The sequence below is a fragment of the Primulina tabacum genome, chromosome 4 (genome assembly GCF_025594145.1).
Source record: "Primulina tabacum isolate GXHZ01 chromosome 4, ASM2559414v2, whole genome shotgun sequence".
NCBI lineage: Eukaryota > Viridiplantae > Streptophyta > Magnoliopsida > Lamiales > Gesneriaceae > Primulina > Primulina tabacum.
In genome coordinates this window covers 5,615,230-5,746,413 of record NC_134553.1, presented here as the reverse complement: position 1 = coordinate 5,746,413, position 131,184 = coordinate 5,615,230, and the positions used below count along the sequence as shown (strand labels likewise).

At 35.9% G+C, this 131,184-nt stretch overlaps 6 protein-coding genes and 1 long non-coding RNA gene across 12 annotated transcripts; 4 read left to right on the top strand and 3 right to left on the bottom strand.

Annotated features, from left to right (window-relative positions):
- Positions 1-1,390: 1,390 nt before the first annotated feature.
- Positions 1,391-2,258, top strand: LOC142542779 (early nodulin-like protein 8). Its single transcript, XM_075649605.1, is given in 3 exon segments — positions 1,391-1,665; positions 1,752-1,870; positions 1,872-2,258. Coding segments are annotated over 3 exon segments (576 nt in total). The 5' UTR covers positions 1,391-1,463; the 3' UTR covers positions 2,127-2,258.
- Positions 2,259-2,920: 662 nt separating this feature from the next.
- On the bottom strand, positions 2,921-6,814 carry LOC142542778 (putative trehalase). Of its 2 annotated transcripts, none has more exons than XM_075649602.1 (11): positions 6,016-6,814; positions 5,296-5,415; positions 5,080-5,195; positions 4,861-4,961; positions 4,526-4,635; positions 4,303-4,375; positions 4,064-4,222; positions 3,866-3,968; positions 3,447-3,546; positions 3,133-3,346; positions 2,921-3,038 (listed from the first exon to the last, which is right to left on the bottom strand). In XM_075649602.1, exons 1-11 carry the CDS (start codon positions 6,618-6,620, stop codon positions 2,952-2,954), a joined length of 1,788 nt encoding a protein of 595 aa, XP_075505717.1. In that variant the 5' UTR covers positions 6,621-6,814; the 3' UTR covers positions 2,921-2,951. The 2 variants fall into 2 exon arrangements, with proteins under 2 accessions (XP_075505717.1, XP_075505718.1); XM_075649603.1 differs by having other exon boundaries at positions 3,881-3,968; positions 6,016-6,812.
- An 11,264-nt stretch (positions 6,815-18,078) lies between these two features.
- On the top strand, positions 18,079-22,714 carry LOC142542777 (beta-amylase 1, chloroplastic-like). Its single transcript, XM_075649601.1, has 4 exons — positions 18,079-18,720; positions 21,155-21,365; positions 21,474-21,590; positions 21,685-22,714. Exons 1-4 carry the CDS (start codon positions 18,239-18,241, stop codon positions 22,471-22,473), a joined length of 1,599 nt encoding a protein of 532 aa, XP_075505716.1. The 5' UTR covers positions 18,079-18,238; the 3' UTR covers positions 22,474-22,714.
- A 1,079-nt stretch (positions 22,715-23,793) lies between these two features.
- Positions 23,794-33,982, bottom strand: LOC142542776 (uncharacterized). Its single transcript, XR_012819583.1, has 2 exons — positions 33,864-33,982; positions 23,794-24,050 (listed from the first exon to the last, which is right to left on the bottom strand). It is a non-coding gene; the product is annotated as an uncharacterized LOC142542776 (long non-coding RNA).
- Positions 23,920-36,321, top strand: LOC142542775 (uncharacterized). 3 transcript variants are annotated; one of them, XR_012819582.1, is made up of 15 exons: positions 23,920-24,053; positions 24,170-24,379; positions 28,109-28,427; positions 29,595-29,688; positions 30,443-30,551; positions 30,659-30,927; positions 31,030-31,154; positions 31,585-31,819; positions 32,991-33,179; positions 33,292-33,575; positions 33,874-34,081; positions 34,162-34,401; positions 35,212-35,294; positions 35,438-35,519; positions 35,896-36,035. XR_012819582.1 is itself a non-coding variant. In XM_075649599.1 (14 exons), the coding sequence occupies exons 2-14, from the start codon at positions 24,268-24,270 to the stop codon at positions 36,053-36,055; spliced, it is 2,427 nt and encodes an 808-aa protein (XP_075505714.1). In that variant the 5' UTR covers positions 23,920-24,053; positions 24,170-24,267; the 3' UTR covers positions 36,056-36,321. The 3 variants fall into 3 exon arrangements, 2 of the variants coding, with proteins under 2 accessions (XP_075505714.1, XP_075505715.1); XM_075649599.1 differs by lacking the exon at positions 35,438-35,519 and having other exon boundaries at positions 35,896-36,321; XM_075649600.1 differs by lacking the exons at positions 23,920-24,053; positions 24,170-24,379; positions 35,438-35,519 and having other exon boundaries at positions 28,312-28,427; positions 29,595-29,674; positions 35,896-36,321.
- A 1,254-nt stretch (positions 36,322-37,575) lies between these two features.
- Positions 37,576-39,147, top strand: LOC142542774 (protein CANDIDATE G-PROTEIN COUPLED RECEPTOR 7-like). Its single transcript, XM_075649598.1, has one exon. The coding sequence runs from the start codon at positions 37,617-37,619 to the stop codon at positions 38,931-38,933; it is 1,317 nt and encodes a 438-aa protein (XP_075505713.1). The 5' UTR covers positions 37,576-37,616; the 3' UTR covers positions 38,934-39,147.
- A 2,768-nt stretch (positions 39,148-41,915) lies between these two features.
- On the bottom strand, positions 41,916-116,884 carry LOC142542773 (uncharacterized). Of its 3 annotated transcripts, none has more exons than XM_075649594.1 (64): positions 116,532-116,884; positions 115,393-115,496; positions 113,621-113,755; positions 113,484-113,534; positions 110,770-110,864; positions 110,525-110,642; positions 109,690-109,791; positions 109,431-109,619; positions 109,163-109,323; positions 108,811-108,981; positions 108,411-108,503; positions 107,996-108,314; positions 107,776-107,880; positions 107,606-107,701; positions 105,510-105,577; positions 102,044-102,164; positions 101,755-101,961; positions 101,451-101,654; positions 101,244-101,353; positions 97,965-98,061; positions 97,779-97,877; positions 90,124-90,279; positions 89,955-90,029; positions 89,402-89,887; positions 88,294-88,692; positions 88,074-88,205; positions 82,478-82,591; positions 82,210-82,394; positions 81,983-82,091; positions 81,572-81,715; positions 81,025-81,318; positions 72,016-72,666; positions 71,720-71,911; positions 71,370-71,470; positions 69,156-69,445; positions 68,968-69,052; positions 68,545-68,886; positions 67,221-67,577; positions 66,636-67,125; positions 65,520-65,683; positions 64,198-64,354; positions 63,729-64,004; positions 63,013-63,210; positions 61,909-61,951; positions 57,221-57,342; positions 56,605-57,069; positions 55,390-56,157; positions 55,224-55,297; positions 54,786-55,131; positions 54,608-54,706; positions 54,383-54,538; positions 53,518-53,699; positions 49,403-49,912; positions 48,768-48,945; positions 48,530-48,666; positions 47,741-47,867; positions 46,346-46,567; positions 45,916-46,275; positions 45,430-45,588; positions 45,033-45,314; positions 44,739-44,951; positions 44,589-44,641; positions 43,979-44,087; positions 41,916-42,911 (listed from the first exon to the last, which is right to left on the bottom strand). In XM_075649594.1, the coding sequence occupies exons 1-64, from the start codon at positions 116,626-116,628 to the stop codon at positions 42,561-42,563; spliced, it is 13,095 nt and encodes a 4,364-aa protein (XP_075505709.1). In that variant the 5' UTR covers positions 116,629-116,884; the 3' UTR covers positions 41,916-42,560. The 3 variants fall into 3 exon arrangements, with proteins under 3 accessions (XP_075505709.1, XP_075505710.1, XP_075505711.1); XM_075649595.1 differs by having other exon boundaries at positions 45,039-45,314; positions 116,532-116,883; XM_075649596.1 differs by lacking the exons at positions 107,606-107,701; positions 107,776-107,880; positions 107,996-108,314; ... (9 more) ...; positions 115,393-115,496; positions 116,532-116,884 and having other exon boundaries at positions 102,044-102,163; positions 105,508-105,550.
- Between the last annotated feature and the right edge of the window lie 14,300 nt (positions 116,885-131,184).

Genomic DNA, 131,184 nt, shown 5'->3' with positions numbered 1-131,184 from the left:
TAGAAGAATGTATCTCTTATTCTAACAATGTGTGTTGAATTTATACTCGACTAAAAATCTTAACAAATTTTATAATTCCACTAAAATTCATAACAAATTTTATAATAATAGAACTAAAAAAATTCATAATAAATTTCATTACATATTCACTTTAATGAATGTATATCGAAGCATATGAAATTAATGTTTATTGTATATAAACATTAACAAATTTTATAATTCTACTAAAATTCGTAACAAATTTTATAATAATATAACTAAAAAAATTTATAACAAATTTCATTACATATTCACTTTAATGTAATGAATGTATATCAAAGCATATGAAATTAATGTTTATTGTATGTAAACATTAACAAATTTTATAAATTTTATAATTATACTAAAATTTTTAACAAATTTTATAATAATATGCTTCTCGACCCATCTATTACAATATATTAAAATCTATACATATATATATGCTTCTCGACCCATCTCGACCCCACGCGACCCAATTTTATTGGGTCGTGGGTCGAGTATAATCTCGACCCAATTTTGTGACGAGTTCGTAACCCTCGACTCAGTTTTGATTGAAATTGTTATAATCCTTAGCACATAAAATTAAATTACCAAATTGAGTGTACTCCACCAAATATTCTATCTCTTTCTCATTTAAAAATGATACAATCTTCTTACAGATCTCAACGTATTTTGATTTTAAAGTTAACTTGCATTCAAAAAATTGATTTCTTCCAAGTTTAGCGGAAAAATAAATATATAAAAAAAACAAACATTAGATTATTAGTTATATAAATTTAAAACAAAACAAAGATTATTAATTATAAAAATTTAAAATTAATGGGTCGTGTCACGACCCATGGATCGTGAAATCTTCAAGCCACGACCTCGGGGTCGCTTGGTCTTGTGCTTCACGACCGCTTCACGACCCAGGGTCATGAAAGCCGTGGGTCGTGACACGACCCTTGGCTTCACGACTCAGGGTGAATTTTTTCACTCTGGTTCATGAACACTGACGAAACCCAATAAATTTCATATCTCAAAATAAATTTCTTTTCAATATATGGTTTTTTTTTTTGTATTTGTTGTTCGTGGTTAATTGTTAGCCAAAAAATGAGATGATGAAAAGTTGAGAATAAAAGTATTTTTTGTGAAGATAAAAATGAAATGAAATCTAAGATTGAATCGGGAAAGATAGAAAAATTGGTTCGAGTAAGTTTTTTTATTTAATTAAATTATAAATTTTATTATATATAAAATTAAAATACATTAATAAAAAAATTAGTTTTTAAATAAATTTTAAACAAAGGATAAAAATATAAATTACATTCACTCCCTTTTTCTTAATAAAGTATTCCATGACTCCCTTTTTCCTCATTTTCCCAGATCGATGTGAGGTCTAATTTATTTATTCATATGAACTGACAGATCAGTGCCTCCTCTCTTTAGCTTCAGATTTACCAATGGCTAATCTCACAAAACCTCCAAGATTCATTAGTTTCTTGTATTGTTCCCTTATTTTTCTCGCATCAATCCAAATAAAAGTGTTGTGTGAAACCTACAAAGTTGGAGATTTAGATTCATGGGGGATACCCACTTCTTCAAATCCAGAAATCTACAACAGATGGTCAAAATATCACAATCTCACGATGGGAGACTCCCTCTGTAAGTACATTCTATTTTGAATCACACACATATATTGGGGATGATTGATTCCTCTTTCTTTTTTTCTTTTTCTTCTTTTTGGGCAGTTTTCTTGTACCCTCCGAGTCGAGATTCGGTCATCCAAGTCAGAGATATTGAATCCTACTCTAGCTGCAATCTGAAATATCCAATCTTGCACATGAACGATGGCAACTCTTTGTTCAACAGTCACCAAGCCTGGAAATTTTTACTTCATCAGTGGAGTTGAAGGGCACTGTCAAAAATCACAGAAGCTTCACATTTTTGTATACGGGAATGGATCTTATCCAGTTTCATCAGCGCCGGGACCTGATTCTGCTGCTGCCGCTCCCTCCTATCCTACTGTTTCTGGCTCCATTCCAGTCCAGGCTTCTGCTTTGTCCTGCTTCAAGATTCCTGTGTTCATGATTTCTGCTACAATTATTTCTTGTTATATGCTCTAATCTTGTTTTTTTTTTTAAAAAAATTATGAAATGATTCTTGAAAGGAGAATTTAATTTGTCGGCACAATGAGACTCGTTGAGTCTGTACTTTTTTTCCATTTAAATATAAACTTTCATACCCCTATTGCTTCTTTTCGTGCCTTCTTATTCTTTGTTTGTGTACATTTTAAATAAATGTCCCTTTCTTCTTTGCGAAAAGTATTATGAAATTCCCTTTTATTCATGAACACAGACGGCCCACTGGTCAATTCTTTCTTCACAAAAAATTGTGAAAATCTCGAACGACAGTATTATGATTTACCCCGCAAAGTTGCAACTCCATCCATCGTGCCGTCTCGAACATTTATGCACGTGTTCGATCTAATTACTAGAATTTTAATTTTGTATAAAATATATATTTCGCAAAAGATGTTCAATGAGTTGCATGCACAAAGGTAAATTTTTTAAAAAATCAAGAGGTGTGATATATGATCTCAATTCAGTATCAGAACCTTAGCATAATCAATGGAGCCATTAAATCGATAATATAAATGAATCGGTGAAAATTGAAACCGGGCGCGGCGCATCAACTTTTATAAACATGGCTTTGGCCTACCGCATATACGAACACGGATGAGCAATAGCTGGTAATAACATTTTACCCGTTCTTTGGAATCAAGCCTCTCTGGGTACAAAATAAACCTTAAAATTTGAATAGTGGATCATAGTGTCCTCAATTTGAAACATGAGATTGAATCATTGTTGCATAGCCAGATTGGGTTTACCCGAATCAGCATTTTGCCCCTTCAATCCAACACATGAGTTGTCTTTGCTTTCCATGTTAATTTATGGACAGTCAGGCTTTAGGTCTTTAGGCCATCCAAATTCTTCCAAGAACGCTAACACGACTCCATTTGACCAACCAAACCCTGTCTGTGTATGAAAACAGATCAAATTAAGCACCAAGAAGAACACAAAGTGTTGAGTGTTTTCGATCTCTTTGACTCCAAGGCAAAATATGACTTACCTGGGGTGCGTATTCCCCACCGCCTCCAATGTCTCCACATTTCCGTATGTCATATTTCTCATGCATCGTTCCCGTTTTCTTAAATGCTACGTAGTTTGTTCTGATCCACTTCACCGCAGTTTCTTGTGCAAGAGCTAGTGCTTTCTCGGATCCGCACCTGACAAGGCCTTCAACAATCATGTGTTGAAGTGGTGCCCAACCATTTGGGAAATCCCTGATTATCATCAATACACACAAATTTCAGTGGTTGCATAAACCAAGAAACAATTGTTATCACTTTCGGAAAAAAAAGTAGAACCCATTGTGAGAGTCACCATTGTTGTCCTGAATTTGCCAAAGAAGTTGCTATCCCAGCTGAATGAACCAGCCCTGAATTCTGGAGACTTCTAATAACTTTATCCACTATCTTAGCATCTAAACATATGCATAAAATAAAAGAAAAAATTATGGCCGTTGATACACAAAACTCAATTACTGTTACGAAATCATGAAGTAACAAAGTTTAGTAACTTAGACACATAACGAGATATCTTGTTTTGCATCGGCAGAACAGAAAGTTAATTATGAAAGGCAGTAGACCAGAGTATAGCTTATTTTTAGTTAAAGGTGATTCAACTACCACTGTTTGACCTCCTGATAGATCCAGCCCTCGATATTTTGAGCAAGAAATAAGATGGGAATGGATGATCTTTGAACACATAAAAATTATAAAGTTATCATCATATGTCAAAACCTGAAGATTCCGAACCTGAAGCAAACGGCTGGATCCACAAGGGGACAAAATTTGAGGCAAATATTTTCTTTTTCTGGCTCGAACCCTTCAATGTAATAACATCCTGAAAGCCCAAAAACCAAGATCAAGAACAGAAAGATAACCGACAGCAAGATAGGATATAACTCTAGTCAGTCTCCATGGCACCAGCTTCTATACATTTGAATTGCCCAACCAGTAGTCAACCCACTGTCCCATTTCTGCATTCCAGAGAATTGAAGTTATGGCCTTCTTCCTAGCCTCCGAAGCATTTCTAAAGCGTTCTGATGTATCAGAATCTCCAATACTGTGTGCCAGATAGGATATGTCGAGTTCCATCTATGTTGGAAACAAATGGAACAAATAAAGCATTCATTGGAAGAAACAAGTTATTGAATGCATAATTATCAAAATCTTACCTTCAGTATGAATGCGTTCAAATCCACAGGTATAATTGACGTCGTAGCTAATGTTGTTAGATCAAACGCATTCCTAAAAAAATCATATGATGAATCAAACCATCAATCATAACATGCAACAAGCTAAATATAGAATAGATCATGTTTGATTGATTCTAGGTATATATCTCGAACTGGAATCTTATGCCAGATTATATCCAATAATAACGAGGAATTAAGCTACCTCATCCATCTAGTACTGAAATCCCATCCAGATTCGGCAGTTGATCCTAGCTCCCGGTAAAGCTGCTTTTTTTCACAAGTATTAGAGAGCTTCGAAGCCGTCTCCCGGTCCTGCAGATGTGAAAGACACTTTTGAGAACTAAAGAACCAAAATTTTCTCTCCCATCATCCTATAATTATTGTTTCAGTGGCGCAACGATCAAAATGAGATATCTGCATTATTCTACAGTTCGAAGATATGAGTTATACCAAACTATAACATTTATATATTTGTAAGAGCTCGGTCCTATAGTTGTTCACAAATTTAGCAAGATTTTTAGTTGGAAAACTTCATACCGTAGTTGATGACTCTGGCCTTGGTTTGTTCCACATTGCATAATACCGACTTAAAGCATGACTTGAACCTTCACCATCTTTAATGATCACTTTATGAATCCCTTAATGACAATATGAAGAAGGCTCATGAAGAACAGACACTACGGAAATTGATATTGAGAAGCAAATTCGGATGACCAATTAGATACTATCAATTACGAAAGAATGATATTTTGGTACCTGAATTCCAAAACTCATGCTCCTTCAATAATGCAGGAAGCGATTTTGCAACCAACTCCTTATCACCTGTCCGATTGTATATATCTGTGACCATTGAACTCAAGAGAGGAGGTTGACTGCAAAATGCACATTATAGAGGAATTTTACATTGTGGAAAATGGAGTGGCTTTCACTTGTAATAACAGCATGAAACAAATTTAGGCAAATAGCCCTTACCTCCTATTAGTGTAATATGCCCTTGCACCATTCAGAACGTAACCAAATTCATCTATAAGGGAAATAAGATTATAGACAATCCCTTTTGCAGTGTCATACATTTTACTAGCTAACAATCCCCTGCATCAAACCATATCAATCATCAATGTGATGTCAACAGAAGGAATCACGTGAGGAACAATAAAAGGAAACACCAAAATGGATATCAAGAGAAGTAGTTTGAAGTTGAATCAAACCATATTGCATTCTTTACCAATTTTATCAGATTATAAAAATATTGGAGCATTTCGATGTAGAATAAAAAAAGTTAACAGAACGCGTGATCACTAAATGTTACATAAAGAACGATATTGCGAGTTATGTATTTCAGAATATGCCCATACCCCAAGAATCATTCCCAACTCTAAAAGTTCCCTGCATTTCGACTCGAAGCAATCTTTGGCAGAGGAAGGACGGGAATAGCAGAGTTGAGTCTTTCCCCCTTCCTCGTACTAGTATTATAATACATCATAAGGATACTCCATCCCTCCCAATTTATCAAAATCTTCTATTTTCTAAAGTCATGCCCGCTTATGTATTTTCTGGTTTTGCCATTGATTGCAAGACTTGCAGCTGCGTCATGTTCGAGATGAGTCCTCAAGTATGTGAACGCAGATAAATAGGAATCCAGAAGGCCAAAGGAAAGGAAAAAAAGAAGCCAAACAAGAACAAAAAACAAACCTTATCACCCAATAAGAGTCCCAGTAATAAACCTCCCGAAACCTTGATCCAGGAATTATAACCGGTCTCTTCAACGGCAGCAACGTATGATAATCGGGCTTGTGAAAAACCCCTTTGGAAACTTTCCTGCTCAAATTATTCCAAAGAGAATGGACTTCTAAAGCCCAAGCTCTCATCTCCGGGCTCTTCACCTTCGGCAAGAAGTCTTTTGGCTCTGGAACAAAGTCGACTGGATTCACATGCACCAAATCCTCCTCCGCATCACCGAAATGTTCCTCAATAAAGCTATTCAATTCTTTTACAGGGACAGAACCATTCTCCGTCCTTGGAAGCTCGTGAAACTCTTGAACTGTGATTGAGAGATTATTCTTCAGCGACAGGTCTACGTAGAGCTTCGGATCAAATCCCTTGTGCCCATAAGTTTTATACGCCGTTTTTTGAACAAGTTCAAGAAAGGTGACTAATGGGGTGGTGGGGATTACAGGGCCCCGATCCGTTGGCTTACATGCATTCCCCGCGACAAAAGAACTGGCCACGAGGACCGGCACCGCTGTAAATAAGAAAATCAGAGCGATAACAGGATTCAGTAAAGCGTTTTGAGCCATTTCCGGATTCGAAATTTAAGGGGTCATTGGAAAAACAACGGCTTCATGTACATGGATTCCTATTGTCATCAATTTTGAAAAAAAATAAATAAATCTTTTATATTGTTATGTATATTTTACACATCTTTGTGTGTACATTTGTTTCTCTGTGTATTACTTGGGAGGGGGAAACCACACAGATACAAGCAAAACAGGCCGGCGCTCGGATGCCACGAGGGGAAAGATAGTTGGCTGTCTTCTAACTTATTATTATAAGCAAAATCTTGTACGACGGATCGTATTTTTTAAGACGAATATCTTATTTGGGTCTTCCATGAAAAAATATTAGTTTTTATGCCAAGTGTATGATTTTTTATTTGAATATCGATAGGGTTGATCCGTCTCACAAATAAAGATTCGTGATATCGTGTTACAAAATATGTATTCTTATTATACTTTACTTTAAATTGTAATTTTGGCAATACGTGGATGATTTGATATTTTTATCATTTGTTATTTATTATATTAACAAGTTCAATTTTAGTTATTAATATTTTAAGTTCTAATAGTTTTAATCATGTTTTTGCACGTGAACTAAAATTGTAAAAATTAAATAGCTTATTAAATTGGATAACATAAATTATCAAAATTATATATAGATATCACGCACAATATTTGTGATCATTATTTGCACATAATTGTAATTAATAATTAATTTGATGGTTCAATTTTGAAAATAGAACTTGGGATTAGGCAGAAATTGATTCTGATAAGTTCAAGTTTGGCTTTCCATATTCCGTGTGTTGACCGAGTAGTTTTGAATTATGAGTTGTGTATAATGAAAAAGAAACATTTGTCATAACCTATTCATATAAAAATTCAACTCTAGAAATTGGACACGTATCTCATTTTTTAGTAGGTTTCTAGTGAGACGGTGTCACAAATTTTTATCTGTGAGATGGGTCAATCCTACCGATATTCACAATAAAAAGCAATATTATTAACAAAATACGACTCGTAAGACCGTCTCACACAAGTTTTTGTCATAATTCTTTGTCACCAGCTCTCGTTTGTCTACTCAAACTCGTACATATTACTTTATATAGATTTATCTATATAATAAATTTTGTTGGTTCCAAGGATTGAGAGATAAATATCATACTTGAATATACGAAAAATTAGACATTAATTAATTATTCGATTTTTTCGTTTGACTCAAATTTTACAAATTATTAGAGTTATATATCATTATGCTATCCATATATATTTATATTAATTTATCATTTTTATATCGTACATTATTTACCATCCAATTCAAAAAGATAAAAGGTGCCTAATGAAAAATTATAATCTTCTTTGCTGAAGGAAAGGCAAAGTAGATGAGCACATCAGTAAGGTTATGATGCACATCATGAATGAAACCTCTCCAGAGACTGCGCTTTCAGCAATCACCCCTTCAACTTCAAAGGTCATCGTCAGGCTAGTCCCAAGCGGCATGCCTAATCACTTTTCTGCTTTGATTCTAGATCGAGCTGCTTACTTAAGTATGTAAAAATTGATGTAGTCGATTAATTTTAAACATGACAAAGTAATTTTTCTAGATAAATTTTTCATTCAGAGATTTTTATGCTCGTACAGTTAGGCATGCTTATTGGGTTCTGTTCGACCCGGAATCGATCTGAAAAAAAAGAAGCGAATCCGGTTTGTCCGAAACGATTCTAAAACCGGTCCAAAACCGCATATAAATGGAGTGGACCGGTTCCATTAAAAAATCCGACCAAATAATGTTCCGGATCCGGATCCAGTTTTGGTTCAAATTTTTTTTAAAAAAAATAATAAAAAACGAAAAAAATACAAAATGTTATATCTTTTGGCTAAAAAAAATGAAAAAAAAAATATTGACATATCTGTTGGGCAACCGTTGCCCAACGGATTTTTTTAAAATAATTGCAATTTGGCCCCTAATTTAGAGGCCAAATAGCAATTATTTTTGGGGTAAAATTGTAATTATTTTTCCATATCTATAAATATGTGCTTGTTTTTCATCCGTAATTTACTCAACAATCTCATTATATTTCTTTGCACTCAGTCTCGAATTGTTAATATTTTCAACACAATTGTTATTTGATATTATTCATTATACATATTTACGAAATATATTTTGAATGACGTCGTCTTCAAACCGCAATTTAGATTTTGGTGAAGATTTTGCCTACATTCCCGATTTTGAACAAATTCACGAGGAAGAACATGTTGCGGAACTTCCCAACGAAGGTGGTGGGAATTTTTGATCATCATCGTCCGTCGGAGGAAGCAACATTCTGACGACCACGACGACGGGTCGAGCAAAGCGACGCAAAATTTGAGATCACTTCGACATTGAAAAAAGTGAAGCAAAGTGTTGATTCTTAATTTTTTATTTTTCAGTATATGGAAGAATCATCAGTGAACAAAGAACTAATTTAAAGCTAGAAACACTTAGCATTCTAACATGTCTACAAGATTGGTTTGCAGCATAAAAAAATTAATAGGACCGCTGGAGCGATCGATGAATTTCAAAGCTCAAGCTTCGACGAAGATCCAGAGTATTCAAAATATATTTTAATAAAACGTAATGAATTTTTAGATATTGAATTGTAAAAATAAATGTGTAAGTTATTTTGTTATAATTTTTTATGTAATCACAATTATTTGCAATCAAAATAATAAATAAAAAATTGTCCATTGATATTACTAATTTTATATTAAAATATAATAAATTAGAGTTTGAAACCGGTTCTACCTGAACCGGAATCGGTTTATTAACAATCGAACCAGTCTTGGGTTTGGCTTGGTTCCAAGTATTTCAACTTGGAACCTGAACCGGTTCCTTACTCATCGAACCCTGAATCGGTATGAACCGGTCCGAAACCGGTTCGATGGAACCGATAAGCATGCCTACGCACAATACTAAGCTAGATATGATTTGACTCAAATTCATTCGAAATCCATTTATTTACTTGTATTTTTTGGGATGTCTTAGCTTATTCAAGTCTCGTTATTGTCTTTATTTTTTTTAAGTTATTGGCATAGGATTTATGTTAGAGAGAATCGTGAAAACAATTCAAGTTAAAATTCATAATAATATTGATTATATTTCTTTTTGAGTTTTCTGTAGTTGGATGTAGTATGTGTAACGACCCATTACAGGCCTAGTGAACCGCCCATACGGCCCACTGCCCCGATCGACCCAAGGCTATCCCGATCTTGGGCTCCCTCAAAGGGACCTTTTCCCTCACGGGCTTTCCATAGGCGTCGTACGGGTTACTCATAGGATCTCCCCCTCCCTACCAAGGGGTTTCTTTCGCCTCCCCAGGATTCTTGATATCAATGTACTTATCCTATAGGTCATGGGCGAGTGGTTTATGCTGATTTGATTGTTATCCCTATGGTTGCGTTTGATATTATACTTGGCATGGATTGGCTATCAACCTATCGTGCAGTGATTGATTGCGTTGCTAAGACGGTGAAATTTGCAGATGATGGCAATAGGGAAGGTACGCTCGCCAGTGCAGGTACTTCGCTGGACCTTCCTTTTATTTCATGTCTTGAGGCTAAGAAGTTGTTGTTTAGAGGTTGTGATGGATTTTTGGCTTCGATTGTGGATGTGGATAGAATTGTGAAATTGAATATTGATGATCTTGATGTGGTGAGAGAGTTTCCTGATGTTTTTGAGGATGATGTGCCGGGTTTGCCGCCGGACAGAGATGTGGAGTTTGTGATTGATCTAGTTCCAGGTACAGTTCCTATTTCTAAGGCTCCGTATAGAATGGCCCCAACAGAGATGAAAGAGTTGAAGACGCAGTTGCAGGATCTTTTGGATAAAGGTTTCATTCGGCCGAGTTCTTCGCCATGGGGAGCTCCGGTTCTTTTCGTCAAAAAGAAAGATCGGTCTTTGCGGCTTTGTATTGATTACAGAGAGATCAACAAAGTGACTATCAAGAATAAATATCCGTTGCCACGGATAGATGGGCCGGGACGTTGATTGTGGGCCGGAGTCATATGCATACCCATTATGGAAGGAAGAAGATATTTTGATGGCATTTTGGACATGATCACAAGAATGATATTTTGCTTTTTGTTGTATCATTTTATTGATCATGTGTATACTTTTGATTACATATGAAATGTATTTTCAATCCTTCTCCATTTTTTAAGAAAATTTTAAATTCCGCTGCTATTTTATTAAAACCGGTCAGAGGTGTCACATTTTATAATAAAGAGATTAATGACGTTGTGATATTGAAAAATGCTCCTAAAAATTGCAAGTTAACGTCTACTGATATTAAGATGGATATAGTCAGTTCTTGTGCTACTGAAAAAATAATGTTATTATCATAGATGTTGGTGATTCATCGTTCTCTATTTTTGTAGATGAATCTCGTGATGTGTCAACAAATGATCAAATGTTAGTTGTTATGCGTTATGTGGATACTAATGGGCACGTAAACAACGCTTTATCGAGATTGAACATGTTATCATTACAACAACACTCTCACTTAAAGCTGTCATTGATAAGATGTGCTCAAGATATAATTTAAGTATGTCTATGTTGAGAGGACAAGGTTTTGATGGAGCAAGTCATATGCAAGGTAAATTTAATGATCTAAAATCACTCATTTTAAAGGAAACCCCATATGAATTTTACCTACATTGTTCTGTTCATCAGCTTCAACTAGTTATTATAGTTGTGGTCAAGTCTTCCGATTTCTAATTTTTTGTTATTTATGATACGGTAAATATTGTTGGAGCATCTTTCAAATGTTTGGATCTTTTTCGGGAGTAACATTCAGATTTTATTCTCGAGGCATTGGAGAAGGGTGAGATTCAAGTGGTCAGTAACTTAATCAATAAACTACCCTTAAACGTGATGGATATACACATTGGGAGTCACATTAAAATTATTTGATCATCTTGATTTTCATGTTCTCTGATGTCATTGACATGCTTGAAATAATTTCAGAAGAGGATTCCTGTTAAGTCTTGAAAAACTTCAATGCATATGATTCTTCTATAGTGAATGCGCTTGTGGACACGAGAGTCCATTTGGATTAGAATCGCGGGGAACCAGTATCCTAGCGGGAATACTCTAGAATTATTAGAAGCTTTATGTATATAAAAAATTGTTCTCGATTGGACATCGCGTTTGCAATAAATAAGTTGAGTCATTTCATAAGAAATTCGAGAAAAGTTCTTTGGAAAGCTTTGACTAGGGTTCTTAAATATTTAAGACACATATTAGAATATTTGTTGCATTATACTAAATATCTGCAGTGTTAGAAGGATATAATGATGCAAATTGAATTTTTGACACCAACAACTCCAAATCCACTAGTGGATATGTTTTTAGCATCGGTGGTGGCACAGTCTCTTAGAGTCATCAAAACAAATTTGCATCAATAGATCCACAATGAAATCTGAATTTATAGCAGTAGATACAGCTGTAAAAAAAGAAAAATGTCTTCACAAATTCCTAGAGGATATTCCTCGTTGGACAAGATCAGTGTCTGCAGTAATGATACATTGTGACAGTCAGCCGCCAATTGCAAGGGCACAAAACAGTATGTACAATGATAAGTCTCGTCACATTCATCGAAGCACAATAATGTGCGATAATTGATCTCAATTGGAGTTATCACTACTGATTATGTCAAATCAAAGGATAACTAAGCAGATCTTTTTACGAAATCCTAGAACAAATATCAAATATATAGTTTGTCAAGAGAAATGTGTTTTAAGACTATAAAATAAATTTTTCATAGTAGAATCTCAATGTTGATTGGAGACCAAAAGATCTTCGTTTAATGAAAAAACTAAATTATGAAAACTTGTATTAATACTTAGGAATTACTCCCTTCTCATTCTTAAGAAAAAAAGCGTTGTTTTCCACAAATGGAGTGAGGATAAATTTGTAGTTTTAATGGTGCATTTGTTTGTAAGATGTGGAATATGATAGGTTACCCTTCAAAAAGAGGCCACCTATGTAATTGTATGATGAGGCGTCTCAACGAAACACTTGAAGCCAATATTGTTGGTACATCGTATTCTCGCACCCAAGACGCAGCGAAAGTCTAAATTTTTAGTTATTGGGCATCGTGTGTTTAAAACCATACATAGAGCGTTTTAGAATTATATATTTGCATTATTAATGTTTGGACTCCAAACTATTCCGATTTTACGCGGAAATAGCCTTTCTTATCCCTACGAACGGCTTGTTCCATTTGATCGCCTAATTGAATCCACGATCAAAAATTGTTTTCTTCGCTTGGTTTGCATTAGAAAATCCAAACGATTTATGCGTTGAGACTGTAGCCTTCGAATTTCCAAAATCGGAGACGGTGCGGTGATGACGGCGCAATGGCGGAAGAAAGCTTGATGGCCGAAATCTTTCTTCTCCAAAATTGAAGTGGCTGTGACATCATGATTCTTAATCATGATTTTTTTTTCAATTATGATTCATAATAAAAAATTAAGTAAATAATTATTGATTCTTAATTAATAACTAAGAAAAATAATTTGCTTTGTGGCCAAGAATTTCATCACCAATTTCATGTGGAGGCCGTGACTTTCAATTGAGGGAATGGAGAGAATTTCTTTTTTTTTTTTGTGTGGAAAAATTAGGTTAATAATTATGAGTCCTAGTGATGTATATATAGAGTGAGACTCCTAATCTAATTACAGTCCATCTCCCACAAGAACTCTAATAATTTCATTATATTTAAACTCACATATAATTAATATATAATATATTTATTAACTTTTAATAATACATTCTATAATGATATCATATACATATGTTTTATATCACCATATAAAATACATGCATGTATAAGTATATTAAATTAAATAACTATTATTTAATTTAGAAACTAACTCCTTGGTTAATTTAATCATAGACTCCTCTAGAATATTTATGGAAATTTGTGCATGTTATTAGTCACCACTACTAGCACAATCATTTAATTAGTAAATTTCAAATTCACGAAAAAATAACTCCAAACTCATTATAACCCCGATCGACGATCCGAGAGCGCCGATGTACCTATGATACAAATCTTGTTCATATAATGAAAATTGAATATTTCGAAGATCAAAATTTTCATTTGCCAAATTTAGAACTTACCATATATGCCATTTACTATATTTGGCAGTTGCAAATTTTAGTGAACTCCTTCACAAAACAAGCAGTTCCACTCTCCTTCCTTGTTTAGCAATCATACCAACTTCAATTTCTTCAATCCTATGGAATCAGCTCATAAACTCTTTTATAAACTTCATGTTTGATCTCCATCAAACTATAGTCGTCAAATTTCAACTCCTTGAAATTTGACTATCTCAACGAGAACACAGAATCTGATACTCGTGTGACCCTTCCTCAATGGTTCATAGATACAGCTAGCCGTGAGTTCACATCTCCGTGTGATTCAGAATAACATTTATTCTTATTCGGGTTTACCCTAGTTAACCTCATTCTTTTCATCAACTTCTTAATCAAGAATGTCAGAACTCATTTCTGATTGCACCCATCAGATCAATGTAAGAACGTCTAGTAGCATCGTCCCATGATCCCCTAGGTATCACTGACAGTACCTGCAAGAACCTTTAGTCATGTTTAGCGTACAGTAAGGTCCCTTCATCACATATATCCCGATCGAATCTGCAACTATTGGTATATCGAGAGTTGAATGTAAATTCAACAACGTTGCGATTTATTTTTGAGTACTAATAGTGTCACATATGATATCTTGATCTGGCCGGAGACTCTTTGCACTATTAACTTATCAGATTACATATGATATCTTCACCCGTAGGCGAACTGTGAATCCCCGACTATAATGCATTTGCTCCTATGTATTTCAAAACTACACTCAACCTCGCCACCCGATGTCCCTCAATGGAGTTGGTAAACGGATCAAAGTACATGCTAGTCTGTATAGCCCTTACATTGTCCCGGGTCAAAGGACTAATGGTGTACAACCATAACTTCGGATTATTCCACTCGATAAGTGAGAACCACTTGGATAGTTCGAGGGAGGGTTGTTCATTGCATCATCATAAGATAACCCATATGTGTTAATGGATATCTCCATGCCCTTGCCAATGAAACACGACGTTTACATAACAAATGCTAGTCTCGAGCTCGACCGACCTTTATCCTTGTTTTAGGCAGCTGATTCGACTAAGAACATGTTTAGAATATACGGTAAACTTCCTAATGAGTTTCATGATCTTATGTTGCAACGCATACCTCATGGTACCTATTATATATTCAAAGACTTTATCTATGCAGCTTGTATGTATATACAGATAAAGTATAATGTCATAACCGAATAAAAGCGTAAAATATTATTAAAATAAAGATTGTTTTATATTGGAATTAATAAAATCCCTAGCCACAAGTTGGCTTGCCGGGCACCTACTCTAACAAAGACATGCTCTATAGCCAAAACAGACACAACCGAAAAACCAAAACGAATTATAGTAAATTTATTATGTAGGTACTATTGTTTGGTTTTACGCAAACCGCCAAAAATTTCAAGATATCATGTTTACTTCATGGCCTAGTAAATATGATAATTCTATGCTAAGGAAGATGTTAGGATCTAACACTTACCACTATGCCAAAAGTTATAACTGCTAGTCAAGGCAATACTTTATTTCTTTGCACTCGTGACAATGTTGAGTCCATCAACTTAGGTGTTAATGAGTCGTACTGTGACAAGATCGATCCTAGCACCAGCGAGGTTGTTTCAAGCACAAATATTCTCTATGAGCTGCAATAGCTCGTGTTATAAGAATGTAAACACTGATGAATTAAATCAGGTTTTGTTTTAAAGCAAAAAATACTCGAAATAATCTTTCATTAAGAAAACTGAATAGTTTAAATCTTTTAATTTGTGTGAACTGAATAACTGAAATAAAGGGGATCGATTCAAGCTTGTATCAGTTCAGTTATGGTGAGAACTGAACTGATATCAGCTAAACTAATCAAACCAGTTTCAAAACAATAGTTAAACAGTTAAAGACACAAGATATGTTTATGGATGTTCGGAAACTTCAACTGCTCCTATGTGATCGTTTCTACCACCTCGGGTAGGACCCACTAGAAGACTTTGATTTATACAACACCTTGTACAAACCCAGTCAGCTTAAGACTTACGCTACTGCCTAACTGAACTCCTAGCCTACACTGAAGACAGCACCTTTCTGCCAAAACTTGTTTAACGTCTATGTGTTAAAGACTACATATACAAGTTTAACGTTTTTGTGCGAATACTCACTCAGCTGTTCAATAAGCTCAATTCTTTGTGTATATGTGAGTGATGATGTGTGTGTGAGAACTGATATATGAATATAACATGAAAGTGTTGTCATTCACTGAGGGAATTGTGCTTCTAATCTAAGCTGATATCACGTTGAAGTGTTCCATCAAATCTGGCTTCGTTGCTTCTTGTAAGCTGATATGAATTGAGTGTGCCCTATCTTCCTCTCTCAGTTTTTCACACACTTCTTTGTTGATGGTCTTGATCTTGTATTTATAGAGACAATGTGACCATACATCAAGATCTATCAAATATGTCCATTGCAATTTGAATCCGTCCCTCGAAATTTGTGTCTTGTACTTCCTGACAGCCATTCTGGAACATATTACCTTTAAGCTCTGCTGCAACGTTTATTATTGTCCTTTGATCGGACATTTGCTTTTCTTAATGCGCACAGCTGGATTCCACTTAGATAAGCTTGTCTTGTTTTGCAAACTGGTCGGCTCCTAACGGATGCTCTGAACTGGTCATGAATTGGTGTGGTGAAATCAGTTGGCTCGTCAGCTGAACTGATTTCATTAATACAGTTGAACTGGTCAGTTGAACTCTTCATCAGCTGACCGGGCTTCTGAATTTCTTCTTCTGAACCACCTATCTGCTGAACTGGTTTTTGATATTTCAGTTGGACTGGTTCAGTTTGGGCAATCAGTTGGTACTTTCAGTTTGCGTTTTGATAACATGAAATGTTCAAACATACTATTAGGCCCGTGAGTCCGATGAGGTGTGTGTACATATGATGGTGCTGTCTCATAACCCTCAGATATAACTTATCAGTTTATTATTTTCTTACCGTCGACCATGTCCCTAGCAAAGACAATATTAGCCGTTATGGTATGATGTCTCTCTTTTACATCCCACCAAGCTAATTAGATAAAGTGGCGCAACGTCAGCAGCTTGATGCACGATAACTTACCAGGAGGTTACCCATATCGGTACCACTCTCGCTCATGCATATTTAACCTAATATTCCTCCCAAGAAGTGTATAAATATGCTTTTTGAAAAATTTGAAGCATGACCTCGTTCTGATACCAATTTTTAGGATCAAATGCTTACCAGCTATGCCAAAAGCTATAGCTGTTAGCTAAGACACAACTTTATTTTTTTATAATCGTGGCAGCGCAAGTGCACATACTTGAATGCTAATGAACCAGGTTATTAGGCTCATGAGTGCAATGAGATGCGTGTCTATATGCTGATGCTCTCGCATATATCTTAGAGACCATTTTTACTCAGTTTTCACGAGAACTTCCAGGAGGTCACCATCTAAGTAGTACTTTCAGTCATGCACGATTAATCCAATAGAAGGTTCAAAGCCAAAATTCAGCGTTTCCTGATGCAATGATTTTATTTGTAAACTATCTTTCGACATCACATGCATTCATGTATTAATTCCATTAATGCATATATTTTTAGAATGTTGTAGGCTTAATGGATAAAAATTAAGCAAAAAAAAAGATGAAGAATACTTGATCGAATAAAACATATTCAAACCTTCATATAAAAAAGCTACTCGAGAATTTTCCAGACAACAGAGAAGGCACTGAGTTGCCTAAAAGAGGCGTCCCAGCGCCTCGTGTGAGGCTTGGAAAATTCTAGGTCGCAACCTAGGCTCCCCAGAGACACATATACACCTCCTCGTAAGCAGGAGAGGCCTTCAAGCTCCCTTAGAGGTGCATCAACGTTTCTTCGTGTGAAAAGAAGGCAAATAGGCACCTCAGGGGTGCCTCTGTGCAGCAGGATTGACATGAGCAACAGCTTAGGCGTGGCGCCTAGGAACCTACGTACTGATTGGCAGTATACACGAGTTTTTGTGAACCAATGCATCCAAATGGTGTCCTTTGAAGTCTTTATCTGACTTTTGATTGAAAAAACACACCAATTATAAAACATGTCCATGCATATTGATAACTTTAAATAAAACATCATCATTTCAATCAATCTTGAAAACACCCATTTGCATTCATCTTATTTGCACGTTATTCCTTTCACAGACAAACACCCATTTGCATTCATCTTGTCCGTATATTATTCATTTCACAAACAAAAAGAGTTTATACATTTAAATTATCGTGGGTATTGTGTGTGTAATTTATTGGACGGTTGTTACTTTGTTACAAGCGAAGTTATTATTGAGTGAAGATTGTCAATCACCTTCACAAATTCTTCTTAAAGAATCTGCCAACTATGATATTCGCCACAAACAGTACCAATTAGCCATCGACTGAATTCTGATCCTAATTTCACCTGCGACCACACATTTGCAGTATACGTACACGATGGCGACATCGCCATCGGCTCCAAGTTTCTCTGCCTCCTCGAATCACCTGCTCTTCTTACAACCCCTTTCGATTCGGGTCGGGCAGAAATTCCCGTCTCGAGTCCTGGACAGGCCTGCGATCACCTGCCGCGTCAACGCTTCGTCCGATGGCGAGCTGGTGTACGAGCTTCATTACAGCCATCGCCGCCGTGTGGGTTCGTTCCCAGTCTACGTCACGCTGCCGGTGGACGCGGTGGGCCCCACAGCGCAAATCATGAGGAGGAAGAGGGCGATGGCGCAGTCGTTTCGGGCGCTAGCGGCGGCGGGTGTGGAGGGAGTGGTGATGGAGGTTTGGTGGGGGCTGGTGGAGAGAGAATTTCCGAGAATTTATGACTGGCGAGGGTATTTGGAAATTGTTTTACTGGCTAAGCGTTTCGGGCTGAAAGTACGGGCGGTGATGGCGTTTCATCAGTGCGGGTCGGATCCGGCGGATCCCATCTGGTTGGTAACTATCTCTAAATTCCATCTACCCTTTTTCTTTTCAAGTTGTTGTAGCTATTAAGTTGAAGATGTATAAATGGAGTTTGCGGATGGTCTTGGACATCCTTGAAAAAACTTATACTGACTAAGCGACGATCGCTTTTCAACTTTTCATGATATATATGTTAATCTATGTATTCCGATTCCATTTTAAATTTAGTGTGACTTGATTGTATTGTCTATTGATGTGGACTTGAATGCCTTGAGTTTACGGAATTTATGGCTTATTTATCGAATAAGGATGGTGCAATGGCTGAATCCCGAATCGAGCTTAATGTATTATGCAATTGGATGGTTGACAGATTTGTTAAGGTTTTTCTGGTGTAGCAACTGTATATCTAGTGACAGATCTGAAAGCATGTCGTCTTATGATTCTTAGTCAGAACCCACCCGAAAACTGGCTCCATTGCCGTTGGTGGTTAGCTTGGGCCATGAGAATTCACAAAAGCCCAATGTCGAGAGCTTCTGGAAAGTTCTGGCATTGCCTACAGATATCGATATTGGACTTGTTTGTGGAGTTTTTCAGGCTCTATCTTTGTTTGACTGGTCATTAATTTTGATTATAGTGTATGTGGGTTTGGTATGATGAATTTTATTGGAGTTTGGTAATTACAGTTGCTTAGTTATTGAAGAAGAACCGAGAAAGACCTGCAAGTCCTCTCACAAAACTAAATTTTGTTGAAATAGAGCTGGGATAGAATTGTCATTTGATCCGATTCTTTTCTTAGGGTTAACTTGATGGATGATCCTTTATCATGTAGTGAATTTTATTGAAAATTTTAGCAGTTGTCATTAGTGATTCAGTTGCTGAATTCTCTTGTTCAATGTCGATCTGTGATGAATTGGAATTTTTAGTCAATCTTTCTGAAGCCGAGTGTTGAATATCTTGGAAAAAGCAATTCAAGGTTTCTTAGAGACAAATGACTATATTTAGACGATCAACTTGATATTTTTCCATACTAGTACTAGGGACTAATTCTGTATAGGGAACTCTTTAGCCTTGAAGATTTCGCCTTTACCTGTCTCTTGTCCTTAATAGTTTTAAGTATATCTGAATGCAGAATGATCAATTTATTGAGTTATTTGGAAACATAAAGAAGTTGGTCTATTGCCTGTAAAATTACTTGGAGTACTTCAGACATTTTACAAATAGTGTAGATTCAAGCTGTAATTTTATCTTAGATTAACAATTTGATGAATAAAATTCTAGCATTTTTTATGTGGGTTTTATTCCTCGGAAATGTCTAGACTATGACTTATATTTTATGTAATATGGAATCTCTTGTTTATATAGAGAAGAATTTCACGTTATAATTGCATGTAGAATGTACCTGTGACAATATAGTAACAGGAAAACTGAAAGAACTATATTAACTTTGATAGGTTAATCATTTGGCTGCATAGACAAAATTATGTACCAGGTTTTGGGGAAGAGATTGCATCATGAAATGCCCAGGATGAGGTTCAGCAACTAATAGAGTGGCAAAAACATCAAGAGATAAGAGATGTGCTAGATGATAAGAATAAAGGACGCATAGGTGTTATTATACCTCTCGACTTTGTTCCCTGGTGTCTTTCTTATATTCCCATGGGAATTTTGTGCCCTTTTTCTTGCCTTTCTTCTCAGCATCTTTTTAGAATGAAAGAATCACCCAGTTCTCTAATTGCTCATGTATATTATATTTCATTTGCATCTTAATTGAGTAACATGGTATGATCTTGTCACGTTCTCTTTCATTTAGGTTCGGCACTAAGTCTTGTTGTGTTAAATCAGAGCCTTCATCCTTGGTTATTGCACACTGATGGAAGTCTTTCTAGATGACCAGGTAGCTTATAAGGATGTTCATTTAACAGTGATTTTACTTCAACAAGCCCCGCCGAAGGAAAGGAGCCTGTAACTTGGCTGATTGAAGGGGAACAAAATCTGTTTGGTTTAGTACAAGATGAGTAATGAATATGATTCTCCTTATACAATTTGTAAGTGATTGATAACCTGGACCTGGAGAACAATTTACACTTCTTAGAAAGGAAAGGGTCTAAATGAAACTGATTTGGGGGGGCAAATTGAGAAGTGAGAAACAGGAACTCAGCTGTTCTTCATATTCAGTGATCCGAATCAAGAGAAAATGGGTTTGTAGAAGTTTTATCTATCCTGTTCACGAAAATGAAATCAAAGATAAGATCAGGACATTCAGTTTCACTCCTAAGTTGCATTTGCGTTTGGTTTTTTTTGTTAACTTAAGTATAATAAAATAGTAATTCTCTCACAGTCTAGATTTGAGTTTCTTTGATGTTCAGTGGATGAGATTTGGCATAGATTTTAATTTCCTTCTTGCTTTCTTTTCTACTGTCCTTTCAATACTGGATCTCAATTTCATTCTTTTCTGTGGGCAAGGATTCCTCTCCCTCAATGGGTGCTTGAGGAAATGGATAAAGATCCAGATGTAGCATATGTTGATAGATTTGGGAGGAGGAATATGGAATATATTTCTTTAGGATGTGACATTTTACCCATTCTACATGGACGATCACCTATTCAAGCATATGCTGATCTCATGAGGAACTTCAGAGAAACATTCAGATCATTTTTTGGTGGTGTTATAACGGTAAGAATGACCTTCATAATGGGCTTTCATCAGCTGTTTATATTTGTTAGTTCTTTCAAAAGTGACGCCTTAGTTGCAAGATGCGGTTTTCATAGTGCCTATTTTCAGGGGATTCAAGTTGGGCTAGGTCCTGGAGGTGAATTAAGATATCCGTCTTGCCCTTCTCAGAAGCTCACACGGGCTTGGCGCCCTCGTGAACTTGGTGAATTTCAATGCTATGATAAGGTATATGAGATTTAAATATCCTGAACATGGCACGGCCTTTTTTCGATAATTTTCACGGAGTTTCAAATTATAATTTCTTTTCTCAATTTGCCAGTATATGCTTGCATCTCTGAATGCCTGCGCCCGTGAAATAGGGATGCATGAATGGGAAGGTAGAGGGCCCATTGGTGCCACTGATTCAATGCAAAATCCTGAAAATACAGAATTTTTCAGAGACCATGGTACTTGGAAGACACCATACGGAGAGTTTTTCCTTCAATGGTATTCAGAGATGCTGCTTCAACATGGGGAAAGGATTTGCAGAGAAGCGGAAACTATTTTCAGGGGTAATGAAGTTAACATGTCCGGAAAAGTGGCTGGGATTTATTGGCATTACGGCACACAATCTCATCCATCTGAGTTAACATCTGGATACTACAACACCTCAATCAGAGATGGATTTCTACCAATTGCTCGCATGTTTGGTAGGTATGGTTTTACACTGTGTTGTTCGTGTTTTGACATGCGGGATGCCGAAGAACAGCAGACTAATCCAGTTAGTAAGCCGGAAAGTTTTCTCAAACAACTTCTGCTGGCTGCACGAGTTTGTGACATTCCATTGGGGGGAGAAAATTCCCCTGGAAATTTGGATGACGAATTATTCCAACAGGTGTTGAAAATGTTCAAGTTATACTCAGATGGACTTGAAACGCCTTCGTTTTCTTTCAACTTCGTTAGAATGGACAAAAGTTTGTTCGAATATCGTAACTGGGTAAGTTTTACAAGCTTTGTAAGACAAATGTCGAATGTCAAAATGTTTCAAGCCGGCTTAGATTTTGGTGGTGGTGACACGACCCTTTCTCCTCCTTCTGCTTTTTTTGCTGGAGCCATTCTTGCATCCTAGGAAGATACTGCATTCCAGATTTTATGGATTGATCTTTCCATGCCACGGACTGCAGAGTCATCGAGTTTAGTACATACAGTATCAGTATTTCTGATGTGATACTGCTATCATCATCTTCATCAGCCATCGGTTGTAGATTTGTCATTTTTCTAATTTGATTATTTTCTGATCTTTAAATCAATCATTGGTTTCAATTTCTGACTCCATGTTTTGCACGATAAAATAGTGAATTTCTGAAATTTGAGAACGAGTGATGTAAAACTTTAGCCTGTACTTTCTACTGGATTGGAAGTTTGACTTCTTTTGCAAAACTAGTATAAATCACCATTTTATAAGTGATGCAAACAACTTAGTTCAGAGCTTTAGAACCATACTTAGAGTTTCTAGTTTTTATAAATAATCCAGCATCCCCTTCTGTCAACATTTGTTTCTAACTTCTCCACAATTTGTGAAGGGTTCATCTGAGTTTTGGAGGGTAAGTCTATGAAATTAAGACAGATAATTATTTAATCTGAGTCGGATGGATTATATTTAATAAAATTCCATTCACATACTTGAGAAAGTGATTTGATTGACTCCATCAATTCATGCACTGATAAAAGTTGTTTGCATCAGTAATCCATTCAGACATAGGAACAGTTTAGGAATCTGATATTGTATTAAATATCACAGAAACAATTTCAAGCGAATTATTATGCTGCAAACATATGGAGTACGAGAAAACTAGTAATTGTAGGAGGAATGGTTTTTAATAAAACAATATTGATAGAATAACATTTGAATTTAGAATTACGGTAAAATTGTAATTAAGTCTGGTATATTTTTCTTTGCGTTTTGGGTTCGTCAAATTTCAATCTTTGTCTTTTATCTATCAAAATTTGATAATTTTAGTAATCTTTTGACTGGAGTGAAGTTATACCTTGAAGATCAAATGTAATTTTCTCTAAATTATTATGTATTTTTTTTAAAATTTTCTAAAAGAAAGGAAGTTAAGGGCAAATTCTTATATATACATGTTGTTTGTGACATTTTTAATTATGTAATTTTTTTAAAAAGCATTTATAGTTATATTTGTAGCATGTAAATTTTTTAAATTAATTATAATCATATAATTATGTTCATGAAAATTATGTAATTAAATGATCAATTTTTATAATTTAAAAAATTTCAGATGATCTAAAATGATAGTGGCAAATGCGGATATTATAGCAAAGAAGAAGGGCAGAAAGGCAAAAGCAAACAATCGAAACAAAATATAGAATATCCCGGAATCTAGACCTTCAAATTCACCTTTGGCCTTTTGGACTCACCCATTGACCCTTCTACTCTACTCTCTCTGTCACCTTTCTTCTCCACCCACGCCAATACCAGACACAGACAGCGCACAAACGAGTAATGTACTCCGGAAATTCAAGGGGTTAACTGCACAAGGGAGGAGTGTAAAGCACGAAATCCGTGTTTTACCACCACATTCTACTCGATTTCAATCTAATTTGTCACTGCTACTTTTTCTGTATGATGATGTTGAAATCTGAATCTATGCTGTTTTGATGCACTGTGCGCGGTGAGGATCCAATCTGGTAATCCTAGCCCTTTTGTTTCAATTAAGGTCTCTTACATTCTAGCATTGAGATTTGTGAGGCCTTATGTATGAATAATATCTTCATAGTTTCTCATAATATGACATGCTTCACAGGTTGCAAAACTGGTGTTGGGAGGGGGAACTACTCAAATGGAGCTGGTGCCGGTGCTGGACATGGTGGGAGAGGTGGATCAGGATTTTTCAATGGTATTATGAGTGAAGGTGGTTGCAAATATGGAAACGCTGATCTTCCTTGTGAGTTGGGTAGTGGAACCGAGAGTGTTAATAAATCTGATGGATATGTGGCTGGTGGGGGGATGATAGGTCAGCATTTTAATTCCTTCTCAGTCTCTCTCTTACGTTTATTGGCCTAAAGGAAAGCTACTTTTAGGTTTTATTGATTTCCTTATTTTCGTACTTTGAACCAAAGAAGAAGTTTCATACCCAGTTGCAATGCTGAGTTGTATTTCGAAAATTCTTTTTACGTGCCAGTAATTTCATTATATTTATCATTCAACAAGTTATATAAATTTTCCGTAGTGGTTTTGAAGTCATTTTTTTTTCTAAATATCAGATATTTATGAAGAATCGTGGCTTTAATATGTTTCCTCGCACCAACTTATCCCATCAATAGCTGTGCCATGTCTCAAAATGAAAGGTTGTGTGCCAATAGATTTCTTAAGAGCATGTCTTATCCTCAAAATGTATTTTGATCAACAAGTATCATCCCCGAGTAAAAAATCAAGATTTCTAGTGTTATGATTGACTAAAATCAGAGCCCATATCATTCTCAATATGACGGCTATATGCATTTTAATGTTATCTTTGATAAGTTTGATATTTATTTTTTCGAAAATCATATGGATGTAATTCCCTCGTAAGAAGTATAAACTGAAACCTGAATTAATGGTTTGATGTTAGGCATTGGTTTCTTCTGAATATGATACGCCTTCATAAAAGGTTGGGAGGGGTACAAGTTTATGAAAAAGCTAAAAAAATTGAAAGCCGATATCTCAAAATGGAACAAAGAAGTTTTTGGCAATGTGGGTGTTAGATTGGAGGAGTTGAAGCATAGGGTTAAGCTTTTGGATGAGTTAGAAGCCGAGGGAGGTTGGAATGAAAATTTAAAATCAGAAAGAAGAGACGTGAAATGTGAGATGGAAACTTTGACTTTTAAAAAGTATCAATTGGAAAGTCAGAAAGCGAAAGTGAAGTGGTTGAGGGAAGGTGATCAAAACTCAAAGTTCTTTCACACAATGTTGACTAACAGAAGAAATAAGTCGATTATAGATAAGATGGAGTTGGAGGATGGGACTTTGGTCACTGAGGAGAAAGAGATCGAGGAAAACATTGTAAGATTTTATAAGCATTTGTATAGGAATTCGGAGGGGGAAGGAGGAGGGTTTGATGGATTGGAGTGGTGCCCTTTGGATATCGGTGCAAGAGACCAGCTGGAAGTTTCCTTTTCCGAGGAGGAAATTAAAAAAGCGGTGTTTGAGAGTGAAGGATCGAAGCCGCCGGGACCGGATGGATTTATATTAGCATTTTTCCAAAAAAATTGGGACACAGTTAAGGAAGACTTATTGAAGGTGTTTGCTGAATTTCACGGAGGGGGAGTGGTGAACGGCATCACTAATGAAACTTACATTTGCCTCATTCCCAAGAAACAAGATGCTGTTAAGATCAGTGACTTTAGACCAATCAGCCTTACAACGAGTTTGTACAAGATAATTGCCAAAGTGCTGACTTCCAGACTTAAAAAGGTGTTGAGCTTCACAATCGCAAACAATCAATGTGCTTTTATCAAAGGAAGACAGATAATGAATTGTTGCCTTGTTGCTAATGAAGTGGTCAAAGAATACTGTAAGAAGAAAAAAAAGAGGTGGGTGCTTAAAGTTGATTTGGAAAAGGCGTACGACAATGTTGATTGGAGATTTCTTGATTTCGTGCTCGAGAAAAAAGGATTCGGAGTAAGATGGAGAAGGTGGATTAGAGGGTATGTGTCAAACATTTCGTTCTCTATTTTTATTAACGGAAAACCAAGGGGGAAATTTAGAGGGGAACGAGGACTTCGTCAAGGAGATCCTTTGTCCCCTTTTCTTTTTAACTTGGTCATTGATGCTTTGGGAAGGATGGTTGATAAGGCTAAGATTTTGAATGAGGTATGAGGATTGGTGGTTGGCAGGGGTAATGTGGAAGTCTCGCATATCCAATTTGCTGATGATACATTGTTTTTAGTACAAACGGAAGAACATGTGAGGAAGCTAGTGGAAATAATCAATTTATTTGGGCTGAAATCGGGATTGAAGATCAACTTTCACAAGAGTGTGGTGTTGGGGATTAGTTGTGAGGAAGATGAAGTGCTTTGTTTGGCCGAGAGGATTGGGTGCAAAAAAGATGACTGGCCGATTAAGTATCTTGGGTTACCTTTGGGAGGGAAACCGATGTCTCTTGATTTTTGGGAACCGGTCCTTACTAAGATGTCAAAAAAACTATCAAGCTGGAAGAAATCGTATTTATCAAGAGGTGGGCGGCTGACCATGATAAAAGCTGTGCTACGCGCAATGCCTTCTTATTACATGTCCCTGTTTTGAGTGCCAACAAAAGTAGATAAAATAATGGAAAAAATTATGAGAGATTTTTTGTGGGATGGAGCGGACGGGGACAAGAGTTGTCACGTTGTGGGTTGGGAAATGGTTTGCAGACCGAAGGATAGGGGTGGGCTTGGATTGGGGAATATTGGTTTGAGAAACAAAGCGTTGCTAGGGAAATGGTGGTGGCGAGGATTTGAAGAAAAGGGGCAGTTGTGGAAGAACGTTATTAAAAGCATTTATGGTCTTCAAGAGAATGGATGGGATTTGGGATTGGCCAGGAGCACGACTTCTCGTAGCCCTTGGAAATTTATTTCTCGTTCTTTCCCGGCAATTCAATTGTTGAGTGGGTTGGTTTTGAGAGGGGGTAATTTCATTAGGTTTTGGGAGAATGTTTGGGTGGGAGAGGGACCTTGTTTCAAAAATCGTTTTCCTTCTTTGTTTTCGATTTGCACCGCCATCAATAAACCAATCTGTAATTTTTTTGAGGTTTTCGAGTCGGGTGACAGTCGCAATTATCGCTGGGACGTGCGCTTTAGGAGACAACTTAATGACAGAGAGTTGGGGGAGTTTGGAAATTTAATGGGTGTCCTTCATTCGGTTACTATCGAGTTGGGTTCGGAGGATAGGAGGGTGTGGTTGGGTGATTCTTCGGGTCTGTTCTCAGTCAGTTCTTTTTACGAGTCATTCTTTCCTTTCCATATTTTTCCTGTTTTTCACCCATATCATCACATTTGGAAAGTTCCTATCCCACAAAAGATTCAAATTTTCTCGTGGATTGTCGCTCTGGGCAAGTTACAGACCTCTGATTCAGTGCAAAGAAGATGGCCATCATGTGCTTTACGGCCACAGTGGTGCTGCTTATGTCACAACCACGAAGAGGATCAAGATCATTTACTGGTGCATTGTTCTTTCTCAAGAAGCATTTGGATTAGGGTCCTGCAAGAGCTGAGATTATTTTGGATTTTTCCGATGAGGGCCAAAGACATGTTTATCATAGATCTGGGATTTCGAAGGGGGGTTATCGTCAATACTTTCTGGTAGACGGTCGTCCATACAAAATTTTCAATGACTCGTCAAACTCGGAGGACAAAGTGTGGGAATTGCTGAAATTCAGGGTGGCACAGTCAATTAGAAATTTCAAAGAACTGGGTCATTTAACTATTTCAGATGTGGTTAGGGATTGGAATTTTGTAACGTCTTAATTCGTTAGCCGTACTATCTTTATTTTGGCGGAAAACTCTTTCGCTTGCTTTGTAATGGACTATTCTAATTCAATATAATCTAAGTTTCCTATCAAAAAAAAAAAAAATATTAGATATCTTTCATCAGTGCATATGTTTTGTGAATAAATGGCACAGATAGACGACTCTTCTCCTTTGTTCAGTATTATTGATCATCTATGTCCTTGCATTTGATAACGTAACTGATAGTAGCCAGTTTTCCTTTTTTTGCCTCATAGTGATAGGATCTAGACAATGGCCGCTCCTAAGGCTTGAAAACTATGGGTTTATCAGTGCCGATGGCCAAAGTTGTCATGAACCGACTCGCAACTGTAATGCTACTCTCGTTGGTGGACTTGGTGGAGGTGCTGGTGGGACTATTCTTCTTTTTCTAAAGTCTTTTTCACTAGCAAATAACTCCTCTTTCTCTGTTGTTGGAGGCTATGGTGGCATTTTGGGTGGGGGTGGGGGTGGAAGAATTCATTTTCATTGGTCTAAGATAGCGGTTGAAGAGGAATATGTTCCTCTGGCATCTGTGGATGGCACCATTGAATTAAGGTATGCTAATTATCGCTGGTAAGCCTGACTTTTGTGTTGACCTTTATTTTTTTTAATAGACGATCATGTGATAACAAATTACTATGAATATCATTGTTGGGCAATTGTGATTTGTGTGTCTATTTTGGAGCATCTGTTTGTTTGCTTCTACATTCTAAAATGTGCGAAAAAGCGTGGATTAAGCACGAAGAAAAAACTTTGATTCAGACAAAAACATAGAAAAAGTGGTCAGCCTAGGCTTGACCACTTTAAGCGCGGAAAAACGTGATTAGTGTGATTAAGCGTGAGTATTTTAGATAAAATTTTAAGTCAACTTATAATTTTTTTAAAATAAAAGTTAACTTTTGAATTTTAAATATTTGATACTATAAAATTTTAAACAAAAAAAAAACTCACAAGGGCACCAAAATATTTTTAGTGAGGTAGTAAAAAAATTTCTAAGATTTATACATTTATTCTTAAATTTGCATGTTTATGTTTTCTTTGATCTATTGATTTGATTTAATTAAAATTAAGTAAAAGTTAAAAACACTGTTTACGCTTAATCTTGTACTAAACCTGCATAAGCGTTTAAAACTTGAAGCTTGACCTTCACGGATTTTCATGTTTCTCGTTTTTTAGAACCTTGGTTTGCTTTGGTATGACTACTTCATTTTTAATATCAGCTTTTTAAATTTACCTCTTTTGATCGCATTTGATATATATTTTTGCTTGCCACAGTATCACTTTTGTTTCACTGAAAAATTATAATAAGTGCATGTTTTTTTTTACTTACAATATTCTCTTCATGTTCCATGTATATTGGCTTTTGAAATACCAGGGAAAATTATTTCAGAAATAGCATCACTCGTTAAAGTAGAAGATTTGTTTCTGTTATGTTAAAATGTAGTAGTACTGGCTAACTTTAAAAAATCACAAATAATTGTTGATTGAACATGTGTTGGTTGCTGCTCTTCGGGCTATTTGTTGCTTTATTTTATTGAGATTCGATATAAATTCTAAAATGGGCTGGTTTAATGTCAAAGTTAATGGTATTTTGAGTGTGAATATTCTTACTCTCATTCTTTAGCAGGATGTAACAACTGCAGGAAAAAACAGACATTGCAGCGGTTTTTTCGTTGAAATGTGTTTACATTAGCATCATAATTCCCTTACATTGTCTAACAGTGGTGGTGCTGGGAGTGGAGATGGATTTCATGGGGAGAAGGGTACAATTACGGGGAAGCAATGCCCCAAAGGCCTGTATGGTACATTCTGTACAGTATGTTCTTCGTTCTCACTTCTCCTTTACATTTGGTCATTTGCGTGTATATTGCCTGAAGAAGAAAAAGAACAAAAAAAGAATGTCACAGTAAGAAGAAAAAGGCAGTCCCTAGATGTAACAGTCATTTTTTCACATTTATTACTACCTGTGATTGGATAGAGAGGCAGAAATGGTCTTTTTCTTGTTTTCTTGATTTTGGGAAAACAAATTTCATTGAAATTATCCAAGCGGGATTGCGGGAATATTCTGTTTGTTGGCATCTGTTTTCCTTCCCTTCAATTTGTTGAAACAAACTAGCTTACTATAATTGAACAATCACGAGGCGTGCTGGCTACTAAAGGTGATAAAGAAGTTCGTTTAAAAATCCAAGATGTCATTATTTTATCTAGTTGAGAGATGGAGGGTTTAATCGTTTATTTTTTACTATCGTTTTGTCGACATCTTTATTTTCTTTTATTCTATGCCTAATAAACCCCATATACATAGTGATTGTTGGTATGTTAGTTTTAACTTAGAACGATTGATCCTCACACTGGACTTGCTGAGTATATGCATATAAAGTTCAGTATCTACATACTAATTGTTTTTGTCAAAAATGTCGGTAGGAAATTGAACTAACGTTGTTTGCTTATTAAATTGTGTTAAGGTTTATTTTGTGCTAACCATCTTTTCATGACAATGCATGCTGTAGAAAATATTTTGAGTTTTTATTTTACGTGTTCTGAATTTTTTTATACGGGCTGTATTATAGGAATGCCCTGTCGGAACGTACAAGGATGTTGAAGGATCTGATCCAAATCTTTGTAGGCCTTGTTCCCTTGAGCTCCTTCCCGCTCGTGCTAATTTTATATACACGAGAGGTATCATGGTGGATGATAAAAAAATTCATGTGATGTCTCAGCTATTTTACTACACAAACATAGTTAATTTCTGCCACTGACACTACAGATGGGATGAAATATTGCAGGTGGAGTCACCCAATCAAATTGTCCTTATAAATGTATATCTGACAAATACAGAACATCTAAGTGCTACACACCTTTTGAGGAGCTGATATATACATTTGGTGGCCCCTGGCCTCTTTCCTTACTCATGTTGTGTGTCGTCATGCTCCTAGCTTTGTTGTTAAGTACTCTAAGAATCAAACTGCTTGGATCAGGAAACTCATATGACAATGCGAATTCTCTTGAACATCATTCTGATCATCGTTTTCCTTATCTACTTTCATTATCTGAGGTAAGCATATCCCTGCTATTGTCTAGTTTTGTTACAGTTGTTTCTTGGTCAGTGTTTTGTCTATGCTAATACCTATTTGTTATTGCATTGCTTACACTTCAGGTTCGTGGTTCCCGAGCAGAAGAAACTCAGAGTCATGTACATAGGATGTATTTTATGGGTCCCAATACATTTAGAGAACCTTGGCATCTCCCATACTCACCTCCCGCAGCAATATTTGAGATTGTGTAAGAATGAATACATATAACCATAAAAATTATAAGACTGCAACCATGAATACAGGCTGAAAGATGTTCTTTTGATTGAAATTTGCTATGTATCATCTTGTTGTTTTGATTTCTGCCCACCCAATATCAATAATTTATAGCACACTTGGCGCCAATTGACTATTGGTAATATTTCCTATATCAGTAACCGTAGTTCTTTGAAATCCAGCTAACGACGCTATATCTTTTGAAGTACATTTTTATCTTTGTTTTTCAGTAAATAGTTCTTTTTTTTTGGGTTTGAATTTCGAATTCTAAATGCGCTCAACAGTTAATAAGTAGACAATTGAAAAAATTTACCTGGATCATCCACAATTATACGGAGTCATCTATCTCTATTCTCTTATCATAGAGTTCTTGTCACCTGAATAGTATTCTCTTTTACTACCAGGTATGAAGATGCTTTTAACAGATTCATTGATGAGATAAACTCTGTTGCCACGTATGAATGGTGGGAAGGTTCAGTACATAGCATACTTTCGGTCCTCGCATATCCTTGTGCCTGGTCCTGGAAACAATGGCGTAGGAGGAATAAAATTCATCAGCTTCAGGAGTTTGTCAAGTCTGAATATGACCATTCTTGTCTTCGTTCTTGCCGATCACGCGCTCTATACAAAGGAATGAAGGTTAGCAGTAGTTGAATACCATGGAGTCGTTTCTTTTGGATAAACTCTATACCTATCTATTTCTTTGCCAAAAAAGTTGAAGGCCAGTTTTGAAAGTGGCTTTCAGACTTTCAGTGTCTGACTTTTGGCGACTAACTGATAGGTTGCTGTGTTTTAAATCAGTTAAGAGCTGATCCTGTTGAATTAGTTAATTCAAACGTGTCGACATTTGAAATTGTGTTCCATATACGTTTTGTTTTTAATTTGACAAGATCATGGTGAACAGAGTTACTTTGTTGCTGGACAAAATAATAGCAAACATAGTTACTTTGTTGAAATTTCCTGGATATGGTGATATATTTGTCAAGGTACCATTTGGCCAATGGGAAATTGTTCAGCATCATTTATTAACACGCAATGCATAGAATAGTTGTTCTGGTAGTGCATAAGATATAGTAGACTATTCTGTTTTAGAAAGTTAGTTTTCCAAGAATTAGGGGGTTACACTGACAAGCTACTTATCGAAAGGAAGGAAAAATGTGTACAGTTTTTAGACTTCTCTCTGTCTTTTTCCCTTGCCTCTGTTTCTCGGTGTGTTCCCTTCTTCATCTTCAATAGTAGAAGCAAATCTGTAGCTTGAAATAGGGGTTGAAGATCTGTCGTGCACTCGTGCTTCAGTTCATGAGCCCGCGAGCTCAAAATTCAGTTCATGAACCAAACTTATGATTTGAACTTGCGAACATGTTCATGAATAAAATTTGTTCATACAACCCGTGCTTGCGAACCTGTTCGTGACCAGAGCTTGAGAGCTTTTTCGATTTTGATCTCATGAAAATTTGTAAGCTCAACTGCTTTACTAACCTACCTTGAAGAATAAATCACCAATGTGATCCCATAGTTTTTGTAATTGGGAAGAACAGTAGTGTTGGGCTGTCTCTCACCTGGAGAATTTAATGCCCAATGCAACGCTTGCACTTTTTGTAAAAACTCAATGTAAATGGAGACTAAAGGTTTAGATTTGCAGGCCAATGCTTTAAAATAAAGATCTAAAATAAAACTCCTTGCATGCCAATTCGTTAACGTAAAGATTTTTGAGAATCTATCATTGCCTTATGCCAAAGTGGATTTGTGCTTTCATATTTTATTCTTGAAAATTTAGTTCATACATTTTTAACAAGGTCAAGTATTGCAGGTTGGGGCAACACCTGACTTGATGGTTTCTTATATTGATTTTTTCTTCGGCGGTGATGAGAAATGTTTGGACACGGTAACCAGCGTACGGAAAAGATTTCCCATGAGAATTATTTTTGGTGGGGATGGAAGTTATATGTCACCATATAATCTATATAGTGACACATTATTGACAAATCTCATCGCCCAGGTAATCTGAATGTTCTTTAGTTTACAGTACTGCTTTCAGAAGTCTATGGACATTATATCTGCAAAAATATTTCTATGTATTGCCTTCTAATGTGTGCTGATTTATAATTTAGCATGTACCTTCAACTGTCTGGAGTCGTCTGGTTGCTGGTTTGAATGCTCAGCTGAGGACAGTGAGGCGTGGGTCTATCCGCACCTCTTTAGTTCCGGTTATCAATTGGCTTAGGAGTCACGGTACACCCCAACTTGAGTTTCACGGGGTCAAAATTGAGCTTGGGTGGTTCCAAGCCACAGCCAGTGGGTATTACCAGTTGGGAATAATTGTGGTGGCTGGAGATTATACTCTTTGTGATCTTCACCAGTCCGAGTGTTTGGAACACGGCGATTCATTCTCCAGGTAGTACCATATGTGCCCATATCAAATTATCGTTCTACTTCAAATGAAGGATGTGCAGTGAAAATTGAAGAGCGAGCTAACTAGGACTCAAATCTTGATTTACATCAAAAGCAAAGGATTCATTCGACTTCTCTAGTTTCTAGTGGACCTTTGTACAGTATTAATACCCCTGGCCCCCATCCCAAGGGAAAAATCTTGATTTACATTAAAAGCTTCTGTGGCTCTTGTTTCTACTCAAATACTGAAATAATTATCTTCGACTATGTATCTCTACTTTATATTTTGCACAATCTTTCAGGAACTTTGCTGCTGGGACACTAAGTAGTGTCAAGCTAGCAGAAGAGAGTCAGGTTTACACTAGCCATTTGTTATCACGGAAAAAGATTACCGGAGGATTCAATGGTGGTGTGATAAATGAAGCTTCCTTAAAATCACTGGTGTATAAGAGGGACTATCTCTATCCATTTTCTTTGCTATTACTCAACACCAGGCCTGTAGGTCGACAGGTACACCGACACAAAATCTGTGATTATACTGGTTGGCCTAAATTTTTGCTATATGATGTTAGCTTGCCTATGTGTTTCAGGAGACTGTGCAGCTTATGATTACTATCATGCTTTTGGCTGACCTTTTGGTCACTCTTCTTATGCTGTTTCTGTTCTACTGGATATCTCTTGGGGCTTTTCTAGCTCTGCTTCTTATCCTTCCCCTATCTCTACTCTCCCCCTTTCCAGCAGGCTTGAATGCCTTATTCAGTAATGGTCCTAGGAGAGCTTCACTTGCTCGTGTTTATGCCTTGTGGAATGCTAGCTCAATCTCAAACATCGTAAGTATGGATTTGCAGTATTCAATTTAATAAAACAACTGCATTTAGTTCTACCTGAGAAAATACAAGAGAAGAAAGTGACAAGAAAATTCATGGAAAGGTCAAGAGGACTGCATTTTTCGTATCAATTGAAAATGCACTGCAAATTCCTGGCTCTCAATCTACAATTTTAGCCCTAAATTCTGAAAAAATTAGAGACTGAATTTAATTCAGTCGACTACTAATATCTTGCCTCTGTTTTACATTGATTTTGACTGGGTCACTTGCAAATTTTGATACTGCTTGGTTTCTGCAAAATGCTAGTTGTCTAATGCTGTCTATTGTGTCTTCCGACAATGTTTTGATGAAAACATGGGTATCTTGCTTTCAAATCGATGCTCATCAAGTGTTTTTCCAATGAAATTCCACCTGCTGATCAGACAAGTCAATTATATAAGCTCATATAAACTTTGGGATAGGTAGCCGCTAGTTCGTAGAGAAACAATATTTAGTATCATCTTCAAAGCAGAATTATAGTTACTTCCGAAGGTTTAGGCCAAAAATTCACGTGTTTTCCATGGTTTTAGATGGGTACCGGTTCATGTCAATTTATTTACTTGGTTTTTGGTGAAAAATGAAAGAGCAAGATATGGCCTTGCAAATTAGTTCACCAATTTAACAAGTTAATTGTCCAAGTGATGTCAGCATTTTCTGGCTGTGAACTAGTTGAGGAGCAATATATGGTTACGGTGAAAGAAAATCAATACAAGACAATGATGTGTGGCTTTAACCCTTATTCTTTAATTTTATAATTTTTTATGTACTTTGCAGGGTGTGGCGTTTATCTGTGGCATTATTCATTATATAACTACCTCAGTAAATTCCCAGCAAAAGTGGAGCATTTCACATCCAAGGTGAGTTCCATCAACATTCATTCTCGTGTAACATATTTTTGAGGTTTTTGATTGAGGATGCCTGCAGACGTTAATGGCCAGGCTGCCTCGACTGGTTTTCTGGTTGTGTATATCTGCAGTTTAAAATTTTAAGTACTGGATAGGTAAAAGGTGGAATCTCTTGTTTTTTGCTCTGAACGTCGAGTCATGCAATGAGCTGATCCAGGAGAAAATATTTTATTCCCGGTATGATTTTTTTTTCATCGAGTGTTTTTCTGTTTGTGCTTTACTGTTATGGGAGTTAGGCTCAGTCTGCCACCGTGCACCTATTTTTGTCATTTACATACAGTGTACCTCAACCTGCCATCTGCTGGTATTGTTTAAAATGAAGTAAAGAAAAACCAAAGTAGAAGTTTGGGATTGAAAAGGTCAATTTGAAGTGCTCTAAATGTGTGCTAGCAGTGAATGAACCTAAAATCCCTTTCATTACTGAGATTACCGATATTGTTTTCAATCAAACTGAGATTACCGATATCGTTTTCAATCAAACTGAGATTGATCCATGCTTTTCGGCATGTGGGAGTTGTATAGAGATGTGCTTTCAAATTTGTTGTGATTCCAGGGAAGATGACAAATGGTGGATTTTGCCAACCATTCTCCTGCTATTCAAGGCAATTCAAGCTCGATTTGTTGATTGGAATATAGCAAATCTAGAAGTCAAAGATTTCTCACTCTTCAGCCTTGATCCTGATACCTTTTGGACGGACGAATCTGTTTCGTGATACAATGGGATAAACCCACCCATCTCGTTGCAAATGTACAGTGAACCAAAAATCCCCATGTGCATATATATATCCCAGGAGCATAGAATTTTTAAGCGAAGCAATTAGTCTTTTTCTCATACGCAAACGTTCTTATTCATGTACAGATCAACACTTGACGGTAAATTTATAGCCATTAGTAAGGTGAGAATTAATTGGGTGCTGTTGACATATTTTACCAAAATTGCAGGCAGACAAGATAAATGCAATCTTTTTTGATCGACCGGATTCGATTCTGATTATAAAACAAGATGTGAATTAGAAATGTTGGATTTTTAAGTTTCATCGAAATATATATTTTTTTAAAAAAATTGGGGTTTGGGAAAAAATAAGTTATATTACTGTCCTTGATGATTTTATGTTTCACGGGTCAAAGTATGGCTAATAGTAACCATTATGCACCACATCAAAAGACACTATCGACTATACGTCTTTGAAGTGATTTCTTTGAATTCATCACTGTCAGGAATTCTTGTTTCATTAAATGTCAATGGATATTACAAAAATTATGATATCTCTCACTCGGATGTTAAATTCGAACGCATCGAATCACGTATGGTAAGCTTTTATCGATCCTTTAACGTCTGCAGGCATCCTCAATATATAAAGGACTTTTCTAAGTTCCAAACAAGGGAACTTTTCTATATAAAGGACTTTTCTAAGTTCCAATCTCATGACTAAAAATTGTTTGGTTATATTTGAAAATGCTCTTTACAAAGCAAATAGAAGCTTTGCTGCTCCTCAAGAAAACCATTCCATCCTCGAAAACAAGTTTGAAAGACGGGGACGAATGGGGAATCCATATCTTTGCTAATCACACTATCAAATCGCACAAAAATATTGAATTTAATTACAAACTAGAGTTTCCACTCCCTCTGTGTTTCTTAATGTCAAGTTTTCACAAAAAAAAATAAAAATAAATAAATAAGAAGTCCACTAAAATTTTAAATGAAAAACCAACAAAATAATAATAATAGTAAACAAAAAAATAGGCAACCGCTTAGGTTGCCTCCCCGGAGCGGTAGTGGCAATTTCTAGGAAGCTTCACCGTTGACTGACTAACAAACAAGTACATATTTCAAATACAACTATTCTATGAATATTTATTTGAAACGAAAGATTCAAATCTATGATTTTTCATAGAAAAAACCAAAATTATAAAAAAAATTCAACCTTTTCTTTGAAAGTAGGACAAAACATCCATTAATATCAAATTTAAGACGAGATTTAAGATTTTAGTCGTAACAAACTTAATAAATGACAAAGTTTGTGTGAGACGATCTCACAGATCGTATTTTGTGAGACATGTTTTTTATTTGGGTCATCTATGAAAAATATTATTTTTTATGCTAAAAATATTATTTTTGATTGTGAATATCGAAAAAATTGATCCGTTTTTATAGATAAAAATTCTTCGAATCATCTAACAAGAAATCTACTTTTATTGACGTACTCTTAATAAATAGTATTATCAACTGAATATGTTGCTTGTCCACAGCATAGCATAGCTCAGGCCATATTCATGTCTGTGTCTGTGATCGTGCTGGTTCTCTTCTCGGTGGCTTCTCTGGCCGCAGCAGAGATCCGACACTCGGAGATCCGGAACGATGATCGACCCATAATCGCCTTCGACGAGTTTGGGTTCACACATCGGGGTCAGCTCCAGCTCAACATCACCAAGCTCTCTCTGTCCGGCCCCCCGAATCCCGACACCTCCATCCTCTCCAAGTTGGGTTTCTTCCTATGTACGCGCGACGCGTGGATACATGTCCTTCAGCAGATCGAGGATGCGGAGATCACCTGTGCACTGGGATCCGATTCAGTCAAGAAAGTCTTCACCTTTGATGCTCTGCCCAACCCTATTCCCACCGACTGGAATTTGCTCTACCCTGAATCCGATGCGGATCAGTACACTCTTGTCTTTGCTAATTGTCTTCAACAGTTTAAAATCTCCATGAATGTGCGCACCGCGATGTACAACCTGGAAGGCGGCAAGTCCGATAGACGTGATTATCTCTCGGCGGGTAAAACGGTCTTGCCTAGGGTTTATTTCCTCTTATCCATGATTTATTTTGTTTTGGCCGCGTTTTGGATCAGTGTTTTGTACAAGAAGAGGTTGACTGTCTTTGGGATCCATTTCTTTATGTTGTCGGTGGTGGTGTTGAAAGCGTTGAATTTGCTGTGCGAGGCTGAGGATAAATCTTATATCAAGCGCACGGGGTCTGCCCACGGGTGGGATGTGTTGTTTTACATTTTTAGTTTCTTGAAGGGTATCACTCTGTTTACTTTGATTGTCTTGATTGGAACCGGGTGGTCGTTCTTGAAGCCTTATTTACAAGATAAGGAAAAGAAAGTGCTCATGATTGTGATTCCGCTTCAGGTTGTAGCGAACATAGCGCAGGTTGCGATTGATGAAACCGGTCCATACGGTCAGGATTGGGTCACTTGGAAACAGGTGTTTTTGCTTGTTGACGTTGTATGTTGTTGCGCTGTGCTGTTCCCAATCGTTTGGTCCATCAAGAATTTGCGGGAGGCAGCAAGGACAGACGGGAAGGCTGCTGTGAATTTGATGAAGTTGACTTTATTTAGGCAGTATTACATTGTGGTTATATGCTACATATACTTTACGCGTGTCGTGGTTTATGCACTGGAGACTATTACTTCATATAAGTACCTCTGGACTAGCATTGTGGCAGGGGAGTTGGCTACACTGGGATTCTATGTATTCACGGGGTACAAGTTCAAGCCTGAGGCTCACAATCCATATTTCGTTATTGATGATGAGGAAGAGGACGCAGCAGCTGAGCAATTGAAGCTTGATGATGAGTTTGAGTTGTGAGCTGCCCATAATGTGCAGGATATTTGGAGAAGAATGAGGTTGTTGTCACATTTTGTGCTTTTTTCTTTCTTTCTCATTTTAGGTGCTTTTATACACTTGAATCAGTAGTGTAATTTCACAGGCTTAAAGACCACCGCTAAGTGTTGTTGATAAAAGTCCTTGGACCAGCAGATGATAATGCCCATCAATTTAATATAAATGTGGTTCATCGCTCTGTCTTTTTTCCTTTTTCCCTTGTATGATTTGATAAAGAGTTTTTGAAGTGTGACCTTTCCCTTTTTGTCGACATGGTTGCAGCCCTTTACGTGGATTTATATGGCCTGTCTTGTGAGTTCTTGTTCCATATAGGAATGAGCCAATAACTGGCCGCATTTAAAATCAGTCAAGCTGAAGATGGCCTATTGTATTTTGGTTCTTCAGTAGCAGTGTTCTAGGATGAAAGTAATTATCTGGTTTTTATGAACGAAAAATGCTAATTTTTCTTCAAATTTATGATGGATTGCCGGAAAACTTTGGCTGGGCTTAAAACTGAATCCAAGTGCTAGATTTATTTTCCTTTGCGAGTCATCTTCTAACTGTTGCCTATGTGCCAGACTAGACTACCATATCCCCTTTTATCTACTTCGATAGCACTGAATGTTCTTTTTTTCTTTTTAAATCTTTGAGATGCCAATGCCAGTGTAGTATATTTGAAGATTAAAATCTGAGCCTGTTTGGACTTTTCATGAAGTTTTCGGTTTTAGGGTTGTGCCACAGAAGTTTCTAGTTTTTTCATTTTTGTTATTTCTCAAGCTATCCCCGGTTTATTGGTTCTCTATGACGTTTATGTATGAAATATTGCTTTTAAGGCATGCACTTACGATATCTGAAAAGTTGTACGAGTTTCAGAGCTCTCTTTCCGGAGTTCAGAAAAATCTTTTGACGAGTTAAATATTTATAAGTTGTGGAAGCTACGCACTCCAAGAAGTGTTCATGTTGAGAAAAGAGCGACTTTGAAAATAACCCTTTCATTAAGATGTTTTAAGAAGACAACCTTTCACCAATTTTCACCTATTTTATCAAGTTACCAGTCGCAGTAAATCATATGAAATGTGACACTTCATGTATATAAATTATATGAAATGTGACACTTCAAGTGTGTATCTTGCAATTAGTCAGTAAAAAAAATTAATGTTTGTTATTGTATTTGCAATTAGTCAGTAAAACAAATTAATGTTTGTTATTGTATTTTTTATTTTCCAGTCTTTTAATCATTTGAGTATTACTTTCAACTACCAAATCGAAATAATGAATTTTATCTTTTATTCATTAATTTCTATAAATGGTGATCTGCAGGTTCATTAATTTTCTTTCTTCCACAGTATAGGAAATCCTCTTTGGGATCCCTCCGGTGGTGGACCGATTCAGAGCCTGGCCCTCGTCCCCCCTCATACTTCTGAAACATTATCAACTATTACGGTATGCTATATTTGTTTGTTGATATATTATATATTTGAAATGATTTGTTTTTTTATAAAATAAAAGTTTAGAATTATATTTTCTTAGTCTACACGAAGAGAAATTATTGGGTACATATTTTGTATATTCAAATTTTGTTTATCTTAGTAGACGATAAAATTATTAAAGAAAGATTGGTTTTTTGGCAATGAAATTTTAATTTTGAATTCAAAATAGTCATAATTTTTTTTTTTAAAAAAATTATATGAAACTAATATGATTTTATTTTGGGGGCCAATGAGCCACATAGGGGTGGATTTGTTTTTTTTAAAAAAACATTTATTTCTCATCTCATATTGAACTTATTTATATATATTTTGTTAGAATGATACTTGAACATATAATTTATTATATTTCACGTTTCTTATAATAGAAAAATTATTTCCCCTGGGGAATGAAATTTCAAAATGAAAATTTACAATTTTTAAAAAGGAAAAAAAAAAGATAAGATAATGACGTACGAGTTAAAAAAGAAAAAGACATAGTACCATATTTTCAATCTTCAATACCAACTTTCATGCGAAAAAAACAAACAGAAACATTTTTTTGTCTATTAAGGAGCACAAACCTTTTTTTTTTTTTCTGAAAATGTAAATTTAAGTTTGGATTTGGAGATTTTAAAAATATTTACCAATAAATAAATCAAACACAATAAATTAAACACTTAAACACAAACAATAAATTGAATAAATTAAACACAATGACAATTTAAACAATACACAACTCATAAATAAATCATCATTTTAAAAATAATATTAAAAAAATAAATTAAACACAAGAAATTAAAATTAATATTAATCTGATCTAAAAAATAAATACAATAATTAAACATTTAAACAAATCTAACACGCACAATAAAACAAACAAAAATTAAACACCAATTTAATGATATAAATTAAACACAAAGACAATTTGAACAATATACAATTAAACTCAAATATACATGCATGCACTCACACATTCATATTAATGACACAATTGAAACTCCTAAATAAATCATCATTTTAATGATACTATTAGAACAACAAATCACACAAAAAAAAATTAAAATTAATAATAAAATCAAACTTAAAACTAATAATAATATAAAAATGAACACAATTTATAAAACACAATAAATTAAACACTTAAACACAAATTAAGACAATAAATTACACACAAGAACAATTTAAACTACCATATTTGTAATTTTTGTAATTAACATGAAATAAACCTTTAAACGTGAAAATAAAATTTCTATGAGACAATCTCATTAATTTGTATTCGTGAGACGTGTAAACTCGATTTGTAACTTAAAAGTAATACTTTTACACAAATAATATTTTTTCACGGTTCTCATCTCATTAATTTGTATTCGCGAGACGTGTAAACTCGATTTATAACTTGAAAATAATACTTTTACACAAATAATATTTTTTTATTCATCTCATATAATTAACACCGTCTCATATGATATTTGTGAAAATGTAAACAAATATTACCGTAGGATCCCAAATTTTTAAATTTTATTCAGGCTCAAGAATCTCAAGTACGACCCTCATGTGGAACGCCAAATTGAAGATCTACATGCTTAACGTTTAGATTTTTTTTAAGCTGTCACATTTCCAGTACATAAATCCCATACAAAAATCCACAAGGCTTCTTATATATATATATATACAACCGATAGTTTTAATTTGCAACTGTATATTTTACTCGGCGTCGAATCACTCTGGATTTTTGCGTGATTTGTCTTCTGCTGTAGCATGTCCTGTTTTTCCCGAGTCATGATACTTTGGATTTTCGACTTTCTCGTGGGTCATGAAATTTGGTATACAATCATATTGGAGGCTTCTCCAAAGGCATGGCATATCTCATCCTTGGCTTTTTGAGTTGAGAGCTTCCATATGATGCAATTGTGGACTAGACGCATGCCATATACATTTGCCTCCTTACGTTTGGGACAACCAAAAAAGAATACTTTGACATGCACCAGTCATACTTTCAAATTTCTCATTCGGGCAATTATCGACAGGAAAATGCCGTCAACACTCACGTTGATAGCCAGCAGACCTGAACCTTCCAACTGTAATGTTTTGATTTTTGCTAACTAGTTTAATTGTAAGCTAAAATACAGTTCAAACCAGAAAATCACTGAGCATCAGATGCTTCTAGCCTCGACGGAAGAGGGTTATCAACAACCCTTCTTGGCTTCCAGTCAGATTCTTCCCTAGGTTGTCTCAAGGCAACAAATGGAAGAGCGTCACTGCATGATTGGTATATATGACATGCCCATGGATATGACTCAGGTGCAGACCAAACCTTTTGCTCTTCAAATGCAGTTTCCTCGACAAGATGTTCAGAGATGCAGTACACCAAATCCAGTTCTGGCTCTATGAAATTTGGTACGGCAACACATCCAAGTGATATATATCCCTCAGGCGCACGCGGGAGCCAAATTGATACAGGACTTTTATAGTCATCCAAGCAATTTCTCCACACCTGCACAAAGAAGGTTTTTGTAACTGTAAAGCTAAATTCAATTAAAATCAAATGGTCAAGAAACTCCTGGAACAGTCTTCTTAATAAATAGGTGCCAAATCTTTAGCCTATATAATATTCCTTGTCAAGGTCAATAATCAGTATTGCGAAAAATTAAGCAGAAATAGATGGTAACCTGAATAATGTAAATATTCAGATTTATAGATTTATAAAATTTCCAGTGTCCCAAATTAAGCATGAATCGAAGAATCTTTTGCTACACCACTTCTACTACAGTCTACTGCTACCCAGTTTAAACGTTGGCCAGGTGTCATAATATTTACCAACGTGTAATATGCATCAACTAAGTGTACTAGAAGATTGACAAGATGTTTTAAAAAAGAAGATTGAAAAGATAATAATGGAACAGGAGAAACGACGACACAATGAAGACAAATAAAATCATAAACCAGAAAGAAGTGATTTCATCTTAATCAAAAGTCTACCTTATATGATCTCCTGAATGCAGAGGAGCTGGTGAAAACAAACAAAATATTCTAATATATTACGCTATTCAGTTCAATTTTGAGCATGGAATTTCCCTGGGGTAATTAAGGCCATAACATGATGCTTCGCATAAGGCTTGGAGATATGAATACCCACCAATGAGATTACATTAAGCCGTTCAGAGATGATTCAAGATCATGACAAATGAAGAAACATGGTCACATGCTTCAAATATTGATAAAAACCATTTTATCCCAAAAGCTTGAGCTAATGGAAAATGGCCCAATCATACCTATACTTTAATACTCCCCCTCGTCTATAAACCTAAGGTTGGCGAGTATATTCTTAAAATTAATATTCATATTCAATATCTATGCGTGAAGCATTTGGTCGGAAAGTAACAAAGGCCACCTAATATAACCTTAAGAAAATATATATATGGAGATTTAAGTTTGCGTGAAGCATTTGGTCGGAAAGTAACAAAGGCCACCTAATATAACCTTAAGAAAATATATATATGGAGATTTAAGCACCAGGGATTTTGAACCTTTGATACATGTTTCTACTGATAAAGGTCTTACCAGGTCATAACCAACAGGAAGAGTAAAGAATTGATCAGAAAAACAATATACAGCTGCAACATTAGGAGGATGGCTGCCACGACGAGCTATATCTCCAATTGCAATGTACCTAAAGTAATTATGCTGTATTTAGATCAAGAGACATAAATGATAACACTGATGGCATCAGTGGCATGCAGAAGAATTTTAATTTCGATTTTAATCATAGAATAAGAGAAACTAGATTTCAGAGATTAAAGAAGAAGGTTCAGCCAACTTAAAATATATTGACACCTACTGTCTAAGAAAAGAGTACAGGATAATTTCTTTCAGAACTTGTCTACATTGTTAATCTATCTACAGATATGGACTCGTAATGAAGTCCTGGTCTCTAACAAGCAATTTTTAACCATGGAAAAATATAATTTTTTCTTAGCAAATTGCATCTAAACTTTTGTATTTGACTTAGAAGACTAAATCCAGATTCCAGCAAACCAAATTCAAAGAGAAATGAAAAATGCAAATCTTTCAAACAAAGACATAATTTTTTTTATAAGAAACGATACAAAGACATAATTAGTAAAGTGGGCAGGAAATGTGGAACTGAGAGTAATGATTCGTTGGTACTTACCCTTCTGGACAAACAGGCCGCCAGACACTACAAATTTCTCCGCTGTCCGAGCTCTGCAATAAAGGAAAATTATTTAGAACAAAATCAGTTTGCCAATGTTGCCACTACCTGGAAAATGACTGTAAAAACATCTAGATCAAAGATAATCACCTGCTTCTGACAAAGTGTGCAACGACCTTTCGATTCTTGCTCACTGCCCCATACCTTGGTAAAGTTGATACAGTGTTTCACAAATCTCCACTCACTTGAAACAGAGCCGAAAGAAAGCTCTGTTGACGTGATAATGCCTCTTTTTCGTTTCTGCGGGTCTTTACTATTGATTTCATTCTGTGTAGAAGATTCGTGTTTTTGGACTGAAGGAACCTGAAGCAAGGAAAACAATATTATATATAATAACTCGTTTACTTCTTTAATTTATATACCAGTTTAAGGAGATGTTCAGACCAGTACCATTAACCTCATTATGTCATTCTGATTTGCCTTCAACATCTTGCGCACAATTGAGCAGATTTGAACTGCTTGTGGCTCTCCCTCTGAAGTTTCTTCTGTATTACATTTTATCACTCGAACAAAATTCTCAGATCTACTAAAGCTTTTTAGATGGACTATTAAATGAGAAGCACTCGGGTAACCAGCTTTCGCCAACTCAAGTGCCAAAATATTTTCCCATGGCACATCCCACATAATCTTGCATGGTTTTTTTTCCATCCTATCAGGAGCTGCACACTTCTCACATGGCAAAGCATGGAGTCAATAATAAAGTAAAACATACAAGTGGAAGAAAAGGAAACTCAGCCAAAAGAAAAATAATAATAACAAATAAAGATGAGTAACTAACAACCTGCAGTAGCATTACTCGTCTATTAGTCACTAAAACAATCCGTTGGTAGGGTACCACAAAATGATCAGAATAGCAGTCTGACCAGGCAAATTTTGAAGGCTCTTTGAATATTTCTGTGCACCCAAAACTTCGACTTGCTTCTGCAAGGTAAAGTACCATCTGAAAAAGAGAACAAGTTAAACCATCCACATTCCACTTTCAACGAAACGTTCATGGCAGATTCACTAGAATACTAAATACATTATCCTGCTCTAAAAAATAAACCTTCCAGCAGGATTTGACAGCTTCAAACTATTCATCAGAGTTTCAACAACAGTTTGCACAACTAAATATTCCACACCTCCCCAGAAAGTTCATAAATATCCTGGAGCATTGCACATTTTTATAGTTCCCTTGGTGAAATTTTGATCCCAACTAAATGTTGAAAGCATTCAAGAAAATAATGAATAGAATATGTAATGAAACATCTTTGATGTAATGATTTACCTGCCCAACAGCTTCTCTCTCTGAGTACTCTCTAAGTATATTGTCCACATGAAATGCCCGTGGATTCCGTATTCTCTGGAGGTTTTTCTTGTTGTTGAGAATTTCTAAGCACCTGGAACAACTTGCACTGAATCCATCAACAGTCAAAGAGACGAAGTCTAATGCTCCACTCACTGGCTGTACAAAAAATCCCAGGAAAGCTTGTCCAAGCCCATGGGCTAGGCCAAGTAGACCGCTTTGTCTGGCACTCTGCACAGGTTTCCTCACAACCCCTGACACACCAAAAGCAACGCCTTGTGCAAGAGCTTCCGTTCCTTGAACAAGTCCATCACCAACACCTGTGATCCTCCTCGACCACACCTGGAATCATTACTAAGTGTCATACAAACATGAAGTTACTATGATTGAGAAATACCGGAAGCATAGTTACCTGCTTTGAACGAAGCTTTAAAAACTGCCCATCAGTCGATAGCTCAGCAAAACCTTTACTAAGTGAAGACAAAGTGGAGCTTGTCACACCAAGTACATCTACTGAAAAAATGATATGTAATGGATTATGGATCAGATCTCTCCAAATACGGTTTCCAACAGCGGAAATAATAGAACTCTTCCTTAGAAATCTGTCTCTGTGCATTACTTTTCGAAGATGGACCTGAAAGAGGTATTTTCATCAAGGTTATAGGATTTCTAATTTATCGAACTGATTTGAACATAATTTCTTTGTTATACTACAGAATAAAGAAACGATATAGAAAGAAGATGATGTTGCAGTCACGATATTGTCAGAATAAACTTCAGATTGAGAAATTACAATTTACAAGATTATCATTGAAACAAATCAAATAAACAGAGAGGTTGTAGACAACTTTGATATATATTAATTCTGCAGAAGTTTATAAGTTAAGTAGCATATTATGAAAACTATGTATTTTTACAAAATCTGTAAAACATTCTGAAAACTCATCACTATTTCTCTAAAACGTTGAAAATATAAATCAATTTACCAAACACAATATGTTACAACCCAAGTTTAGTTTATAAAAAAATATAGAATGTTAATTTAAAAGGCAATTCTACACAGTAAGCACATCATTTTTTGATAGAAAACTAAATTTATTATAATAATGAAAAAGTTACACAATAGACGCAGGATGAGTAATTCTCAACAGCGTTACAAGAAAACATAGCTAAAGCACTACGTTATAGTAAGCACATCTTTCAATTATAATACCATCATAAAATTACTCAACATATAGAAGTATCCTTTTTTCTAATAGTTACTGTTTTTACTTTCCAATTATTGCAGGAGACAAAATCACACGTGAATTATTCACGACTATGCCCCTTAATGAAAAGCAATGCATTAATCTTTTATGCAAACAGTAAGAAGTCAAACTTCATCAATATGTAAAACAACAATCTCACTAAAAACCCAAACAAATTCAACTAGAAAAAACTTAATTTCAGAAATATGACGAAAAGGCGGGTAAAAAAATAATAAAAATACCTCAACCACATCCCCATGATTGATAAGAATCAAATGGTGAAACAAAGATATTTTATCCTAAATTAGGTTAACAATCCAAAAACTAACTTCTTTTCTACCACAGAAATGATATAAAAAGTATGAAAAGAGCTGAGATTAACAATATATTGTTTTGATATTTCAAAATGCAAAGTTAATTGAATTTTCAATTATACCTCAAAGAGAATGAGAAATTTAAAGCTCGCAGCTAAAAAGAAAAGTTACATCTCTGGAAAAAGAACACCCCCCCACTAAATAAAAACTATCAGTGTTGTCCACCCACAAACAACCAGCTCGCACCTGGATTTTAAATGCATTCCCAACAGCTGAGAGTAAAGGGCTCCATACACCAAGAAGTCCGTGTGGTCTTTGACCTGGTGCAGTCTCCAAAGAAACTTTTAGCCTCACCTCGGAAATGTCTATCAAGCTGAAAGGATATGGACAAGTAACTGATCAGAACTCTTCTCAGAGATTTAGGAGGTTTTGCTTAGTTTGCAGAAAGAACACTTATTTCCAGTTGGAAATCTTGAATACAAAGGAAAGTCAATATTCCTCATCGTGCAAGGGAAGTTAAATCATATCTTTTTACTTTTTGTAAATCCCTCAGATTAGGTTCAAAATTTCCTAGATAAGTTTTTCCTTATTAGTATTTCCCACTCCTTCATATAAATCTACAACTAATGTTGTTGAATAATATACACAATATAGATGCTTTTTAATCTCTCTTTAACTCAATTTCCTTTCCAATACAAGAGGACGAACACAACAAAATCTTCACAACTGAAAGAAAACTGAAACAAAACTGCTATGATTTGTAAGTGTCAGAGGATAAAAACAGGCTAGTCCTGTAAAAGGGCGAGAAAAAAGAGAACAATATGAAACTATATCAAGTTTTCACACCGAGAAGAAATTTTGGAAGCTATATCATGTTCATAAATAAAGAGCATGCACAGATTCGCTATTTATGGACCATACCAACATCTGCCTTTAACCATTATATTAGTACGGAGAAATTAGGAATTTCCAGCAAGTATCAATGAAAATAGCAACTAAATGGTTATTTCTGTATCACATTCAACTGGTGCTTACTCTATACGTATCTCAGGATCAACTTGAGAGACACTGGAATTTTGAGGAATGCTGTCTAATTGAAGACTACTGTAGAAATCTATCAGAGCCCAGATGATTGGTTCATGGATGTTAACCCTCCAACATTTATCAGTCACCTGCCATAATACAAAAAGATTAGCAACATGAATTGTGAGTTATACTCTTCTTGTAAGTACCCAGTTAAGTGTTGAAACTGAATTATGTTGGAGGACATTACTCGTATATAAACATATGGGTAGATCTGGAGACCATCAAGGTTTTCATTGCGCATGGTTAAAGTCATCTTAAACACTGGATGATGCATATCAGGGGTCTGTTCAGGTGCCAGAAGAACAGGCATCGCAGTCAAAGGGAGCTGATTGTCTAGCTGCATGTAACCAAACATAAGCTTGAACCTGTCAAAGCAAAAGCAATCAGTGAATCAAACCTAGACAGAAATATGTAAATTGTCCATTACATAGAATCAGATATTCTGCCCATCCTTGAAATTTTATTTTAACTGGAGAAAGTGATGAGATGCAGAAGTATCTGGTTAAGGATGCAGATGAGGAATGCATTGAAAAACCTGGTAACATGCTTAGCTCCAACTTTGACCATCTAATTTCTTTGAAAAGAACAAGTACCATGCTCTAAAGATAAACAAATTGATATCAAAAGCCAGCTGGCAATATAAACAAATAATAACATACTATGCAATTTGTCTACCGTAAAAACTTAAAATATGAAAATAAAAACACATCGAGTCAATGTAGCAATGGACACAGCCCCAAATACTGACTAAAACTTTGTCTTAAAGAGTCCAAGCACCAGATGACATAACAGTGTCAAGAGATAACTTGAAGATACTGAAACCTGCTGGTAGTTCCACCATCGTAGCCAGTCGAATAGGATATGAAGACCCTCTCCATGTACAAGTAGGCAACTTCTCTTGGTTTATGGTCCACAACAGAAATTCCGACAACTCCTAACTCGACTATAAGCTCCAGTGCAGACCTCTCCTCTTGCAACTTACTGTGGATTTGAGAACCATCCCCCAGCCTTAGAGATCCACCCCCATCTACTGATCTTGTCACTAGCATACTTTCAACCAGAAAGCTAACAACTTTAACATCACTGGTATTTTTCACATTGATATACAAACCCGAATTGCCATCTAGACAGGACAACCCCAGTTTATTCAAATCATATTTGCAGATCGCGGTATCACTGGCACTATGGACTTTGGCATCAATAATTTTTTGACCATATGGGTCTTCCCAAGAAAAAGCCGTCGTTGAAAGAGGCTTTAACTGAATCCAAGCATCATCCCCAAATCCAGTTTGGCGAAAGCTAATAGTACAGTTAGTTGTTCTGTTCTCAATCCTGTCAGGAAAGAATCATAATAAATTAAAATTAAAGAAATGGATAGAAAGCACACTACCTTATTTAAGTGTTAGGTTTCTGTAATGCCAGAATAAAAAAAGAGGTTTATCCATAATCTTAAATTAGTAATATTTGATGTATTTATTTGATCGATCATACACCTGATTGAAATTCCTAACATTTATATTTTATGCTATGTAGCAAAATAACCAAGACAGATGAGATATTTACAATACACGAAGAAACTTGTTGGTTTCTGTAAGATGGCAATTCCGCCCTCGCAGTGGATGACTGGATAGGAGTTAGGTCATAATCAAGCTATCAGGACTTCAGTAATGCCTTCAGAAAATTTAAATTGAACACTAAAATTTATAGAGTATAGCGTCTTCATTAATGTCATTAAGGCAAAGGTCAAGGAATTATTTCCTAGCAGTGACCATATGGTACAGTTACTAGGGAGGATATGGGTGGTAAGCATGCAGGAACAACCAACGGCTTCCTAGCAGAAAGCCCGTGTATGGAGTCAGATGTTTGCTAATTTGGAACTAGAAGTGGCAATGATTTTATAGGATTAAAACTATTAAAATGGCTTTAAGAAAGATAAGAAAAACATATATATTTCTTCTACAGACTCCATGGTCGTCCGAAATCGTGTCGGAAAAAGATTTGGTGGTACACGACCTCGAGCTCACATTTCAGAAATGTTAAAACCGGACAACCAAGAGAATCACATTCCACTGATGGACTGTCTAATGACTAATGAGGCCTACAAACTCTCCGGATCCTTATGGAAAAACTGGAATCTCCTTCCACCACAGATACTAAGTCCAGTCCTTCTAATCCTGCACATTCAGATATACCTTGAACATCTGCTCATACTGCCTAAAATACTAGTGTTAATATTGCTGCTCCAAATGGTGTCTAAATGAAAAAATCGACATCTCCTTGAAGTTGCTAGGACCTGTATGTTGACCATGAATGTTCCGAAGGTATACTGGGGTGATGAGGTCCTCAACTCTGCCTATCTTATTCACCTCATGCCATTAAGAACCTTAATTTTCAAAAGTACGTCAGGGTTTACTCCAGGTAGTCATTTTTCGGTTATCCCTCCAAAAGTGTTTAGGTGTATTTGCTTTGTGCATGTATATATTGGGGTAAACTCGATTCCAGAGCCTTGAAATGTATCTTGATTGGGTATCTGCAATACAGAATGGGCAAAAATGTTATCATCCACCCACTAGAAAGTTCTATGTTAGTATGGACGCAGATGTTACCATTCTAGAAGCCGAAGCTTTTTTCCCTTTGCTCCCATCACATGTTTAGGGGGGAATGGCCAGATGGAACAGGTGAACTCCTTTGGTCAAACACTTTGTGAATTACCTATAAAGTGTTCGTGGGGAGCATGGAAGTGATGGAAAGGTTTTTGATGCAGAACAAGATCAAACAGATCGATTGGATCGGCCTAATTTGATAAGATAAGCTCACGATAAAAAGGAGAATGCTATCGTGAATAACACTCTACCTAGCCAATCAAACTCGGGCTCAACTCCAATGGAATCAGGTAATCCACCTTCTCTTTCTGTTCACAATTTACCTTTTTGAGTCACCATCATTCCATAATACTCGTGATAATGATCTTGATCTTCCAATAGCTATTAGGAAAAGAATCAATCATGTATGCAACATCTCATTTACGTCTCCTTGTCACTCTCCTACATAGTTTTTTTGTCTTCTGAGTTATATTCCACAGAGATAGAAGGAAGCTGTCAATGATCCACCATGGAAAAATGCCATGGTGGAGGAGATGAAAGCCTCGGTCAAAAAAAGAACCTGGTAGGTTGTTGAACTACCATTGGACAAGAAGCTGGTAGGATATAAGCGGGTGTTCACAGTTAAGCATAGAGCAGATGGTTCTGTTGAAAGGTTAGAGGCCCGATTTGTGGCAAAAGGTTACACCCAGACCCATGGTATCGATTACCAAGAAACTTTTGCATCGACTGCCAAGATGAATTCACTAAGGGTTCTCGTATCTTGGGTGGCTAATCTTGGATGGGATTTATAGCAGTTCGATACTCAAAATGCCTTCCACATGGTGAGTCAAAGACCTTGGCAAACAGAGATATTTCCTTGGGATAGAGGTTGCTCACTCAGAAAAGGGCATATTTATCTCTCAAAGAAAATATATCCTAGAATTACAAAGAAAGTATGAATGTTAGTCTGTAAACCAGCGGATATTCCCATTGAGGCCAACCATAAATTGAAAGAAGATGGTGGGGAATTAGTTGACAACTTGACATTGATCGTTATCCAAAGACTAGTTGGAAAATTGATTTATCTTTCTCATACACGGCCTGACATGGTCTATGCAGTGAGAATGGTGAGTCAATTTATGCACCGCCCATGAAATATACACCTTGAAGTAGCCTTTCGAATTCTACGGTATCTCAAATCTATCCCTAGGAAAGGACTACTCCTTTCAAACAATGGTCGTTCGCAAATAGAAGCGTTCACTAATGTTGATTGGGTAAGATTTCCCGAAGGTCTACTTCTGGATATTGTGTCTTCATTGGTGGAAATTTGGTCACTCAAAGAGTAGTCAAAAGCAAAGTGTGTTGCTAGATCAAGTGCTGTAGCAGAATATATGCCTATGACACAAGGAGTTTATAAGATTTATGGATTAAATGGTTGATGCAAGAGATTAACCTTTTTCAAGAAAAACCTTTATTGTTACATTATGACAATAAAGGAGCCATTAGTATTGCTCATAACCCAATTCAGCATGATGGTACTAAACATATCGAGATCGATCAATTATTTATCCAGGAAAAATTGGATAATCAAATTCTAAGAATCAGCTACTCAAATTCTAGAAGACAAACTAACAAATGTATTTGGGCTTGTTTGGTAATATGTTTCATCCTTATGTATACAAGATGTGTATGGCAGATACAAATACACCATCTCGAGGGGAGTGTTGATAGACATAATTTCAGGAATTAATTAGGACGCAATCATGTAAATTAGTATATGTAGCAATTAGGGATTTTATTAGTACAATAATTTTGTGTTGGTTGTACTATAAATACGAGTTGGTGGAACGAGATAATTAACCCATTTATTCAAATGCCATGTACCACTACTTGTAACAATTTTTTTTGAAAAGATTCTCTCTACAATTTTAACATGTAGAGAATATGTTCAATCTAAAGATCAAACTCTAATTTGTATAAAAGCATCGATTTGACCCCAGAAAATAATCTGATTTCCCACAGATATTCGGTATGTTAATTAGCACAAAACACTGAAAATCGAGATCTCCACTCTGTTGGCAGAAGAAGGAGCTGCTGATGAGGGACACGGTTGGAGGGGTCTATGTGACTAGTTGGTGCTGGGAGTGGAGCGTGGTGTCACGTTTATTTTTCTTTATTTTTATGAACTATAGAAAGTGGGTTAGCAAAAAACTTTCATGCAAGATCCGTGATACTAAAGCCAATTTTCAAATGTCATTCTAGGCATCACAGAAAAAAATCGGTAACATAAAGAAATACTCTGAACAATGCAAGGACATTAGATCAGTCAGTGAAGGGATACGAAATAATGAGTACCTAATGGGGCCTTTAGAAGATCCAAGACGGAATACTACTATAAATCGAGATCCCTCCTCATAACCTCGAATCTCTGTACGTAAGAAACTCCGTATACCATCATGTTTCTTTAGTGCCAGCGTGACAGTGTCCTCCTTCACTATTTGAAGAGGAAATGACCATTCAGTATCATCCAATCGTACCTATACAAGCAACAAGAGTTCAGTTATTGTAACTTATCGTACCAGAGAGGTGAAACATATATGCTTACAATAGGAATGCACAATTTTCATACAAATTCTCCCGACATTAATCATTTCTTTTTCTCCTCTTATTTTATCACAATTGTTTCCGGCCACTAAAATTCTTGTACATAAATACTTTCGTAACCCGAGTCCAAAAATTAAAGGACTCTATAACTCAAAAGATGTTTACTGTGTACATATGGACATTATGTACGATTTATTTCACAAATAACATGAGTAACATACTGGCCATCTTACATTTACAACTATTATATTTAGTGAAAATCAAGTCAGTGCATATAAACAACCAGAAAACAAAATAATTTGATCAGTTAGAGAAATATGCATACAGAGCTCTAAGTCTGATTTGTTTTTCATTGCTCTACCCTCAACCATGTTTTTAGTAGCGGAATCACCAATAATATTTCAACAAAAATGAAACTTCAACAGAAATATCTTTATAGTAACATTGGAAATTATTTTCTTCATTTTTTATTTAGAATAACAAGTTAAAAAAAAACAATAAAATGGATTTCAGACGTAAACTTATAGCCTATTGCTTATTTAAAATTTTTGCAAAGCTTGTACATTCTCCTCTCAAAATAAGGTATCTTGATGCATGAGAAAACTGCTCTATTCACCTGAATTTCATTAGGCTCATCCATTTCTTGATGCACAAAGGAGACTCTAGTGTCAGATGCCCGCAAAACCTTAGATTCATCTTCACTGTTGAACTTCAAAAACATATTTTGACCCACTCTGTTTGTAAAAGTCATGAATGGTCTGACTGAAATAACCTGACAAAAGGAACAAAAAAGTTCACTATCGCCAATCCACAAATCTGAGTTTAACCCAAAATAAGTTACCTTTGTTGGAACAGATTGGTAAGGGCAAGGCTTGGCAGATACAAAAAGTTGCATGCAATTTCCATCTGCGTTATAAGCGAGAAGGTCCAGGGAACCATCCTGAAATCCAAACGTCAAAATGTGACGTATCACTATTATATGGCTTATGGATTAGATGCAAAATTATGCTGCTATTTACCATGTCTCCTAGTGGAGAAAGATCCTTCACAGGGCCAAACCGCTCTACTCCAGTGTGGTTTATTGATGCTGAGAGGCCCAATGACTTGAAATTTAATGCAGATGCAATTGTATGACCATCGTACATCTCCTCATCAGTAATCTCCTCGAGGATGACTTCTTTGGTCCTTTTAGTCTGAAAGGACAGTTGAAACTTTTTCGATCTTTTAAAGCTGGAGTCAATAAGCCTGAAACTAAGTGGAGGGCACCTCGCAACCCTAATCCAATAAGGCGAATATACTTTGATGATCTTAGGTATCAGAGGCCTTTCCTCGGAATGGTTTTGCTCAATTATTATTTGTACAATCCTGCACCAATAACTTATGTTCTTAAGAATGCAAAAACACACAAAAATTTCCCAAGAAAATTAAAAACATAATTTATATGCCGAAATTCACACCTTCCCGAAACAGAGCTTCTAAAATTCATTGTCTTTGAAGGCGAACATGAAGATTGTGATATAAGAATGGCCTCCTAGAACAGAATGTTTACATGTAAGGACGGGCTACATATCATGCTATTGAAAAAATTAAAATTTTGCTAAGACAACATATTCTCAGACTCACTTGTAGTGGAAGCCACCCTGCTTGCGGAAGCAAAGAGAAATAAAGAGGATTTCTTATGTCAGAATTATACATCTTGACTGTTTCCCCAGCACTAAAAACCCCTCTAAAGCTGGAAAGAAAATGTCCACTGGTTTGCATCTCAAGAAGAGAAATTTCAGTCATAAAAGGGAGATAGTTGGCAACTGATACTGGTGATTTGATGACAATTGCCCAATCATGAATTGGATTAAAATGAATGTCCTTCATGATTTCAGTCGCTTTCGTGCTCAAACTAAACCACATACCACGTAATCCATGTGATGAACTTTCACCTATTTCTGAGCAACACAATAAGCTTTCAGACTCCACAAGATTTGAGACACAAATTTCGGAAACTTCTTTTGACCTATCCATATCCTCAGCCTGAGTTGACATATCCATTGCAGAACTCCATAAATATTTGTCAGTAGTTTCTGAAGGTCTTAACTGCAACACATACAACGCCGAAGAAGCTAGGCAAGGTACAGGAAGGGGTAGAACTTCACCAGGTTTTAGGGGACCAAGAACTATCTCTGATTTAAAGTCCTCAAATACTCGTTTCCTATTCCTTGTCCACCTCCTTTGCCTTGCATAATTCGCATGTTTTAATGGATTGTAAGATTCTGGCCACCCCAAATTTTCTAAGTCTGGAGCATAAACCCATCCATCAGAAGTGTTGACAGCAGATTTATCAACAGACCACTCATCAAGCCACTGCCAACCTGAGGCCAATTGAACTCCATCCACTCCCTGAAGATAAAAATATCGATAAAATATTTAACCAACTAAAACAGCAAAACTAACATCATGCAGGCAGATTGTTTAAGTAAATATTTTTTTTGAAAAATAAGCGAACCCATTGCCAGGCTTCATTCACAAAAATAATGCATGAAGCTGAATTGGAACTCCCATAATCTCTTTTCATGATATAGTTTGATTATGTCTATGGAAAAGTGATATTGTCCATTTTTAGAAAATAAAAAAGTTATAGCCGCAAAGATCTGTAACAGTAATTTCAATTCTCATCTTCAAATAAAATTCTCTCCATTGCAAACTGAAAAAGTAACTACAGAAATGTTTTTTCATTTGTTACAGTTTCAGAAACAAGCAAGTGTAACAGGAAGAATGCCATTAATTTTAGCCGTTTCTCTTACATTTTTGTCCGATTCTTAACACAGTTTCAGTTTATTCACTTACCTCCTTGTCATCATTACAAGGAACCCAACCAATACCAGGATTGAACTTTTCCGATTCAAAATACTCGTCTGTTGTTGTAACTTCATTGTCATCAGAAGGAGCCTGATTTCTCTCATCAAATATTTGCTTTGCATTTCCATTTGAAGCTTTGAGTTTGAGGCATAAATCTAGGGTAACGTCGGTGGTGTTTTGAACGGACACAAGAGATCTGATGGCAATATATCGATTTCCATCATGTACACTCACTTCACTTGCAACTACATCACTGCCTAACTGCCAACATGCTGCAGGTGCACCATAGTTTAGCCTCACCATGGTCCATGGTCCCTCTCGAGCGGGACTGATCTGAACCGAACCAGATTTTCTATATTCATTAACTGATTTCTCAGTAATCTCAGATTCAGTTCTGAGTGGTAAGAACACGGCACATTTAATTCTACCGAGTTTTCCGGATCTCAAATCCAGCTGCAGAGAAAATCATAAAGTGAGAGTGGTAAAAGAAAGCAAATTCCATTTAGCTACAACTTATTTCTTCAATTCTTACTGGTTCCACAAGAAAACAAGCACATATAAATTTGTGACTGCTTGAGTGTGTGAGTTAGAAAGAGATAAGCACCTCGGATTCTCCTGGGGACAACTCTAGCCACATAAACTGATCTAAATGATTATGTGGATCAGAGTTGTTTTGAGACCCAGTGAACTGTTTCAAAGAAGATAAAGAGTGGCCGATAAGTTCACCTATCACACAAATAAAATGAATGTCAGCAATGGGAAAGGCATAAGAATAGAAGAAAGACATATATGTAAGAATGACCCCTCGAACTCCAATAAATTTTAAAACATCTCTCTATTTTCTACATTACAAATATTTAGCTCTCATCCATGCTAATTTTAAATCTGGATTACTTGATCATTATTATCAACTGCTATCAACAAGTTTTTGTTGCAATCTCATATTGCCTTCTCCATAAACTGTGAGTGTTTATAAGTTCAAGAATTCCCACTAATAGATCAATCTTTCAGATTTACACGCATGCATGAAATATCTCAGGCAGTTGATGTTTATTAGTGTGGCAATTACGATATCATCTGGTTATAGTAAATCTATAGCCACGAGCATGCCAAATCCTCATCAACAAAAAGTAATGGGACAAATTCTCTCTTGTATGCATTATATTAAATTATTTTTTGGTACTTCATTGAAGACAAAACATTTCATCTCAATTACCACTCATTTGAATGATGCTACATATGAAGATTTGGGATGAGGGTGATAGCTGCATTATGGCTTGACTTCTAAACAACATGGGTGATAGGGTCTGCTAACTGCCAAAAAGATTTAGGATATGCTAAAAAACATTATGGAATGAGAAACACCTATAAAGTGTATAAATTCTATGAAAATCATTTACGCTATACCAAGGTGAGTGTTTATATTCTATGAAATCCTTTTCATGCTATACCAAGGTGAGAAACGTTTATCAATTATTATGCTAAAAAATAAAACATCTACCAATTAGTTATGTTCTATGAAAAACTTTCAATGCTACAAAGATTTTTAGAATTATGTTTCTACTTGCTGCAAAAAAGATTTAGGATACGCTAACAAACATATATGGAATGAGAAAAACATCTATAGAGTGTATAAATTCTAAGAAAATCTTTTTATACTACACCAAGGTGAGAAACATCTATCAGTTATTTATATTCTATGAAAAACTCTTTATCTTTATGCTACAACAAGGACTTTAGAATTATGTTTCTACTCGATGCCAAAAAGATTTAGGATACTCTAACAATCGCATATGGAATGAGAAAAACATCTATGAAGCGTAAAAATTCAAAGGAAATCTTTTACGCTATACCAAGGTGAGAGAACGCTATACCAAGGTGAGAGAACATATATCGAGTGTTTAAATTCTATGAAAATCTTTTTATGCTATACCATGGTGAGAAACATCTATCAATTATTATGCTAAATAATAAAAAATCTATTAATTATTTATGTTCTATGAAAAACTTGTTATGCTATAACAAGGCGAAAAATCTGAGCTTGATTATTACTCATTGCCCAACAATAATTTTTATGTGTAGGCTTGTATCAGCCACTGGTTTTGGATTTGCAAGTTCTCAAGGAGTATCATGAAGGTCTTGCTTTCTCAAAATTCTTATACTAAATTTGGATTTCTAACTCAGAAGCAAACATAGGTCAGGTACAATTGTAACTTTCTACACTATTGGTGGTCCACCGAGTGTCAATTAATACTAGATCTATGACATCTCTTGAGACATTGTCTAATCAATCAAAAATGATTGTAAGCGGACCTGGCCATGGACATGGACCTGCTTCCGATAGGGAAAACATATAGATTCAGTAAGAAATCATGGATGAAGTGTTTGCTTCGATTTAGGATCTTGATCTTACATTTATACTGGTCATAAAAATCAGGTGTCTAAAAAGTGAAGTGCTAAACTAGGGAAACCAGATTGGGCTCACGTAAATGTTACAAAATTAGTGGAAAACACATTTTGTTGCTCAAACTACGCAAATTGTTTAGGTTTCTCTCGAAGAGAATGAAAAATTTCTCCACTTTTTTTTTATATAGGAAACTAAACTTTATTATCAAAATAAAATTTTTAAAATAGTAGCTGATGAGTAATCCGCAAAACGAGTGTTGTTTCAATCAAGAAACATTACCACACTATTGTCATGACCATAAAAATTTTAAATCCCTAACTAAGTCTGAAATAGATAAATGATTAAACTTTGTCAGCTTAGTTGCCCAATTCGCAAATCTGAATTTGATCTTCTCCCAGACGTCATCCACGGTCTCTGACAAGTCTGCGAATATTCTGTTATTTCTCTCCAGCTAGATTGACCAAAAAGTGCAGGGTATTACCAAGTATCAGAAGCTGTTAAATCTTCACCCGGTTGAACGGCCCGGCTCCATAATGAACATGTCTTGTGCCCTTCTCGGAAAAGCCCATTCAAATCCCAACTCTTGCAACACTTTTGTCCAAATACCTCTCAAAAAAGAGCAGAGCACCAATATATGGTCCTGATTCTCTTCTTGCTTCTGACATAAAGTGCACCATTGCGGGCATAACACACAGACAGGCGACCTTCTCTGCACCGAGTCACAAATGGGGAATTTCCCCAAAATCACAATCCACGAGAAAACTTGAACCTTTTGTGGGATAGGTACTTTCCAGATATTATCATAATAGGGGAATGATGGGAAGTTAGAAGTTGGAAAGAAAGAATCCTAGAAAGATCGAACAGAAAACAGACCTGAAGAGTCTCTTAACCAAACTCTTAAATCCCCCGTGCCCACACTCTAACCTAACTGAGTCAAGACCCCTAAAAGATCAGCGAACTCACCTAGTTCGACCTCATTTAAATCTCTTCTAAAACGCACGTCCCATTGAAAGATAGAATTAACTCCACTAACGACAACATCTAAAAAGTTACGGATAAGTTTATTAACTGAGGTGCATATCCGAAGTAAGAACGAGAGATAAATTTCCAAGGGCTTCTGAATGTCGAATTCCTGGCCAACCCCACGTCACACTCATTATCTTGAAGACCATAAATGATTATTATAACTTTTTTCCACTGAACCTCTCCACCACTTCCCCTAATAGTGCTATGTTCCTCAAAAAAATATTCCCCAATCCCAGTCATCCCGTGTCCTTCGGTTTACAAACCTGATCCCACCCAACAATATGGCAATGCGTGTCCCCGTCTGCTCCATCCCACAAGAAATCCTCCATCAATTTTTCCATCTTTTTTGCCACCCGGCTTGGCACTTTAAACAGAGACATGAAGTAAGATGGCATAACGCAAAACACTGATTGTATCAAAGTAAGTCGACCCCCCTGATAGGAATGCCTTTTTCCAGCTTGATAGTTTTTTTGCTATTTTGGATATCACGGGTTCCCAAAAGTTCCCAACGGAACCTCGAGATACTTAATCGGCCGAATATCTTTTTTGCACCCAATAGCCTGCCCCAAACCATCGACTTCCTCTTCCGAAAAATTAACCCCCAAAACCACACTTTTTCCAAATTAATTGTCAAGCCCGAAGGAATTGAATATTTCCACTAATACCATCACATGCCTCTCTGACTGAACCAAAAACAAAGTATCATCCGCAAATTGGATATGCGAAATTTCCAAATTTCCTCTCCCTATTTCGAGTCCTCTTAATTCATTCAATGCCTTGGCCTTGTCTACCAACCTCCCCAAACCATCAAGAACTAAATTAAAAAGGAAAGGGGATAATGGATCTCCTTGTCTAAGACCTTTCTCTCCTTAAAATTTTCCCTTTGGCATTCCGTTAATGAAAACCGAGAAAGACACATTAGACATGCACCCCATAATCCACATCTTCCATCTATTTCCAAACCCTTTCTTTTGTAGCACATAATCTAGAAATCTCCAATCGACATTGTCACAAGCCTTTTCCCAATCAACTTTAAGGACTCAACCTTTCTTTTTTTCCGTCGATATTCCTCAAAAATCTCATTCGCAATGAGACAGCAGTCCATAATCTGTTTCCCTTTAATAAAAGCACACGGGTTTTCCGCTATTGTACTTGCCAAAACTTTCTTCAGTCTATTAGTCAAGACTTTGGCCAATATCTTATACAAGCTCGTCGTTGTCAAACTAATTGGTCAAAAATCATTTACCTTAATCGCTTCTTGTTTCTTTGGAATTAGGCAAATATAGGTTTCGTTTGTGATGCCATTAACAAATCCTTCAAAAAATTCAGCAAACACCTTCATTAGATCCGCTTTGACCGCATCCCAACTTTTTTGAAAGAAAGCCAATGTAAATCCGTCCGGCCCTGAAGCTTTGGATCCATCACTACTGTTTAGGTCACAAAAGATAATGTCAAGTACCAGTGCACTCTTTGCTTCTTTTATATGCCATTGTTAGTTAGTTCACGATTATCATCTCACATAGCAGTCATAAAAGAAATTTCATTGCAGTTAGCAACCTATTTCAACTCCTTCTCTCAAGGCTACTACTAATGATCTTACTCTTGTGTTTTAGGGGAGGGGTTTGTTACCCATCTTCTTCCCTTGCTTTAGATCATACTCTTATTTTCCTAAATTCCCCACAAGTTCTTTGTTGAAAAGCAAAATTACTAAATGACACAAGTGTTGTATTACCACCCTTTACTTCCTGTAGAGATTTTCAAGATGTATATGGATGAGGATTGGGTTAGGCCATGAGTGAGGAAACCTTTAAACGCCTTCATGACAATGCAAAATACACATAATGAAAAATAAAAATTACCTTTCCCTGTCTCCGTCACGATAAATTCCACCATCCAACGTCCCTGTAATAAATGGAACTAAGATCATTAAAAGAATGAAGGTATCACATGTTGTTGACTACAGAAAGCAAATCAAATAACGATGATGGCTAGGGAAGATGCTTAGATTATACGTGCCATCCACTGCAAAGGTTATGACCATAAGCATGGAGTTTGGCAGTGAGAGCCTAAATGAGCATCTAACACAATAATTTAAGTGTGCTAAGACAAAAATAAAAAATAAAAGAATAATGAATTTCAACAAAAACAACTGTGCTGCATCTCTTGAAGCTATTTGGGAAATTTTTGACGGCATCCAAATAGGGACTGGTACGTAAGCGCCAAACCATTGAATGGTTCAGTGTCCAATTAGACTTATTAACATACACGTGAGACCAAAAACAGAAAATAAGGGTCGCTTTCGCAAAAACCAGGACAAGTTCTCAAAGCTATCACATAGCAGATTCTGCAACTTCATGAAGCCTGAACCAAATAATACATCAATAGACTTTCCACACACTTCATAAAAAGATTAAGATATTACTTAAACCTGAATATATCTAATAATAAGTTTGCAATATACAACATATATCTAAATATATCGAAAGGATCATTATTTATGCCATACGCCGACGGTAAAATACTTCAAGATTTTTATATGCTCAAATCAATTTCAGATCCTGAACATAATTTGGATATACAAGTAAGTTATAACATCAATGTCACTCAACTACAAGTTGCAGACATCTTAACCAAAGCTCCTCATTGACCAAATTTCGAAGATTTGAGTTCCAAGAGTGGGAGAAATAAAATCTTTATCTAAACCAATTATTGGGAAAGGGTTTACTTGTATTTAAACTTTTGAATTTGAACAGATGATTAGGATCTTATTTCACTTTGACATAGGGAGTTAGGTAAACAAGTGACTCTATAAATACACCATGTACCTTTATCATTTTTAATACACAACAATACTTTTCCTATCTCTCGTGCAATTCTCATCTTAAACAACATATACATCTCAAACAAACAAAGAAGGATCAAATACGTGAAGCACTCACAAATAAGGATAGATATACACGCACCGCTGAATTAATTTTGAAGAAAAACACTTCATTCCACATCACGAAATCCACATAAGGGGATTCAGAGCCATATGAGCAAGTTCCACGGGTTCGTGCACTTTGTTCATTTAGGTATGAGTGGGTGGAGGAACTCTGATCTTTATAAAGACGGATTGCAACACTGTATTGAGGAGAGGACGCACATTGAGCGTTCGGGAGCTGCACGGTCAAGCAAAGGGCACAAATGTAAAAAGTTAAGTATCAATATCAAAATGAAACAAAGAATTGAAGGTAGTTTCATTTTTAAAAAATTGCAATATCCTGAAACTACCATTGTCCCTTCAAACGTAAAGAGGAAAAATAAAGATAAGAATGACATGGGCATGAGTGAGCAATTTTACACAAATTTGGGACACTGAAGGATTAATAGGTTTTAAAACATGGAAAAGTTCATGCTTTCAAGGTAGAAAGGAAACACCATTAGCCTACCAAAAGATGTTCAATGATAAATATGTTTTTGAGTTTTTGTGTGTGTAATTTTTGGTTTTATATTTTAGTATCAGTAATTTAGATATATTCGCATCTACATATAGGTATATTCTGGTTGTGCATGTCAAAAATCTTCTAAGAATCACGTCGCCACGTCCATATTGCCGTCTCAGTGTCCATGCATCATAGGTCCTAAACAACAACAAAAATTGTGCATACAAATTAACAAAAACTTCAAAAGAACACACCTCAGCCTCAGCTACAATAATGGTGACCATCACTTGGAGTTGCTGAAGAAATCTTCCCTTCAAATGAGAATCCAGCATATTTTTTGGGACTGGCACCTTAACCACCTTATTATCTCCTGCTGGCATTCTGATTATGCCAGGAAATTCCCCTACATCAGGAGCTCTGATAAAAATGTCCTTCCCAAGCTTATTCTGAGGAATGATGAAGTAATTTGTTTTTTTGTGAGCAGTAGTCTTATGTCTGTTATTACCCACTGGAGAATTTGCCTCCTGTTGCTGAAATTACAAGAAGAGGCACCTTTTTATATTCCACACTCTTAAATATCATACACAGAATGACTTTTAATATAGCAGGTACATGAGACCATCAGCAGTTGCAGAAGAACATGCATACGCTACATGAGAATATACAAATATATACACATGCGGCTCAAAATATGTACGAGAGAATAGGTGAAAGAGAGTTTACCCCACGTGCTTCTTGGGCATGGCTAAGATTGTCCCAGCTTGCATAGGCTTGTAAAATCATATTAGTATTGGAGACTGACACATTTAAATTCAGATCTCGTGAAGAAGTAATACTTAGTTGAGAAGCTATGCCAGGCGCATTAGGATTATAATGGTACCTTTACACAAATAGCAATTTGTCATATAATCACACAAGCACAAACATGTCTATGCTTATTCAGTACGGAAGCAGAGAAAGAACTAGAGGCAAAACATCTAAGAGTATAGCTTTTGTATTTGTGTCTGTTGCTATAGGCAAATCATATATGATCTCGTTTCTTATCAAAAAAATAATAATAATAAGAGCTTGTATCCTTCACTGTTAGGTAGATGTCTACATCTTTCTTAATATATGCACTGGAGGAATACACAATCAAGTAATATAGGGTGTTTCTATGTCATAACTATGTGTGTCACACAAGGATTCTGCAAGAGAGTTTATACGGGATAATAAATTTGTCCAACCGGTCATGTAGCAACTGGGGATAAAAAATTTGGCACACAGAAACAAGATTTATGTGAGACCATGAAAATTGAAAAGTAGTATGAGATATGACCAAGAGGGAACTATTGACAAACTGAGTCCAGATGCACCCAAAGGGTGTTCTTACTGTGGAAGCAACACAATGAGGACATCGGCAAATATTTTGGCAACTTGTGTTGACACCAAGAGAAAGTTCAAACTAATATACTAGTAGTTGATAAGTTTCTCATGCAAATTAAATCATCTATTGGCAAAACAAGATAGATGCAAAACATGGTCCAGTTAAGAGAGAGTGTGTGTGTGTGTGTGTGAGAGGGGGAGAGGGAGGGGGAGAGGGAGATTTGGCCGACTTAATCAAATTATCTGTTTACAAACAAATCTATAAATTCTACTCCAGGTACAAACAATTCTACTACTCTTTCCGAATCTGAGATCTTTGGGGATAATTAACCACACGCACATATTTAAAATTTCCCGGGAATTAAATATAAATTGAAATTCCTGAAATTAAGCTGAAGGGCTTCGATAAAAAGTTCTCCTAACATGTCTCCATAATGGGTAAATCTTAAATCAAAAGCAGCAGGTACCAAGTTCATATCCACTGAATGAGGGAGATGCCTAAACCCATGCAAAAGTATCATCCAGAAGTTGATGTAAAAATAATTTCATACATGAAGTAACATATCTGAGATGCAAAATGTAACATTAGTGACTATATTATGCATTTATGGAATGAAACGGAGATGCATACTCCATAACTATAATAAGATTCAAAATGACTCGCTTTGATAAAATTATACCTCAAAGATCCATCAACTGGTTCAATCAAAGGCTCCCATGATTCATATTTATCATTGTACGACCTAGCAGCCAAAGAGAAGACAACACTAGAATTTAAACTATCTTGTCTTCCATGCAAACTAAGCCCCATGCCACTCAGAGATATGTTGCAGAGTGGTACCATCTACAGAAAGCCAACCCAATAGTTAGAGAAAGATATTCAAAAGAATGATCGTCCAAAGATCCACACAAACAAGGAAAACATTTTGCAGATCAATAAGGGAAATATTTCTAGCATCACATTTTGATAAGCAGCAAAACATTGATAAGAGGTTTAAATTTATTTCATACATTGATTTGTAACATACAGACACATATTTATTACAGTAACTAGCTCTGAAATATTTTTAATAATATCATGAAGACCTCTTATTACTATTTTAATGAATTTTTTTCTGATGACATCAAAATAATTGCACACTATTACAACCACCATAAAAAGGGTGTTTAGGCTTAACTCAAGGGTTGGTAAGGTCATTAATTTCTTTCAAACATGGTCGGTTGGTGTCTGTACAAAGCCTACACATAGCCTAACCTCAGCCAGTGCTAATACTATATACCTAAATCATTATTTGCCACTGCCTACTAGAGCTCTTTCTCCACCCTGCTTCAACTTCATTCTTCAAGACAATCATTAGCAGCATTCAGAGTATCATCAACACAGCCGGAAAATGGAAACAGGGCAGCACGTGAAAGCCAGACATAATGTTGTGAAAAAAAACCACTCATCCTAACAACATGAAACTTGTGGTGAAAATTATACCACTCATCCTAACAACGTGAAACAAATGTCGATGAATAAAATCTCAGGTCGTTTTAGAAATCCTTTAAAAATTTGATTGTCTAACCTGCACTAGATAACCATCTATCCAATCAAGCAATACAAACTTTATCATAATATGCAACATCAGCTATGACCACAAACACAATAACTGAGAATGGCAATGCTACACTGTCAATGGCGGTAACGCATTTTTATCGGCGTTACATAACCCCACCATGAGTTCAACATAAATTTCACAAAAGCAAGATTGATTTACAGAATAAATCAATGGCCAAGCAAGAAAACAAATTACCAAGCCACCATAATCATCAAAAAGTGCCGCGGAGAAAGTTTTTATTTCTGCATCAATCACCGTCTCATCTGAAGAACTTGGTACATCTGGATCAACAAGTTTAAAAGCAAATCTTTTTGGAGGTTTTTTCAAACCATTTCGGGCAATAAAGGTTCCCAGTTCATTTCCAACTGTCCATATACTAAAATGCTCCTTTGTAAACTTGAAATCGGAGGTGTCCCAAGTACTTTCCTCCAAAAATTGATCTGCTGACACCATATCACTACGGATGCATCTTAAGGAGCTGAAATCAGATAGCTTGGGAATGCCTTTACAAGCAATACAACCTAAAGACACATAACCAGGAGGAGCCTGAGGCATCCAAAAAGATATGCTGTCCATTCTACTATGTCTCTTTATATGTTGTACAAGTTGAAAATCTAGAGGGGCTTTATAAACATCATAATCTTCTAAGTCTTGAAGGACGACACAGGTATTTGGAGGTTCATACCTATAAACAAGAACACATAATCACATAACACTGATCGGAAATAAGATATAGTTAGTAAAATTCAGTGATCCAACAGTAAAATAGCCATCTCTTACCCTTGGACTGCAATATCTCCAAAATACATCATTCCTTCAGGGACCAAAGGACGCCAGATAGACAAATTCTTTCTTGATCCAGAACCTTGATTCCACCATATTAACTGAAAGGTTGCAACTGCTTCAAACCTCCTCCTCGAATGTGCTGTTGATGACCTTTCTGATTGAATCGTATCACTACCAACAGATGGGGAAGCTTGATTCTCAAAGACCTTCGATTCCTGAGAAATTTCCCCATACCCAAAATATACATGTCGCAATTCATATGCTCTATTAGACAAAGTCAATCTAGAAGGACCGGCAGGTAGGAAAGTTCCAAAGGCATTATCCACACGCCAAAATGCCAAGTCAGGATATCTGTAAATTAAATAACGAAAATCAATAAAATATCTAAGCCAACACTGCTCAAACAAGAGCAGATGCATATGGCAACTGAACTGTTAGCATGAAGAATGCTATTTCAAACAGAAATTAAATAGAGAGCAAACATTTGTCATGCCCTAAAACAAGACACCATAAGGTCACGCAATTTCCGTACAACCATAGTGCGAGGAAATCGGTGACAAAATGCATAAATAATTGTGAAGTAAAAAATTAACTCTTCAGTTTCAGTGTTTCCAAGAAAATTCAAGGAAAAAATTTCTAATATCTATCTGAGCCAAAAAAATATAATGCTACATTGTCAATAATTTTCACTATCCCAAAATCTCCTATCCTGAAAATTATAACAGGAAGAATAATAACTCCAGTTGATTCTCATATATTCCAAGTCTGAATTTTACATTTCTGGAGATATAATAAATTGAAAGTTTATCAAATGAAATGTGCTTAGAATTATTTATTCAACGTGTACAGAAACTCTACTTGATCCCCCATCACCTGCCAAAGTACCTAAGCATTTGACAAATGGTTATTAAGGGACGAGGGAAGCTCATAACCTGAGATCTCATGATAATTATAATTTGAAGCAGTTGGAAATTTGCATCAAACTTTTGATTCAATCGCATATAAATCACAATCATCGTGAGCCACGAATAGAGAAAGATGAATCAGAAACAGCCCATCAAAACAACCTCATTTTTGTTCTAACTTCACCTTCTTGGAAGGAATAGAATGTCATCAAAATCCTTTACATAGCAAATAATATGATTAGTGAGTCAAATTGCCTAAAACAAGTAAGTATGACTCCAAAAAGAATCTCATCGCAGCAATGGAACAGGAGTTACATTATGCATCAAAGGAGGTTTGATTCTGTTGCAAGTTAAACAAACTAAATGATCTGATTATAGAGGAGGAATATTATGAACTAAAAATTTCAACATACCTAGAGCCGAGTCCGATAATGATGCAATCTCTAAGCCCACATGGAGTGACCAAAGACGCCAAGATGCAGAAAACGGAGGAAATTGGAGGCTGAGCCATTCCTGGAGAAGCCACGCAACCCATTGCGACATAACCTTTAGGAGGTTCAGGCAACCAAATTGAGCAAAAAGTGTCTCCCTCAGAACTTCCTTTTCCTGAGGCCAACTGAATAGTATCTTCACCTTCAGCGAGATGGTTATCATCAGAAGAGGAAGGAGGCCACAGACGAGTGAATGATTTTGGTCTCTTCACTCGCAGTAAGCTAGTATTGACAGCGAACACACCTTTTGTTGGTGGCCTGTCACTGTAAAATAAGAAATATAATTAATTGGATCCAAAGCAAATTTTAAGTATGCAAAATCAAGGGGATTTGACATTTACGAACATTGGTGTTAGATAGTCACCAAGTATGGCAAAACCAGTCGGTTCGCGAGGTCTCCAAAATGCATATACTTGGTCACCACTTGAATCTATAAAGTACAAGAAACGTCAACTCAATGTTTCGGATTTCTCATAGATACATATTTACTATAAATAAAGTGGTAAGAAGCAGACAATAGTCAATGTAATTACTTTTAATTATTCCGATTCTATCAAACTCGGAGCAAAATACAGTTGGTTTCTTTGATCTTGTTCTTAAAAATGACAAAATATCCTCTTCAACCGCCAAAAAAAGTCTCAAGATGCTGAATGAAAAATTCATGAATACGTCTGAGACAGCCAACTGTATGCTCATCTTTCCAGAAGCATTAGAGAACTTTACTGATGTATTAAAAGGCTCCAAAATAGTGATTCCATTGCTCTCCATGGTTAAACCAAGAACATCTGCACTCATTTGGACTGTATTTCCCTTTAACACCACCCTGCAAGACGCATAATAAAAGAACATGTCTTCATCAAACATTTCTTCAATTAGGTTTCCAGTGATGAGGGAGATGCTTTAGAATATTGGGAATGCCACTATAGAGAATCATAAGTTTTATTGACATGATTATTGAAAACCGAATATAAAATAAATAATACATAAACAAGGTCTCGATCATCATAAAACAAAAATAAAAAAAAAATTCAGAAAGTAGGCTTGAAAACCAGATGTGTACGCCTAGGTAATAAATTGCACCCATTACAGACCAAAATCAGCCATCCATAGCTAACTTTATGAGGGGAAAAATCGAATCAAAGTCCTATCAATATTAGTACAAGTCTAATCATGTCTAATCAAATAAAAATAATACGTTTCAAAAACTAGAATGTTAAGAAAAGATAATTTACCCGAATTTAAAGAGACGGAGGTTATTAACATAAACAGGTATAGAAACTCTTGTTGGTCAGAAGTAATTGATGGGGCAACCAGCATAACTGGACTGAAACAGCATATGACTCTTATGCTTTGAAAACTAAATTTTGTTATTGAAAACTATTGATGCCTCAGGTGACAATAGAACCACCACCAGGACCCAGAGGTATAACTTTATTTTTGCTTTCCTCAAAATCCTAGGGCTTTGAAAATATAGAATATATGAAAGATAACTCATATTGGATGTGTCAATAATGAAATATACAAGTTTTTATATATACTAGTAAAGAACACATGTTTCGCACGTGAGACCAGTTTGTATATGACTAGTTAGTTATCAAATTGATTAAAGATAATGATCGTATGAAATATTTTGAAAAAATTGAATTAAAGATAATGATCGTATGAAATATTTTGAAATGAAGAGATGGTAAAACAAATATAGTCATAAATACATTGTTTCAAATTCATTATTTTTTTACTTCAAAATTTTTGATATTTGCTATACATTTTTTTTCTTTTTCTTCGTAATGTAGCTATATGTTCACCGTATTCAATCTTGACGTCTATGTTTTGTTAGTCATCAATGTCTCCACCAATTTTCTAATTTTTACACGAATATATTAAATTTTCTATTTTAGTTTTTTACCGTAATTATGAAACATATTCATCAATTCTCTATTTCGTACACAATTGCTTTAATATTTTTCTATATATGTTGTAAAGTATATACCTTACTATCTAATTCAAGATTCAACGAAATAGACAAAAGTTATTGACTCATAGCGTCCATTACTTAAAATCATGAATCCTGTCATAAGAGAAAAATCAGCACACCTTTGGTGAATAATGATATATAGATGGGAGTATAAAGAGGTAAAAAAAAGTATTATAGATCAATAACTCAATATCAAAAAGGCAAAACCATTAAAAAATCAAAAAATGTGATATAATTCTAATGTTAATATTAAATATAATAATATATTAAATGAGTGTCCATGATAGAAGGATAAAATAATAATTAAAGTTGCTAGAGCGCTAACTTTTTGATCATATTTGCTACTTTATTTTTTATTTGAGATTTTCAAGCTCTTTGATGACGTATGTTATAATATTTTTTTGTAATTATTTATTAATTGATGATACAATTCATTTAACATGGAAATACAATAATTAAATAAACTTTCATAGAAAAGCAAATGAAATAATTAATAACATAAACTACAAGGATTTAAAACCTATTTTATATTTGTTATCACTTTATTTTTTTTATAACATCAATCAGTCTCTTAAAGTACTTCAACAATATTTAGTATAATGATTTATTAATTTACAACTCTATTCAGTTGAACTAAAGACCATCAGAAAAATGTCAAATTAAGTTTTCACAATACACAGAACATTTTGCTATATTTAAGCAACATTTAAAAGTAATGCTAAGTTAATCTACTAAAACTAAGGGAATAGACAAACAGCAGGTAGGAAGATACCTGGAGAATGCGTCCAACTGTGCATGCAAAAGTTTGTTAGACAGACTAAGTGAACCAGCATTTCTTGATGTATTGTAGAAGGTGAGCTCTGGGCCGATAGCCTGTGAAACAATAATTAAACAACATCTCTAGAAAAACTTCATGATCAGATGCATCATGATCAGATGCATGCACGTTCTATGTTCTTGTACATCAAATAAAAACAAAGTTATAGTCTTCTCCATTTGTAAGGTATAGGTTCTAAGTCTGAAATATTGCAGGAACACTGTTCGTTAAGAAACAACCTAAAACGTCAACCACCACTCATTGGAAAATGCATAAACGTAAAGTATCTCGATCAATTGTCATGCCTGTAATTCAAATGTCAATTCCATGGAGCTTTCAGAAACAGTATTTTGTGATGCGGCAGTAGTCGCATTTTTTCCTGAAGAACCAGGAGAGGGGCTTCCATTTTCTTCCTCCAGAATGACGTTATCATTCTCACTAGCTGAATAGCTGCTGTTGGATCCAAGTCGAATGCATGAATCTAAGCATTTCCCACTCTATAATAATAAGACGAAGGCAGAAAGTATGCAAGCAATTAAACTATTGATTTTAGAAGTAAAAACAAAAATAAATAAATAAAACAAGATGCATGAGTACCTACTTTGATAGTAACATTTGTAAATTGAAGTTTTTTCCCATTCCCGACATAAACTAAAGCTTCCCTACTTGAACCAGAGAGATTCAATCCTTGTCTATCTTTCAAATACAAAATCCCACCTCTTCCATCATATGTGAAAAGATCAAATCTTTCATCATCTACAATCAAAGGTTTATGGGGAGCAATCGAGAATTCAGGACGTGGTTGACAGAAAGTCGGTTTGTCGAGTATGAGCGCATCCACAAATTGCAAAGAGTTAGGGTCCTCCTCATTTGACAGTGAACCACGGACTGTGGGAACAAAAAACTCAACTATGGCAAGTAAAAAATCAATTGCAACAAGCAATTGGGGTCTTTGGATGCACAAAACAACATATGTTGTCTTCTCACAAAATCTAGCATCAAGAATGAGCAATGCTGGAACAAACTTTCTAGTGCTGTCCAGTAGAGGAGTGGCCTCAACAGTATCATTATTCAAACTCCCACTCGGGGATTCTGAAGGATTGTATCCAATCATATCAGGCTTCCCAATTGCCAACCTAAGCTCCTGTTCTGTACCTTCACGGTCATCAACTACAATTAAACCCTTCAGTGTAGCCGAAAAAAAACCTTCTCCCACAGTATTAGACTTGTATAAAAGCCACACCCCGCTTATCTGAAATAGAAAATACTATAAGTCGAGTAAATTGAAAAAATTAAAAAACAAAGAAATGAAAGGAAAGATAACCAAATAAAATATAAGAAATAATTTCATTATAACATGGAGCAATCGATCGTTCTTATGTACATAGACCAAACCATGAAAGTAATTGATAGTTTGCTGGAAAAGGCTTATGAGGATCGAGGATCAACACAGAATGTTGAATAGAATTAGAATCTTCTTAATTTAATTTGTTATTCAGGTTGTAATTTAGTTTCTTATTTTAGGCTATATTAGTGGTGTAATTCCTAGAATGACTCCAAAATTGTTTCTCAAGTTCTGTACATATATGTGCAAAGATTTTTCCAAATATTTGTTTCTGCTTTCTTGGTACCACAGAGGCTTCTACTCCACATCTAAAAAAAATTTTGTTTTAAACTATGGATTCAACAGCAGTAATTACGTATATCAAAATCTCTCGGAAAGGTACACAAGAATGACTCTTGTTTTGTCAGGAAACTCATTTCGATTCGTGATGAGATCCCGGTTATACCCGACTTTTAAGCAGAGAGTTTCAATTAAGGCGAGAGGAGGAAACAAGGCTATATTTTGGGAGGATAGATTGTGGGGGGAATTTCCTTTTAAAGATCTTTTTCCAGCATTATTTCAGTTATCTACAATTCACAACCGGCCTATATTACATTTTGTCCGTTTTGATCATGTCACATCTACCCAATCCTGGGATTTGCATTTTCGAAGAGATGTGAGAGATGAGGAGATTGCTCAGTTGTCCGAGTTATTAGGTGTGTTAGACTCGATTAGATTAGTTGAAGGGGTAGATGATTTTCTTGAGTGGAGGGGGGATTCTTCGAATATTTTCTCAGTTAAATCTTTCTTCGAGTCGTTTTTCCCACATAATCGTTTTCCAGTTTTTCCTCTTTTCCATGTTATTCGGAAAGTTCTCATTCCAAAAAAGATCCAACTATTTTCTTGGATAGCAACTCAGGGCAAGCTACCGACCTCGGAGATGATTCAAAAAAGATGGCCCGCAATTGCTTTGTTTCCAAACTGGTGTGTGATGTGTAGAAATGAAACAGAGACTCAGGATCATATGCTCATCCATTGTCCATTCACGATCTCATTATGGGCTAGAGCTTTGCAAGAGCTTCGATTGGTTTGGGTTATGCCTAAGACAACAAAGGAACTATTCTCTATGGATTTAGGGCAGCTAACTGGTACCAGGGGTATAATTTTTTGGCAAGTTGTGGTTCATTGTTTATTCTGGATGGTATGGTCGGAAAGAAATCGAAGAATTTTTTATGACAATGAAGAAACTACATAAATATGCTGGGAAAAAATGAAGATCAAAATTGCAATGTGGATCGGCACTCACGAAAACTTCAAGAATGTCTCGATAGTATATTTATTGAGAGATTGAGATTATGTGTATCATTAACATTGCATTGATATTATGTTATTCAATATGAGAGTGGACCACTAGTCCACTGATGTACTCTTTCTTATATTATTATTAACAAAATAATGTTTCTTATTAAAAAAAGATTGAAGCTCTACTCGTTCTTAGGTGCAGCACTCATAGAGAGAGAATTTTTCAAAAATGCTATCTCTCGTCCATCTTCCATTCCATCGACTTTCTTTCATCTTCGCTCAACATCTTCAACTAATTATCACCATCGACCGCACCATTACTTCGGTTTCGGCGCCGATCACCGGCCGCCGATAACCAGATTCTTAACTCAGGCTACTATTTTGTTCGTTTTTTCTCGTCTGTTTAGCCGCTCCATCTTTCTTTCCACTGCCTTCTTCTCAATCGGGTTCGTCTGTTTAGCCGCTCCATCTTTCTTTCCGCTCCAATCCCTATCTAGGTAAAACACTATGTTGGAAAATGGGAATATTCAATCCACTATTTTGGGAACAAAAAACTGTCGAGTCTGCAACAAATGGGTGATGTTCTAAAATTGGACCAAATTTATTTTGCATTCAATAGAGGTGGATCACTCAACTCAAGTTTCTTTTTTAAGAAATAAAAACAAACCATGCTGCTAGTCAGGGAATTATTATTCAATTTTTCACTCAAAGATAACACCACTTAAAATTCGCCTACACACCATCGCTCTACACACAAGAAATTCAGCCCTGCCAATTCATCCCAAAATTCTTGTCTTTCTCTTGGTTTGCATGGTTCATACACTACTGAAAACAACCATTTTATTTCGTTGTCCTTTACAATTTCGAGTGAAATTGAATACGCTCCTACCAGGCTATCCTTGACAGTCATTGGCCTTGAATCCCAAATTACCAAAATCCCCCCGATCGACCAATAGCTGGTAAAACTATCCACTCCACAAACCTAGACTTCCGAATACTTGCAATAAAAATCATGTCTAATCTCCTGCATAACTACAATTGTCTGGCCTTTCTTTCCGCAAGACTACTGCTTTGCAAAAGACTAGAAGATGATGCAAACAAACTCTTAATGTTCTTCACTGCTAAGGGGGTTTGTGCTAAGCCTTCCGAACTCAAGGATTGCAGACTATCGGATACAAATGAATCAAAGTATTCTACAAAGCTATCTTCAATCAAAGCATGATGAGGCTGATTCTACATATATCTTGGGTCCCCTCTGTTGAAAGCCTCAGCCTCCACCACCAAGAAATATCCCCTGTAAAGATAGCCTTCGTTGTTAATTGCATTGCTAGCATCCAAGTACGATTTCTTTCTAACTTAAACTTTGTCATAATTAGAAATCAATGGCTTGCTTGTTTCTCCAAATTTAACTTTATTGCACCTAAATCATCTAATCTTGATCCCGCTTGGACAACACCAGTGCTAAAGTTGCCAAAACCTTTCAGGTTAATCTTGTTCAATAACTCTCTTACGAACCTCAGGGAAAGAAGCTGAACTGCCCAAGATTGCATTTGAGCTACTTACTGTCAAATTGAACTTGTCCTTGATGCGATTGTTACTAACGATCAAATCCGCACCTCCTAAGTTGCATACTTCACCAAAAAAATGGTTTGACTTTTAAAGATTATGAGGCAACAAATGGTGAATCTCCTTAACTACCCCATCAATTCCATTGATATCTTTACCTACAAAAGAGTTCAACTTCCCTTGCTCTCGACTCCATGAGACTCTCTCACTACCGAAGAATTTTTCCCCATGCTCTATCCCCTTTGGTTTCTATAAAGAAACCCCCAATTTCCTTCTCTCATCCTCTACTATCAATTTATCACCAACCAACCACATGCGCGTAGGATCGCTGATCTTGAAACGGGTTCGTCGGTAATCGAATTGAGCCCACTACTAATCTAATCGTGATTGGTCCGGATTGCAATTGAATTTGTAACGAACTGTTAATAAAACCATCTTTAGGACCTTTGACTTTTGCTTTAGCTGCCATGGGATCCTTAAACAGTGTAGTGTCCCTATGAATCTCCAATAAACCCCCACACTGATCACATGTTATACGAAACATTTTATTGTCCATAATGTCCAAGGAAACCAAAAAACCTGAGTTCCTAACCCATTTGTTCCTGCATTCATACATCATCACCTGCTTGTTTTTTTTTTTTAATAAGAAACATAATAATAATATTATTAATATGTGATTGTTTCCATTACATGAAGTGGACTAGTGGTCCACTACCAAGAAAGAGAAAAGCATTCAATTAACAATACACATAAGTCCAATCTCATAGAAGATCAAGTACCGATAAGCCCTGAAACTCTTTATTAGATCCAATCCAGTTTGATATTTTGATCTTGATTTTTTCCCAACATACTTATGTGCTGTCTTCCAATTCTTCAAAAATTCTTCTATTTCTCTCTAACCAGATTGCCCAACAAATTCCATGAATCACCATTCTCCAAAAAATTTTACCTCTTTTGCCGAGCATTTGTCCAAGATCCGTATTAAAAAAATCTTGTGTTGTTTTCGGCACAACCCAAGCCAGTCTCATTTCTTCCAAAGCCCTAGCCCACAATTCATTACTGAACTTACAATGAATGAGCATATGATCTTGTGTTTCCAAATCCTTACGACACAACACACAACAGTTGGGGCAAAAAGCATATTTAGGCCATCTCTTTTGCATCACATCGGATGTCGGTAATTTTCCTAGGATTGCCGTCCACGAGAATATCTGAATCTTTGTCGGATTAGGAGTTTTCCAAATGATATGGAAAAATTTGAAATCTTGGGCACGATTATTTGCAGAAAAGAATTATTGGAAAAAAGATTTGACTGTGAACTTCCCGGACGGATACCCCTCCCACTCTCGAATATCATCGACCCCTTCCACCAATCTTACCCTCTCCAAAATGCCTAAAAACGAAGACAACTGAATGATCTCCTCCTCTCGGAGAGATCTTCGGAAATGCAAATCCCAAGAAAAATCATGTGATTAATTATCAAATGCAATAAAATAAGATATAAGCAAATTACGAACCGAAGAAATCTGAAATGAAGAAGGAAACAAGTCCCGGAAAGGTAAATCCCCCCACCAAATATCCTCCCAAAACCTGATTTTTGTACCCCCTCGAACCACTAATCTCAGTAGTCGGTGATAAGTCGGTAAGATCTAGAGATGAACTTCCACGGACATCTGAACGTCACATTCGTAGCCAACCCCGCATCCCATCCATTTTCTTGTAACCCATACTTACTCTTTATTATCCTTTTCCACAACGGCTCATTTTCAACGTTAAACCTCCACCACCATTTTCCCAATAACGCTTTATTTCTCAAACAAATATTCCCGATACCTAAGCCACCTTTCTCTTTCGGTCTACAAACTTGTTCCCACCCAATCATATGACAACGTGGTTAACCCTCATTTCCGTCCCACAGAAAATCTCTCATTATTTTCTCCATCACCCCCGCTACTCTTTTTGGTACCTTGAAGAGGAACAAGAAGTATATAGGCAAAGCATTCAATACAGCAGCAATCAATGTTACTCTTCCCCCTTTGGACAAAAAACCTTTTTCCAAGTTGCCAATTTTCTAGTTATCCTAATCATGATAGGTTCCCAAAAAGACACTTTTAGAGGGTTACCCCCTAGAGGGACTCCCAAGTATTTTATTGGCCATTGATCCCTACGACAACCAATCCTCTGAGATATCTCTTCCTCTTTTACTTCTTCTTGATTTAAACCCAATAAAGCACTCTTGTCCCAATTGATCCTCAATCCTAACATATCACAAAACGACTTCACGACTTGCACCAAAAAGCTTATGTGTTTCCTCCCTCTTGACAAAAAACAATGTATCATCCGCAAACTGGATATGCGATACTTCTAACTTTTCTCGGCCGACTTCAAACCCTTGGATTAAGTTCGCCTCTTTTGCTTTGTCAATCAAGCTTCCTAAAACGTCCACTACCATATTGAACAAAAATGGCGATAAAGGATCTCCCTGTCTAAGCCCTCTATATGCTTTAAATTTCTCGATCTCCCTGTCTAAGCCCTCTATATGCTTTAAATTTCCCCCTCGGTCTCGCGTTAATCATGAAGGAAAACGAACATTAGATATGCATCCTCTTATCCATCATCTCCATCTCTCCCCAAAACCCTTTTTCCGTAATACGAAATCCAAGAAATCCCATTCAACAGTTGTCATACGCTTTTTCAAAATCAATTTTCAATACCCACCTTTTTTTATTTTTCTTCTTCCCTTCTTCCCTTCTTCCACCAACTCATTCGCAATCAAACAACAATCCAATATTTGCTTTCCCTCAATAAATGCATTTTGAGATTTTGACAATGTATGTGACAACACTTTTTTCATCCTTGTAGCCAGCACTTTTGCTATTATCTTGTATAAGCTGGTTGTGAGGCTAATGGGTCTGAAGTCTTTAACCTTTAATGAGTCATGTTTCTTTGGTATCAAACATATATACGATTCATTAAGCATCCCATTTATGATCCACCCCCACGAAGCATTACCACTCGGTATGATATTACGCTGTTATACCTTGGTGCTGAATCTTTCTTAACTCCAAAAACAACCTTTACTGTTGCTGATTCTGTTAACAATGAGTACAATTACTGCTCTATACCGACCAAACCCCAATCTAGAACTGCAATCTTCGATAAAATCCCAAAACTTCATACAAATCCAATGAGCACCACCAAGGTCAATTTCCAGAAAATAGCTCACATTCCTAGTTCTTTCATTGAATCGAATTGTAACCCCCCTATCACCCCTTTAATCTGAAATAATTTGTGTTCAATCTTGAATTCATCTTCCAACTGAGTGAAAGAAGGATCTCTGAAGTTTCTCCAAGGCTGGTTAATCTCCCTAAGTTGTTGCCTCATAGTTAAAAACCTTACAAACCAATAAGGCTATCATGAAACCTCAAAAGCAAAGCTACTGCACAACTACCACTCAATATAAGGCGAAACTAAGAGAGAGAACCCAATGCTCTGCTATAAAATGAAGGGGAAAACCTAAGGAAAAACGGCAAACTCGCTAGGCCTTGGAATGAAAGAAAAGAAAGACATCCAGCAAGACCGGAAAGGGAAGGGGGGACACCTCTAAACAGGAAGAAAAAAAAGAAGCGGCTGCGAAATAAAGGTATGAGATGGGTCGCCGGTAGGAAGAATATCGGTGGACGACGGTCAAAAATGGTCGGTGTAGGTCGCGGAGGATTGGGTCGAACAGTGATAGTCTGGAGAAGAATGGAAGAACAAATAAAAAAAGAAAAAAAGGAAGAAATAAAGAGACGATGGAACACATAATGGCGGAAGGAGACGGGGGTGTCGGAGAGGGGTGCGCGGCGGACGGGGAGGACTTAACAGGCAAGAGATGGCTCATCTTCTTCCATGGGAAGGCATATTTCATCAAAGCTCAAGAACATCCACCATTCCACCCTCTCCCTTTGGAATAAAATGGGGTTGCAGAAGAGTAAATCATCAGTTGGAGGTAGCTCAACCACTCATGCTTACTGATGTTCCACAGGAGACTCTACATTAACTTCTTCTTATCTAATAACTCCTATCTATACCACCCAAATCCCATGTACCAATCAGTACTCTCCAAAAAGAATGCCTCATATTTGTTACTTAGCTCTTTTCGACTAAGTGTTCTGTAAGAAACTTGATCTAAAGACCGTCAGATGTATCTTTATATAATATTTTACCACTCGAAGAGTACATAAATGTAAAAAATCCTATCACAAAAAAGTTCTATACATCCGATGATGTAACATTCTTGGAACATCAACAATTATATCCCCTTGATTCTCCTCAGGAAAATACTTAAACGAAGATAATCATTGGGAACCTTCTATATATCCCCTTGTGTGTGCCTCAGTCTCCATTTGTGTCAACTATACCATCCTTATCCTCCGAGTCTCTGACATTATTGTTACAAGAAGCTACAATAAGTAGTAGCAGTCCAAGGGGGAGAATTCGTCCAACAAAGTGAACCAATTGTTTACCGAAGGAGGCCTGTATCATTCTGTAAAACTTGTCCTCAGAACCTATCAGATTCACCACTAGATATTATATGTAATTCCCGTTAACAGAAAACAGGTAAGCTTTTGTACACAACATCATATTTCCAAGTATTTGTCATATTGTAGATTGTTCATAGGGCATTTATATTACTATTTGATAGTGTAACAATTTAGACGAATATATATATGAAACCTTGAGAGATTCAAAATGAATAGTTGCAGCTTTGGAAGAAATAAAGGCCCTAAATAACATGATACGTGAGAAGTAAAACCTGTCTAAAGAGAAGAAGTTAGTGGGTCGTACGTGAGCGTTTTCTGTGAATATAGGCATGGGAGCGAAAATAAAGAGATATGAGGTGCATTTGTGGTTAGCAAAATAGGCCTCAAGAAGACATTGCATGAACTCAAACAACCTCATGGCGGTCCGGTTTGGAAGATTAACCAAAGTTGTGGTGAGACTTGGATACCTTGTTCATGAAACATTCAGCTTTAGAAGAATGACACAATGTTATCGGTTTATGTGCATGACAAAATAGCGGCTATGACGATATGGAAGCCCTCAAAGTTGAACAAGTGTTTGGTGAAAGAAATCGATATCAAAGAGCTTGGTAAAATAACGTACTTTCTTGGTATAGTAGTGGCCCACTCTCAACAAGAGAATTTCATATCATAACAAAAGTATGCTAAGGATTTCCTAAAGGGTACGAGCCAGTCAACATGCTCATAGAAAATTATGATCTGAGTGATGACCAAGAAGGTGGTACAGTTGTTGAGTATGGGACTGATTTGCTTGGCATGATGTTTCAAGAAATATTATACAGATATGTGACATATTATGTGATCTCATAATTGATTTAAGCGTGAAAATTCAGAAGTGTAGCTCATGAACTACCTGTAGAGTGGCAAGAGGCGCATCCCTTGTGATCCCATAGTGAATGCTAAGTTCAACCAGATCAATATCAACTGAAATCTTTGTTGTAACCCATGTTTTTTCCTTGTTCTCCGTTTCAGATTTTGCAGGACTTGAATCTAGAGTACCTGAATGTTCAAACGCATCAACTGAACGGGACAAGCCTTCATCTTTAGAAGGAGGCTCGATATTTGGGGTCTCTGAAATATTTTCCAGTGCACATTCCATAATTATTTCATACTCTTTATTGGATAAAGCTGCTTTCAGAGCTTCAATCTGGATTCCGAAACAAAGAAAGCAAATTATGAATGAAAGAGAAACAGAAATTGCACATAGAAGCAGATAAATCATACTAATATTACAACCTATAGTCGTAGACCACATTGCAAATGATAGATGTGGCATCACAAGATTATCAGCACTTAAAACAGGTAGAAGATGACATTCAAAAAAATTATATGGACAAAGGATAATGAGATAAAACAATGTACATCAAAGCTCTCTCAGGCTTTAAATGCAGGTTCAATACCTTAATGGAAACCTCTATACTCGGAATTTGATGGAGCAAGTCACGAAGTGTTCTCTGAATGACAATTGATACACCCTTGACATCTTGAATTATGCTTTCACCCAATTCTGATCCGGAACCAACATTTAGGTTGATGTCTTCAAACTGAAAATGATAAAATGTAGATTAGGCAAGGAAATAAGTCAAAAATGGCATCAAAATTTAATTCAATAAAAAATTTAAGCAACAGAGTGTTAAATGATGCAACAAAATAAAATGAAAAGAGATTAGGATAATCCATAATAAGAAACCATGAAGCTACATCTCCTACTCCAGAAAATAAAACAAAGGAAAATTAATTTCTGGTGGGCCAAACAACAATCCAGGCACAATGCTTTAAGCTAATATGCATCAAGGTGAAAGGTATCTTACAAGAATTTTTAAAATTTCCAAATGTAATGCCTTCATTTCATTTTCTCCCCCTCCAATCCATTTAAAGGTGTTCTGAACAGCAATTTGAACTACATCCAGCTTCAAATAACTGCAAGATGACATAATTATGTACATCATACACTTGGTTTAATGTAACTAAAGAATATACAATGAGCTGATTGTGCATGTATATCATAATCAAGATGACAATGAAATTTCAAACTCACTCTTTACTGTTCGTTCTTTGAGGCATTAATATAATTGGCTTATTAAGAGAAAGATCCAACTTCATAGCAGGCGATCCTTCGATTTCACCTTTTGTAAGCCACTTTTCTGAGTTTGCTGCCTGATCATTTACCTTGATAACATCCTTGGGATTGCTAGGAACTAGGCCCATAAAATAACTAATTACCTGCAAGTAATTTGACACAATGAAATTAACGCAGCCGCACGTTCAAGCAAGGAGAGATTGTGAAACAAACCAAAAAATATTACCTCTTGCACGAATCGATTCAAATAGACTATTCGAACTTCAGATAGCTGCCCAACGAGGCTGTAGTCATAACCTTCATAATCTTCATCTTCACGACTAAACGAACAAAATACCAACTGTAAATTCACAGAAAAAACAATTAACTCATTTGTGCACCATATACCATCAAAATAATTTAGTCAACTGAATAAAATAATGCAATTGTTTATACATAATATTTGAGGAAAATGCAACATGGGATTAATAAACCTAGAAAAATTGAAAATGAAAAATATAAAACTCCATTAACCCAAAACTATTGAATAATCTCACTAGAAGTTAATAATTTAGAGCCATGTCCCAAACAGATTTTTCTGTATACATGCATTATAAGTATCTGGATCACAAACATCTTCAAATTTTGCAAGAGGGTCCCAGAATCCACTTGGTCAGGTAACAGCACATACTGATGCTTAATCTTCTAGGTCAAATGATGAAATTCTTTTAACTTTTAAGTCAAAAAGTTACATCCATAATAAAATAGAAGAATATAATAACCAGTCTCTAATCTTTGCAATCAAATGTTTCTGTTGTTAGTCAAACTAGCGTTCCAGCGTATATCTTATCTTTTAGACTGATTTGTTAGTTAGCTTTTATCTTTTCTTGTAGCTTAGGTTGTTGGTTGGTTCCTATTTTCTGGGGATCTTGCTGTATCTTTTCTATAGGTTTAGCTGTACTCTTTTATGTATTTATGTACCTCTTTCGTGGTTAATGAGAAGTGAATTTTTCCTCTCAAAACTACATGGTATCAGAGCCATGAGTGATGAATCTGAGAAATCTCCAAAGGGATCTATTTCATTTCCCTCATCTTCTTCTTATCCTACAGAAAACAGTCCTATAACTAGTTTGATTACCAGTCATAAATGACTGATAAAAACTATCTCCAATGGTCCCAATCCATGATGATGTTCATTAGTGGACGAGGACGAGATGATTACCTCTCTGGTGCTGCTGTTCAGCCTAGTCAAAATGACCCGACCTTCAAAGTTTGGCGTTCTGAAAACAATCTTGTCATGTCTTGGTTAATCAACTCGATGACCATAGACATTGGCGAGAACTTTCTATTGTACTCTACAGCAAAGGAAATCTGGGATGCGGCCCGTGATACTTTCTCCAGCAGTGAAAACACTATTGTACTATTTCACATTGAAAGTACACTGCAAGATCTCCGACAAGGTGAGCAATCTGTCACATTGTACTTCACCACACTTACCCGATATTGGCAACAATGGATCTCTTCCAGTCTTATAATTGGAAATGTGCGGACGACAGTGTCTTCTTCCGTCAAATTATTGAGACCAAGCGCATATTCAAATTCCTTATGGGTCTAAACAAGACTCTTGATGATGTGCGAGGCCGTATCCTCGGGACTAAACCTCTACCAGCCCTTCGTGAAGTATTCTCTGAAGTCGGCCGAGAAGAGAGCCGTAAACGTGTCATACTCGGCCAATCAGACAGTCAACTAACCATCGAAACCTCAGCTCTCATCTCCACTAGTGATACAACCACCAACCCCACTGCTCTTGCCTCTCGCAACAATAGCAACTATCATCCTAAAGGTCGACCTTGGTGTGACCATTGCAAGAGGCCAGGCCATACAAAAGAAACGTGTTGGAAAATTCATGGTAAGCCTCTTGATTGGAAGCCAAATCGGAACCAAGACCGAGAGGCACGTGCAAACACAGTCACACAGCCTGTCCATCATGCAACCACACCTTTCACCAAAGATCAAATGGATGCCCTACAGAAGATGTTCTCTCAGGTGGGAACTCAATCTACTGCTGCAACCAACAGCCCTAGTGTTGGTCTTCATGTGTCACAATCATCCTCTACTCCATGGATTGTCGACTCCGGAGCTTCGGATCACATGACAGGTGACAGATCCTTATTTTCAACGTATTCTCCATGCACCAACTACCAAACAGTGCGTATTGCAGATGGCACTCGCACCCGAGTAATTGGAGAAGGCCAAATTCATATATCTGAATCCATTGTCCTTCAATCTGTGCTGTTTGTTCCAACCATTGACTGTAATCTTATTTCTGTGAGCAAACTCAATTGTGACCTTAAATGTGTGACCACTTTCCATTCGAATTGTTGTGTATTTCAGGATATGAGCTCGGGGAAGACGATTGGCAGTGCTAGACTTTGCTCCGGCATCTATCTCCTTCAAATCAAACCTAAACCGAGAAGGTGTGACAGTCCTCAGTGTTGGTCAATCAATAAATTAGAAAGCCACTTAGGAAGTCAGTCTAATAAAGATAGTGCAATCATGTTATGGCACTATCGTCTTGGCCATCCCAATTTTTCTTACCTAAAAACATTGTATCCTTCTCTGTTCATCAATAAAAATCCAAACTCATTTCACTGTGATATTTGTCAATTTTCCAAACACACTCGTGGCACATATTCTCCGGTGCCATACAAACCAAGCACACCCTTCTCTCTCATTCACGGTGACATTTGGGGACCAAATCGGATTCCAAATATCACCGGGGCTAGATGGTTTCTCTTGCTTATTGATGACCACACTCGTTTAAGTTGGACCTTCCTCATGAAAGATAAATCTGAAACTATAGCGATCTTTAAAAACTTTTATGCCATGGTTCACACTCAATTTAAAACAAATATTCAGGTAGTAAAAACCGATAATGCTAGGGAATTCTTTAACAGAACTCTCAGCCCTTTCTTTCAAGCCCATGGTATCATGCAACAAAGTTCATGTGTAGATACTCTACAACAGAACGGTGTTGCGGAAAGAAAGAATCGCCACATACTCGACATGACTCGTTCTCTCCTCTTTCAATCTAATGTACCTAAAAAATTTTGGGGTGAAGCAGTTCTTACAGCCACATATTTAATCAATCGCCTTCCCTCTCGTGTTCTTAAATTCAAGAGTCCATTAGATGTGTTTCTGTCCTTATACCCTAGTAGTCACTTAATCACAAATATACCTTTCAAACTTTTTGGGAGTACGGCCTTTGTTCATGTCCATTCCCAACATCGTGGTAAGCTTGATGCTCGCTCAATTCGTTGCATTTTTCTAGGATATTCTCCTTCCAAGAAAGGGTACAAGTGCTTCTGCCCTACTACACAAAAATTCTTCCACTCAATGGATGTTACATTCTTTGAGGATAAGCCCTATTTTTCAAATAATGTTATTCAGGGGGAGAACCACACTACTTACGAGTCACTCAATTGGGAATCCCTTCTTGAAAACACTGATCACATTCCTCTTCCTAACACTACTCCGGTCTCTGTTCCTATTCAGATGGCCACTGCCACTCCTGATCCTGACTCACCCACCATATCTCCGTGTGATTATCCCAAACACCTTTCTCTTCTCGATGAACCAATAAAAATGTACACTCGGAGACAACGAGTAAATGTGCCTGAACAAAATCAGCACCACCAATCGTCTGCCACAAGCTCTCCTGAACATACTAGCACTTCGCCTACTCTCGAACTTGGTACCGATCAGCAACCAAGACCACCAGGAGATGATCATAGTCCAGAACTTCCTATTGCTCTGAGAAAAAGTACTCGGACCTGCACCAATCACCCTATCCAGAGGTTTGTATCATACTCAAACCTATCTACCAAATACAAGGCTTGTGTGACAGCATTAGATGAGATTTCCATTCCTAGATCTGTTCACGAGGCAATGAAGATTCCGGAGTGGAAATCAGCTACTTTAACAGAGTATCGAGCTCTGCAAAATAATGAAACATGGATCCTAACCCAACTTCCTCCAGGGAAGCAAACCGTAGGGTGTAGATGGTTGTACTCGGTGAAACAAAAGGCAGATGGAAGCATTGATATCTTGTGGCACGAGGGTACACACAAACGTATGGTATTGATTACCAAGAGACTTTCGCACCTGTTGCTAAACTCAACACTATCCGGGTCTTGCTATCCATTGCAGCAAATCAAGACTGGCCATTGTTCCAACTGGACGTAAAGAAGGCATTCTTGAATGGCAACTTACTTGAAGAAGTTTACATGGATGTTCCCCCGGGATTTGAATCTGAGCAAACAACGGGTAAAGTGTGTAGACTCAAGAAAGCCTTGTATGGACTCAAGCAATCTCCGCGTGCATGGTTTGAGAGGTTCACCAAGGTATTGAAACTAGATAACTACTCTCAATCACAAGCTGATCATACGCTTTTTTATAAGCACTTTGAGGATGGACGTATCACCATCATTATTGTGTACGTAGATGACATCATACTCACCGGGAATAACAATGATGAATCACGACGATTAAAAGGACTTCTCGCAAGTGAATTTGAAATCAAAGATTTGGGGCACCTAAGATATTTTCTCGGCTTAGAACTGGCTCGGTCTACTAAGGGTATTTCTGTGTCTCAACGTAAGTATGTGATGGATTTGCTCAGTGAAACAGGAATGAGTGGATGTAGGCCAGTTGATACTCCAATGGACCCAAACACTCGACTGATGCCTCGATCTGAAGAAGCTGCGGCGGATAAAGGTCAATATCAGCGCCTCGTAGGGAAGTTAATCTATCTCACTCACACACGTCCGGACATTAGTTTCTCTGTGAGCCGAGTTAGTCAATTCTTAAGTGATCCTTCAGATGTTCACATGGAAGCAGTATATCGTATCCTTAGATACCTCAAAGCTGATCCGGGGAAAGGCCTCATGTTTTCAAAGTCACCTAACAGATCTATCGAAGTATGTACGGACGCTGATTGGGCCGGTTCTCCAAGTGACCGAAAATCCACTTCCGGGATTTGGTCATTTGTTTGGGGAAATCTTGTTACTTGGCAAAGCAAGAAGCAACACGTGGTTGCAAGAAGTAGCGCGGAATCTGAATTCCGTGCTTTAGCTCAAGGGATATGTGAAGGAATGTGGTTGGATCGTCTTCTAAAGGAGATGAAAATCTCAACCTCAGGCCCTATTCATCTAATGTGCGATAACCAATCTGCTATTGCTATAGCCAAAAATCCTGTTCATCACGACAGAACTAAGCATGTCGAGATAGACAGGCACTTCATCAGTGAGAACATCGAGAGCAATGTGATAAAATTGACCTATGTTCCCTCTCGACAGCAAGTTGCAGACATCCTTACTAAGGCTTTATTTCGTCCCAACTTTACCGAGCTAATGATAAAACTTGGTCTCACAAGCATTTATCAGCTAGTTTGAGGGGGAGTGTTGTTAGTCAAACTAGCGTTCCAGCGTATATCTTATCTTTTAGACTGATTTGTTAGTTAGCTTTTATCTTTTCTTGTAGCTTAGGTTGTTAGTTGGTTCCTATTTTCTGGGGATCTTGCTGTATCTTTTCTATAGGTTTAGCTGTACTCTTTTACGTATTTATGTACCTCTTTCGTGGTTAATGAGAAGTGAATTTTTCCTCTCAAAACTACAGTTTCCAAACAAAATTTTAAAAATAATAAACAAAGATTTACAATTTCAGTTACTTAGGCTTAAATTAGTGAATCTGCCAACATTCAGGGAATTTTAGGAGCATAACTTTAATTTTAAATATCCATGCAATCTGAAATGTGACAATAAAATTGTCAAACTGTAAAATACCTCCACAAACGAACTGCCACCAGGATTCCTCATATCACAAGCCCAAAAATACATATGACTGCTATGAAGACTATCATCGCTTATCCTAAGATTTCCAAGGGATGCTTTTATGCTAAAAGAAGAAGGAAAAACCTGCCGCGAGAAGAGAGCAGATAATATCATATCCATGCAAGCGTAAAATTCCTAAATTTTCTACTTAAGAAAAAGGATGTATATAAACCTTTATGGTAGTAAGGAAATTATTTTGAGATACAGTAGCCAGCTTGGAACCATTTTCCTTCATCAAAAGTATCTCGGCACGAGTCATATTTAAAGCTAAATCAAAGATCACTCTGGATTTTCCCTTTCCTAGTAAAGATTTGATCACAGGCTCTTCCCGTGGAACTGAAGAATGAGGTAAAGAATCATCGACCGCTTCCTCAGGTGTATCACGAGGTGCAGGAGCTGTTGAAGAAGAATCACTGATAGATGTATCACGAGGTGCAGGAGCTGTTGAAGAAGAATCGCTGAAAGATTCGCAGCTATCATCCTGAGTGTTAATGGCATTTACAAATTCCATAATGGCCAAAATGGTTGGCCTACGACAAAAAAATGACAAGGTAGAGAGAGTAACAACCACCTGAAGAAAGAAAAGTGGGACAAAAAAACAGAAATACAAATTATTGCTGAATAAACACATGAGCAAGAGTACTAAAACTTATCGTATGTTGACTAAGATCATCATAAATATCACAAATACCCTGAATATATAGATAGAAATAAAAATGTTTGTATGTTTTTATTCTACTAGACTCCATTAAATAAACTTATAAAATGCCCTAATTAGTAACTCAAAAGTAGTTAAAACTCGTCAAAATGACTATTCGACTAGTTTCAAGAGGCATAGATATTCCATGTGAGCGTTTTGCACGCATGCGCTTTTATTCTGCTAGAAGACTCCACTTGCACCTTTGGCAACACAGTCTCTATATGTTAGATTATCTATTTGGGTGTACTTGAAAGTTTTGTGGCAACTTAATCAATAACAAAGTATAATTATATATATTCACATGTATAAAGTAAGACCAAAAATCATGTGGATTTTCCGAATTTGACTTGTGGGGGTTTTAGCAATGATTTCGATAACACGGACTGATTAACTTCAAGTTATTTATCTCATGGGGTGGGTAGTTTCAGTACATTTCAAAGTTCAAAAGACTTTGAATGCAATTTACCCCCATATTTGGTATCATTTAGAGCTATGCCCAAATTATACCAAAAGATGCTGTTGAGAATGAAATCTTGGGTCTTAGTAAAGCTCTAAAAAAACACTATGGAGTCCGGCTCACTTGTTTGTCAACATTGGCATAAAGAGTTGAATTCTGATCAAAGATAATCATCTGAGATTTGACAAAACTGTCTAATGCATCAGTAACTCCCATTTGACCAGCATTCAGATGAGTATCACCAGGCAGTAATCCAGGAACACGAACAAAACTTGGTGTTGTCAAACTTGAGCTAGGAGATGGAGTAGTAATCCGTGAACTCATATGCTCCAATCCATCAGCTGGTGATAGCGGACTACCAACTGAATCAAGAAGACTCTCAGAAGCCTCAAAAAACTCATCGTCTCCATCATATTTATTGACATCATTACTGGAATGAGTTGCGATCTCTGTATTGCCCAACGAGAAAGGTGCCTCTTCATTCCTGATAAATGATCTTGCTAAGTAACATGTCCGAGATGTGCCTTTACTGCAAACTAAATCTTCTATCTCCAAGGCTTTAAGAACCATGCCAATAAAAACATCATTTTCTCTCATCGAAACTTCAATCTGCATAAAAGATTCATCTTAACAAAGATCTAATGTGTTGTGAGTTATATAAGCTATATGATCTTACTTGTCCACCAATTGCACGAAATTCAAGTAAGCGCCTCTCCTCGGAAAGAAGAAGCTTCACAAAACTTTGATCGCTCTATACATAAAACACAAGCACAAATTCAGTGAGTAATAGTTGAAGTTTTAACATTTTTACGCAACAGTATGTCCAAAAACCAAGCCATTCTTACCTGGCTGCTGTAACTGAAAGATATCTTCAATTCATCCAGTACACCAGTGAAAAATAACTTTTCCACCCTTGATAGATCTGCCAAGTTATTATTACCATGTTCGGAGTCGTCTGAATCTGATGAGGTTTCCATTAGTCTAGTGATAGGAGCAGTTCCCTGCAAATTACATATGAGGATTCTTTCGCATAAGAAACTCTTGTTAGAAACATGAAGCATGCTAGGAGTTTCAAAAGAAAGGGTTCCAGCAGTTGAAAAAATAACCTGACGGATAATGCTGCACACTGTTCAACAATAATATTCATGTAATTAATGAAATGAGAGAATGAGAGAACTAGTATTTTACTGTTTCATACTTTATCCCTATACAATACTTTGAAGGGAAGAAAAATAAGAAAAAAAAAAGAGAAAGCAAATACAATCCATATATTATGAGATTTCAAATCAATCCCTTATATCACATAGTCTTCAACAATATTTATTTTTTTTTATAAGAAACGATATTTTATTAATGATATGTTAAGAACAAATTACATCAGTGGCCTAGTGGTCCACTATCATGAAGTACATAATATGAAATTGTTTTAATGATACACAAAAGCCCAATCTCGCAAAAGTCTTCAACAATATGATTCTATAGATTTACCATCGATTTACCAACAATCTATACACCAAACTAGATATCTTAACAACAAGAATGCAATAGATCGACAGAATAAGGAGATGGTAAAGTGCCTATCCAACATTTTTTCCACAGAAGCAGAAAAAATGGAAAAGTTCTTGATTAATCACTTCAATAGAGAGAGAAATTTTTGAATATGCTCCCTCCCTCCATCAGCAGTCGAGCATCCGAGTTCTACCGCTATTCAATCATCTCGTCCAAACTCTGAGCTTTGTCGATCGGCTTACCTCAACCACCGGCGCCTTTCATTTTCACCCTTTTTTGCGATTTTCTTGCTGATAATGAATCGCACTTCGCTCTTCACCTTCGCTGGCATTATACTTTCCTTCCTACTGTGTCAGGTTCATTAGTGTTGTAATAGAGCACCACTGAACATAGCCGGTTTTTTCAGTAAGAGTCTTCGATTACTTGAAACCTACTGCGACGGGATTCCGGTTGCTCCAAGAACAATGTATGCATCAAACAGACGGAACTTGGCCTCTGGTTTAGTAGCAAGGGATGAGGTCATAAAGCTTGAACATAAAGTGTTTACATTGAGGCTGGGGAATGGGGGCAGCTCAGTTTGGTGGGCCGAAAGAACTAGGAAATCAAACTACTTGATGGACTTCGATCGTGACGAGGCCAGATGGCTAAGCTCGAAACTCAAGGAGTTCATCAACAACACCTATTCAAGCATGGACTTTCATCGATATAGGGGGAAGAATGCGATATTCACAGCACAGAGAATTAACAACAAACGTGGAAGCTTTGTTGAAGTGAACAAATTCGATTCGAGGGGACGAAAGCAAATTACAATAGTGCCGAGCGGTTTCAAATCAGTGGGCTGGAAGAACATTTCAGAGGCTTTGGGCAGATTACTATCAGGGAACTTCACCAGAAAGGACCGTCAACCGACTGTACATCAGGAACACAAAATCTATCGAAGAATCACAATGAAGAATGAAGATAGCACAAGACGAAGGGATGATACGAAAGGCCCGATGGCAGATAAGGAAGACATGGTTAAGGAAATAACGGTATTGAAGTGGCATGAGGCACTCATTGTTACAAGAAATAGGGCGAATATTGCTTGGGATTTGATTCGAACGGTCCTTGGAAAACCTGCAAACAAAGTAGTCGAATTATTTCCCTTTCAAGCAAACAAAACAGTGTGATGGCCATCTAATGCGGATGAGTATTCTTATTTTTTGAAGCTCAAAAAAGGATTCTTCGACGGTGGGGTGTCTTTGATCTTCGATGAATGGAGGCCGGACATTAACACTACTGATTCGGTTGACAGATGCTGCAACAGTTGGCTGAGTATTTATGGGATACCGTGGCACCTATGGTCGAGGGAAACCTTCGCAATTATTGGGGATCGATGTGGGGGTCTGTTGAAGATCAGCAAGGAAACTTTGCAATTTCGCGATCTGGAAGCAGCCAAGTTAAAGGTGAAGGGCACTGCTGGAGGATTCATAACTAACAAAATGAAGATCCAGATGGGAGAAGGGAGCTTAGATATCAGAATTCGTGTAGACTCCTTTGACTCACAAGCTTACGAGCAGTACGAGCGTCAAACTTATGCTCCAGTACTTGTCAATGGCAAGAAAATAGTTGCGGGTTGGGGCAACACAAATGTTCAAAGAAATATGATGAGGAATGAGGCAAAAACAACATGTGATGCTGCAGGAAAGAAAATAGATCAGAAATCTCCGGAAAATACTGGTTACGACGACCACACGGGAATGACTACACAATACACGAAGAGGACTCCTTTGGTAAGAGACAACAATCACAGAATCTCAACAAGTAATGAGAAATTGGGTACAGTTTTGGAAGGAAAAGTAAGCAAGATAATGGGAAAAGTAGTCCCAACAGATGTACAAAATTTCAGACAGTCACCGATTCATTCTATGAGTAAAGATGAGGACGAGAAGAAAACCACCTCGGGTGGCCGTACAGAAAAGTAAGGATGCCAAATTACGAGAAGGTTTACAGCAGAAGACTCAAAGATACCGAGGAGTTACTAGCCAATGGTAAAGTTGATGAAGATTTCCTTGGTGATGCTAATGGCCGAGGGTTGGGGATTCATGATTTAGATAACAGTGTAGAAACAGATTTTGATTATTCCAGTGACGACTTACTGCAGAATGAGCTTTATATTTCAGATTCCGATAGTCAACTCTCCTTCAAAACAGAGGAATCAATTAATATTGTGGAGGATGAGGCGCTACTGAAGGGACTTTTCTCACCGTCGAAGGATAATACGCCAATCCTTGATCCAATTACATGCGTTAACGAGATACCTAATGTGGGAAAGGTACTAACCGGTAATCATTTCCCTTCTCTTAATCATCCTTTTTCTCTTCATTGTTTATTACCTTCTTCCTTCACAGTGTTGGGGTTGTCTAGTGGTTACTTAGGAGGGGGGCAGGGAAGGAGAACGAAAAGTCGGGTAACGAGAGAGAGATTTCCTTACGGGCTAACATGGATACAAGTTCTGATACTAAAGATCACAGTGGGGGAAAAAATACAGAAGGAAATTGTTGGGATGAGGTAAAGAAGTCAACCGGAATTTTAAGAAGAGAATTAAGCAGGTTGAAGTGGGGAATTAATTACGAGCGAGTAACAACCTCGAAGGGGTCTTTATCTTTGTTATGAAAATATGCACTTGGAATATAAGAGGAGGAGGGGCGGCAAAAAAGAGAGAGCTTGTTCGTGCGGTCATTCGTAAGGAAGCTCCGGATTTAGTTGTTATCTTGGAAACTAAGCAAGAGTTGATTGATAAAAGATTTGTGGCCAGCCTGTGGAAAGCCAGATTTGTTGATTGGGTTTATTTGCCTTCGGTTGGAAGCTCGGGGGGTATACTCGTTATGTGGGATCCAAGGGTGGTGGTGGTGAGCAACAATCTGATAGGGAATCATTCGGTCTCGGTTGAGATTAGTGGGAGCGAAGAGCATAAGTGGTGGTTCTCTGCTATCTATGGACCAGTGAAACCAAGAGAAAGAGAAATGTATGGGATGAATTAGCGGGATTGAGCACTATTTGTGGGGCAAATTGGTGCCTGGGAGGGGATTTCAATGTGGTCCGAAATGCAGGAGAAAAACTGAATAGCAATTCGATTACTATGAGCATGATGTGTTTTGACATATTGATAGAGGAGTTGGGACTTCATGACCCTCCGCTCTTGAACGCAGAGTATACATGGTCAAATTTAAGGGCACACCCGATTTGTTGTCGACTGGACAGATATCTTTTCGCCGGGGGATGGAGGGAATTGTTTCCCACTCTCAGGCAGACAGTGCTACCCAGAATTACTTCGGACCATTGTCCAGTAATACTTGACACTACTAAGGTGTTGTCGATTCCTACTCCGTTTAGATTTGAGAATGCTTGGCTTTCACACCATACATTTAAAGACTTGGTTGGGATGTGGTGGAGTAATGTGGGCTGTCAGGGGTGGGAGGGGTATAAGTTCATGCTCAAATTGAAAGGAATAAAAGTTGAGGCATCAAAATGGAACCGAGATGTTTTTGGAGATGTGGGTGTTAGGTACAAGGAGCTGACATCGATGATAAAGAGGCTGGATGTGTTAGAGTCCAAGGGAGGGTGGTCGGAAGTTTTACACGAAGAAAGAAAAAGAGTGAGGTGCGAATTAGAAACATTGTCACTTTTCAGATTTCGGATGGATCAACAAAGATCGAAAATTAAATGGTTAAAGGAAAGGGACCAAAATTCAAAATTTTTCCACTCACTATTGACAAACAGGACGAACAAGGCTACGATAGATAAACTAATGTTGGAGGATGGAACAACGATCACTGGGGAGAGACAGATTGAGGAGCATATACTTAGCTTTTATAAGAATCTTTACAGGAAATCGGACGGGGTTGGGATAGGGGTGATCGATGGAGTGGAATGGTGTCCTTTAGAGTCGATGGAGGCGGAGGAGTTGGAGATTGATTTTTCAGAGGAAGAGATTAGGAGAGCGGTGTTTGAATGTGACGGTGATAAAGCGCCAGGACCCGACGGTTTCACAATGGCTTTTTTCCAACATAATTGGGAAACGGTTAAGGCAGACTTGATGAGAGTGTTCGAGGAATTTTATGAAGGAGGGGTTATTAATGGCATCACAAACGAAACATATATCTGCCTAATTCCAAAGAAACAGGACGCGATTATGGTGAAGGATTTCAGACCAATTAGTCTCACAACGAGTTTGTACAAGATAGTGGCAAAAGTGTTGACTAACAGAATTAAGAAAGTCTTGGATAGAACTGTCAAGGAGACACAATGTGTTTTTATTAAGGGGAGACAGATTCTGGATTGTTGCCTAATTGCGAATGAGGTGGTGGAGGACTATCGAAGGAAACATAAAAAAAGATGGATTCTCAAAGTTGATTTGGAAAAAGCATATGACAATGTTGATTGGAGATTTCTGGATTATGTCTTGAATATGAAAGGGTTTGGGGAAAGATGGAGGAAGTGGATTAGGGGATGTGTTTCGAGTGTGTCCTTTTCGATATTCATTAATGGAAGGCCGAGGTGAAAATTCAAGGGGGAGCGAGGACTTCGACAGGGAGATCCATTATCCCCTTTCCTGTTTAATTTAGTGGTTGATGTTTTGGGTAGAATGGTTGATAAGGCCAGGGGATTGAATGAAGTAAAAGGACTCGAAGTTGGGAGAAGGAAATTGGAGATATCGCACCTTCAATTTGCGGATGATACTCTATTTTTGGTTCAGTCGAAGAGGCATGTAGTCGCATTAGTGGACATACTTAATTACTTCGGTCTTCAATCGGGTTTGAAAATAAACTTGGAAAAAAGTCTGGTTTTGGGAATTAACTGTCCGGATGAAGAAGTTGATGATTTGGCACAGGAGATTGGATGTAAAAAAGATATCTTGCCAATAAAGTACCTAGGGGTTCCAATGGGTGGTGATTCATCGAAGATAGATTTTTGGGAACCGGTCTTATCAAAAATGGCACGGAAACCAGCTTCATGGAGAAAAGCCTTCCTCTCAAGAGGGGGAAGATTGGTTTTGATACAGACAGTGTTGAGCGCTTTGCCATCATATTACATGTCTTTATTTAAAGTGCCAAGAAGGGTTGAGAAGTTGATGGAAAAGTTGATAAGGGATTTTTTGTGGGATGGTGCAGATGGGGATAAGCATTGTCATATCGTCGGCTGGAAACAGGTTACTAAACCTAAGGACAGGGGTGGCTTGGGTGTGGGGAATATAGGCTTAAGGAATCGAGCATTGTTGGGGAAATGGTGGTGGAGAGGGTCGTTGGAAGGAGATAAGTTATGGAAAAAAGTGATAACAAGCATTTATGGTACTCAAGAAAATGGGTGGGATGCGGGTTTGGCAAGGAACACAACTTTCAGAAGCCCGTGGAAATTTATCTCTCGATCTTATCCGGCTTTTCTTCCTTTGGTTGGGGCGGTGTTAAGAGAGGGTAATATCATTCGATTTTGGGAAGATGTTTGGGAGAGGGGGAGTCTTTTTCAAGAGAGTTTTCCTTCACTTTATAGGATTTGCACAACTCCTAACAAACCGGTTAACAGCTTTCTGGCATCGCATTCTGAGGGACCAAATCAAATCTTTCATTGGGACATTCGTTTTAGAAGAGAGTTAAATGAGGTCAAAGTGGGTGAGTTCACTAACCTTTTAGGGGTTCTAGATTCGGTTAGACTACAGAGGGGTGTGGGGGATTTTAGAGTCTGGTTGGGAGACCAATCAGGAGTGTTCTCAGTTCGATCATTTTACAATTCATTCTTTCCTCTTTCATTTTTTCCTTATTTTCCTTACTTTGAAAGAATCTGGAAAGTACCGATCCCTCGTAAAGTACGGGTTTTCGCGTGGATTGTGGCTCGGGGGAGACTCCCCACTTGTGATTCCATTCAAAGAAGGTGGCCACTATGTATGTTGTGTCCTCAGTGGTGCGTGTTATGTCAGAGACATGAAGAAAATCAAGACCACTTGCTGGTGCATTGCTCTTTCGCTAGAGATATTTGGACAAAAGTCTTGATAGAGTTGGGTTTTCAATGGATACTTCCGAGGAACGCGGCAGATATGATAATCATGGAGCTGGGAGGAGTTACAAACAGAAAATTTACGAGTTTCCTGCCAATTGTCATACACTGTACGCTTTGGTCTATATGGTAGGAGAGAAACAAAAAAATTTTTCAAGACAATTCCGACACGACAGACGAAGTTTGGGAGAAGATAAAGTTTAGGGTCGCGAGCTGGACAACCATTATTAAAGAATTTCAACATTTGTCTATTTCTGAATTAATTAGGGATTGGAATTATGTTTGGGCATGATCTTGCTAGGATAGTGCATAATATGTTGTGTTCTTTGTCATCGTGCGGATTACTCATCCGCTTGCTTTGTAAAACTTATATTATTAATAATATCTAGTTTCCTATCAAAAAAAAATGGAAAACAAGGTTAGAGTAACATGCTTAAAAATTTCAGTGAAAGCCAACTAAAGTTCCTACGTCTATTATATTCCTAACACTCAGTTGGAGAAGGTTTAGTAATATGTGAGATGAAAAATACTTCAAATCACACATATAGACTGGTCAGGTACAAAAGGAGATAAAAAATTAACTTTTCTTACTCTCTTTTTTTGTTTTTCGAAGAAATAAACTTTCGCAAAAAAAAACTAAACAAATGACCACTTGTTGGCAACATTTAGTGTTTGGAAACTTTTTCTTATTTCATCACAGCTAAAATGTGAAACACAAAGAATCTTGTGAAATCGCATGCTATCAGTATTTACATTTAAAAACTTAAATATAAACTAGCAGACCTAAACTTTTAACCAACTAGATTGAACTAAATCTTGATACAATTATATTAATTCTAATAAAATTAAAATCAAACTAAATTTCATATTTTTCAACAAAGCAATACATTTTCAATGACTGCTAATAACCAGATAGTGCAGTCTTAGAAAGCAATGAACTAGAGCAGAAAGTCGGGTGTACCGATACACGATAAATGGCACCCTGAATATAGCCTCGCCAAGTCCTGCTTGAATTTTCAGAATCGCAACGTAAAATGAGAGCGTTTGCATCTTCCACAACCTAAAGAAACAATATGATGACCAAATAGAAACTAGAAAGCAAAGACAATCCAATAATGTGATTACTATGGCTCTTCCCATGGCGAACCTTAGAGGAGGAACGTTCAGCATCACATACAGCTAATACATGTTCCACTTCCCCAACCGATTCAGCAGGTATTTGGAGTAGTTGTTTACCTCGTAAACTAGATTAGTAAAAAAGTCGAAGTTCTATCAGGAATATAAAAGCAAAAGAAATATGTACGCTGTCATGTAACAATAATAAAAAAAATCAAAACGAAGATACAGCTTAGAAAAGTTATCATTAAATCATATGGTTCTGCTGTGCAATAACCCCAACAATAGGTTGTCAACATGTTTCTTCCGAGTTCTAGAGAAAAGTTGTCTACATGTTTCTTCCAATATAAAAGCAAAAGAAATATGTCCACTGTCATGTTGGCTTGTAACGTCTAGTTATAGATAAACTTCTTTCGCTGTCACTGTTTACATGTTTCTTTATATTGGATTTAAACCTTTTCATTCCTACACCAAGCTTCTCTATTGATTCTTCAAGAATGTGTCATAGTTCTAACCCCCTTGCCATACATATTGCATAGTTACCAACATGTCAACGCATTTACAAGCCATAACAGACAAAATACCAAAATACCTTGAAAATGTAAAAATATAAGCAGCCACGCGGTATACATATTGTGTTAGACTAGTATCAGATACATAAATGACCAAGCAAACATAATGCATCACCTCTTAGTGAAATATAAATGACCAACAACAATAAAATTCTTCATCATACAGTCTCCAAGTGTGTTAATCTTTCAATATATAATTAATACTTGTTAAGATGAAAGAGAGATTAATTTTTTAAAATTTTATTTACGTTCAAAAATATCAAAATGAAGAAACAGTGGGCAATAATCTGGTCAGCATACAATCAGCGCAACTACATATAGAAACTTCGATACACAAGGGAAACAGACACAAAGCAGGCAGTTTTTGACTTATCAGATACGTATAGCTAAGATATGCAGAAGTTTAGGACTTATTAAGCGAGCATGACTTGGACAAAATCTAGGATGGGTGACCCTTGGGAAACTGTTTGTCAGAACATTCTTTAATCGGGGAGTTACAGGTTAAGATTTTTCTGTGGATTTTATGAATCTCGATTTGAGGCAGCCATGATTCTTAAATATGTTCTTGGGTCAGTTCTCGATTTTGCATAAGTATATAGTCACGCTTACATTGAAGTTGTCTCTCAAAAGGTTCAGATTTTCTCGTGGATTGTGGCTTTGGGGAAACTCCCCACTTGTGACTCGGTGCAAAAAAGGTGGTCGGTATGTGTGTTATGCCCGCAATGGTGCACTTTATGTCAGAAGCAAGAAGAAAATCAGGACCACTGATTGGTACATTGCACTTTCTCGAGAGGTATGTAGACAAAAGTGTTGGAACAGTTGGGATTTGATTGGGTTTTTCCGAAAAGGGCAGTAGACTTGTTCGTTATGGAGCCGGAAGTACTTCATGACAGAAAGTTTAAGCGATTCTGGTACTTGGTAATACACTGTACTTTTTGATCGATCTGGTTGGAGAGAAATAAAAGAATATTCGAAGACTTGTCGGAGACAATGGATGATGTCTGGGAGAAGATCAAATCCAAGGCTGCGATTTGGACGACTAAAACGACGGAGTTTAATCATTTATCTATTTCAAACATAATTAGGGATTGAAAATTTGCTTGGACATGACAATAGTGTGGTAGTAGTTTATAGGTTGTATTAGTAATCTTTTGCGGAATACTCATTCGCTAATATTGTAAAATTTTATCTAATAATAAAGTTAAGTTTCTTATCAAAAAATATATATATTACTGTTTTTTTCAGCATTACACATTCCTTTTTTATACACCTGTACTTTGATTCATTGTCTTTTTTCACAAAAATATTAAATTTTCTGTTGCCAAAAAACATGATGCTTTGTTGACTTAAGTCTCAGCTTTGCGCCCATATTAAGTATGGGAAATCATTGTTTTTTTTTTGCTAATGAATCTTAAAATTATGAATTCAGAATGATTGGTGGTTCAAAATTTCAAACTTCTCACACTGAGTCTGAATCTTATAGATATCCCTCCGTCTCGTTCATAAAGGAGCGAAATTATCCTTTCAATTTTGGCCATTGGCGAAGAGAATGCATTCACAATTGAACCTTTTCAGCAGAATAGTCGGATGAACATTCATTGTTTGGAACACTACTTATATATGAGAATATGTGAGGTAGATTTGGTTATGCAAACCTTCCACGCATATTTAATATCGTATAAAATAACCTCGTAATTTAACCAGTTATAGTCATAGATATCAAAGGCGAGCGCAGCGATAAGCGCCACCAGGCGAGGACCATGTGCCTGGGAGGCGAGGACCCTGACCCCAGGCGCAGCATTCACTAAGGCGAGTTCAGGCGCTGACCCCAGGTGCCGCGATTCACTAAGGCGAGCTTAGGCACTCGCCGCCTGGACTAGTCTTGGAAGTTCACTTTAATTGTTTAAAGCAAAGCCAAAAACCGAACCCTAGAAACCCAACGTTTCAACGTTGGATTAAGAAGAAAGAGCACTGAACAGAAGACCAAGATGAGGGCATCTACATCTAAAACAGCCAGAAAAATCCGATTTCACATCATTTAAATGATGAAGAAGAAGAAGAAATTGATGTTGATCGAGAAAATTATGATGACCAAGAAAAATACAACTCCGAAAGTTTTGGAGACTTTGACAATTCGATGGAAAAAGACGAACTAGATTTGGATAATTGAAAATTTTTAATCATGTTACTACTTACTAATTACTATGAACTTATTAAGTATTTTTTGTGTTTAGTGACATTTGAATTAATTATTTTATATTTTAATATATTTCTTATTTTTAAATTAAAAATGTGTGTTTTGCTTCGGCAAAGCGCGCGCCTCGCTTTGCGCCTCAGGCTCCATGGCTCTTGTGCGCCTCGGTGCGCCTTGCGCCCTTGAAAACTATGGTCATAGTACACATTCTATCTACAGAACAGTTATCTAAGTATTAAGATGAATGGGAATATGCAAGATAGAGACGTGGAATGGGAATTTTAAAACCCACTCTCAGGAGAAGAAGCTCTAACATGCTAGTCTCATGATATCTTAAACCTCAGTTTCACCACCTAACTCAAAAAAATCACTTTATTTCTTCTTCTCTCATTGAACACATGATAGGTATTGGGGAAAGTGAATTTCAACTAGCTTTTCTGCATGGAAACTGCTCAAGGAGAGAGGCCATGATTTATTCATTCCGAGACCACAGTTTTTTATGCTTATATCAGTAAAAAAAAATATCGAACAATCATGTCCAAACCTGAAGTAATTTTTATAACTTCTCGACTCAGGGGAATCTAGCTCATAGAGAAAAGGTCCAACTACGCAGAAGTATCTTCGCTGCCATACAGCTTCTCTACCTCCTACACCCTAAAAAAACAAAATAATTAATATAAATTAGGCCGTACACCAGAATAAACTAGGTTATCATAATAAGGAACTCTAAACTGAGAAAATTAAATGTAACCTTCCAAGTCAGATGATATAACCATCCCTCTAAATCAGATTGATCCCAAGGTCGAACTACGTCAGAACGATTGGCATCCTCTCCTTGAAAAATCTTAGCAACTCGCATTAGACGATGATAGCGAGCAGGAGAAAAATGAAAACCTATGGAGGGTAACCGCACAGAAAGTCTTGTTGAGGGAAAGGAGGCAACTGGTGATCTAATCTGAAAATCCAGATTGAAAGCATCATAATTTGACCAAAGAATAATAGATACCCACATCAGTTTTTTATTAAAATTCAAACATAAGACCGATGGTAATTACCTGCTGAAGCTTCAAAAATACACCACATTTATCAACAACGGGTAGCAAACTAATGAAGTTGTGGTTGGACACAACGCCATTCCTATCCGAGAAAGCTTGGCTCCAATGATAATCACCATCAACTAAAAATGCTGATACATCTCTCAAGACCAGATTAAACTGTGAGTATATATTCCTCTCATCAGGTGAAGCACACTCAGCATCATCCTGCACAAGCACAAGTTGATGTTAGTTGATAAATTAGGCTGAAGTATCAAATAAATCAACTTCCAACTCTTGCAAAATCGACCTGAGAACGAATCATTAGCTTTCCCAAGTCAAGCAGCAGCTTAGTACGGTGGACACCATCCGGATAAAATTCAGTGGGAATTGTAATTTTCGGTGCTGCAATATCGAAATCCAAAAAAAACCTGAAACATATGTCAACAATTAGTCCATAAAGATGAGATACATTAACGTAAGAAAAAGCATAGCAAAAAAAATAAATCTAGCTCTAGGTGATCTTTGCATCATGCTTACCCATCTGTGATAAATTCACAGAATCGGAAGCCATGGTAGTACCGACAAAAGAAAAGGAAGGAAATAACCATTATATCCAGAACCTATCATAATTTAATTAAAACGCTAGTAAGGGAGAAATGGGTTCTAGGGTAGCTAGGAGCTGCTCATATTCTTAGAAATAGCTAAATACCCGCACCTAGCTCACCGAAATTCTATATGTGGCTAAATATCAGTATCTAGTTGCTATTGTAGACAAGGTTAAATTGGAAAACAAAAAAGCAAGTTATTTTCTATCCCTAGGGAAGGCTCAACTGATCCCACCATGCACCCACATATTATTGTTAGATGGTTCAAACACTACAGTGGTTCTCGAATATAGACCTGTATTCTTAGTACCTGGGAAGTATACCTTTGTGGCCCTTTTACAGCATTGAAAGGCTTGTAGCATGTGTTACTATCGGAAAGCGAGATGCCTTCTAGCACGATGGAATCACCCCCAAGGCCAATTAAGGCAAGTATCCAAATTAATGGATTTTGGCAGATGAAGGACTTGAACAAAATTTGGGCAGATGTTGGGACAAGATTAAACAAATAAAAAACCAAATAACTTACTTTTTTGTTTTCCAACATAAAAAAGATCATTCCTCTAATCGGCCAAAGTCATATCAGCACGCACAACGCCTTTGGCGTCAAGCATTTGATTCCTTATCTTTGTAACCCCTCTGAATAACCAAATAACTTGCTTTTTTGTTTCACAAATAATCTTTTTTTACATGGATAAGCAACTCAACTATAAGAGAATAAAGTTAATTAGATTTAAAATAAGAATTTGATGTCTTGGTCTGGTTTTTTTTCCATCCTTTTTTCGTTTTATCATTTAAAATTGCAGCATGACCCCTCTTTAATTTTTACAATTTTATTATATCATTTCAAGTTGCAGTATGGCATCTCATTAATTTTTACAATTTCATTTTATCATTCAAGTTGTAGTATGAACCCTCATTTATTTTTACGATTATGGATTACTCTTATTTGAATATAAATCAAATTAATTATAAAAAATATTGTATAACAGCAACGTGTGCGCTGGTGCACTAGTTAGAGTTACTCTGCTTGGGCTAGCCTTGTGTAAGAGCAATTTTATTGTCCGTTACATTTGGCTAATAGAGGTTTTGCAGATAGGATTTCTCAGTTTCGCATGGAGAAGATCCTTATCTAGGATTGGGTCCCATTTCTCATCTTTAGAGAACCATTTACTACGTCCTCTTAAATTTTTCACTCATTGTCATTGTTCTTCTCTTTATACCTTTTGGGAAAATAAGAGCAAATGTTTTGGCTAACTGAGGTTTTGTATACAGGATTTCTCAGTTCTTTCTAGAGAATTTATCTACTTAAATATTAGAGCTCTGGCCTTGTTTAAAAGCATCGTTTAGCATGTCAAGCATTTATTTTAGAAAAAATATTGGCTTAACCCCCTTTTACAAATTTCTTTTACTCCTATCTGTTGTACCTTGCCACCCCTCCCCCTGGCACTCATTTTCGCTATCTTTTTCCAGACAAAAATCCAGTACCAAACTGAAGTCTAGTAAGTGTGAAGCCATAGCAAGTTTGAAGCTTTTTCGCAGTTCAAAACACAGTTACCAACATATTTCGATCAAACATCATAACTTGCACCTTTGCCAAAATATCTCACTAGCTATTATGTATTAAAAAAAAAACTCAAGTACTTTATAGTACCTTTTTTATGCATTTCTAGGTAGCCAGGTGGTCTATGGTTTCATTACTATGAAAGTAAAGCAAGTTCGGAATATTAAAACATGGTCGTGAACCAAGTCATTTGAAAATCCAAAAATTAGATTCTACTAAAACACCTCACCTTACTAATTATAAAAGAATATCTCAAGCAGTCTGACAATTCTACTTTGTCTTCTGAAAGCCACTACATTTAGGGTTGGTTATGGTAAGTTCCCTCCGTTCATTTCTTTATTATTTTTTGCTCACCTCGCTAATTATAAAAGAATATCTCAAGCAGTATGATATTTCTATTTTTTCTTCTGAAAGACACTACATTTAGGGTTGGTTATGGTAAGTTCCCTCCATTCATTTCTTTATTATTTTCCACCGACTCTATGTCTTTAAACTCTGATATTTGGGGATGTCAAGAGAGAGATGTATATTATTATTCGAACAAACTAAGGTGCTATACAAGACAAAATCAACAAGTCTGTTGATATTACCAAAATACCTTAAAACCTTTATCTCTATTACCTAATTATTCGACATTTATCTTCAGTTACTTCTTACTCTAGTTATATCTACTACAAATGCATGGATGCTTCCTCTGGCCACTTAGAAGAGTGTGTGGCTAAAATTATTTAAAACAGCTTATAAGCTCCGATGTCTTTAAGTTGTTTTATGAGATGTCTTTAAGTTGTTTTATGAGCTTATAAGTTGTATGTCTTATTTTAAGAATAAGTCATTAAATTGTTTAGATAAAATAAGATAATGAAAATTAAAATTATTGATATATTTTATTTTATAAGAATAAGATTTTTTTTGTTATGATAATTACCAAAGAGCACAACACCATGAAATTGATATACATTGTATTTTTAACATGTACATGTAATATATAGTTTCATATTTTGATTAATATAATAGCAATTGTTATTAGTAAAATTATAAGAATGATAACAAATTTTATAATAATAATATTAATAATTAGTAATTAATTTATATCGTCAAATAATATAATTAAAATAATAGAATAATAGTTATTATTATTTGCATAACAGCATTATTATAAGTAGAAATAATATATGTAATAATAATAACACTAATAAATATTAATTATTATTAATATAATTATAACTATACAATTAATAAAATCAATTATTACTATAATACTAATAATAATAGTATAATGATAATGATAATTAATTGGTTATTTAATAATTAAATTATTATATAACTATAATATAATTATCATTAAAAACTATTTGTAAAGTAATAATAATAGTTATTATTTATATAATTATAATTAGTAATATTAATTTATTACTATAATAACCAAAATATTATTGATAAGTATTTTTGTTAAAATAGAAATATTATTAGCAGTAATCATAATTATTTATATTAAAAATAGTAATAATAATAAATAAAGAATATTTATTAATTATTGGCTATAATCAATTTATATATCGTTATACGTATCAAGGTATACGAGGGTACGTTTGAATGGAAATAAGAACCTGGTGCGCTCTTTCAATGCCCTGTTCACTTGTCGAGCTGCCGTGCGCTTGACTTCATCAAATGTCATCTGGAAGGAATACACACAACATTAACACCAGAAAAACAAATTACTCTTATGGAATCATTTTATCACATCTGTAAATTACAGCACAATGTGCTAACAGTTTAAAAAACTTAAAGCATAAAATGGGTAAGGAACCGGTATACCATGCCCTAGCGTGCTTTCGAATAAATATGGTTTCAATTATTCTTAGAAGATGGGCTTCCCGGTACCGTCAAAACTCTTTGTAGGAAGTTTAAGATAAGACATCAATGTTTACGAAGATGACTTTTAGATGTATGCTTTTATGCATTTTCTAGTTCTGGTAGATTTATGTATTTTCAGTTATTGGGAGGTCTTAACCTAGTCCCCATCATGTACGTGGTTTTCTACTGTTCCGTATAAAGATGTCTCTGCTCTAAAAAACACCAAAATTTCAATAGTTGAAACTTTTTAGACTTTTACCAAATAAAATACTAAAATGGTATAAAACAAAATAAACTTAGAATTCAGTAACAAAGAACGGAGGACAAGGCATGAATAAAGCTCCAACCACTAAAATTTCTAGTGATGAGGTTTGACTCACCAAAAAGAGCAAACACTGATATAGCAACTTCATGGCTTTAGAGCTAAATGTAAAACCTTTTAATATTTAATAAAATATTGTTTTTTATCCAAAAAAAAAATTGATGTTGTCAGTAGGAAAGTTAGATCTCACACAACCTTTCCTAATGAGGAACGTAATTGAAGCAAAGAAATATCTTAAAAGATTATAGGGTAACAAAGTTCACAAAATATCAATAGCGAGTGGAAAACTAACTAAAGAAAAGGATATAGCTGTGTATTAAGATTACAATTTGACATATGAAAAATAAGGATTATAAAACAGTGCCATGTTCAGTTTTTTAAAACGTTTCCGAGAATTGTTTCCTGAAAATGTGTTTTTATACATTTTTTATAGTATATATATGACATTCACAACTTTTTTTTTTTATCAAAAACTAACAATTTATTATAATAATATTAATTTGGGTTACAAAACAAAGTGGATGAATGATCCACAAATCAACTCATGAAATATAATCTAGGATTATAATTGTAATATAATCAAAGAGTATTTTAATAAATTGATGAAGAGTTAACTTTAATGATTAATTCATATATATGAATATAAGGTGAAAAATATATTTTTCGGAGATTCTCATGAAGATTCTCAGGGATTGGAAATTTGTGTGATCATGATGCTAGTACGGTAGTATTTCTAGGTCTATAATGTAACGTGTTCTGCAGATTACTCATCTGCTTCTATTGTAAAACAACATTTTATTATAATAAAATTTGATTCCTATCAAAAAAAATTTAGGAGATGGAAAACATGATTTCAAAAATCAAATCCAATCAAGAGGGGTTATTTGGGTGATTAAGAACAACATTTTCTTTCCAATCTCACCGTGGAGGTAATTTTAGGAAGAAGTGGAAAAATGTATGCAATAGTCAATACTTTGAATTCTTATTCTGACATATGAGAATTTAAAGGAACTTCAATAATTTAGGCCACCAGATAAAGAAGGTAAAATTAGGTAATACTTTGTGAATGCATACAAAATTTCCACTTGTTTTATTACGCTTTCAAAACATGAAGAGTTCATCGAGCCTAGATAACCAACATACCTCGTGAATTTGAATATTCTACATAATAAAGCCCAAGTTGCTAAATAACTAAATCTAATCATTCAAATATAAACTTCGTAATATTAGCGTTCAACGATAACACAATTAATTCTCAGATACATGAAAAAAAAAAAAACCCTTCACCCAAAAAAAGTAGATAAGAAAAATCTGATCCCCTTTTTGTCATGACCAAAAGATGATATTTCCTAATAGTTGGAAAGTTTGAAACCTTCCCAAGAAATGAAAATGTTTATTTCTTAATGAAACCTAACATTAACGAACAATGTTTCAAAAAAGAAACAATAACCTAAAGAAAAAAATTAGTAAACTCATAACTGTGCGTTGACCAGTTCTGCAGGTGAAAAAAAAAGGAGAGAAACAGACCTGCACAGCAGAAACAGTCTCTCGGGCTAGAGTCTGACTAACAGCAGCATTGTTTTGAAAGAAGTTAATTATTTGATCAATGGAATCCTTCAAGTACTGAGGCAAGGTATCAATCAGTCCAAAGCCGTACAAAAATAACAAACGTTGCATTAAAAATACTGATATCTTACAGTAACATAGCAGGGTGAAGCTTTGGCAACCATGCTCCAGTCAACGTCAGCATCAAGAGGTTTATAGCTGAAGACACCGACTAATGAATCAGTAGCACTTTCACTCTGTAGAAAGAATGAACAGAAAAGTACGCAATCAATGACTGATCTCTTTACTAGAAAGTAACTTTTCATAATCATGCCCGTAAAAATGCAGAGAAGATGGATTGAGGCGCCCTACCTCAGCAAGAAGACCATTTGGGGATAACAATCTGTATGATCCCAACTTTATGTCAAAAACTTTGGCCTCTGAGTAAAGTTTCACGCAACAATCAAGATTGTCACAAGATAGATCAGCAAGGCACTCCTGAAAATCTATTAGCTTTGAAGCATTATGTCTCATGTGAAGCTTCAACAAAATAAATGGCAAGTCTCCACTCTCGGGGATCGATGATCGTTTATCATCCCCTTCTTTGAATCCAATAAGATTATTTAATCTCTCCCAGTCTTCCTCTGTCAGAACCCCTGGTTCGTTTTCATCTTTTTCAGGCTGGTTCGTCCTAAGATAGGGAGTGAATAACATTGAAATAAATATATACTGACCCCAAAAATCTTTTGGATGGGTGAAACAAGAGTCTAACATAAGACTTATTTACCATCCAAATGGCCACCATGACTTTTTTGCTTTTTGTTTACTTTTGTAAAGTTCTGAACCCACTGATTGTTCCACAAATTTGTGAGCCAACATCCTATTTGAAGAAAGCAATGTAGTGATTAAAAAATGTGTCAAAATTCTGAAGGTAAAACCACAATTACAACATGCTCAAGTAAGTTGAAATTCAGCAACAATAGTAGACTCGATGACCACCAATGGAATCACACAAAGCAAAAGCTCGTAACAGAAAACAACCACGAGACATCACTTAAAGGAGTATAATGACCTTAAATGTAATATCTGAATACTAGTCAAATAAAATACACCATCCTATCAATTTCACAACACCATATACCAACATATTTATTCAATCATCAAATGAAAGAATCAGAAGAGTATACCGCCACTGAAGGATTACTTCAAGATCAAGTTCACGGTCAAGTTCCTCTATGTCCTTATTGTCATCCACTACAGTTCGGTCAAGATCTGATTTGAGCAATGCAGCATACAGGGAAACGTATTTCTTACGTAAACTTGCATAGCGTAAGACTTGCTCCCATGACAATTTTCCACTGGAGCACGATAAAAATAAAACAAAAGTTTCTGAGAAGAAAGTAAAGATTTAACGAAAATACTGCGTGTGTGTGTGTGTGTGTGTGTGTGTGTGTGGGTGGGGGGGGGGGGGGGGGTGTTGTGGGTTGGAGGGACGGGGTGTGAGGAATTACTATGACAAAAATATAACTAGCCGGATACCTGCCCTTCTTCTCTTGATCTGAAACTACTTTGAACACATACTTCCACCAAGACTTTGGATCAGCTTTCACTGAAAGCACTGGGCGATAGTGAGCATACTTTAGTCGCTGGTTGAAGGCAGTAAAGTTATCTGCCAATTTCAACAAGTCCCCATAACCATTCTGCAATATGTAGAGATGGAGAGGATAAAATTCTAAGATTTGAGTGGATAATATTCCAAGCTTTGCAAGAGGGTAAAAACCTAGATAAAGGGACTGTAGAAACCGACCTTTGACAAGCATAGTGTCACATCATCTAGATTTACGGTAACTCTCTGCAGAGGTTGACTACTGTTCCCGGACATATTTGGACGGTCTTTTAAATAACTAGCATTTCCACTCACTGGTTGCAAAATGTAAGAGTGCTTAGGGATGTCGCTAGTAGCAGGTTTTCCATCCTTTGTACCTAACTTGAAAACCTACAGCAAATGGATCAGATACAAACATAACTTACAGAAAACATTTATTCGCTAAACAAATTTAACATACCTGAGCCCACTCAACTGGTAGCAAATCCTCCCATGGTTTTTCAAGATACCATGGATTGATATCAGAATCCCAATAGATAGCCAATCGCTCAAGTTCTGCAGACTAAATGTCACAAAAGGAATCAAATACATAGTCAAACAAAACTAAATCTGAACCAAAAAAGAGCTATAACAAGCAATAGAAGTCTGTAGATTTCAATGGAAGGAGATATTCAGGAGGACAAGATGCCTAAAATAACCAAAAGTCAAGCAGATACAAAAGGACCTTCTAGGCTACAAGCATTACCGTGAAGAAAATAAATGGCTTCTTAGCATTCACAAATGTTGATGTCTGAATTTTGGGAATGCTTATCATGTTCGATAATCAGAATACACTTCTACCAAAATTCCCATGTACCTGATCGATGTCTTTTTCCTATCTAATTTGTGAAACTTGGTGCAGTTTCAAGTATTCACTTTCCGAAATACATTAAACAAGTCAAATTGTTATCGACGTAAGTGGAATTTATCTATCTTGTTACATATAATCTGCTATAATCAATTGCAATACCATTTTTTTTAGGAGAACATATAATTTTGATGTTAATAACACTAAAGCAAATTTTATCATTATAGTGTACAGAAAAAGCAATAAATCATTGTCTAATAGCAGCTGATCAGCAAATCAAAATTCATGGAAGACACCAAAAACCTGGATTCACGTGGATCAAGTTGTGAACAGGTGAATTATAACAAATACCGTAAAACCTCAAGCATAAGGAATTGATTATTCAATAGGAGCAGTTGAAGAAACACAATTCTGTTTCTCCTTAATTAAGATTTATAGGGACATGAACCTTCTTGATTTGTTCCAATGCACCTCCAGTTATAAAAGTCTCTTTCCCATTATCATCCACCGTTATCGCTGAAAGTTTGTCCAAGGTCACACCAGCTGCGAATGGATGGCCTGGATTACTGGCAAACAGTGGCACTATGAAAAGGTTGCTTTCGGTTACATTATGAGATCAGGGGAGAAGGAAGCGAGAAGTGGGGCAGAGGAGGCAGAGAGGAAGGATTAATCCAGGGATAAAAACCGGCATACCTCTCAAGATCCTCGTATCTGACGTGAATGTTTGAAATTGAAAGCTTTAAATTCCCAATCACCGTATTGATTAATGATCCAAGCCAAGACTTATTCTTACAGAAAGAAAATTATGAAAAAAAGGTATGAAATCATTATCAAAACAATTAACCAAGAGCTTGAAAAATTATTCTTAGTTTGCTTTGAAAAATGATGATTATTGCTCCAATACGAATAAAATAAATTCAACATTGTGCTTTGCATATCTGAACCATCTGTAATTTCATTTGAGAATGAATCGTATAAAAAAGATCAATACAAACATATATTTAAGGAGCTTATAAGACTGCAATATTCATTAGCAATGTGAGTCTAGCTAATCTCAAATCTAAAGAAACAAACTCATCTTATTAAAATATACATAATCCTAGCATTTGAATTTTAAAAGGAGATTTGAAAAGGAAGAAACATTTTCCTCATGTATTCACAAAATAAAGGAGTAAATAAAAAATACCATCCCTTAGCAGAATAATTAATGCATGTGTTAATATAATAAAAAAAATTGTAGTTTGCAGTTGTAGTTCACAAAACAGTTCTGTCAAGAGCAAAATCTTATGAAAACGATCATTACAGAATTCTTATTTCTAAACGATATTATACTTTGCGTGTTATTGCTTTCAGACAGTGAAAAGATTTCACGGAGAACAGACATGAGAACACATATGGGATTCAAAATTTTTCGAGCTTGTATTTTTGTTTGTGAAGACCTCTCTCTCTTTCTGTGCCACCCCCCAAATATAAATATGTAGGTAAGACATATCCGCCTCTCTATTCTATTTATCCATCAACATGCAAAAAGGAATCTTGTCTTGTCCTTATGTGTTAATGTCATGTTATCTGATCATGCTTGAGGATCTGCATATGTTATAATATCGGATAGGGAGAATGTTCATAATTCACAACTATGGGTACATACATGACTTTGCATATAGATTGGTATATGCACATATGTATACACACATACAACTGACCACCACAATCATGGCTGCTCCAAGTAAGTTTCTAATTGCTTTTGGTCATTTTTTTCTTAACAAGACAACCTTCATTTAACACTAGAAGACAACTTAGAGGGGATGAGACCTGCCAATTCCTCACAATAACTGTAATTGACCAACCAAAACGGATTGCTAAGCACACAAAAATAAAATACAAGCAAACACCACTAAGTCATCCTGAAGGAAGCACATAAGTATAGGCGCGCAATGCAATCAAGTTTACAAAGACCTTTGTTGGAGCTATTAAGCACTTGATATTCCGATGAGTTCAGCTGAATGCTTGACCTAGCTACACACATTGGTGATGTTAAGTACCAACTTAAATAAATAATTTGTTACACCGTAAATCTATGCAGAGAGGCTCAATGTTCCGTGAGGCTTAATTCTTCCGCCTCGACCCCAGCGAAGACGCAACTCTTTGATTATGCATAACCATGAAGTCCAATTCTGGTGCAATTTGGCCCATGTTGCCTTTTAAGCACGCCATAAATGATGAGATAGTCTTTATGAAATGATGGCTGCTTTTTTTTGTTGTTTTTTAAACAGCTAATAAAGCACTTATTAAATTATATAAATGAAATCCTTTCCAGATGCTTAAATAACATATCACAATCTGGGCGCTTCACTTCCAAGCTCTTGCTTTACCTTGTACCTTGTGTCTAAACTCTAAGGCAGCTCGGAGTTCACCTTGCGTTCTAATAACTATGAGTTACGTTAAAAACCTAAAGAGGTCATAACAATCTCATCATCTGGGTAAATACATCGAGGATTTTGGTGTTTTAATGAAAATATTAAACAAGCCACCCACGTCACTTTTTCCTTGTTTCTTGACAATTTTTAAACACTTTGAAGCCATGTCACACCCATATTCTAGCCATGTCCATTTCCATATGCCAGATACTCAACAATGTGATCTCAAGAGTATCCATCACCAGCACTGGGCTCAAGTATTTGAGCATTTTTTGGGTATGATTAAAGTTTTGGACCACGGAGCATGAACACCAAGATGGTCTATCCTTCATGTCACTGATAACCTTTTTCGATCCCTGATCAAATTTCGTCTTTCAAGCATATTTCTTTAAGAAGTAAAGGGAGCTCTATTTCCATATGTCTGATAATCAACAATGTGATCTCAAGAGTATCCATCACCAGCACTGGGCTCAAGTATTTGAGTATTTTTTGGGCATAATTAAAGTTTGGACCACATAGCATGAACACCAAGATGTCTATCCTTCGTGTCACTGGTAACTTTTTTTCAATCCCTGATCACTTTTCGTCTTTCAAGCATATTTCTTTAAGAGAGGTAAAGGGGGCTCTATTCAGTGATTAAGTGGAGGCCGTCATAAGCAAAAACTATAAAGCACATATGCTACAGCATGAATCACCTTCCTGTTTGCATCCATGATTCAAGTGGTAACTAGGCAATCACATGAGTGTTGGTAAATCTAGCCTTTTAAAACATTCGGCTTAAATTTTCAAAGTCCTTCAAAAAAATTGAGTAAATATTTTAAAATTTTTTATAATTCGTATTCTGCAACCTAATTGGTAGAAGCCATCTAAAATAGACTAAAAATTAACTCAAGATCACAAATAGATCACCAATGAGTCCATCCTGCAAGAATTCTTGCATAAGATACTTAAATTGGTTACATGTTCTACTTCTAAAAAAATTACACTTACCAGCTCTGTATTCAATTTTTGTCGAGTCTCCAAGAGCTTCGATTCCATTTCCTATTGAACAACAATTTAAATTCATAATTAACAAACAAGAAGAAAAAACTTCTATAGATAATCAAACACCAAAATGCAATTCTTACGCGTATTCGAGTCTTCTTAGCATCTTGGATAGCATCCTCACTAGATCCTTCGACATGCGTTGCAGGTTCAGCTAATAAAAATATTCGATCCAGGTGAACTAGAACTGGTTCTTGGCCAAGCCTGCTCCATGGAACCTGTTTTCCGAACAACAGAAATAAGTAAAAATGAACACGGAAAGGTCACAATTACGTAAATCCTCCAAGCCATTAAATATGCAAGTACATCACAATCATATGTGAATTCAACTCATTCGCCTCACGATAACAGTTGATGAAAGAAAGAATGTGTAATTAATAAATATTATAGTGAAAATATTGCAGATTGGCATTGGCTTCGTTTTTTGTGCCTTTGCATTAAATGTTGGCATTGAAAAGTTCTAATAGCATAATCAAGATAACTGGTGCATTAGAACATCGCCCAAGATTCATGGACAATTTTGGTCAGCGATATACTCCAAAGGCACATTAAGTATTGGATCAGCTGAAAGCAAACATTATTTTCACCATATCAATACTCAAAGAAGATTCCTTCACTCAACACACAGAACCATCCATATCACCCTCTTCTACTCTAGAATTGTGTTCCAGGCCCCCCTTCTTGGCTTACAATGATGGAATAAGAATGGAATGAGTATACAAATATTGAGTGAGAGAGAGAGAGATGGTAATAATATGGTAGCCCAATGCTAGGTACGCCCAAGGAACGAGAAGGAATTAAATTGTACACTCATTGATTCAGACCCAACGTGAGATAAAGTTTCTTAATAGGAATTCAAGGACATTAAAATGAAGCCTACTCCAACGGAAAGTCAGGAACAGTTCATCACATGATCCTAGAAACGTGGACTCCCTGAAACTTGTAGACAATTAATTCAAGCCTAGGTCTGAGTTTGGACTCTGGGAAAGTAGACTCCATTCTCAACGCTTTCTCTGGCACAAGAGAGATGATAGTCTTAAACGCGTAAACTAAACACCATAAAACAGTGTTGGTTCCCTGCAACCCGTTGCTCATCATATCTTCTTTCACTCACTGCAACTGCATTTCTTATTTAAAAACCCTGACATGCGAAAGAACGGTGGACTTCCAAACTTTATTTCCTATTTCCGTTGTTAAGGTAAAAATAAAAAACAAAAAAAAATGAAGTTCAAAGCATTGAGTCATTCCAAAAGATATCAGCTTCATTCCAAACATGACCTTGAGCCGTCTGGTTTCTGATGAGATACAGAATCCATATTCCCTATGGCTTATTAAGAAAAGTTTAACCTATCTTTATCATGCTATAGGTATTGAAATGAAATCTATGACGTGTTGGACAAGCTTTATAGAAAAATAAGAGAAGAAAACCATAGAGATAGCAGCACCTTTGTTATTCACCTTTCAAATGGAAAATGGACACATTCAAGCAACCTTACAAAACTATCATGAGAGTTTTGACTAATGGAATATGTGTGCCGAAGAAAACCAGGATAACATTTGTTACACTTCCCATACGATTATAATAAAAAACCTTGCATAAAAAATTAAGAGGGTGAAATGCCTCAATCTCTTGAATATTTTAAGGTATTCTCCATTAGGGAAGCCCCAGTGTAGAACGCAGAAATAAGCATTCAGTTTTCTCCTATAATTGTTGTCTATTGCATTTATAATCAGCAAATACATCTAATTGTTAAAATAGTGGTACCAGCCCAGGACAGATATCGAATGTTCAAGGTTTTAGAACACCACCGAATGAAACTATGTTAAAATCACTAGGAGGGTGGAGGGTCATAACCTTTAGCTTCACTGAACCAAGAAAACCTGCCTTAACCTTCACTGGCAACTTCAGAGCATTGAGTGCCTCTGGCTTCAGTTGCATATTTGTCAATTCAACATCACCTGTAAAATAATTGTCACCACCTGTAAGGTGAGTTGGCATAAACCTCCCCCTCAAATGGGAGAAGCATGGGTTCCATTTCCATGTGTAACAAAAAATTTCCCGACCAACCCACCCCAAGTTGTACTCGAACTTCACCTGTAAAATAATCAAGGAGCAAGGACAAAGCCACTCCAAAATAGTAAGAATGAATTTAAAAAGCAATCAACATATATACATTTGCTATCTTGGAGGCATTGATATAAATATGACTTCAAGTCATATGGAACACTCAAATGGAATTCTTCTTCCAAAAAAGATGAAGGGTTAACATCATTTGAGACGGAAGACTTGTGCAGTTAGTCTTGTAATGCTGTGAAACTAATGCATCTTGAAATTATATAGCTTAAGGTCATAGAATTTCTTAGTGAAGTATTTTCCCAACACCGGAATAATCTAAGATGTATCTTCCTCCTAAAATTTTCACTTGGATGCCACTTGTTTATAATTATCTCACAATAGATGCTAATTTTCTAGTGATACTAAAGATACGGTACGCCTTTGGTTTTTCCCAGATCTTCCATTTTTCCAAGCCAGAAAAGAAAAAAGAACAACTCTTTTCATGAGCCACCTTTATTTAGGCCCAAAACCATCGCGGGGCTCAGCATTAGATTCGTGTTCGATAAAACCAAAATAAATTTCAATTTTACTAATCCACTGAGTGGTAATGTTATTTCGAGAAAAAGTATAGCCCAAGTCACATGACAGTGAACCATACACTTATATCAATCACTTCTACCACTGCAGCAAGAAGAATACAGCAGCAGCACAATCATCATCGAAGTATAAACTAGCCTAAGCACCACAATCATCACCTCAAGCCATGGACTACTGGAACAGTGATGCAATATTGAAGTCATTCTTAACAGGAAACCGAGCCCTAAATCGTTGAAAAATACTGTCCAGTATTCTACTTGAATCGAGAATAAAATCTGAGTAATAAGCAAGTCAATGACAACATGCAGCAAAAAATAATAATAATAATAATTGAGCACCACCTTGCCAGACACTGATCTTAAGGGCTTCTTTGCTGAGTCCTCGGACATAGTTCCCCAGGTACCTCTGCAAGAGATTCGCTACCTGATCCTCCAACATCTCTACTCAATTACTCAAATCTTTCAACCGCACAGACAACAGAAACACCTGATTTCCACGCCTCCACACACGAGTATATACCCACCAACGCAGCACATATACTGATCACTATTCATTTATTTTGTTATTGTAATAATTGGAATAGAAAAGGATTTCGTGCAAATGGAAAGAACAGGAAACAATAAGAATATCGTGGAACTTCTTCTTTGTGCCATTGTTTACTGGTTCCGAGGTTCCACGTCGTTACGCCCGATTAATTTTTTAATATTTATTTGTTTAGGTTTATTAATTTCATGGATTTTTTATTGTAACTCGCTACGATTCTAAAATAGTTGGGCCCTAATCTCGCAGTTGCCTGCCGCGTGTTTTACTTTTACTCTCGCAGCACTCCTCCAGTTTCTTAGAACTTAAGGAACTTCAATGCAAATTGTTATAATTTTTTCTAAAAATCATGTTTTTGCACGTATATATGAGCATGATAAACAATATACGGACAATAAATCGAGTGTTACATCTGTAGATTGTGTATATTTCTTATGAGGTGTGTGATTTGGACCTCAATCGCTGCTATTTATAGGCATCTCATAACATCGATGAGTTATTGCGGGAGCCTTATTGTCAAAGGAAGAGGCGCATGCGCGTCTCAATTTCTAAAGTTGAGGCTGCATGTTCGTCAAAAATGGTAGGTTTCTTGGCGATTGCCAATTCCTACACGCCACGCCTCTTTCTTACATTCTCCCACTTGACATATATATCTCATTTATCATATGAGAAAACAAAATACATAAATCATGGCGATATGTCCTCTAAAAGCGAGTATGATCTTCCATGTATCACAATGCTTTATGTCTCTCAAATTTGCATAACTTAATGAATAAACTCAATGTTTATTCGATGTCCTAACTTTATTGATATTTCTCGAATTAATGAATGTGTGCACAACAAATATGAGAAAATATCACATCATAGTTTCATTAATTTGTTCTTTCAACAAAATTACATAAAGGAACCAAGTCATATTCTTTCTGTATGATTCTTAAATTTCAATGGTAGCATGCCTTTAGTCAAAGGATCTGCAATCATCAATTCAGTGCTAATGTGTTCGATAAGTAACTTCTTATCTTTAACACGTTCTCGTATGGCTAAATACTTAATGTCGATGTGATTGCTTCGACTACCACTTTTGTTATTTTTAGCCATAAAAACAGCAGTTGAATTGTCACAATATATTTTTAATGGCCTAAATATAAAATCCATTATTCTAAGCCTCGAAATGAAACTCTCCAACCATACACCATGTGAGGTTGCCTCAAAACAAGCTACGAACTCAGCTTCCATAGTGGAAGTATCAGTCAATGTCTGCTTTGCACTTCTTCAAGATACAGCTTCATCAGCTAGCATGAAAATATATCCTGACGTGGATTTTCGTGAATCAATGCAGCCAGCGTAATCTGAATCAGAGTAGCCAATTACTTCCAAATCCTCAGTTCGTCTGAACATAAGCATATAATATTTGGTCCCTTGAAGGTACCTCATTACTTTCTTTGCAGCTTTCCAGTGATCTAAACCTGGATTACTCTGATATCTTCGCAACATCCCAACAACAAATGCAATGTCAGGTCTAGTGCAAACCTGAGCATACATGAAGCTTCCGACAGCAGAAGCATAAGGAATGTTTTTCATTTGTTCCCGCTCTAGATCATTCTTTGTAAATTGGCTCAAATTGAATTTATCGCCTTTCACAACGGGAGCTATACTTGGTGAACAATCTTTCATCCGATATCTCTCTAAAAATTTGTTGATATAGGTTTCTTGAGACAGACCTATAATACCTCGAATTATGTCTCTATGTATCTTAATGTCAGTGACATAAGATGTATCGCTCATATCCTTCATATCAAAATTTTTAGAGATGAATTGTTTCACCTCATATAACATGCTCTTATCATTGGTTGCAAGTAATATATCATCCACATATAGAATAAGGAAACAAATCTTACTGTCACTGACCTTCTGGTATATACATTGATCCATGGGGTTCTCAACAAATCCAAATGAAGAGATAACATCATGAAATTTTAAATAACATTGACGGGAAGCTTGTTTCAATCCATATATAGATTTTTAAAGCTTACAAACCAATTGCTCACCATTACTAGAGAAGAATCATTCATGTTGTTTCATATAAACCTCTTCCTCTAGTTCTCCATTGAGAAAAGCTGTTTTCACATCCATTTGTTGCAAATCTAAGTCAAAATGTGCAACCAATGCTAGAATAATACGAAGAGAAATTTTTTTAGATACAGGAGAAAAAGTCTCCTTATAATCGATTCCTTCCTGCTGAGTGAATCCTTTAGCAACGAGTCTTGCTTTATACCTTTCAATGTTGCCTAATAAGTCTTTCTTTGTTTTGAAGACCCATTTGCATCCAATGGCTTTTACACCATCAGACAACTGAACAAGATCCCAAACTCCATTAACTGCCATAGAATTCATCTCTTCTTTCATAGCATTAAACCATAGTTTTGACTCATTACAACTCATGGCTTGTGAAAACGTTTCAGGTTCATTTTCGGCTTCGATGTTAAAGTTCGATTCTTGTAAATACACAACACAATCACTAGATATTGCTGATCTTCTTATTCTAGTAGATCTCCATATGTTGTTTGGTTGATCAACAATTTCTTGTTGTTCTTCATTAACAACTTGATCTACTAGATTTTCATCGGCGATTTGTGGAACTTCAGTAACTGGTTGTCTAACACTCATTTGGTCTTGAGCGTGTGAATAACGATCAATCTATCATTTGAATAAGAGGGTTGTGAATTAATGTGATCTGTCTCAAAAACTATGTCATGATCGCTCTCACTAATCAAGTCATTTTCAAGAAATTTTGAATTTCTTAATTCCACAATTCTAGTGTTGTGAGATGGACAATAGAATCTGTACCATTTGGATTTTTCGGCATACCCAGTGAAATATCCACTTATAGTTCTTAGGTCCAGTTTCTTTTCATGTGGGTTGTAAACTTTTATTTCAGAAGGACAACCCCAAATGCGTATATGTTGCAAACTCGGTTTCCAACCTTTTAATAACTCAAATGACGTCTTTGGGACAGCTTTAGTTGGAACTAGATTTAATATATACACAGCTTGTCTTAAGAGCTTCAGTCCACAAGGATTTAGGAAGTTTAGAGCTACTAAACATGCTCCTCACCATGTCCAATAATATTCGGTTTCTCCTCTCAGCTACGCCATTTTGGTCCAGAGAACCAGGCATAGTATATTGGCAACAATCCCATGTTCCTGGAGAAACTTCGCAAATAGACCAAGTGCTTGTCCATTCTCAGTGTATCTACCATAATATTCTCCATCCTCTATCAATTCTCACGATCTTAATTTTTTTATCACATTGTTTCTCCACTTCAGCCTTAAAAACCTTAAAGGCTTCTAGTGCTTCGTTTTTATTATGAAGCATGTAGATATACATGTATCGTGAATAATCATCAATGAAGGAGATGAAGTATTTCGGACTTTGCATATTCATATCTAGACAACAAATATCTGAATGTATGATTTCTAATATTTCCGTACTCCTCTTGGCACCCTTTTTAGACTTGTTACTCTGCTTTCCCTTAATGCAGTCTACACAAGTCTCAAAATCAGTAAAATCTAAAGTATTGAGTACTCCATCATTTACTAATCTTTTAATTCTCTCTATAGATATGTGTCCCAATCTCATGTGCCACAATATAGAGGAATCTTCATTTATAACATATCTTTTAATACCTCTCTGAACATGCATAGTGGTGTTATTATTTTGTGAGTAAATAGATAAAACAACATCAATCATTGTACTATTTCCAATAAGATTTGATTTATAAAACAAATTTATTGATTTATCAAAAAACTGAAATGAATAACCAAGGGGTACAAGTTTTGAAACTAAAATTAAATTCCTAGAAAAACTAGGAACATAAAAAGTCTTTTTCAATTTTAAATTATAACCACTATTCAACACTATGCAGCAAGTCCCAATAGGCTACACATGCGAAAACATCTTGTTTCCTGAATCGATTCTCTGCTCATTTTCTATTGGCTTCCTTAGGTTTTGCATACCCTGCAAGGTATTTGTAACATGGATTGTAGAACCAGAATCAATCCACCATGTGTTATAAATCATATCAACCATATTAGATTTATAACAGACAAATGAAATAGAAATACCTTTCTTTTCAAGCCAGTCCTTGAATTTATTGCAATCCTTCTTAATGTGTCTCGTCTTTTTACAGAAGAAACACTTGGATTCTTTATTGATGTCAGGTTGGAGTGGAATTATTCTTTTCCCTTTTTCCTTGACTTTGGCTTGCTTCTTAAATTTTTCTCGTGTAGTCATAAAGACATTATCAATTGTTTTTATCAACAGCCTTGCTTCCTCTTGAATACACATGGTCATTAATTCATTAATTGGCCATTTATCCTTATGTGTGTTGTAACGCCCCAGATTCGACGACTGTCCTCACTGTACCAAGACGAGTCTTTCCAGCGTGCTTATGTCCTCACTCACACGCACCCTAGGAAACTTCCCAGGAGGTCACCCATCCCAAAATTGCCCCAAGTCAAGCACGCTTAACTTTGGAGTTCTTATGTGATGAGCTACCAAAAAAAAAAATGCACCTTCTTGATATGAGTAGTACCAATCAAATCTTTTAAGCCCTCCTCAACTGTACAGTCCATTACATTGAACAGTCTCGGAATCCCTCTCCTTCCGGTGTAACATCGGTTCATCCATGTTCCCTCCGCCTAGAAGCCTGCCAGGAGCCGCTCATTGTCCGTGCAACCTCATGGCACCGGCGATCACCCCCCGCCCTCTTCGGCCCCTGGCCTCACATGCCCACTAGCTTCCGCTTGGTTCGTCCCCGAACCACACCGTACTTGGAGAGGTCGGCTCTGATACCAACTGTAACACCCCAGATTCGACGACTGTCCTTACTGTACCAAGACGAGTCTTTCCAGCGTGCTTATGTCCTCACTCACACGCACCCTAGGAAACTTCCCAGGAGGTCACCCATCCCAAAATTGACCCAAGTCAAGCACGCTTAACTTTGGAGTTCTTATGTGATGAGCTACCAAAAAGAAGATGCACCTTCTTGATATGAGTAGTACCAATCAAATCTTTTAAGCCCTCCTCAACTGTACAGTCCATTACATTGAACAGTCTCGGAATCCCCCTCCTTCTGGTGTAATATCAGTTCATCCATGTTCCCTCCGCCTAGAAGCCTGCCAGGAGCCGCTCATTGTCCATGCAACCTCATGGCACCGGCGATCACCCCCCGCCCTCTTCGGCCCCGGGCCTCACGTGTGTTGTGGGAAATTTTGAAGGGTCCATATTGATGTGGAAGAGTTCATAAAATGTAGTGCACAAGAAAAGTCTCAGGCATTTCCACTTCAAGTGTCTTGAGCCGAACCGCTATGTCCCGTATCTTCATGATGTGCTCTCGCACCCCTCTCATACTGGTGAGCCTTAATGAAGAGAATTCCATAATTAAGTTGCTGGCAAGTGCCTTATCTGAAGACTGAAATTGTTCATCAATAGCCTTCAGTAATTCTCTGACATTATTATGTTGATCGACAGAACCACGCATACCAGCAGAGATTTTGGTCTTTATGAACATTACGCAGAGTCGATTAGATCGCTCCCATTTTTCATAAAGATCAACATCATCCGGAATGTTGTTTTCAGTAATAGCAGATGGTTCGTCTTTCCGTATAGCATAATCAATATTCATCCACCCTAATTGAATAAGAATTCTTTCTTTCTATATTTTATAATTATCGCCCTTCAGTTCGGGAATGTCATATTTTATATCAGAAAAACTCGCAGGTTGCATAACTGCACAAAATATCATATGCTTAAAATTTTGAGACAATATCATGTTTTACCAATGTAATTCATGTTTAAAAAATCTACTGACATGAAATTTGCACGTGGGCTAAAATTTTAATTCAATAAGATTTTTCTGTAACTTTATGATAAAACTATCAAAATGTATTTTTCTTAACTCCTGTGGGTAAATTAAGAAAAATATAATTTGATATTTTAACCTAATTTAGTTATATAAATATAATAAAAATCCATGTGGGGTAAAATTTATTTTGTTTATATAATTAATTACAATTGATGTCCATTTTGTGATCTAAATCCACTTAATGCATAATTTTTCATAATTAAATATGTTGTGGCTATTCCTCGATTATTTAAAATTATACGGTTCACCGGACAAAATTTTGGTTTTACTTTAATACTTTATATAATAATTATTTAGTAACATATTCAACATTTTCCAAGAGTGCTCCCAAGAAAGATAGTTAGTGCTAAGGCCCTTTAAATACCTAACTCTCCTAGTCAGAGAAACATTCGTCAGGGAGACCAGTGCCAAGTCAAGGCAGTTTAAACCGATATATGAAGAACCCCTCAGATCATGTTTTCTTACGTCACTTTATAATTATTATTTAACTTAATTATCCACATTTATGTGAATCTTTGTAAGCCAAAATTTTTCATTAAATAATTTTATATTCACATTTTTACTTAATATGAACAAATACGTTCCTCATCGGTTTTTCTATTCAATCAGAGTAGTAATAAAGTGAGGATCACATTTACGTGAAAATATGGGCTCATCAACAGTTTTTCTCTTCTATCAGAGTAGTGATAAAGTGGGGATTATTTGTTCATTTGTGAACATCTGAAATATTTTATTTTATAATATTATATTCACATCTTAATTGATATATTCATTTCAAATTATAAACAACTCAATATATATGAACATAATGTGAATATTGATTCACCAAAATATTTTTCAATACAATTTGCATTTAAAAAATTTCACAAAATAAATGTAAACATAATATTAAATTTACGTGTTCATAAATAAATATCTATAATATTTGATGTAACACACAAAATTAATTTGTATTGAAAATTTCACAACTTGGACCTTGAGAAGTTAATTCCCAAATTAAAATTATTTTATTATTATTAAATAATAATAACTAATTTAAAAATTAAATAATTGACCAAAGTCTTTAATCTTGTCTTTAATTGTGGGTCACCTTCGAAAGCCAACATATATATATATATAACATTAATTTTTATTTTTATTTATTATTTTTATTATTATTTTAAATAATAATAATAAACAAATAATGCATTATCATTTTCATTAATGCACTGCAGGCCATTTATTATTTCTTCACGTGATTGTCTACAATTTGAAAACTTTCAACGACAAGGGCCATGCTCATTATCAGAAGGAATTAATGTATTCATCTTCTTCAAGCTTTCTGAATATTTTGTTCCAAACTTTCTCTCAAAATATTTCTCATCTCGTAAAAATTTCAGAAAGCAAATCTACATTTTTTTTAAATTTCAAAGAAGAACTTCAAGATGCTACCGAGAACAAATTTTCAGGTAAATTTTTTACGTAAATTCCCAAAAAGCAAAATTTTCAAGACAGAGGTATCACGGCTCTGATACCAAATGTTATAATTTTTTCTAAAAATCATGTTTCTGCACGTATATATGAACATGATAAACAATATGCGGAAATAAATCGAGTGTTACCTCCGGCCATTGAAAATTTTTAATTTCTCTGTTTTTCTTTCGGTTGAAGTCTTCTAAACACTTCACGCTCTCTGTAGATGGTGTATATTTCTTATGAGGTGTGTGCTTAGGGACCTCAATCGCTGCTATTTATAGGCATCTCATACCATCGATGAGTTATTGCGGGAGCCTTATTGTCGAAGGAAGAGGTGCGTGCACGTCTCAATTTCTAAAGTTGAGGCTGCATGTTCGTCAAAAATTGTAGGTTTCTTGGCCGTCATCAATTCCTACACGCCACTGCATCTTTTAATATGTATCATATTTCTTACACAAATTTCATCTATTTTTTTACACAAAAACTTTTTTGAGATCATCTCACGAGTCAATTTTGTCAGAAAGATATTCGATCTTATCCAACTCATGGAAAAATATCACATTTTATGTCGAAAGTATTATTATTCATAGTAATTATGGATCAGATTTGTCTAACAACTAAAATCTGTAAGACTGTTTCACAAGGGACCTACTTGTTTTTTTATCACAATTTGGGGGGTTTGAAATTAAAAATATTTCTGATTTTTGTTTTGTTAAACCTGAATTTGAAAAAATCCTAGTTTGTCCTTTTCGCAAAAGAATTTTATTTATACCGTATCCCGAAAATATTTGGTGTATTCTATATTATTAGAGTATATTTGAAATATGCAAACTGCATAATAAGATGGACACCCCACCTTTAGGGTGGAAATCACTCAATGTTGATAGAAATTGTAACTACAAAGTTCGAAAAGCTTGTGGAAGAGGAATTTTGAGAGGCGAACTTGGCGACTGTATTTTGGGCTTCACACACAACATTGGTTGGTGTTTGGTTGAGGAGGCGGAGCTTTGGCGGTCTGTAAAGGTTCGAATTAGCATGGAACTCGGGATACAAGATGATTTTACTTGGAATCGATTTAGAAAAAGTTATGAAATGGCTGAAAAAAGAAGAAATGTCTTGTTCGTCCGTTCTTAATTTGATCGCTTCCTGTATGAACCTCTTGACTAGAGACTGGGAATTCAAGATCAACCATATCTACAGGGAACAAAACAAGGCAGCTGATTATTTAGCTTTAGAAGCACTAAAGTACCAAGGAGGATATAGAACTATCCGGACCCCTCCAGCAGGCATAGATGAAATAATTGAAGGAAGACAATATGGGAATAGGTCATTTGAGAATAATTATAATATGCTAATCGTTCAATGGCGGGTTCTCTTGTAACCAAAAAAAAAAAAGTATATGTGACATCACCGCATATAAGTAACACAAAAAAAAAAATCATTTGAGACCGTCTCACTAGTCAATTTTGTGAGAAAGATCTTCGACTCGACCCAACTCATAAAAAAATATTGTTTTATATCAAAAATATTATTTTTTACTGCAAATATGGATCAGATCAACTCGTCTCACGGATATAGATATGTGAGATCGTTTTACAAGAGATCTAATCAGTGAATAACCATAGTGTAAGATGAATTCTCGGTCATCCACATTTGGATAACTCCAAAATTCCCATATAGGAACAACGCATCGTCGATTATATACTTAAAATGACCAATATCAATAATTAATTGCAAAATATTATCATTTCCATTTGATAAAGACTTGCTAATCGAATAGTGAAACGTATTTATTATCATTTCCATTTGATAAAGACTTGTTAATCGAATAGTGAAACGTATTTACTATCATATAATAAAAATGAAATAAACAAACATTTGGCAAGTGGCAGGGCTGCTCTGGCCCCATAATAAGTAGATTTTCTTAATAAAACAAATATATCACCATTTCGTTAAGGGAGAATTTGCATTGAGGATAAATGTAAATTTTATTATTGACAATATTATTCCATAAAACATCTTACGACAGCGCTTAAATATGTGAAACTAAATTATTAATTTTATTTTATTCATACATTGCCTTTCAAATATTTTAATCATCATTTAATCAATTATTGACCCGCTCCTTATTATCCATATATACACACACACACACATATTAGCCATTGTGGTATGCGAATAATATTGTGTAAAAAAATATGTGATTATTCAAGCGCTTATAATTTTCAATTGGATTAATTTTTAAAATTGTTAAAATTAAGATTAATATATACAACATTTTTTAATAATTTCAACACAAAAGACAATGACAAAAAATAGCTATTCTAGTTTTTTTAAAAAGTAAATTTTATAATTTTTGAAAATTGATGAAATATTATTAGTTATGTTTGAGTTGCAAAATTACAAAAATATATTTTTCCATACAAAAATATATATATATTTTAACAAAACAACAAGTATTTTTGTAATTTTATATGTATATTTTGTAAAATCTTATTGGTGTAACAATGTCATGCCACCGAGGGTCTTTGACTTAATAAATAACATATAAGATAGATGGAAAAATATAAAAATTCAAAGAGCAACTGTACCCACATATAATCTGAGGGCTAATTGCATCAACATGTATGGTTAAAAATCAAAAAGCAAAAAACATCACATGTAAAAGTAATAGCATTATAGATCATATGTTTTTAAAAATCAAGAATAAATCCCCTGCTAAATATGGCAAACATGCTTGAGTTTTTATAAAAAATAAGTGAAATGTGTTTGCTATAAAAACTAAAAAATAAAATATGTCTATTAATTTTTAAAAGAGTTTACGGTCTTTCAAACTTTTCAAAAAAATATGATGTTATTAGACTTATAATAGAAAAATATTGCCAATTATTCATATTTTCCATGTAAGATAATGAAGATAACTTTGGTGTATGTAGAAAATATATTATATGATCGAGCGTTTGTCGTTTTATCAAAAGTTACAGCGGTCATATAACATTACAATCACCACGGTTCGATCGTTTTCCTAGCAGATGGGGATGTAAATGAATCAAACCGCTCGTGAGATACTCGAAGCTCGGCACGGTAAAAAGCTCATTATATATCTTTCGTTAAGCGTATCGAGCCGAGCTCGAGATTAAGTTGTTCAGCTCATAATATCGCCAGCCTGTTCGCGAGCTCAAGCTCGACTTGTTTTTTGGGTAATTAGTTATTGTTCCACATTGCTATTTTATTGAAATATAAACTACTGAAATCCTATAAAATGAGAACCATACCCCTAAATTCTCATATATCAGTTGGATTTTTGGTTAAAATACTCGACCAGCTCTAAAAAGAGCTCGAGAACAAGTCCGCTTAACAAGCTCAAAAATGAGTCAAGCTCTAGTCAGATTCGTTAAATATGATAAACGTCGCAAGCTTAGGAGTTCTCAAACGAGCCGAGCTGGAGCCTGATGCTATTTGGCTTAGCTCGGCTCGGCTCGTTTATATCTCTGTCAGCAGGGACAATTATTATACATGATAACTTTCATTCCAATTGCGCTGAGAATCGAACTCGTTACCTTGACTCATATACTAATTGTTGGACTGATTGCTTGTCGTTTTATCAAAAGTTATAGTTGATGGCAATTGTGCAACTCAAATTTTTTAAATTGTATAGCCACCCAAAGACTTCCCAACAGATATAATTATTACACCCAAGATACATAGTAGGTATCATCACTCTTACACCATATATTTTATAGCTTCGCTTATTTCACTTATTTTCTCACGAGCATTTAGATTTATTTAACTATGTGGGTTCCAAACTGGACTTTTTTAAATAATAAAATTTAAAAAAAATATAGTAAAATATTGCAAATTTGAAAGAGTTGTAAAGTAGTGCAATCTGTGATTCAAATTCCCGGATTCAAAAATTTTTTTTTTAAAAAAGTCACACATTCTATGAATCTGTGGCAGATTGTCACGGATTCCTACTTCATGCTTATAAATTGCACCGAGTGAAGTCTGAATATGTATCCATGATTCATTTGCGCAAATTATGTTTCTTTCTTTGCTTTGATTTTTCCGTGGTTTTTTTTGTTTGCTTTAATTCTTCTCAGTCCGACGCTGTATTGGTAATATTTTTTGTTATCGAGCATCATCGTATTTTTGAAGTATTTGACAGATATTAATTTTTTGTATTATTATTGAAATAATTTTTTTTTATAAGAATGTTTGACACTGTCAGGTAATAATATTGTTCGTTGATTTTGTCATTTATTTTATACGAGAGAATCTTAAAAGGTAACATTATTATTTTTGTTCATAATATTTAAATTAATTTTTTTATTTTGTGTTATTATTATGAGAACAATAAAAAAAATTTATTTAGAGGTTTGTTAGTTCTACGAGATAAATTAGCTTATTTGACAAATAATTAATTATGAATCATTATATTTTTTGCAATATGAAATAGACATCATGTAGTGATAAATTTTGTTATTTCTTTTTTGAATGATTGTAATAATATTTGACTTAGATTAAAATATTTTTTTATTAACTAATATCAATGTATGATCAATCACCAGTGATTTTCATTCATGCATTATTAGTAAATGAATTATTTGTTATATTGTGATACACCAAATTATAAAATGTACTTGTTTAAATTTTCATTATAATATTTTTATTGAAATGACTAATTCTTATATTTTTTTAATATATCCTAGTTTTCTTATTTGTTTAGGAAGTACTTATTTTTTTTAAAACAATTTATATATATTTTGGATATTTAAATAAATCCTACAAATTGAATAGATACATATTTTTAATTATAGGATGTTGTATTGTGAAATATTTAACAAACAGTATTTATTTTAAAATAGCATATTTACATAAAGTATAATAATCATTTTTTATAAAAAAATGGTATTTACTATATTTATCAATCATAATTAGGAATAAACGGAGAAATATATATTTTTCTATAAATAAGATAAATTTTCATATTTATAGTATTTTTGAATATATTATTATCTAATACATATGTTTAAAATTTTGATTTGACTAACCTAAATCTGATTGACTGAATTTTATTATTGAAACAGTTAATTTTATTAATATTTGCTTAATGTAATAATAATAACAAAACTAAATGTTTTTTATATTTATTTATTATTTGTTAAATAATTTTATTTAATATTAGTATCATATAATATCATCACACTACATAAATACTATATATTAATATTCTTTAGTAAAGACAACTTGATCATTTAAAGTAATTAGCTTATTTACGTATATGAATTATTAATTATTTTTAAAATAAATTAATCACCTTTATCACATTTACCAATTCATCATCAGCATCAATATTTTATTATTTACAGACGAGAAATAAAATAATTTTGTTTAATATAAAATACGTAATTACATTTTGTTGATAAAAAATATAATATTTGTTATATTCTGATTTTTTTTTTTTTGCAAGATGGTTGAAAACACGGACAATGTGTTGTATTTGCAGGGTAGACATATTTCAAATAATATCAACGCTGAAAACATGGATTCACTCATTCCTCAACGTTGGTCTGACAAATATCTTTGGATATGGCATAATGCTGGGATTCACCTCTGTGTCCGCCTATGTCTAGCACACATGGGTTTATATGGTGTCATTCAGTGTAGTCCTATTAAAAATTATGATAATCACTTGCTTACAGGCGTTGTTGAGAGATGGCGTCGCGAGACACACACATTATTGATGTATCCCGATGTCGTGTTCTATTCATCCCCCATGCATAGTCTTTTTCGGTATGATCTGTGATATGGTGATCCCAAGGACCAATGTCGATCCCATAATATGTCTGAGTTGATTGTTCATCGTTGTGATATATAGAAGGTTCCGTTTGATTTAAACCTATTGTTCCCAAACCTTGCCTTATTACAGATATGACTGCATCAAAATCGAAATCACTTACGTTCTGCAACACTGGCAATGAATCAACATACAAGTACATGCAATCAAGTGTGAGCAAATCAAACATAAATTGTAGACTATCATTGTAAAGCCCAAAATAGTATACGTAAAATCCATGCATATATTTAATTTATGAAATTTATTATTTTAATTATTTATGTTTATTTAATGTATGTAAAATGTTTTCTAGAGTTTTATGTTTCAGGCGATTATTCGAGGCGAGATCGAGGAAAGGAGATAGGGACGATTTTTTTTAGTAAATTTTAATGCAGTATTTTATTTAAGATAAGGATGAAGTATTTTAAATAATTTAATTAATTTTAGTAATTTAAGAGCTTAATTATTTAAATGATTAATTGATTTTAAAATTTTAAAGTTGTAGTATTTGTGCATCTTATTTAAATTTAAAATTTATAATGGGGTTAATATGAGATTTATTTTAAATTAGTATGTTAAATGTTTTTAAATAGATTTTTTAGTATATTAAATACATATGTTACAATTGTTTATATATATCTAGGTATATATATATACACATATATATATCAACACACAAGCACACACACTTTGACTCACACACACTCACACATTTACACACACATATACACGTACACACACACAACACAAAACACAAAACAAAACATGCTATTAAACTTTTTGACTAAAGAGAAGGTTGTGTTTTTAAAACACTCCTCTCTCAATTTATTTATTTCATTTTCTTCCTTTTTTTTTTTCATTCAACGAGCACATCTCCTCTAAAAATTTCCAGCATATATTTAGTAAGTTTTCTTTGAAGAAATTGAGCTAAGTTCGTCCCGGATCGTCTCCCGTATCATCTCCGCTTCGGTATCGTCGTTTCGGTATTTTTAAATATCAAAAGGCACGTATATTCTGTTCTTGATGCATCGATCTTGTCATATTATGCGTTGTGTTGTTATTTATGCAAAAATTATATGTGTGATACGTAGAAGTTTGAGCAATCACGTCTAGATCAAGTTTGAAACAATTTTGGATCACCAAATTCACGTTTTTGCTGTTCTGTAAAATACTGCGATTTTTCGGTATTGATTTTGAGAAAACTTTCAACGTGAAAATCGTAGAACTTTTCGATGCC

Excerpts from the sequence above, each read along its gene's own strand:
- LOC142542778 (XM_075649602.1), bottom strand. The coding sequence starts at position 6,620 with ATGGCTCAAAACGCTTTACTGAATCCTGTTATCGCTCTGATTTTCTTA. Across the intron at positions 4,962-5,079 it reads GCATGAGTTTTGGAATTCAG|GGATTCATAAAGTGATCATT; the intron begins GTACCAAAATAT and ends ATTGTCATTAAG. Across the intron at positions 3,039-3,132 it reads GTGGGGAATACGCACCCCAG|ACAGGGTTTGGTTGGTCAAA; the intron begins GTAAGTCATATT and ends TTTCATACACAG.
- LOC142542777 (XM_075649601.1), top strand. The coding sequence starts at position 18,239 with ATGGCGACATCGCCATCGGCTCCAAGTTTCTCTGCCTCCTCGAATCAC. Across the intron at positions 18,721-21,154 it reads GATCCGGCGGATCCCATCTG|GATTCCTCTCCCTCAATGGG; the intron begins GTTGGTAACTAT and ends TCTGTGGGCAAG. Across the intron at positions 21,591-21,684 it reads AATTTCAATGCTATGATAAG|TATATGCTTGCATCTCTGAA; the intron begins GTATATGAGATT and ends TCAATTTGCCAG.
- LOC142542775 (XM_075649599.1), top strand. The coding sequence starts at position 24,268 with ATGAGTGAAGGTGGTTGCAAATATGGAAACGCTGATCTTCCTTGTGAG. Across the intron at positions 30,552-30,658 it reads TAATTTTATATACACGAGAG|GTGGAGTCACCCAATCAAAT; the intron begins GTATCATGGTGG and ends GAAATATTGCAG. Across the intron at positions 30,928-31,029 it reads ATCTACTTTCATTATCTGAG|GTTCGTGGTTCCCGAGCAGA; the intron begins GTAAGCATATCC and ends CTTACACTTCAG.
- LOC142542774 (XM_075649598.1), top strand. The coding sequence starts at position 37,617 with ATGTCTGTGTCTGTGATCGTGCTGGTTCTCTTCTCGGTGGCTTCTCTG.
- LOC142542773 (XM_075649594.1), bottom strand. The coding sequence starts at position 116,628 with ATGTTGGAGGATCAGGTAGCGAATCTCTTGCAGAGGTACCTGGGGAAC. Across the intron at positions 82,592-88,073 it reads GTGGCAGTTCGTTTGTGGAG|TTGGTATTTTGTTCGTTTAG; the intron begins GTATTTTACAGT and ends GTGAATTTACAG. Across the intron at positions 44,642-44,738 it reads GCACACTTTGTCAGAAGCAG|AGCTCGGACAGCGGAGAAAT; the intron begins GTGATTATCTTT and ends CCTTTATTGCAG.